Raw genomic sequence first — 144,179 nt, 5'->3', positions numbered from 1 at the left:
TTTGTGTGATTTAGGAGCTGGTGTTAGTGTTATGCCTTTCTCTTCATATAAAAGACTTGACTTGACTAAACTCACACCTTCTGAAATACCTTTGCAAATGGCTGATAAATCAGCTGCCAACCTATCGGTATCTGTGAGGATGTGCCAATTGTTGTTGCTAATGTTATTATTTTGACTGACTTTGTTATACCTGAGATGCCCGAGGACGACAACATGTCGATTATCCTTGGTAGACCCTTCTTGAATACTGTAGGGGCTGTTATTGATTGCATTAAAAGCAAGGTCACTTTTCATATCAATGGTAATGAGCATATGACGCTTTCTGAAGAAACAATTCCAAGTGAATGGTATTAACGTTACTGAAAAATCTCCGACAATCACTATTGGAAGTTTTCAAATACCTCTACCCACTATCAAAAAGAAATATGAAATGCTTATTGTTTGGGACATTCATATCCCCATTGAGATAACTTAGTGATTTATGGAAGTTCTTCGGTTTCATGCTAATCGAAAGTGGTTGTTAATAAGACTTGATCAACCTTATTAATGAATCATTTTTGAACGGTATGAAGTTGATGAATTTAGTAAACACTACCTTCTGTCCCTACTTTTTATTCTTTGTTTTTATTAGTTAAATAAAATAAAATGCCATGTTTTGTCTGTTTTCAGAATTTCCCATGCAATATAAAATGACCCAAAAATAAAAGTTCTCAGAATGCCCTGAAAATTTAATACGATTTTTTTTCTGAATATTTGAGAATTTTTGGTGCAATAAACATCAAAGGGAGGTGCACCAGGTGGGCACAACCCACCTGGGCGCGCCAGGACCCCCAGGTGCACCCTGGTGGGCTGTGGTCCCCACATGGGCCCTCTCACGTATCTCTTTATACCACATCATCACCTACCTCCAGAAAAAAATCTCCTTTGCTCTCTCTCCCGTGTTCTTGCTCTCAAACCCGCGGATTTCGATCTCTTTGCTCGAAGCTCCATTTCCGAAACTATTTCAGGGGATCGTTGCTTGGTATGTGACTCCACTGTTTGTCTAATTAGTTTTTGTTTTAGTGGTTTATATTTTGAATAATTAGCTACTCTTGGTGCTGCTGTAGATGAGCTTGCATGTTGAATTCTTAGTGTTCTAAGTAGTTTGAATGCTTGCTTTGGCCTCTATGAATCCCTATGAGTTGTTGCTATCAGTCTTACAAAGTTTTGTTGATAAATTTTTGTCACCCCAATTTTTTTATTTTTAGAAAATTGTATGCGGACATGAATATCTTCAGGAAGTTTGCTCTAGGAATAACTCCAAGGGTGTTAGTGGGGAGTCTTCTGACAGTGATCTTCACCCACGGAGTTTGGGGAGATGAGTGTGACCAGCACCAAATCCTCACAAACATCTTTGTTCAGAGTTTTTCTTTCCTGCCTAGAAATAATCCCCTTGAAGTGAGCTTTGATTTATATGCTGAAAACCATCAGATACCACTTACTGAATTTTGTGATATATGCATGATCCCTTCTGATGGGAGTTTGGCTGAGCCTAGGCCAGCTAAGTTTGAGGACTTTTATCGCACTTCGACATTGGGAGATGAGAGAGGGGTGTCAGCCACCACGGCTGCTAGCATACACTTTCCCGCCGTACATTATTTTGCTTTATTTGTTGCTAAGTGATTGCTTGCTAGAAAGAAAGTAGGTGCGCTTAGCGCACCAGACTTTGCTATTTTACGCCGGGCACTAGAGGGCGACAACACTCATAGCTTGGGAGCTATTGTAGCTTGTCGCCTCCATCTTAATAAATCTCAGGGTGAAATACATGGTGGGATTTTTGCTACACATTTGGTGGCTCACTTTGAGGTTGAGATACGCCCTCACGATTACCCTCCGACCAAGGTTTATCTAGACCGTGTAGCCATGGAACACCATCATTTTCTTGCACAAGATTATCCTAACATTCCTATTCCTTATAACCTGGTCTTTAGCATTAAAACTCATGATATTATTCCGTTGCCTGCTCCTTATTTGTTTGATTCTGTAGCTAGGGGCGGATATAGTATTATGCCTGAGGACATCATCGCCTACCGGAATGCTCAGGCTGCTGTAGAGGTCATGGAGGAGCCTCCACAGTGGGATTAGTCGATGCCCACTCCTCAGCACCCCTACTACCCTCCAGGCAACTGACCGATTACCAACTTAGGCCAAAAGCCTAAGCTTGGGGGAGTACGTGTTTCTCACCGACATTACATTTATGTCTACATACCATTATATTTGTCGGTGTTCACACTTTTTCATTGTATCGTCCATGCTTATATTTATTTTCTTGCTTTCTTCTTGTGTGTTTGAAAAACTTTAGAAAAACCAAAAAAATAGTTGTAGCTAGTTTACTTTCTATGCATGCTTAGCTGTAGTATTAAAATTAAAATCCAAAAAGATTTCCTTGTTCTTCTTTTGCTTGTTGGGGGCTTTCCCGTGTAAATAGTTTTTTCTTGTTTTTGCTTTTCCCTTTTATTTGCTTGTTCAAGAAAACCAAAAAATCCAAGAATATTTCAGTGTGTTTCTCTGAATTTCTTTTCCTTTTATTCAAGTTGTACCGAGGAGAAGACCACGATGAAAATGTTGACTGGCTCTCACATGAATAACTATTGAACTAATAAAGAGCACATTTTACCTTGTCTTCTCCTGTTGAATAAAATGTTTTGCGGATTCCAGCTTAGTCCATGACACTCTTGCACTATTATTATTTTCATATCGTTCGGTCGTGCAAGTGAAAGGCAATAATGCCGATATTTGATGAACTGGCCGTGGCAGAGAGAAACTGGTATGAACTCGACTTGTTCTTTTTTATGTAAATATGTTTAACCGAGTATCCATGATTCAACCCATTATGATTAAACATGTTTGCAATGACAATTAGAGATTATAGTTTCTCATTCCATGCATAAGTAGCTGGGAGTGAATAATGATCTATCTTGGATATCAACATAGCGTTAAAATGATTGTGATGTAGTATGATGATATGGTATCCTCCTCTGAATGTTCAAGTGGCTTGACTTGGTACATGTTCATGCATGTAGTTGAATCAAACCAACATAGACTCTATGATATTTATGTTCATGGTGTTCATATCCTACTCATGCTAGTGTCCAATGTTACTGATGCATAATGCATGGTTATGATCGTTGTTGCTCTCTAGCTGCCCGCTTCTCAATCTAAATTGCTAGCCTTCGCCTGTACTAAGTTGGAACTCTGCTTGTACATCCAAAACCTTGAACCCAAAGTTATTCCAGACGAGTCCACCATACCTACCTATATGCGGTATTACCCTATCGTCCTAAGTAAATTTGAATGTGCCACCTCTAAAAAACTTCTAAAAAAATATCCGTTTTGTGTGCCTGGATCGTTCATGGAATGATAGGAGGTAGTCGGTATCTTCCATGCTAAGCGGGTTATTCTCAGGTCGAGTGTTTATTCACTCGCCATTGCACGAGAAAAGGGCGGTAATAGGGATGCCCAGTCCCAAACTGCAAAATACAAAAAGAGTTAATCGCTCAAATAATCAAACAAAAACTCCCAATAGTGTCAAAACCTTTATTTTTATCGCTTGGGAACCGCCACTAGCCTGTTTAGCATGGGAGATATTGATAACTGATAGTCGTGAAGTAAATGAGAAGGGTGCATGTTGATACGTCTCCGTCGTATCTATAATTTTTGATTGTTCCATGCCAATATTCTACAACTTTCATATACTTTTGGCAACTTTTTATACTATTTTTGGGACTAACATATTGATCCAGTGCCCAGTGTCAGTTCCTGTTTGTTGCATCTTCTTTGTTTCGCAGAAAATCCATATCAAACGGATTCCAAACGGGATAAAAACTAACGGAGATTTTTTTGGAATATATGTGATTTTTGGGAAGAAGAATCAACGCGAGACGATGCCCGAGGGGGCCACAAGGCAGGGGGCGCGCCCCAGGGGGTCAGGTATGCCCTGGGCCCTCGTGGCCACCATGTAAGGCGGTTGGTGCCATTCTTTCGCCGCAAGAAATCTAATATCCAGATAAAAATTGTGTTAAAATTTCAGCCCAATCGGAGTTACGGATCTCCGGGAATATAAGAAACGGTGAAAGGGCAGAATCTGGAATGGAGAAACAGAGAGACAGATCCAATCTCGGAGGGGCTCTCGCCCCTCTACCGCCATGGAGGCCATGGAATTGAGGGGAAACCCTTCTCCCATCTAGGGGGAAGGTCAAGGAAGAAGAATAAGAAGGGGGGTCTCTCTCCCCCTCTCTCCCGGTGGCGCCGGAACACCGCCGGGGCCATCATCGCGACAACGATCTACACCAACAACTTTACCGCCGTCATCACCAACTCTTCCCCCCTCTATGCAGTGGTGTAACCCCTCTTTTACCCGCTGTAATATCTCCTTAAACATGGTGCTCAACGCTATATATTATTTCCCAATGATGTATGGCTATCCTATGATGTTTGAGTAGACCCGTTTTGTCCTATGGGTTAATTGATGATCGTGATTGGTTTGAGTTGCATGTTTTATTATTGGTGCTGTTCTATGGTGCTCTCCATGTCGCGCAAGCATGAGGGATCCCCGTTGTAGGGTTTGCAATATGTTCATGGTTTGCTTATGGTGGGTGGCGTGAGTGACAGAAGCACAATCCCGAGTAAGTAGGTTGTTTGCGTATGGGAGTAAAGAGGATTTGATGCCTTATAATGCTATGGTTGGGTTTTACCTTAATGATCTTTAGTAGTTGCGGATGCTTTCTAGAGTTCCAATCATAAGTGCATATGATCCAAGAAGAGAAAGTATGTTAGCTTACGCCTCTCCCTCAAATAATATTGCAATAATGATTACCGGTCTAGTTATCGATTGCCTAGGGACAAATAAATTCTCGTGACAAAAAGCTCTCTACTAAAACTAACTTAGTTGTGTCTTTATCTAAATAGCCCCTAGCTTTTATTTACATGCTCTTTATTATCTTGCAAACCTATCCTATCACACCTACAAAGTACTTCTAATTTCATACTTGTTCTAGGTAAAGCGAACGTTAAGCGTGCGTAGAGTTGTATCGGTGGTCAATAGAACTTGAGGGAATATTTGTTCTACCTATAGCTCCTCGTTGGGTTCGACACTCTTACTTATCGAAAGAGGCTACAATTGATCCCCTATACTTGTGGGTTATCAAGACCTTTTTCTGGCGCCGTTGCCGAGGAGTTATAGCGTGCGGTGAGTATTCTCGTGTGTGCTTGTTTGCTTTATCACTATGTAGTTTTTAGTTTGTGATCTTGTTTTCTATCTTTAGTTATGGGTAGAAAACGCAAAATACCAACAAGATTAGTTGTACCTACTGAACCAATGGTTGAAGAACCACTCAAAATCTATCACACTACTGAAGGTTTTTACTTGGATCATCTTCGATCCCTGTGTGCTCAGGCTAAAACCCCAACTAGCTTAGTTGAGGGAAAATCTTTAGATGAACATCTTTGTTATGTGCGACACATCATATATGAAAAAGGGAAACTTTTACTGGAGCAAATTCATCGTTTGCAGTGCTATGCTTGGAATTTATGTGAAATATATGATTGTACTTGTTGTTCTAAGGACCCTAAGAAACACCTTCCTTACCAATGTGGGTTTAGTGATAATGGAATCATATCTTCGTATACTAAGGGTGTTTATAATTACTACGATGTTCAAAACATTGAAGAATTTGTTGCTTTTAGGGGTACTTGTGAAATTGCTTCTTTTATTGAAGAGTGTGATACTACTCTCTACAAATCTGAAAATTTGGCCATACTTAAATATTGCTATGATAATTATGCTTCTAATCCTTATATTAAACCATATATTGAGGACTCCTCCGCTGTCCAAGAAGAGACTAATATTTTGCAGGAGTCTATGGAAGAAGAAATTAATGACATTGTGAGCTCATTGGATGAAAAAGATGAGGAGGAGAGAGAAGAACAAAAGGAGGAAGAGCGGATTTATCACCCGTTCCCACCTTCTAATGAGAGTAACTCTTCAACTCATACATTGTTTAATTTCCCTTTGTGCTTACCGAAGGATGATTGCTATGATGATTGTTATGCTCCCACTGATTCTTTTGAAATATCCCTTTTTGATGATGCTTGCTATGCTTGTGGCCAAGATGCCAATATGAATTATTCTTATGGAGATGAACTTGCTATAGTTCCTTATGTTAAATTTGAAATTGTTGCTATTGCACCCACACATGTTAGTCCTATTATCTTTTTGATTTCTCCCGACTACACTATATCAGAGAAGTTTTCCCTTATTAAGGATTATATTGATGGGTTGCGTTTTACTACTACATATGATGATTTTGATAGATATAATATGCATGTGCTTGCTGCTCCTACTTGCAATTATTATGAGAGAGGAACTACATCTCCGCCTCTCCATGTTTCCAATATGATAAAATTGCAAGAAACGACTTATACTATGCATTGGCCTTTACTATGTGTGCATGAATTATTCTTTTATGACATGCCGATGCATAGGAAGAGAGTTAGACTTCGTTGTTGCATGATATATGTTACTATGTTGTGACGCCCCGAGACCGATGTGCCAGGTGTCTCCTAGTTATTCGCTGTTGTTGCCTTGTCTTTGCTTGCGTGTTGCATCTTGTCATGTTATCATCCACATTGCATCATCATATTTTCAAAACTTGCATCCGTCCCGGTCTCCTCGTCCTCTTCTGTTGTCCGTTCTGAGCCCAGACACACTTGCACGCGCCCGCGGCATGTCCAAAATATTATTTTATAAGTGGCCGGCAAATGTTCTCAGAATGGGATGAAAGTTTGTGTGCGGTGTTGTTTTGTTGCTAGTAGGCCGCCTGCCAAGTTTCATCGCATTCGAAGTCCGTTTGACGCCCAACGGATAACTATAGCGGCAGTATAGCCGGTCTAACGTCGGACATTTTCGGTCTCCGGAAACTGCTGCCGGGCCCTCTCTCTCTTCTCTCCTCTCAGCCCACCTAGTCCATCCACCTATCCCCTCTTCGCGTCCGATGCCGTCCGATGCGATCGCACGGTCCGAAAACCCCTCTCTGCTCAGTTCTCAGACCCCCTCGCGTGTCCGAAAACCTTCCCCGAACCTGAACCGGACTTTCGTCACCGTTGGATCCGAAACATCCCCAAACGCCTACAAAACATGTCCGTTTTGTAAATTGGGGCCCCTAACCTATGTATCCGGGATCGTCCGATTACGATCGGATGGACCGAGTAGCCCCTAACCTAACCTATCTACCTATATAAACAGTCAACCCTAATTTCTAGGGGAGTTGTCCCATCCATCCCTCTAGGCCACCGCCACTAATCCTCTCGGGATCCCCTCATTCCAAATCCCCCTCGATCCAACTCCACCTCACTCGATGCCTTCTTTCCCCTCTGCCCGAGCGCGCCCGTCCTCGCAGCTCCGCCGTGAACAGCCGCGCCATCCTCTTGCCTGCGCCCCACGCCGAGCTCGTCCTCGAGCACGCCGCTGCCTGTAGCTTCCATGGCCGCCGACCACGACCAGCTCCGCCAGACCGGCCTCCCTCCTCCACCGAGTGGCCCGAGGCCCAGCTGCGCCCCCCTTCCGGCCTCACCTCACCACCGACTGGGCCGTGGCCCATGTGAGCAGCCACCCCCAGCCCTCCTGTGCACTGTTGGCCCATCCAGATGCGCCCCGTGTTATTTTTTTCCCTGCGCTGCGATTTTAGCTATTATCCAGAGTTTGCCAGTTTTGCAGAAAAGACCTTCATGATCATGCATTTAATAAATCCACAACCGTCCATCGGAATTAAACAAACTTAATATGAAAGTTGCTTAGAATTTTGTGTAGGATAATAATATCCAACTTTCATCTATGTTTAAAATATTTAAAATGATGTTTGGTTAAATTTACTCCTATGCCATGTTAAAATGCTTTAATTTGTAATTAAATAACCGTAGCTCCGATTTTAATAATCTTTATATGTAAATGGGGTAGAATTTTGCCTAGTTTATCATGGTGACATTGTTTTGCATGCCTAACAACTCTAAAATATGGTTTAGGGCAGAACAGGACCTAACCTAATATATGCACATGAGGAGTTTCCGGATTTGTTGTTTGTTGTTCCCGGCCTCATTTAAACTTGACTAGATAGGTAGTTTTGCTTTGCTTCACCCTCTTGCCATGTTTAACAACATTTAATATTGTTGGGTACATAAACAAGATCGAACTAAAAACTTGTCGTGGTGTTTCGTCAATATGCAACTCGTTGCATATTGAGCTCCACTTAATTTGTAGGATTGCTTGTGCACCTTGCCATGCCATGCTTCATTAAACCGGACATGCATCATACTTGTTGTGCATCATGCCATGATTAGGTGATGGTTGTTTACTATGTTGTTTGCTTCTTTCCGGGTTACTTCTCGCGTTATCTTCGGTTTCGTTCCGGAGTTGTGAGGATCCGTTCATCTACGTCCGTTTGTCTTCTTCATGGACTCATTCTTCTTCCTTGCGGGATTTCAGGCAAGATGACCATACCCTCGAAATCACTTCTATCTTTGCTTGCTAGTTGCTCGCTCTTTTGCTATGCCTATGCTGCGATACCTACCACTTGCTTATCATGCCTCCTACGTTGTTGAACCAAGCCTCTAACCCACCTTGTCCTAGCAAACCGTTGTTTGGCTATGTTACCGCTTTGCTCAGCCCCTCTTATAGCGTTGTTAGTTGCAGGTGAAGATTGAAGTTTGTTCCTTGTTGGAACATGGAGATGTTGTTCCTTGTTGGAACATGTTTACTTGTTGGGATATCACAATATATCTTATTTAATTAATGCATCTATATACTTGGTAAAGGGTGGAAGGCTCGGCCTTATGCCTGGTGTTTTGTTCCACTCTTGCCGCCCTAGTTTCCGTCATATCGGTGTTATGTTCCCGGATTTTGCGTTCCTTACGCGGTTGGGTAATAATGGGAACCCCTTGACAGTTCGCCTTGAATAAAACTCCTCCAGCAAGGCCCAACCTTGGTTTTACCATTTGCACTAACAACCTATAACCTTCCCTTGGGTTTTCGCGAGCCCGAGGGTCATCTTTATTTTAAACCCCCCCGGGCCAGTGCTCCTCTGAGTGTTGGTCCGAAATGGGCAGCCTGCGGGGCTACCTCGGGGCAACTCAAGGGTTGGTTTTTACTCGTAGCTTGACCTATCCAGTGTGCCCTGAGAACGAGATATGTGTAGCTCCTATCGGGATTTGTCGGCGCATCGGGCGGCTTTGCTGGTCTTGTTTTACCATTGTCGAAATGTCTTGTAACCGGGATTCCGAGTCTGATCGGGTCTTCCCGCTAGAAGGAATATCCTTCGTTGACCGTGAGAGCTTGTGATGGGCTAAGTTGGGACACCCCTGCAGGGATTGAACTTTTGAAAGCCGTGCCCGCGTTTATGGGCAGATGGGAATTTGTTAACATCCGGTTGTGGAAAACCTGAAGCTGACCTTAATTAAAGTACATCAACCGCGTGTGTAACCGTGATGGTCTCTTCTCGGCGGAGTCCGGGAAGTGAACACGGTGTTGGAGTTATGCTTGACGTAGGTTGCTCTAGGATCACTTCTTGATCATAGATTTTCGACCGTGCTATTGCCTTCTCTTCTCGCTCTCATTTGCGTATGTTAGCCACCATATATGCTAGTCGCTTGCTGCAGCTCCACCTCATACCTTTACCTTACCCATAAGCTTAAATAGTCTTGATCGCGAGAGTGTGAGATTGCTGAGTCCCCGTGACTCACAGTTACTTCCAAAACCAGCTTGCAGGTGCCGACCAGTCCGTGCAGATGATGCAACCAAGCTCAAGGAGGAGCTCGATGAAGATCTCGTCCTTTATGTTGTTTCGTTCTAGTTGATCAGTAGTGGAGCCCAGTCGGGACGATCGGGGATCTGTGTAGCATTTGGGGTAGTCTTCTTTTATTTTGGTTCCACAGTCGGACCTTGATTGTATCTGATTGATGTAATGCTTTATTCATGTAATTGTGTGAAGTGGCGATTGTAAGCCAACTATGTATCTCTTTCCCTTATGTATTACATGGGTTGTGTGGAGATTACCTCACTTGCGGCATTGCTTTCAATGCGGTTATGCCTCTAAGTCGTGCTTCGACACGTGGGAGATATAGCCGCATCGGGGGCGTTACAAGTTGGTATCAGAGCCGACCCTCGCGGTTACATGGCTGGTTGCGGACAGGTGCGCGGTCATGTTGTTCATGACGTTTGTGACCCGTCGTGGCACATGTACTGGTCTGGATGCACAGACAGTTGTGCCAAGAGGGAACATTCCTGTGGCCCGACGAGGACGTCGGTTCCTCTAAGTGGGGGTGTATGCGATGGCCTGGCTTATTAGGGATGATAAACTACTCATATCAATAAGGAATTCCTTCTCTTCTGGTATCCCATTCGGACAGAACTCCAAAGTTAAGCGTGCTCAGCTTGGAGTAGTGTCAGGATGGGTGACTGACCGGGAAGTTGCTCCCGGGTGCGCATGAGTGAGGAAAAAGTGCGTAGAAAATACTAGTATTGATCTGTGGGGCCAGTCTAGATCCCACCAGGAGTGATGACCACCGGCGGGTGTGTCCGGGGCGTTACAAGTTGGTAATCAAAGCCTTCCCTGACCTAGGAGCCCCCACTGCTTGATCGAATTAGCTGACGAGTTGAGTCTAGAAAAATGTTTTGAGTCATTTAGGAATTATATATCGGAGAGTTAGGAATTCTTTTTACTCCCCAGTCCCTTCATCGCTCTGGTAAGGCATCCTGACGTAGAGTTTTGACTCTTCTCTTCTCAAATTTCACTAAATTTTTTTTAGGATCACGCGGGTATCTTGGAATCGTTCCGATCGATTTGTGACGAGAACATTGTTCTTGGCGCCTCCTGTCATTTAGGGGTTGTGGCAATGTCCCGGGGAGTTGAGCTCCGAGGTGTTGTCGTCACAATTTTATCGTTGCAGTTCTGGAATACCTGAGTTTAGTTCGCCGACATCAAAAATCTCTTTTATGCAGTTGTTGGTGAGATAACCTCGGCGCCACCCAGTACTGGGGCGGGAGTTCGGGAGTATTGCCATAACTTGTATAACAGATGCTTTTCGAAGGTTGAGGTAGATGATTTCCGAAGGTTTCTTGGTTATGTGTTGAAGGATGGATACAGCTGGATGTAGGATTTGCTAGTTTGGGTGAGATATTATGCTTCCCCTGTATCCCCAACACCTGATTGCATAACCGGAAAATTTCAGGAGTTTATAAGTGGGAATTCAAATAGCTCTTAGGAAATCTTTTCGATAGATGTATGATATGAAATTGGGGTTCGACGTCTAGTGGTCCGCCTATTCACGGTTGGTTTTACAGTGGTCTCGTTGTGTCTTAAAGAGTCCTTGGCTATGCCGACTCGGGGACGCTTCATATGTCATGTGCACTGCCTTGTACATGATGGTGCTGTACGATCGAGCCCGTGTAGGCCCCACCACGAAAACTTCGGATGAAATCTCTATCATATGTTTGTTCCGGCTTATTCTGCAAGCCAATCCTTTGTTTTTGTTTGGAGTTGTGGTATTCGAGTTGCTTCAATGTCAAGTGTTGATTCCATACCTTCCCCAAATGGTGTTCTCATACTCCGATGTGAATACTAATCCTTCTTGATAATCGAGTTTGTCATGTCAATCCTTTTTAACCGGCGTGTTCCTCTTCAAGTGGATCCGTTCATTTTTCAACATCCGCAAGATCAACTCAGGTCTTCTCAATGTTGTTTGTTTCATCCGTCCCAAGTTTCCTTTGTTTTTCCTGCCCTACCTCCCTTGTTTTCTCTGAGGACTCAGAATTTTTACTCAACTATCCTTTTATTGATGGGAAGTCTCTCCATTCCTTTTCCGTCAATGTTATTACACGGTGATGCTCATGAAGATTCTAACGGAGCCTCAAGTTTATCATTCTTTGTTCTTTTATCTTCTCCGGTGGATTCAATTCAAGCTTTCGGTGTTTGATCATATTCTTTTCCTTATTTCAAATACCTTCTCTTACTGGTGCACCTCATATTCAGTCATTTCTCGCTATTCAATTGTTCCGGAGTGCTCAAGATATCTCGAAGATTCGTGTTTCCACTCTGCATTCGTTCACGATCCTTCGAGGTTGTTATCTCATTCAAGTCATTTAATTCAACCGGTGCAACCTCTCTTTCAAATCATTCAATGGTGTTTTCTTTTGAGTGGGCCCTAACCCACAGGTCTTTTCCCAGGATCTTACCTGACTCTTCTTATTTTCCCGGAGCTATCCTCAAATTTCTTTTTGAAGTTTGTCGTAAGAATGATTTATCATCAGTCATATGTATTTCTCCAAGATCTTTCAAATTCTTTTCATCGTCGGCTCAATCTCTTCGTTTTTGATTCTTCCAGAGTGTCTAAATAATTCTTGGTGGTGTTTCTCGTCGTCATTCTCAACATTTGAAGACCGAAGAAGATTTTTTCCTCCATATCTTATCCGTTCTCTTAGAGACTCATGGTTTTAGCTTATTGCCATTCTCTCATCATTGTATTTGATTGTGAGAATTCTTTTCACCCTATCCGGAGAAATTCAAGATTCTTTTCAGTTTGATTCTCCGGAGGCCATCTTTTCAAATATTATTCATTCCAGTTTTCAGCTATCGTTCTCCAAATCTATCCGGTGCATCATCCAAATTTCTCTAATCAGCATGGGTTCTCTTCGTTCACTTGTATCTAAATTCTCTCAAACATCTTTGTTAATTTGCTAATTCTTCCCGGTGTTTCTTTATCTTCTCTTCGTTCATTTTCAATTCTTACGGTGGTTCGTTCAAGAGTTCTCGTCATTCGTTATCATATCAATCTATTCGTTCTTTCAAATCCTAACGGTGGTTTCATGAAGACATTCTCAAATTTATGTTATATCTCTCTTAATCTTTTCTACGAGAATAAGTTGTATGCAATCCGTTTGCTCGTCATCAATTTAATTGGTGAAGGAGGAGCATAACATAATTCTTATTCTTGATTCACCGAGATGATTAATTCCCTATTCTGGTGGTTCATCAAATTCTCGGTTCGAGATGCTTTATCTATTCTTTTCTCGGAGTTCCAAGTTTTCTCAATCATTTCATTGCGAAGATCCATCTAAGCATTGCAAGGCTTCACTTTGTGTTGTCAACTTCTTTTTCTTTTATCATCATTTTATTACCGGAGTTCTTCATCAAGGTTCTACATGATGGTTCATCTAAGATTTAATTCCTTTTCGAGGTGTTCATTGAGATTCTTTTTAGAGGAGCTCAATCATTCTTCATCTTGCAATCCGGAGTGCAATTCTTTCTACCATATTATTGGAGGTGGTATTATGTCATTCTTGATAATTTGAGTTCATGTTTTCATGATTCACATGTTGTCAAGAATGAGATATTTTAAATCCATCTTTTTCTTCATTGGAATTATCTTGGGTTATATTTCACCTAAAGCTTTCCTTTAAGGATTGTCGCTCTCATGGTGTTTATCAATGATCCAATTTCTTCATTTATCCTTTCCGGTGCGACAGACTTTCTCGTCAATTTGTTCATATCAATCCAATTTTTTTCCCGTGAGTGGCAGGTTGTCACCTCATATTTTGAGCTGTATTCCATAAGACCATATCAAGCTTATCTTTTCGTTGTTGTGTTTCCAACAACTCCGTTCGACCCTTCTCCTAAGGATACCTTTTCAAGTTCTTTTGTGGAAGAAGTTGGCATTTTCTTCTCCATTCTCCTATTTCAATTATCTATCTTCTATTCTTTTGTTCCGGAGGCATTGTCATGTTGCTCTTTTCAACCCATCATCTCGTTTTTGTCAAAGATCATGTTCTTTTCATGCCTATCCATTTAACCGGAGGGTTGTGCCTTTTGCTCAAGTTCTTTTCACCTTATCAAGCCTTGCATCTCTTTTCAACCGGAGTGCTGTCTGAGACCTTTCTTACCCTTTGCTCCATTCATTCAATAGTTTCGGAGGCAGTGTGTTGTGATTTCATCAAGTATCTTCTCATCTTACCAAGTTATTTTTCAATTCATTTTATTTTCAATTGGAGTTCTGCCCGAAGTTGTTCTTCCTAGTTCATCTTTTCTAATGGAGTGTTTTCAACTTCATTTATCTCTGTTGTATTCTTTTCTCGAGCTGGCTTAACCTTTTCAAAGTTCTTTGGTTTCACTCATTGGTCAAAGAAGCAACTTAGTTTTACCTCTTCTTTTTCTCTTCCGTTTTCCCTCCGGTGCCATTGTAGATCTCGGGACGAGATCCTCTCATAGTGGTGGAGTGTTGTGACGCCCCGAGACCGATGTGCCAGGTGTCTCCAAGTTATTCGCTGTTGTTGCCTTGTCTTTGCTTGCGTGTTGCATCTTGTCATGTTATCATCCGCATTGCATCATCATATTTTCAAAACTTGCATCCATCCCGGTCTCCTCGTCCTCTTATGTTATCCGTTCTGAGCCCAGACACACTTGCACGCGCCCGCGGCATGTCCGAAATATTATTTTATAAGTGGCCAGAAAATGTTCTTGGAATGGGATGAAAGTTGGCGTGCGGTGTTGTTTTGTTGCTAGTAGGCCGCCTACCAAGTTTCATCGCATTCGGAGTCCGTTTGACGCCCCAACGGATAACTATAGCGGCAGTATAGCCGGTCTAACGTCGGACGTTTTCGGTCTCCGGAAACTGCTGCCGGGCCCTCTCTCTCTTCTCTCCTCTCAGCCCACCTAGTCCATCCACCTATCCCCTCTTCGCGTGCGGTGCCGTCCGATGCGATCACACGGTCCGAAAACCCCTCTCTGCTCAGTTCTCAGACCCCCTCGCGCGTCCGAAAACCTTCCCCGAACCTGAACCGGACTTTCGTCACCGTTGGATCCGAAACATCCCCAAACGTCTACAAAACATCTCCGTTTTGTAAATTGGGGCCCCCAACCTATGTATCCAGGATCGTCCGATTATGATCGGATGGACTGAGTAGCCCCTAACCTAACCTATCTACCTATATAAACAGTCAACCCTAATTTCTAGGGGAGTTGTCCCATCCATCCCTCTAGGCCGCCGCCACTAATCCTCTCGGGATCCCCTCATTCCAAATCCCCCTTGATCCAACTCCACCTCACCCGATGCCTTCTTTCCCCTTTGCCCGAGCGCGCCCGTCCTCGCAGCTCCGCCGTGAACAGCTGCACCATCCTCTTGCCTGCGCCCCACGCCGAGCTCGTCCTCGAGCACGCCGCCGCCTGTAGCTTCCGCGGCCGCCGACCACGACCAGCTCCGCCAGACCGGCCTCCCTCCTCCACCGAGTGGGCCGAGGCCCAGCTGCGCCCCCCTTCCGGCCTCGCCTCACCACCGACTAGGCCGTGGCCCATGTGAGCAGCCACCCCAGCCCTCCTGTGCACTGTTGGCCCAGCCAGATGCGGCCCGTGTTATTTTTTCCCTGCGCTACGATTTTAGCTATTATCCAGAGTTTGCCAGTTTTGCAGAAAAGACCTTCATGATCATGCATTTAATAAATCCACAACCGTGGATCGGAATTAAACAAACTTAATATGAAAGTTGCTTAGAATTTTGTGTAGGATAATATTATCCAACTTTCATATATGTTTAAAATATTTAAAATGATGTTTGGTTAAATTTACTCCTATGCCATGTTAAAATGCTTTAATTTGTAATTAAATAACCGTAGCTCCGATTTTAATAATCTTTATATGTAAATGGGGTAGAATTTTGCCTAGTTTACCATGGTGACATTGTTTTGCATGCCTAACAAATCTAAAATATGGTTTAGGGAAGAACAGGACCTAACCTAATATATGCACATGAGGAGTTTCCGGATTTGTTGTTTGTTGTTCCCGGCCTCATTTAAACTTGACTAGATAGGTAGTTTTGCTTTGCTTCACCCTCTTGCCATGTTTAAAAACATTTAATATTGTTGGGTACATAAACGAGATCGAACTAAAAACTTGTCGTGGTGTTTCGTCAATATGCAACTCATTGCATATTGAGCTCCACTTAATTTGTAGGATTGCTTGTGCACCTTGCCATGCCATGCTTCATTAAACCGGACATGCATCATACTTGTTGTGCATCATGCCATGATTAGGTGATGGTTGTTTACTATGTTGTTTGCTTCTTTCCGGGTTACTTCTCGCGTTATCTTCGGTTTCGTTCCGGAGTTGTGAGGATCCGTTCATCTACGTCCGTTTGTCTTCTTCATGGACTCGTTCTTCTTCCTTGCGGGATTTCAGGCAAGATGACCATACCCTCGAAATCACTTCTATCTTTGCTTGCTAGTTGCTCGCTCTTTTCCTATGCCTATGCTGCGATACCTACCACTTGCTTATCATGCCTCCTATGTTGTTGAACCAAGCCTCTAACCCACCTTGTCCTAGCAAACCGCTGTTTGGCTATGTTACCGCTTTGCTCAGCCCCTCTTATAGCATTGTTAGTTGCAGGTGAAGATTGAAGTTTGTTCCTTGTTGGAACATGGAGATGTTGTTCCTTGTTGGAACATGTTTACTTGTTGGGATATCACAATATATCTTATTTAATTAATGCATCTATATACTTGGTAAAGGGTGGAAGGCTCGGCCTTATGCCTGGTGTTTTGTTCCACTCTTGCCGCCCTAGTTTCCGTCATATCACTGTTATGTTCCCAGATTTTGCGTTCCTTATGCGGTTGGGTAATAATGGGAACCCCTTGACAGTTCGCCTTGAATAAAACTCCTCCAGCAAGGCCCAACCTTGGTTTTACCATTGTTAATTAAAATTGGCTTTGATATACCTTGGGATCCGGGTGGATCCATACTTGAGCACTATATGCCTAGCTTAATGGCTTTAAAGAAAACGCTGCCAGGGAGACAACCCGAAAGTTTTAGAGAGTCATTTATTTCTGTGTGTGCTTTTATAAAGTTTTAAAATAAAAATAATGTGCCAAGATTCGCCTTTAGGATGTTTACATTGCTTGTTGGTTTGTGTGGTGCAAGACAGAAACTTTGACTGTAGTGCATGATTTTACATTTTTTACTGGAACGTCAAACGGATCTGAAACTGTTTGCACTGTCTTTCTATACAATTTTTTTATTTTTCCTAATTATTTCAGAATTTTGGGAGTACCAGAAGTATGGTGAATGTTCAGATTACTACAGACTGTCCTGTTTAAGACAGATTCTGTTTTTGATGCATAGTTTGCTTGTTTTGATGAAACTATCAATTTCTATCAGTGGATTAAGCCATGGAAAAGTTATATTACAGTAGCTACAATGCAAAAACAAAATATGAATTGGTTTGCAACAATACTTAGAGTAGTGATTTGCTTTATTATACTAACGGATCTTACCGAGTTTTCTGTTGAGTTTTGTGTGGATGAAGTGTTCGAAGATCGAGGAGGTCTCGATGTGAGTAGAAGGAGGAGATGCAAGAGCTCAAGCTTGGGGATGCCCAAGGCACCCCAAGTAAATATTCAAGGATACTCAAGCGTCTAAGCTTGGGGATGCCCCAGAAGGCATCCCATCTTTCTTCAACAAGTATCGGTATGTTTTCAGATTCGTTTCGTTCATGCGATATGTCCAAATCTTGGAGCATCTTTTGCATTTAGTTTTCATTTTTCTTTTATGCACCATGCTCGTATGAGATAGTCCATGGTTGATTTATAGAATGCTCATTGCACTTCACTTATATCTTTTGTGTATGGCTTTATAGAATGCTTCATGTGCTTCACTTATATCTTTTGAAGTTTGGATTGCCTGTTTCTCTTCACATAGAAAACCGCCATTTATAGAATGCTCTTTTGCTTCACTTATATTTGTTAGAGCATGGGCATATCTTTTGTAGAAAGAATTAAACTCTCTTGCTCTACTTATATCTATTTAGAGAGATGACATGAACTGGTCATTCACATGGTTGGTCATAAAATCCTACATAAAACTTGTAGATCACTGAATATGATATGTTTGATTCCTTGCAATAGTTTTGTGATATAAAGATGGTGATATTAGAGTCATGATAATGGGTAGTTGTGGATTGTAGAAATACTTGTGTTGAAGTTTGTGATTCCCATAGCATGCACGTATGGTGAACCGTTATGTGATGAAGTCGGAGCATGATTTATTTATTGATTGTCTTTCTTATGAGTGGCGGTCGGGGATGAGCGATGGTCTTTTCCTACCAATCTACCCCCTAGGAGCATGCGCGTAGTACTTTGTTTTGATAACTAATAGACTTTTGCAATAAGTATGTGAGTTCTTTATGACTAATGTTGAGTCCATGGATTATACACACTCTCACCCTTCCATCATTGCTAGCCTCTTCGGTACCGTGCATTGCCCTTTCTCACCTCGAGAGTTGGTGCAAACTTCACTGGTGCATCCAAACCCCGTGATACGATACGCTCTATCACACATAAGCCTCCTTATATCTTCCTCAAAACAGCCACCATACCTACCTATCATGGCATTTCCATAGCCATTCCGAGATATATTGCCATGCAACTTCCATCATCATCATATACATGACTTGAGCATTCATTGTCATATTGCTTTGCATGATCGTAAGATAGCTAGCATGCTATTTTCATGGCTTGTCCGTTTTTTGATATCTTTGCTATGCTAGATCATTGCACATCCTGGTACACTGCCGGAGGCATTCATATAGAGTCATATCTTTGTTCTAGTATTGAGTTGTAAGTAAATAAAAGTGTGATGATCATCATTATTAGAACATTGTCCCAGGTGAGGTTATCAAAATAAAAGAGGCCAAAGAATCCCAAATAAAAAAGAGGCCAAAGAAGCCCACCAAAAAAAAATAAAAAACAAAAACAAAAAACAAAAAAAATTGAGAGAAAAAGAGAGAAGGGGTAATGTTACTATCCTTTTACCACACTTGTGCTTCAGAGTAGCACCATGTTCTTCATATAGAGAGTCTCTTGAGTTATCACTTTCATATACTAGTGGGAATTTTCATTATAGAACTTGGCTTGTATATTCCGATGATGGGCTTCCTCAAATGCCCAAGGTCTTCATGAGCAAGCAAGTTGGATGCACACCCACTTAGTTTCAGTATGAGATTTCATACACTTATAGCTATTAGTGCATCTGTTGCATGGCAATCCCTACTCCTCGCATTGACATCAATTGATGGGCATCTCCATAGCCCGTTGATTAGCCGCGTAGATGTGAAACTTTCTCCCTTTTTGTCTTCTCCACACAACCTCCACCATCATATTCTATTCCACCTATAGTGCTATATCCATGGCTCATGCTCATGTATTGCATGAAACTTGAAAAGGTTTGAGAACATCAAAAGTACGAAACAATTGCTTGGCTTGTCATCGGGGTTGTGCATGATTTGAATATTTTGTGTGGTGAAGATGGAGCATAGCCAGATCATATGATTTTGTAGGGATAACTTTCTTTGGCCATGTTATTTTGAAAAGACATGATTGCTTTATTAGTATGCTTGAAGTATTGTTGTATTAATGTCAAATGATAGATTATTGCTTTGAATCACTCGTGTATTAATGTTCATGCCATGATTAGATTACATGATCAAGATTATGCTAGGTAGCATTCCACATCAAAAATTATCTTTTTTGCCATTTACCTACTCGAGGTCGAGTAGGAATTAAGCTTGGGGATGCTGATACGTCTCTGTCGTACCTATAATTTTTGATTGTTCCATGCCAATATTCTACAACTTTCATATACTTTTGGCAATTTTTATACTATTTTTGGGACTAACATATTGATCCAGTGCCCAGTGCTAGTTCCTGTTTGTTGCATGTTTTTTGTTTCGCAGAAAATCCATATCAAACGGAGTCCAAACGGGATAAAAACTGATGGAGATTTTTTTCGGAATATATGTGATTTTTGAGAAGAAGAATCAACACGAGACGATGCCTGAGGGGGCCACGAGGCAGGGGGCGCGCCCCAGGGGGTCAGGCGCGCCCTGTGCCCTCATGGCCACCCCATAAGGCGGTTCCGTTCTTTCACCGCAAGAAATCTAATATCCGGATAAAAATCATGTCCAAATTTCAGCCCAATCGGAGTTACGAATCTCTGGGAATATAAGAAAATGGTGAAAGGGTAGAATCTGGAACGCAGAAACAGAGAGAGACAGAGAGATAGATCCAATCTCGGAGGGGCTCTTGCCCCTCCGCCGCCATGGAGGCCATGGACCAGAGGGGAAACCCTTCTCCCATCTAGGGGGAAGGTTAAGGAAGAAGAAGAAGAAGAAGGGGGGCTCTCTCCCCCTCTCTCCCGGTGGCGCCGGGACACCGCCGGGACCATCATCGCGACAACGATCTACACCAACAACTTCACCGCCGTCATCACCAACTCTTCCCCCCTCTATGCAGCGGTGTAACCCCTCTTTTACCCGCTGTAATCTCTACTTAAACATGGTGCTCAATGCTATATATTATTTCCCAATGATGTATGGCTATCCTATGATGTTTGAGTAGACCCGTTTTGTCCTATGGGTTAATTGATGGCCGTGATTGGTTTGAGTTGCATGTTGTATTATTGGTGCTATCCTATGGTGCTCTTCATGTCACGCAAGCATGAGGGATCCCCGTTGTAGGGTTTGCAATATGTTCATGATTTGCTTATGGTTGGTGGCATGAGTGACAGAAGCACATACCCAAGTAAGTTGGTTGTTTGCGTATGGGAGTAAAGAGGACTTGATGCCTTATAATGCCATGGTTAGGTTTTACCTTAATGATCTTTAGTAGTTGTGGATGCTTGCTAGAGTTCCAATCATAAGTGCATATGATCCAAGAAGAGAAAGTATGTTAGCTTATGCCTCTCCCTCAAATAAAATTGCAATAATGATTACCGGTCTAGTTATCGATTACCTAGGGACAAATAACTTTCTCGTGACAAAAAGATCTCTACTAAAACTAACTTAGTTGTGTCTTTATCTAAACAGCCCCTAGATTTTATTTACATGCTCTTTATTATCTTGCAAACCTATCCTATCACACCTACAAAGTATTCTAGTTTCATACTTGTTCTAGGTAAAGCGAACGTTAAGCGTGCGTAGAGTTGTATCGGTGGTCAATAGAACTTGAGGGAATATTTGTTTCTACCTTTAGCTCCTCGTTGGGTTCGACACTCTTACTTATCGAAAGAGGCTACAATTGACCCCCTATACTTGTGGGTTTGCACATGTCTCAAAATAATCATTTATCTCTGTTTTAAAACTTGAGCTCTGGCACCTCTACAAATCACTGCTTCCCTCTGCGAAGGGACTATCTATTTACTTTTATGTTGTGTCATCACCTTCTTATACAAGCGCTAGAAACTGAGAGAGCACAACTGTCATGATTTATGCATTGTGTGTAGCTAATGTTGGGTGCATCATGACTGGATCTTTTCTACCATGAATTACAATGGTTAGTCGCTGCTTGGACTTTGGAGGTGCTCTGCATTTATGTTTTGTGGTCTTAAAAAGGGCTAGCGAGATACCACTATTGTCATACTATATCATGGTTTTTTTGACAACGTGTTGCCGTTTTTGATGTCTTATTATTGCTCACTAGCTGATTGTGTCATTGATATGAGTTAATATAATCTTTAAGAGTTATTGTCGGTATGGTTAGTTATAATTTTGGCTAAAAACCTGGGCGTTGTTTAAGCTTATTTATGCAAACAAGAGCAAAAGAGTTCATAAAAGTTTTTCTTTTTCACTTTCAGTTTATCAACTGAATTGCTTGAGGAAAAGCAAAGGTTTAAGCTTGGGGGAGTTGATATGTTTCAAACGTATCTACTTTTCCTAATGCTTTTCCTCTTGTTTTGGACTCTAATTTGCACGATTTGAATGAAACTAACCCTGAACTGACGCTGTTTACAGCAAAATCACCATGGTGTTGTTTTTGTGCAGAAATAAAAGTTCTCGGAATGGAACGAAACTTTGCAAGGAATTTTTATATAATATATAAGAATTTCCGGAGCCAAGACCTACTGGAGAGGGCCCCCTGGGTGGGCACAACCCACCATGGCATGCCCCCCTCTCCTGGCGCGCCCAGGTGGGTTGTCCCCACCTGGTGGCCCCGCAGACCCTGAAACCAACGCTATAAAATCCTATTTTCGGAGAAAAAATCAGGGAGAAAGAATTATCGCGATCCACGAGACGAAGCCATAGCCAAGCCCTATTCTTCCTCGGGAGGGCAGATCTGGAGTCCGTTTGGGGCTCCGGAGAGGGGGATCTTCATTCTTCGTTATCACCAACCCTTATCCATCTCCAATTCCATGATGCTCCTTCGTAGGCTCATTGGTCGGTGAGGAGTTGGATGAGATTCATAATGTAAACGAGTTAGTTTTGTTAGGGCTTGATCCCTAGTATCCACTATTGTAACACCCTCGATGCGACTATATCTCCCACGTGTCGAAGCACGACTTAGAGGCATAACTGCATTGAAAGAAATGTCGCAAGTGAGGTAATATTCACACAACCCATGTAATACATAAGGGAAAAAGATACATAATCGGCTTACAATCGCCACTTCACACAATTACATGAATAAAGCATTACATCACCAGATACAATCAAGGTCCGACTACGGAACCCAAAATAAAAGAAGACTACCCCAAATTCTACACAGATCCCCGATCGCCCCAACTGGGCTCCACTACTGATCAACTGAAACGGAACAACATAACGAACACGAACTTCATCGAGCTCCTCCTTGAGCTCGGTCGCGTCACCTGCACGGTATCATCGGCACCTGCAAACTGGTTTTGGAAGTATCTGTGAGTCACGGGGACTCAGCAATCTCACACCCTCGCGATCAAGACTATTTTAGCTTATAGGAAGGGTAAAAGGTAAGTGAGGTGGAGCTGCAGCAAGCACTAGCATATATGGTGGCTAACATACGCAAAAGAGAGCGAGAAGAGAAGGCAAGGCACGGTCGAGAAACTTTGATCAAGAAGTGATCCTAGAACAACCTATGTCAAGCATAACTCCAACACCGTGTTCACTTCCCGGACTCCGCCGAGAAGAGACCATCATGGTTACACACGCGGTTGATGCATTTTAATTAAGGTAAGTTTCAGGTTTTCTACAACCAGACATTAACAAATTCCCATCTGCCCATAACCGCGGGCATGGCTTTCGAAAGTTCATAACCCTGCAGGGGTGCCCCAACTTGGCCCATCACAAGCTCTCACGGTCAACGAAGGATATTCCTTCGCCCAAGACAATCCAATCAGACTCGGCATCCCGGTTACAAGACATCCTCGACAATGGTAAAACAAGTCCAGCAAGACCGCCCGATGCGCCGACATCCTGATAGGAGCTGCACATATCTCGTTCTCAGGGCAACACCGGATGAACACTACGTACAGCTAAAACCAGCCCTCAAGTTTCCCCGAGGTGGCGCCGCAAGTGGCTCTGTTTCGGACCAACACTTAGACAAGCACTGGCCCCGGGGGGGGGGGGGGGTTAAAATAAAGATGACCCTTGGGCTGCCTAACCCAAGGGAAAAAGAGGCTAGGTGGCGAATGGTAAAATCAAGGTTGGGCCTTGCTGGAGGAGTTTTATTCAAAGAGAACTGTCAAGGGGTTCCCATTATAACCCAACCGTGTAAGGAACACAAAATCCGGGAACATAACACCGATATGACGGAAACTAGGGCGGCAAGAGTGGAACAAAACACCAGGCATAAGGCCGAGCCTTCAACCCTTTACCAAGTATATAGATGCATTAATTAAATAAGAGATATTGTGATATCCCAACAAAATATCCATGTTCCAACAAGGAACAAACTCCAATCTTCACCTGCAACTAACAACGCTATAAGAAGGGCTGAGCAAAGCGGTAACATAGCCAAACAACGGTTTGCTAGGACAAGGTGGGTTAGAGGCTTGGCTTAACAATATGGGAGGCATGATAAGCAAGTGATAGGTATCGCAGCATAGGCATAGCAAAAGAGCGAGAAACTAGCAAGCAAAGATAGAAGTGATTTCGAGGGTATGGTCATCTTGCTGAGATCCCGCAAGGAAGAAGAACGAGTCCATGAAGAAGACAAACAGACGTAGTCGAACGAATCCTCACAACGCGATGTTATCGGAACTAACCCGAAGAAGCAACACCGGAAAGAAGCAAACAACATAGTGAACAACCAACACATAACAAGGCATGATGCGCAAACAATTATGATGCATGTCCGGTTTAAATATGCATGACATGGCAAAGGGCACAAACAAAACTACACGTTAAGTGTATCCCAATATGCAACGAGTTGCATATAGACGGAACAACACATCAATTATTTAGTTCGATCTCGTTTATGTGCCCAACAATATTAAATGTTGTTAAGCATGTCAAGAGGTGAAACATAAAGGAATTATCTATCTAAACAATTTAAATGGGGCCGGATATAGCAAACAACAAATCCGGTAAATCCCCATATGCATTAGTAATTTAAAGCAAACAACAATTTTAACATTTTAAATGTTATTATCATGATGCGGATGACATGTGCAAGTTTTATGCAAGTTTTTATGAAAAAGTTGATAAGAGCATTATGAAGCATTTGTCACCGTGGTGGAAAGAAAGGGTGCCACCGCGACGAATCCGAAAGTGATGCCGCGACAACATATCGGTTCCGGTAGCTCATGTAGATACAGGTGCAAAAGGAAAAAATGACATGAGCGTGACATGCAAGATGGTGGGGTGATCCCGGTAACCGGGTTCCCACGAGTCGATGGCATGGAAGCAAGAGACACTACGGACACGGTGCAGACAAAGGGTGCATCTCAAACAACACATGCAATCGTCCACGGCGGTCGTCTCGACGTTATACCTCTGAAGCGTGCATTATCGGAGCGGTTCGAGTCGGTGTATAGGAAGTAGTGGAAGTAGACGTTCTTGTTTCGTAGATGTTCACACTCCATAGGTGTTCGGGGTCAGAACAAGGAACTCGACGTGCACGGTTCTTTGAGGGTCGATGGTACATGTTTTGTAGACGTTCGGGCGGCGGTAGTGGTACACGTTTTACATCGACGGTAGTTGTTCACGGTTCGTAGACGAACTTGACGTATCCGAGGGCTCCGACCATCGGGGTACTTGGTGCAACACCGTGTAGTCGTACATTTGAAGAGGAACTTGACCATCCGAAGGTGTACTTGGTGAACAACGATCGTCGTGGTACTCGTCGGTCCACGAAGTCGTTCTCGTAGGTCTTGGCATTTCATTCGGTACTCGTTCAGGCATCCGTGTGGTCTTGTCGGTGGTGTACTTGGCAAAATTCCATGGAGACGGTCTTGGCAGGCAACGAGCAGCGACACGGTGCACCGACGCAGCAACGCAGGCGGGTGCTCGAGTAGGACTTGGCGCCGGTCATCGTCCTCACGTTCTCGCACGACAAAAATAGGGGCGAAAGGAAAGGCACGGGCAGGAGGACGGTGAAGGATGAAGGGGCCGACATCGGCCTTGGGGCGAAGCAGGGGAGGCCATGGCGTCGGGCAGGGGTTCCCGAGGTGGTGCAGGTGGCCCAAGGCGAGGTGCAGCAGGACAGAGCTCGACGGAGCAAGGTGGTGGAGGTGCTTGACGCGGGCCGACTCGATCCGGCCGGATCCGGCGGCTGGGGGTCGGGGATGAAGCCGGAGACGCGAGGACGAGGCGGGTCGACGGGGCGGCGCTGCTTGACCTAGCAGAGGAGGTCGTGGCAGGTGCAGCAGAGCAGGGGCTCGCCGACAGCAGCCATGGAGGACGGTGGCGCTGAGGCGCAACCGTGTCGGAGTAGGGGCCCAGCTTGGTCGTGGCGCGGGCGGAGGGAGGAGCCTGGATGGCTTGAGCGAGGGAGGGACCGAGAGGGAGATTCGGGAGAAGAAGGGGTTCGCGCCTGCGAGGGAGAGATGGGGTTGGGCACCAGAGTGAGATCGAGAGAAGAAGGAGGTCGAGCAAGGGTCTCCTGGCGGCGGAGGGAGAGCGATGGGATCATGGGAGGGAGTGCTAGGGTTAGGCCTCGCGCTGCTGGCTGGATGGGCCTTGGGCCTAGGAGGCGAATGGCCTAGGCGTTGGATGCCCTTAGGGGTTAGGTCGGCTGGGTCTAAAGGGCCTGGCTGCGAATGGTCTAAAGGCCGGCTGGGCAGGCTCCTCTCTTAACCTCCCTCAATTTCCTTTAACAGAAAGTAAAGAGAGGAGAAAAATGGAAAAGGAGGGGTTAGAGAAAACATTTGGGCATGCGGTTAAATCTCCCGGACTCATAAAAATGAGTTCGTTCCGAGAAAATGCATTTGGCACCGCTTGGAAGGATTGCATTCAAACACTTTTGAATGTGATTCAAATAAGATTGAATTAACAAAACATTTTTGGAGAGGCCAAAAATGTTTGGAATTTTTGTGGAGATCGGGAAAGCGATGAAAGAAAAAAATATGGGCAAAGTTTGAGGTCAAGATGTGAGATAACAAAGGCCTGGGGAATTACTCGCAAGTGTGTTTTGGTGATTCCAAATTAATGGAATATTTATAATAGCTCCCTAAATATTAGGAGGATATGTTATAAAGAGAAGTCACTCTTCCCTCAGTTTAAATGGATCGATGATCCACACAATTTATTTAGTTGAGATGCAAAAGATTTATGACATGATGGCATGATGACATGATGCAATGCAAAAATAAAAGGAGCAAGCAAAAATGAAACACACGGAGAAACCCGGAACCTATGGAAGTCTTCTCGAGCATCGGTCTTGGGGCGTCACAACTATGTTCTTAGATTGATGTTGCTATGACTTTGCCATGCTTAATGCTTGTCACTTTGGGCCCGGGTGCCATGATTTCAGATCTGAACCGTTTGTGTTGTCACCATTATATTCATGTTCTAGATCCGATCTTGCAAGTTATAGTCACCTACTACATGTTATGACCCGGTAACCCCGGAGTGACAATAACCGATACTTCTTCCGGTGATTACCATAGTTTGAGGAGTTCATGTATTCACTATGTGTTAATGCTTTGTTCCAGTTCTCTATTAAAAGGATGCCTTAATATCTCTTAGTTTCCAATAGGACCCCGCAGCCATGGGAGGGTAGGACAAAAGATGTCATGCACGTTCTTTTAATAAAGCACATATGACTATTTACGGAATACATGCCTACATTATATCGATGAACTGGAGCTAGTGCCGTATCGCCCTAGGTTATAACTGTCTCATGATGAATATCATCCAACAAGTCACCGATTCAATGCCTGTGAATTCTTCCATATTGTTTGTGCTAAGTTACTACTGCTATCATCACTGTTACACTTGCTACAAAATTACTGCTATCACTGTTACCGTTGCTGCTGTCACTATTATCAAAACTATCATACTACTTTGCTACTGATCACTTTACTGCAGATAATTAATCTCCAGGTGTGGTTGAATTGACAACTCAGCTGCTAATACCTTCAAATATTCTTTGGCTCCCCTTGTGTCGAATCTATAAATTTGGGTTGAATACTCTACCCTCGAAAACTATTGTGATCCCCTATACTTGTGGGTTATCAAACATCAGTGCTGATGACCTACCAAAGTGCACTGCCAAAAGATTACCCATGGAACCAGGAACTTTTGTGCAACAACTTAATCAGCCATCCATAACACCTTTGACACAATTCTGGCAACTACTTTCCGGTAGAGCTACTAGTAGTAGCTGGGAAGAATGATGCCGGTAACAAGTCAACTCTTGCCGATGAGCAGTAGGTTCCGATAGGACCAGAGGTCCTCGCCATCGAGACAAGCGCTCTCACAGAAGAGGAACTGCCTTTAGTCCTTGTTGTTGAGCCTCAGGCTCCGCCATGGGTGCAAAAGATTGTCCAGTACCTTCAAACAGGTGAACTTCCCGATGACCAAGAAGAAGCTGAAAGAGTAGCCTGACAGTCAAGTATGTATCAGTTTGTTGACAACATTCTATACAGAAAGAGACCAAATGGGGTGAAATTGAAGTTTATTTGTTAGGAAGATGGACAAAAGCTGTTGGCAGAAATACATGGAGGGATGTGTGGTTCCATGCCAAGCATTGGTAACTACATGTGAAGCGTGTCAGTTCCATGCCAAGAGAATACACCAGTTAGCTCAAGCTCTTAAAACCATTCCTCTCTCTTGGCCCTTCACAGTTTGGGGGCTGGACATCCTCGACTCTTCCCCCCATGCAACCGGGGGCTTTGAATTCTTATATATCACAATCGACAAGTTTACAAAGTGGTCTGAGGAGGAGCCGGTAAGGAAGGTGACAACACAGTCAGCTATCAAGTTCTTGAAGAGATTGATTGCTTGTTTTGGCGTACCCAACAGGATCATCACCGACAACAACACCCAATTCATGAGTCGCGCCTTCACAGCATCCTGCCAAGAGCTTGGCAGCAAGATCTGTTACGCCTCTGTTGCTCATCTGAGGAGCGACGGGCAAGCAGAGAGGGAAAATGCTGAAGTGATGCGAGGTCTTAAGAACATGACTTTTGAAAGCTGCACAAGTGTGGAATACGCTGGGTGGAAGAGTTGCCTACAGTTCTTTGGTCACTCGGGAGGATACCAAATCGAGCTACTGGCCAGACACCCTTCTCCCTAGTTTATGGTGCAGAAGCAGTGCTCCCCACAGAACTCACATATGGATCTCCTTGAGTCCAAGCCTTTGATGAAGCAAATTAGGCAGATATGAGGCATGATGATACCACTCTCCTTGAGGAGGACAATTTTTGGGCTGTTGTACATGTTGCACAATAGCAGCAAGCTTTGGGACACTATCATAGCTGCAAATTCATGCCAGGAAGCTTGAGGAAGGTGACCTTGTTCTTTGTTGGATCCAATCCATGAAGGGATCAAACAAGTTGACAACAAAGTGGGAAGGCCCTTATCAGGTGATAGAGGCAAAGGTGTCCCATCTTTCAATGAGATGGTGATTATCGTTTTCGAAGGAGTAGACTTTTACAATCTGACTATGAATGTGTGAGGACGTCGCGCCTTAGCAATCGCTAAACCAACGCTGAGAGGTTATTGACCACGCCGGAGCATGATCAACCTGACCACGAGGGTCTATTTCCTGCAAGAAAAAAAGAACACATTGTACGCGAAGTTGCGGCTATGGCGAACTTTAATCTAAACAAAACCCAAAGTCCAAACAATGCCCTAAGGGCTGTATATATGGAGGAAGAGGGGGGTAATTTCATGACCCCTTGGAGGAGGGGTCCGAAAGCAACCCTAACTCTATTTTCCCACACATACAGACTCTAAAAAACAGCCTATACCGAAGTATTTTGAAATTACATGGGCCTGGCCCAATAATAAGGTGACGCAACACCTATAATAGCCTCTGGACAAAATTTATGAAGTGGCATCTTGTATATTTCTTCCAAGAGTTCATGCACTCATTATGGCGGCTTCAATGTTCTGAAACCATCACTTGAAACTCCGTTCTTGTTCCCCTTGCGCATGCCATAATCTCGATGCTTGATCTTGCTCCAATGTTCATCCTTCTTGTCCAATCTAGGCACTTCATTTGCAAGCAAAACAAATGTATCCAATTTAGGCAGCATCGTATTCTCATGAACATTAGAAACATTACCAAGAAACGAAAGTACCTGGTAATTTAATTGGTGTGCGCGAGCTCTAGTAATTGGTCCAATATGTATAACAGTAGGGGCTGTGGGTGTAACAATGGTATTGATGTCCTCATCATCCTCTCCTTCTTGAAATGAAGTCGTCCTCGACGGAAGCTCATCTTCCTCACCCAAATAAGGCTTCAAATCTGCAATGTTAAAAGTGGGACTAACCCCAAAATCTATAGGTGATACGTCTCCGTCGTATCTACTTTTCCAAACACTTTTGCCCTTGTTTTGGACTCTAACTTGTATGATTTGAATGGAACTAACCCGGACTGACGCTGTTTTCAGCAGAATTGCCATGATGTTGTTTTATGTGCAGAAAACAAAATTTCTCGGAATGACCTGAAACTCCACGGAATATCTTACAATAAATAATAAAAAATCCTCGCCAAAGATGAAGACCAGGGGGCCCACACCCTTCTCACGAGGGTGGGGGCGCCCCCCCTAGGGCGCGCCCCCTACCTCGTGGGCCCCCTGGAGATCCCCCGACTCCAACTCCAACTCTATATAACTGCTTTCGGGGAGAAAAAAATAAGAGAGAAGAAATCATCGCGTTTTACGATACGGAGCCACCGCCAAGCCCTAAACCTCTCGGGAGGGCTGATCTGGGGTCCGTTCGGGGCTCCGGAGAGGGGGATTCATCGTCGTCATCATCAACCATCCTCCATCACCAATTTCATGATGCTCACCGCCGTACGTGAGTAATTCCATCGTAGGCTTGCTGGACGGTGATGGGTTGGATGAGATTCACCATGTAATCGAGTTAGTTTTGTTAGGGTTTGATCCCTAGTATCCACTATGTTCTGAGATTGATGTTGCTATGACTTTGCTATGCTTAATGCTTGTCACTAGGGCCCGAGTGCCATGATTTCAGATCTGAACCTATTATGTTTTCATCAATATATGAGAGTTCTAGATCCTATCTTGCAAGTCTATAGTCACCTATTATGTGTTATGATCCGTTAACCCCGAAGTGACAATAATCGGGATACTTACCGGTGATGACCGTAGTTTGAGGAGTTCATGTATTCACTATGTGCTAATGCTTTGTTCCGGTTCTCTATTAAAAGGAGGCCTTAATATCCCTTAGTTTCCACTAGGACCCCGCTGCCATGGGAGGGTAGGACAAAAGATGTCATGCAAGTTCTTTTTCATAAGCATGTATGACTATATTCGGAATTCATGCCTACATTACATTGACGAATTGGAGCTAGTTCTGTGTCACCCTATGTTATGACTGTTACATGATGAACCGCATCCGGCATAATTATCCATCATTGATCCAATGCCTACGAGCTTTCCAGATACTGGTTTACGCTTATTTAGTTTCCCGTTGCTATTGTTACAATCACTACAAAACACCAAAAACATTACTTTGCTTTCATTACTCTTTTGTTACCATTACCATCACTATCATATTACTTTGCTACTAAACACTTTGCTGCAGATACTAAGTTCCCAGGAGTGGTTGAATTGACAACTCAGCTGCTAATACATGAGAATATTCTTTGGCTCCCCTTGTGTCGAATCAATAAATTTGGGTTGAATACTCTACCCTCGAAAGCTGTTGCGATCCCCTATACTTGTGGGTTATCAAGACTAATTTCTGGCGCTGTTGCCGGGGAGCATAGCTCTATTCTTTGAGTCACTTGGGATTTATATCTGCTGGACACTATGAAAAACTTGAGAGATCCAAAAACCTAGACCTATCCCTCAACTACGAGGGGAGATATGGAACTGCCATCTAGCTCTGCACTTGATTCACCTTCTGTTATGAGTAAGCTTGCGACGCCTACACCTGCTTCTGCTATTCATTCTGATATGTCGCATGTTATTGATGATGCTACTTCTGCTATGCATGATACTTATGATGGAACTACCTCTATGCTTGATACTACTATGCCACTTAGTGATTTTCTAGAGGAACGACTTGCTAGGGCTAGAGAGATTGAAAATATTGAATCTGATTATGAAGATGAAAGTGATGATGAAGAATCATTTGTTATTCCTGAGGGTTATTTATTTGATCAAGATGATTCTTTAGCTATTTTAGCATACAAAGATAGATATGAACTCAAAAGGTTATTAGCTAAATGGAATAAGCAATATCCAAATGCTAGGATGAGACCTGACCCTGCTTTTGCTACTTCACCTATATGTGTTGCTGATAAGGATTATGAATTCTCTGTTGATCTTGATATAATTACTTTGGTTGAATCTGATCCTTTTCATGGCTTTGAATCTGAAACTGTTGTAGCACATCTTACTAAATTAAATGATATAGCCACCCTGTTCACTAATGATGAGAGATCTCGCTACTTTTATATCCTTAAAATATTTCCGTTATCATTAAAGGGTGATGCTAAGATATGGTCTAATTCTCTTGATCCTGGTTGTGTGTGTAGTCCCCAGGATATGATTTATTACTTCTCTGCTAAATATTTCCTTGCTCATAAGAAACAAGCTGCTTTAAAGGAAATATACAACTTTGTGCAAATTAAAGAAGAGAGTCTCCCACAAGCTTGGGGGAGGCTTCTCAAGTTACTTAATGCTTTGCCTGATCATCCTCTTAAGAAAAATGAAATACTTGATATCTTTTATAATGGACTAACTGATGCTTCTAGAGATTACCTGGATAGTTATGCTGGTTCTCTTTTCAGGGAAAGAACACCGGATGAAGCTGAAATCTTATTGAATAATATGTTGACAAATGAAATAATTGGGCACCTCCTGAGCCAGCTCCTTAGGCAGCTCCTGCTCCAATTAATGATCCTATTCCTAAACCAACTTAGAAGAAGAGAGGTGTTCTATTTCGCAGTCCTGAAGATATGCAAGAGGCAAAGAAATCTATGAAAGAAAAAGGTATTAAAGCTGAAGATGTTAAGAATTTACCTCCTATTGAAGAAATACATGGTCTCAATTTACCGCCCGATGAAGAAATATATGATCTTAATCCTTTATTTATTGAAGAACCTCCAGACCTCGATAACCCGACACAGGTAGTAAAGGTAAATTCTCTCTATAGATATGATAACGCTGAAATCCCTCCTACTAAAATTGCTAGTCAATGCTTGGATGAGTTTGATAATTTTATGTTTAAGCAAGAAGACTTCAATGCTTATTTTGGTAGACAATTAAAACAAGATGCTGATATGATTAAATACTTGGGTGATTATATGGCTAATATTAGAGGTGAACTTAAACTTGTTAGCAAACATGCTTCTATGGTTACCACTCAAGTATAACAAGTACTTAAATCTCAAAAAGAATTGCTCAATGAGATGAATAGTAAGAAAAACGATTATGCTGTTAAAGTGGCTACTAGAACTGGTAGAATGACTCAGGAACCTTTGTATCCTGAAGGCCACCCTAGGAGAATTGAGCAAGATCCTCAGAGAAATAAAATTGATGCACCTAGTTCTTCAAAAAAGAAGAAAAAGAAAAATGATAGAACTGTGCAAACTTCTAGTGAACCTATTGCTGAACCACCTGATAATCCAAATGATATTTCTATTTCTGATGCTGAAACTCAATCTGGTAATGAGCATGAACGTAATGAAAATGTTAATGATGATGTTCATAATAATGCTCAACCTAGTAATGATAATGATGTAGAAACTGAACCTTCGGTTGATCTTGATAATCCACAATCAAAGAATCAACGTTATGATAAGAAAGACTTTGTTGCTAGGAAACATGGTAAAGAAAGAGAACCTTGGGTTCAGAAACCCATGCCTTTTCCTCCCAAACCATCCAAGAAAAAGGATGATGAGGATTTTGAGCGCTTTGCTGAAATGATTAGACCTATATTTTTGCGTATGCGAATGACTGATATGCTTAAAATGAATCCTTATGCTAAGTACATGAAATATATTGTTACATATAAAAGAAAGATACCGGAAGCTGAAATTTCCACCATGCTTGCTAATTATACTTTTAAGGGTGGAATACAAAAGAAACTTGGGGATCCAGGAGTACCTACTATACCATGCTCCATTAAAAGAAACTATGTTAAAACTCCTTTATGTGATCTTGGAGCTGGTGTTAGTGTTATGCCTCTCTCTTTATATTGTAGACTTGATTTGAATAAGTTGACACCTACTGAAATATCTTTGCAAATGGATGATAAATCAACTGCTATACCCGTCCGTATTTGTGAGGATGTTCCTGTTGTGGTTGCAAACGTTACTATTTTAACAGACTTTGTTATTCTTGATATTCCCGAGGACTATAGTATGTCTATTATTCTTGGAAGACCTTTTCTTAATACTGCAGGGGCTGTTATTGATTGCAACAAAGGCAATGTCACTTTTCATGTTAATGGTAATGAGCATACGGTACACTTTCCGAGGAAACAACCTCAAGTTCATAGTATCAATTCTATCGGAAAAATTCCATCGATTATATTTGGAGGTTTTGAATTTCCTCTTCCTACTGTCAAGAAGAAATATGATATACTTATTATTGGGGATGTGCATATCCCCGTTGAGGTAACCTAGTGTTATTCGAAATTTCTCTGGTTTCATGTTAATCGGAATGGGTTTGTTAACAAGACTTGATCAACCTTGTTAGTGGATTCCTTTTGATGAGCATGAGATGGATGAAACTAGAAGCGCAACCTTCTATACCCCTTTCTATACTTTCTGTTATTTAGTTGAAATAAAACAAAATAAATAATTCTCTGTCTGTTATCTGATTATCCGTGCAATATAAAAATACCTCAAAAATAAAAGTTCTCCGAATGCCCTGAAAATTAAATATGATTTTTTATAGAATATTCGAGGATTTATGGAACAAAGAACACACCAGGGCGGCCAACCACCTTGCCACGAGGGTGGAGGGCGCGCCCACCCCCCTAGGGCGCGCCCCCTGCCTCGTGGGCCCACGGTGGCCCTCCTCCACTTATTCTTTCAGCCACACACTTCATCTTCATCCCCCAAACACGAAAAACCAGCTCAAACCCGAGTCCAAGCTCGTTTTGCTGCCATTTTCGATCTCCTTGCTCAAAGCACCTCTCACAAAACTGCTTGGGGAGATTGTTCCTTGGTATGTGACTCCTCCATTGGTCCAATTAGTTTTTGTTCTAGTCCTTTATTCATTGCAAATTTGTGTTGCTTAGGTGACCCTGTTCTTGAGCTTGCAAGTCAAATTTATATGGTCAAAAGTAGTTTTGATGCATGATATAGGCCCTAGGCACTTGTAGGAGTAGTTGCTATCAATATTATTGAGTTTGGTTTACTTTTATTTTGAAGTTGCTAAAAATTTCAGAATTTTTCAGAAAATGATGAGGAGATTATTGAGGAGCTCATCGAGCCAAAGCTCGAAGGAAAAGGCACCGAAGCCTAAGTATAATTTGCCGCGCACCGCGGAGGTTCGGGCGTGTGAATGGCCTTCTGAGGATTTCTTGAGAGCAGCCAGGATTTATGAAGATTTTCATGAGTTGGCTCATAATGCAGGCCTCACCGCTTTCCTCCACGACCAATGCGATCAGTATCTCTTACTCACAAATATGTTTGTGCAAAACTTTCATTTTCATTCTAGGAACTCACCACCTACGGTGGAGTTTCATTTATATGATGAGCATAAGGAGATGTCACTTTATGATTTCTGTCGGATTTGTTTAGTCCCTTTTGGGGGCAAGATAGAAGAACCACATCATGATGATGTGGAGGGATTTATTAATACTATCACTGTAGGTGAAACTAGGAAGGTTTTCGATGCACGAATCACTAGCATACATTTTCCTATCTTACGCTACTTTGCATTATTTGCTAGTCGTTGCTTAATTGGTCGCGGAAACTGTGGACACCTTAGTATCCCTGATATTATTATTTTGCTCCAAGGTTTATACAGTGATAACACTTTTAGTATGGGCGGCATTATTTCTAGACGGTTAAGTATGAACCGTACTAAGGGTCCCATCTTTGGAGGCATCTATGCTACACGCCTAGCTGCACATTTTAACATACCTATTAGGCATGCTGAGAAGGAAGAAAAAGTGCTGCCTCGTGTTTATTTAGACTATAAAAGTATGGTGGCACATGATTTTATTGTTAAGAATAGGGCAGGAGAGCTTAAATACCAATTGTTCTTTAATAAACATCATCCTGAGACTATTACCTTGCCTGCTCCTGCTTTGTTTGATTTGACTGTAGGCAAGTACCTTGTTCCGTTGACGGCTATCCACGCCTACCGGAACCCTGCACCAGCCGAGGAGCCAGAACCAGAACCACAATTTGATCCTTCATGACAGTCTAACTATCAGTGGGATCCGGAGATGATTGCCAGCCAGTGGCAATCGGTGCCTTATTCTTCCTCATCATAGTACGACCCCAACAACTATTATTATGGATATCAGCCAGGCCAGCCGTGGCCATAGACCAACTTAGGCCAAAAGCCTAAGCTTGGGGGAGTACGTATTTCTCACCGACATTACATTTATGTTCACACACACTCATTGCTAGATGTCGGTGCTCATACTTTTTCATTGTATCATCCATGCTAGTTTATTTTCTTTTATGCTTTCTTCTTGTGTGATTAATAAACCTTAAGAAAAACCAAAACAATTAGTTGTAGCTTTTAATTAATTTACTTTCCATGCTTGTAGTAGTAATTAAAAAGAAAACCCAAAAATATTTCCCGTTCTTCTTTTGCTTGTTGGGAGCTTTCCCGTGTAAATAGTTTTATTTCTTTTCTTTTCTTTGGGGGTCAGTAGGAGAAGACCATGATTAAATTTTTGAAGTGGCTCTTACATGCATTATTGTTTATCTGACAAAAGAGCCCATATTGCCTTGTCTTCTCCTGTTTATTGAATGCTCACAGATTCCAGCTTAGTCCAATGCACGTGCATTCTTATTATTATTCACATCGTTCGGTCGTGCAAGTGAAAGGCAATTATGATGATATATGATGGACTGACTGAGATGAGAAAAGCTGGTATGAACTCGACCTCTTTTGTTTTTGTAAATATGATGAGTTCGTCGTTCTTGATTCAGCTTGTTATGAATAAACATGTTTGCAATGACAATTAGAGATCATAGTTGCTTGTGCCATGCTTGATTAGCTATGAGTTATAATGATTTACCTTGCGTGCCAACATGCTATTAAAATGGTTATGATGTGGTATGATAGGGTGGTATCCTCCTCTGAATGATTTAAGTGACTTGACTTGGCGCATGTTCACGCATGTAGTTGAAACAAAATCAACATAGCCTTCACGATATTTATGTTCATGGTGGATTATGTCCTACTCATGCTTGCATTCGGTGTTGATTAATTTTAATGCATGTTCATGACTGTTGTCACTCTCTAGCTGGTCGCTTCCCAGTCTTTTGCTAGCCTCCACCTGTACTAAGCAGGAATACTGCTTGTGCATCCAACCCCTTAAGCCCCAAAGTGACTTGACTTGGCGCATGTTCACGCATGTAGTTGAAACAAATCAACATAGCCTTCACGATATTTAGGTTCATGGTGGATTATATCCTACTCATGCTTGCATCCAATGTTCATTAATTTTAATGCATGTACATGGCTGTTGTCACTCTCTAGTTGGTCTCTTCCCAGTCTTTTGCTAGCCTTCACCTGTACTAAGCGGGAATACTGCTTGTGCATCCAAACTCCTTAAACCCCAAAGTTATTCCACATGAGTCCACTATACCTTCCTATATGCGGTATCTACCTGCCGTTCCAAGTAAATTTGTATGTGCCAAACTCTAAACCTTCAAATAATCATCCTGTTTTGTATGCTCGAATAGCTCATGTATCAACTAGGGCTGTCTGTATCTTCCATGTTAGGCGGGTTATTCTCAAGAGGAGTGGACTCCGCTCCTCACTCATGAGATAAAAGGGCTGGTCACCGGGATGCCCAGTCCCATGCTTTATGCAAACTAAATCAAAATAATTGCAAACAAAACTCCCCCTGGGACCTGATGTATGTTGGAGGCACTCGTTGTTTCGAGCAAGCCATGGATTGATGTTTGTTGGTGGAGGGGGAGTATAAACTTTACCATTCTGTTTGGGAACCGCCTATAATGTGTGTAGCATGGAAGATATCGCCATCTCTTGGTTGTTATGTTGACAATGAAAGTATACCGCTCAAAATGTTATTCACCTCTATTTTAAAACCGAGCTCTGGCACCTCTACAAATTCCTGCTTCCCTCTGTGAAGGGCCTATCTATTTACTTTTATGTTGAGTCATCACCCTCTTATTAAAAAGCACTAGCTGGAGAGCGCAGCTGTCATTTGCATTCATTGCTGTTAGTTTACATTGGGTGTGACTATGATTGGATCTCTTTTACCATGAATTACAATGTCTAGTCAGTCCTTGATCTTTAAAGGTGCTCTGCATTTATGTTTTGCGGTCTCAGAAAGGGCTAGCGAGATACCATCTTGTTATATCATATTATGATTGTTTTGAGAAAGTGTTTTCATCCAAGATTTATTATTATGGCTCGCTAGTTGATTATGCTATTGATATGAGTAAACATGAGACCCGAGAATTATTGCAAATGTGGTTAGTTATAATCTTTGCTGAAAACTTGAATGCTAGCTTGACATATTTACAACAACAAGGGCAAACAGAGTTTGTAAAAGTTTTTCTTTATTTCTTTCAGTTTGTCAACTGAATTGCTTGAGGACAAGCAAGGGTTTAAGCTTGGGGGAGTTGATACGTCTCCGTCGTATCTACTTTTACAAACACTTTTGCCCTTGTTTTGGACTCTAAATTGTATGATTTGAATGGAACTAACCCGGACTGACGCTGTTTTCAGCAGAATTGCCATGATGTTGTTTTATGTGCAGAAAACAAAAGTTCTCGGAATGACCTGAAACTGCACGGAATATCTTACAATAAATAATAAAAAATCCTCGCCAAAGATGAAGACCAGGGGCCCACACCCTTCTCACGAGGGTGGGGGGCGCCCCCCTAGGGCGCGCCCCCTACCTTGTGGCCCCTCAAGACCCCCCGACTCCAACTCCAACTCTATATAACTGCTTTCGGGGAGAAAAAATAATAGAGAAGAAATCATCGCGTTTTACGATACGAAGCCACCGCCAAGCCCTAAAACCTCTCGGGAGGGCTGATTTGGGGTCCGTTCGGGGCTCCAGAGAGGGGGATTCGTCGTCGTCGTCATCATCAACCATCCTCCATCACCAATTTCATGATGCTCACCGCCGTGCGTGAGTAATTCCATCGTAGGCTTGTTGGACGGTGATGGGTTGGATGAGATTCACCATGTAATCGAGTTAGTTTTGTTAGGGTTTGATCCCTAGTATCCACTATGTTCTGAGATTGATGTTGCTATGACTTTGCTATCCTTAATGCTTGTCACTAGGGCCTGAGTGCCATGATTTCAGATCTGAACCTATTATGTTTTCATCAATATATGAGAGTTCTAGATCCTATCTTGCAAGTCTATAGTCACCTATTATGTGTTATGATCCGTTAACCCCGAAGTGACAATAATCGGGATACTTACCGGTGATGACCATAGTTTGAGGAGTTCATGTATTCACTATGTGCTAATGCTTTGTTCCGGTTCTCTATTAAAAGGAGGCCTTAATATCCCTTAGTTTCCATTAGGACCCCGCTGCCACAGGAGGGTAGGACAAAAGATGTCATGCAAGTTCTTTTCCATAAGCACGTATGACTATATTCGGAATTCATGCCTACATTACATTGACGAATTAGAGCTAGTTCTGTGTCACCCTATGTTATGACTGTTACATGATGAACCACATCCGGCATAATTATCCATCATTGATCTGATGCCTACAAGCTTTCCATATACTGGTTTACGCTTATTTACTTTCCTGTTGCTATTGTTACAATCACTACAAAACACCAAAAACATTACTTTGCTTTCATTACTCTTTTGTTACCATTACCATCACTATCATATTACTTTGCTACTAAACACTTTGCTGCAGATACTAAGTTTCCATGTGTGGTTGAATTGACAACTCAGCTGCTAATACTTGAGAATATTCTTTGGCTCCCCTTGTGTCGAATCAATAAATTTGGGTTGAATACTCTACCCTTGAAAGCTGTTGCGATCCCCTATACTTGTGGGTTATCAATAGGCAGCTCAAGTTTATATGCATTATCATTTATTTTCTCTAACACCTTAAAAGGACCATCAACACGTGGCATTAACTTTGATTTGCGCAAATCAGGAAACCTATCCTTACGCAAATGTAACCAAACCAGATCTCCAGGTGCAAATACAACATGCTTTCTACCTTTATCTCTAGCAAGTTTATATTTAGCATTCATACGCTCAATATTTTCCTTAGTTAACTCATGCATTTTTAAGATCAATTCAACATGTTGTTTAGCATCAAAATTAACCTTCTTTGAAGATGAAAGAGGCAACAAATCAATAGGTGCACGAGGTAAGAAACCATACACAATTTCAAAAGGAAACACCTTAGTAGTAGAATGCAGCGAACGATTATAAGGAAATTCAATATGAGGCAAGCATTCTTGCCACATTTTCTTTTTATTCTTCAAAACATCCCTAAGCATAGTAGACAACGTTCTATTGACTACTTCAGTTTGTCCATCAGTTTGGGGGTGACATGTAGTACTGAAAAGCAGTTTAGTCCGCAACTTAGCCCATAAACATCTCCAAAAGTGGCTATGAAATTTAGTATCACGATATTAAAAAATAGTATTTGGCACACCATGCAAGCGAATAATTTCACGAAAGAACAAATCAGTAACATTAGCATCATCATTGCTTTTATGATATGGTATGAAGTGTGCCATTTTCGAAAATCTATCCATGACAACAAATATGCTATCCCTCCCCTTCTTTGTTCGAGGTAATATTAAACAAAATCCATAGATATATCCTCCCAAACACTAGGTACAGGAAAAGGCATATATAAACCATGAGGATTAAGTCGTGACTTAGCTTTTTGGCATGTAGTGTAGTGAGCAACAAAACGCTCTACATCTCGTCTCCTCTTTGGCCAAAATAAATGTGTAGCAAGTACGTCCTCCGTCTTCTTCACGGCAAAGTGTCCCATTAATCCTCCTCCATGCGCCTTCTGCAACAACAAGAGACGAACGGAGCTAGCTGGAATGCATAGCTTGTTAGCACGAAACACAAATCCATCATTAACGATGAACTTGTTTCATGTTCTCCCTTCTTTACGATTATGCAAAACATCTTTAAATTCAGCATCATGCACTTGATGGTCTCCAAACCAAATATTTTAAAGTCAAGTTGTGAAAGCATAGTATAGTGACGAGACAGGCATCAGTAATAACATTTTCTTTACCCTTCTTATGTTTTATGACATAAGGAAAAGTCTCAATGAATTCAACCCATTTAGCATGTTTACGTTTTAGTTTTGCTTGACTTTTAATATGTTTCAAAGATTCATGATCAGAATGTATACCAAATTCTTTGGGCCATAAATAATGTTGCCATGTTTCTAAAGTCTGAACAAGAGCATATAATTCCTTATCATAAGTAGAATAGTCGAGACTAGGCCTACTCATTTTTTCTGAAAAGTATGCAATAGGTTTACCATCTTGTAATAACGCACCTCCTAATCCAATTCACTAGCATCACATTCAAGCTCAAAAGTCTTATTAAAATCAGGAAGTTGGAGTAAAGGAGCATGTGTCAACTTATCTTTCAGTACCGTGAAGGCTTCTTCCTGTGCGGTACCCCAAACAAAAGACACATCCTTCTTTGTAAGATCATTGAGAGGTGCAACAATGGTGCGGAAATCTCTCACAAAATGCCTATAGAAACCAGAGAGTCCAAGAAAACTCCTCACTTGTGTGACCATTTTGGGATGCGAACTGCTCTCAATAGCTTAAATCTTGGCTTTATCAACTTCAATTCCCTGTGAAGTAACTACATAGCGAAGAAAAGATACTGGTCGGTGCAAAAGGTGCACGTCCCAAGGTTACCAAACAAACGTGCATCACGGAGAGCAATAAAAATAACATGTAAATGTTCTGAGTGTTCCTCCAAAGGTGTGCTATAAATCAGTATATCATCAAAATAAACTACCACAAATCATCCAGTGAAAGCACGTAAAACTTCATTCATTAATCTCATGAAAGTACTAGGTGCACTAGTTAACCCAAAAGGCATGACTAACCAATCATATAACCAAAACTTAGTTCTAAATGCTATTTTTCATTCATCTCCCAATTTCATACGAATTTGATGGTATCCACTACGCAAATCAACTTTGGAGAATATTGCAGAGCCACTCAATTCATCAAGCATATCATCTAGCCTAGGAATGGGATGACGGTAACGAATAGTATTATTATTACCGCCTGTAGAATCAACACACATACGCGATGTACCATCCTTTTTTGGCACTAGTATAATAGGAACAACACAAGGACTAAGAGATTCACGTATATAACCTTTGTCGAGCAGCTCCTGTACTTGACGCATAATCTCCTTCGTCTCCTTTGGATTGGTACAGTATGGCACATGGTTTGGCAGCGAAGCACCGGGAATTAAGTCAATCTGATGCTCAATCCCTCGAATAGGTGGTAATCTCGGTGGCACGTTTTGTGGAAAGATGTTAGCGGACTCCTGCAAAATGTTAGTGACAGCAGGAGGCAAAGAGGAAGGTACGTCCTCGAATGAAAATAATGCCTCTTTGCACACAAAAGCATAGCAAACAGAGTTGATGAAATCTAGACCATTAATATCAGATTTGGTGGTAGTAAACACCCACTTTTCAATTTAATTTCAGAAGCAACACTGGATGGTTTGTTATTAGGCTTCATTTGTTGATCAAATTCTTTTGCCACAATCTGATTTTCACTCTTAGTTTGCTCCTTTTTTGCTCTACTAGATCTATTAATATCATCTTTCAAAATAGAATCACGAGACATAGGAAGCAAAGTAATATGTTTGTCCTTATGAACAAGAGTATACTGATTGTTTCTACCATGATGTACATAATTTTTAACAAAATGCCGTGGTCTACCAAGTAATAAGGAACACTTGCATGGGTACCACATCACAATCAACATAATCAGCATATGTAGCTATACTAAAATGCACATGAAGAATCCGTGTTACCTTAACCTTGCCGCTGTTGTTGAACCATTGGATGTAATAAGGATGTGGATGTGGTCTCGTGATGAGAGACGACTTCTCCACCATCTGCCAAGTTTTTGCAACTCCCTCCATCTATGATGACGTGAACAAAATGTCCCTTCGCAACTCCCTTTGTATGGCACAAATTGTGCCTCTGATTTTGCTCAGCTTGTGTGACTTGCAGACTCAAAACACGTTGAGCAACTAAAACTTTGATACCTGTCAGCGTCTTCAGTAGCCATGTATTGCGTCTCTTGTTTAGAATAATCCCCACCTTGCTCTTCACTCGAAATAAGAGCCAACCTCTCCTCATCATAGTCACTAGCGGACTCATACCCACCATCCTTAGTAGCGATCATGACATGCTGAGATGGGAAGTTTCTCGCATAGTGACCATGACCAGTGCAACGATGACATATAACATCATGTGTTGGCCCTGTGGATGCCATGGGTGAAGAAGAGATCTGCACAGGATCGAAAGGTGTTCTCCTGGTTGATGGTGGTGGGGCCTATTTACCTTTATCATGGTTAGAGGTGACAGATGAAGTAGGCGGTGGGGTATACGGACGAGTGGAAGTTGATGATGTATGGAGTGTCCATGATGAAGGTCGACCTGCAGAAAAATTAGTTTGCGGCAATGCCTGTCGATCCCGCACTTCACGTTCAGCTTTGCAAGCAAGATGGAATAAACGGGTGATATTGTTATATTCCTTATACTCTAAGATGGTCTGAATCTCTCTATTTAACGCACCCATGAAACTTGCAAGCATAGCTTCATTATCCTCAACAATACCACATCTAATCATGCCGGTTTGTAATTCCTGATAATATTCTTCTACATAATTTTTCCTTGTTTTAAATGCTGCAATTTTTGGAGTAATTCACGTTGATAATATGTTGGAACCCAACGATTACGCATAGAAATTTTCATAGCAGCCCAAGTATTAGGGATATTATCATGATATAATCTACAATGTTCAGATCACCAAAAAGAAGCAAAACTAGTGAATTCACAAACAGCAACAGCAACACGTCTATCCTCAGGATATTGCAAGCATGTGAAACGTTGTTTAGTTTCTAACTCCCAAGTAAGATAGACACCAGGAATGTATCTACCCTCAAACGGTGGAGTATTCCAAATTTCAGTTTAGGAATATGGTCATAATCTCGTACCCGAGGTGGTGGTGCAGCCCTACCATTACGATTATAGGCATGAGGATGACCTGGTGGTGGTGGTGGTGGTTGCACGTAGTTCTGATTTTGATTGACCTCATCCTTGTAATAGTCCTCCTCCTATGCAGTAGCAGCAGGAGCTATAGAAGCATGAATAGCAGTAGCAGCGGCACTAGAAGTCAAGAGGAACATGGTCCGCTCGTCCTACTGGATCACGACGTGGATGTGGTTGTTGATGTTGTTGCAACGATGCAGCAAAGGCAGCTAGTGGTTGTGGTAGACGTGCGAGTACTTCATTGAACTTTCCATCCAACTTGGTGTCAATTGTCTTCTCAATGTCATCAATCCTCTCCAGTGCCTTTCCAAAGCTGGCCATCACGTCTTGCACATGTTTACCCAACATTTGTTGATATTTATCATGTAGTTCCTTCTTTGTCATGTTCTCCTAGTCCAGATTTTGCGCTTGTGATCCTGTCATGGTTAGGAGAAAGAGAAACACACAAGAATATGTCCTACATACTACTAGGAAGTGGTGGTGGTGAGTCACAAATCCGTCAAGCGAATCTCAAATTCTTACAAGTTCTTACCAAGCAGTAGGTGGTGATCGACAACCGTTGTAGTCAAAACCCTCAAAGCATGGATAGAGCGATTTCCAGGTGGTGTCAAACGCACGATGTAGATGTATGTGGAGCTGGGAAGGTTATGATATGGAAGCAAAAATGTCAGCAATAATCAATTCAGAGATGCAAAGTTGAATAAACACTCAACAACAGTACTATGCTGGTCCTAGGCTAGACCGTGCTAGAGACGCGAGCCTAGAACAAATGAGGGGCACACTCTGAAATTTTTTGGCGCTCTGTTTTTTTGCACAAAATCACTATAATGGCGAGTGTCTCAAAATTCTTCCAAGTCAAAATAACAGGATAGGCACGAAATTTTCCGACTATTTTTTTGACTGCCCGGACCAAAATTTGGAAACTGTTCAAAAAAACTTTCTATAATGGCAACTATCTCAAAACGCTCAGAAACACCTAAAAATAGGTTAGTCAATTTTTTTTTCACAAGTGCGATTTTGGAAAAATTTGGGCCTAAACGGAGGGTGGTTTCCAGACTCTTTTTTTTGGAAACCAACCTCTTCTACGGATGGCAAAATATTGATGGAATCCTAAACCTACTCAAACAAGGAAAAACGAATCTAGAAATAGATGGATCTCGAAAGCAAACCCAATATGAGATGGACTCGGATGGGGGGGGTGGTATATGGATTCGAAGCAGTGGTGGTATATGGACTCGGATCGATGGTGGTATATGGACTCAGAGGAGTAGCAGATAAGCGGCGGTGGTATATGGCAAGGGCTATGATGATGGTGCGGCGGCGTGAAAACTTGTGAGCAGAATTCGAAACTCTAAAGAACTAGACGCTAAGACCAACAACTTGACACGACGATGCAACCGCAAATTCAACACATCAAAATACTGAAGATTATGGAAAGGCTCAGATTGGTTGGAGTATGATGAACTAACCCTATTTTTTGTGGCATTTTCATGGAGTGTAGGTATGAAGAACATATGCACTCTAAACTACGAAAAATTGGACAATCGCACTGAGCAACCTGAAAATATGATACCACTTGATAGAGGCAAAGGTGTCCTGTCTTTGTATGAGATGGTGATTATCATTTCTGGAGTAGACTTTGACGATCCGACTACGAATGTGCGAGGACATCGCGCCTTAGCAATCGCTAAACCAACTCCGAGAGGTTATTGACCACGTCGGAGCACAGTCAACCTGACCATGAGGGTCTATTTCCTGCAAGCAAACGAAGAACCAATGTTGAGGATATCGCTTATCATTAGCGTCTCGGTCAGCTGGGTATTAGAGATTAATCAGAAATCGGCCGATTAATCGATTTTATTGGTCGACTATTAATTGGCCATTTTTTGCAAATCCCAGGTTTCCAACACTAGAATATGTTACATTCAACACCAAAACAATATTGGACAGAAGTGTTACCTTGATTCCTAGCCTTTGAATCCTCATATAATGACAAACAAAATAGGACAATGATACATATTGCGTAACAAGGTCCACAAAACGCAAACAAACATAGTTTTTGCAAACATGGTGCTATGAATAGGCCCGATTTACCCCGATAAATCGCTTGTCATAGCGATAAATCGGTCGAAACGATAAATTGTGAAGATAAGTCATAATTTTATTGGTCACCGCATGAGTAGCGATAAACCGGACGATAAATCAATGAATCGAAAGATTTTTTGAACAGTGCACAATTTTGAGGATATCACTTATCGTTAGCGTCTCGGTCAGCTGGGTATTAGAGATTAATGAGAAATCGGCCGATTAATCAATTTTATTAGTCGACTGTTAATCGTCCATTTTTTGCAAATCTCAGGTTCCCAACACAAAAATATGTTATATTCAACACCAAAACAATATTGGACCGAAGTGTTACCTTGATTCCTAGCCTTTGAATCCTCGTATAATGACAAAAAATAGAACACAATACATATTGCGTAACAAGGTCCACAAAACACAAACAAACATAGTTTTTGCAAACATGGTGCTATGAATAGGCCCGATTTACCCCGATAAATCGCTTGTCATAGCGATAAATCGGTCCAAACAATAAACGGTGAAGATAAGTCATAATTTTATTGGTCACCCCCAGAGCAGCGATAAACCGGACGATAAATCACTGAATCAGAAGATTTTTTTGAATAGTGGACTTTCATGAAATGTTGTGTTGCTTGTATGAGATGATTAATGAGACATCAATAGTTCTAGCCTAATCATTTTTCTTAAAGGTAGAACAATTCCTTCGCATGCAAGTTTCCCAGGGGGAGGAATGGTGTATAAACCAATGATGTTTCAAGATATTATCAAATACAAGAATAACAACAAAGAAAGCTAAGTTGCAAAAGTTTGAAACAAATTTCATTTTTGTTATTGCTATCTTTCCTTGAATGATTTCTGTCTTTGTATGAAAAAACATGCACGCAAAGGAACCTTGTCCGGGTTGGTTGTGCTCTTGTTTGTTTCGAGTCCGCTCAACAATATAAGTAGTTGACCAAGACCGAGAAGTGTAACATTACTAGGAAGTGGCACTTCTGGCAAGCTGCTAAGGACCTATTCCTGAAGCACTATCGGCTAGAGTGTGCGCACCGTGAAGTTTCTTTCGACAAGCGTAGGGTATAAGAAATACAAAGTCAAAATTACACAAGGAAGATGCATACATTCATTCAAGCAAATAGTTATATCATACAAATAACAGAACATGCCTAATCAAAGATAAACATGTCTTTTACATGTGCCATAACTATGGCCTGAGCAAGGGCACAAGTCTAATTCCCGAGGTTGCCGTGAACACGGATGCATTTTTCACCGATCTCGTTGGCAAGAGGTATCACATACGCCCTGGCAGCTGAAGTGTCGGTACCCTCAGGAGTTTTCTTGAAGATCATGGAGATGTCGACGCCGGGGTTGTAGTGCACTACCTTGGCGAAGATCCTCAACATCACATTGCGCACAAGTATTCACACTTCATCGACATACTTCTTCACGTGACCCTTGTGATGAGCATCCAATGCCGCAAGGAGGCCCTCGAAGAAGAGAGTCTGCGTCATGCTTGGAGTTCGATTGGAGTTCTGGGCAAAGCCCCAACTTTCCATTTCCATAATGGCCAGCTGCCTGGTGATGCGTTCAACGATGTCTACAAGCTGATTGGTCCAGAGAGACATGGTGCCCTTCAGCTGGTCAAACTTCTCTTTGGCATCCTTCAATAGAACCTTGGTCTCCTCCGGTTCCTTTATCAGGAGCTAGTTTTTGGCGTTGGCGGCAATGAGAGAGTCTTCCAAGCCAAAGAGCTTGGTCTGCAGGTCTAGCTTGGCTTCAGAGGTGGTCTAAATTTGCTATTCTTGGACGACAGTGAGGCTTGGAGCTCTGCCAATGTGTGGATCTTCTTCCGAGCTGAGTCCTTAAGAGCAGCAATTTCTTCATCTTTGATGACAAGGTCTTCTTAAAGTGCTTTTTTCTTGGATTCAAGGACCACCTTGGTGGCTTCAGCAGTGTTGACAACATCAAGGGCCTCTTTGAGCTTTTAGGCATGCTCCAATGCTTGGGCTTGGAGTGCTTCCTTGTGCGTCTGCTCTAGCTCCTCGGTGCGCCTGGTCAGGAGGGTCTGGATTTCATTGTCTTTGGCTAGAAGAATGGAGACCAACTTCTCCTCTCTGGCAGCAAGATCTTCTTCATGAGAATCGAGACCAATCTTGTGCTCGATGAACGCACTGTCAACTGCTGCAGCGTTCATGGCGGCCTCCTCCTGTGCCTTGTCAGCAACAACTTTTTCCAGGATGAAGGTTTCTCTTTTGGCAGCAAGTTTGGATTCACGGATCTGGATGTCTTGGATTGGTGCCATGTACCGTATCTTTGTGTCATCGGACCTCTGCAAGAGCTCTTGCTCAGCTCCTTCAACAAGCTGTTTGCAAAGTTGAAGTTTGTCCCAATGCCGGCTGAAGCGTTTGTGCACCGCCTTGAAGCCATCACTCATATCTTGCAGAAAGAAGTAATTAGCAACTTCATCATCAAGGTCGTGCTCCTCATCGGTGGTTTGGGACGGAGGAATAGCAACTTCTTCCACCACTTCCACCTCTTCAGTTGCACTTGTGCCAGCGCCAGATGAGCTAGGAATATTATCCCTCCATGGAGCAGTGGCAGATATCCAAGACCTCCTTGTTGGAAGGGCTGCAGGAAATAGCTGGGTGGCCGTCAGCTGCTGGCACAACACCGCTGGCTGCTTCCATCTCCACGTCCACTTCTGGTGAAGTAGGAAAGTTGCTGGCAACACCAGCATCCTCTTCGTTGGCCATTGTTGTTGTTCTTGTTTCTTCATTTGTGGCACCTCTAGCGGCTTCTTCCAGAGAAGTGTTGGCGGCTTCGCTTGCTGTGATTCTAGTGGCCTCTTCCCCGACACTCTTTGTGGTTGTCTCCACATCATCAGTGTTCTCCATCTCTTCGGGAGGAGTCAATTCTGCAAAGAGGAAGGAGGAAAGAAGAAAGCTATTCAAATGTAATCCAAGATGGCAGTAATAGAGAAACGCTCAAGGGAAAGTTGATTACCTGTGTGGGTTTGTTGAGGAGGAATAACTTCTCCTCCGGCAAGATTTTTTGTCATCGCATGACTTCCAGCAACATCGGTTTCTGGTGTGTCCTCAGTGTGGACATGCTCATCTATAGTGATCCTTTCTGGCGAGCCACTCTCCAGAATCATGAGCGTTGAAGGTGTCACCAAGGGATCCGCTTCTTGGCACTCCACTTCATGACGACCTTCCTCTGTTTCCTTGTGTGCCTCAATAATGGGGGAATTGGTGGTGGTGCTCACTGGCTAGACTTGGCCGATCTCCTCCCGCAGGGGGCTGATAACTACAACGTCCAATGATGCTAAGCTTTGGCTAGTGGTTTTTGCTGGGTTGCCCTCCTCGGCGGTTCTCACCCTCTTATGGGACCTCTACCTTAGTGGTGCATCATCCTTGCAAGATCAAAACAAAACAAAGAAACCGTTATGTCAATAATGGAGAATAATCAATGAGAGTAATGAGTAGAAGAAGAGGCAAGTATTTACTCCTTTTCCTCCTATAAAGCATGGAAAGATCCCAGTGTGGCTGGTCCTCAATGTCCGAAGGCGGAGCTGAAGGTGATCTGGCGTGCTTTCATACGTACATTTTTCATCATGTTTTCCTACTATTATTTATTGTGTTTTGGATTGTTAGTTCATTTTATGATGCAATTCTTATGCCTTTTCTCTCTTATTTTGCAAGCTTCACATGAAGAGGGAGATTGCCGGCAGCTGGAATTCTGGACCGGAAAGGGATACAACAGAGATAGCTATTCTAAACAACTCCAAATGACCTAAAAATTTATGGAGAATTGTTTTGGAATATATAAAAAACATTGGCGGAAGAAACACCAGGAGGGGATCCACCAGGAAGCGACAAGGCTTGGGGGCGACCTCCGAGCTTGTGGGCCCCCTGATAGGCCTTTGGTGCCCATCTTCTGCTATATGAAGCCATTTTCCCTAGAAAAATATAAGAGAAAACTTTCGGGATGAAGCGCCACCATCTCGAGGCGAAACCTGGGCAGGAAGACTTTTGCTTTATGGGAGAGGGATTTCGCCGGTGAAATTTCCCTTTGGGAGGGGGAATCGAAGCCATCGACATCACCAACACCATGGGAGGACCAATCTTCATCAATATCTTCACCAACACCATCTCCTCTCAAACCCTTGTTCATCTCTTGCATTCAATCTTTGTCCCAAAACCTCAAGTTGGTACCCGTGGGTTGCTAGTAATGTTGATTACATCGTGCAGTTGATACTAGTTGGTTTATTTGGTAGAAGATTAAATGTTCATATCCTCAAGGATAACCAATACACCTCTGTCTTGAACATGAATATGATTTGTGAGTTGGTACTTTTGTTCTTGAGCACATGGGAGAAGCCTTGTCATATGTAATCATGTGATGTTGGTATTCGTTCGATATTTTGATGATATGTATGTTGTTGATTCCTTTAGTGGTTTCATGTGAACGTCGACTACATGACACCTCACCATATTTGTGCCTAATGGAAGGTATTGTGGAGTAATAAGTAGATGCTGGGTTGCTAGAATGAAAGAAGCTTAAACCGTAGTTTATGCGTTATTCCATAAGGGGCTGATTTGGATCCATATGTTTCATGCTATGGTTAGATTTATCTTAATTCTTATTTCATAGTTGCAGATGCTTCTGAGAGGGGGTAATCATAAGTGGGTTGCTTGTTCAAGTAAGAGCAGCACCCAAGCACCGGTCCACCCACATATCAAATTATCAAAGTAGCGAACGCGAATCAACTAAACATGATGAACGTGACTAGATGACAATTCTAATGTGTCCTTGAGAGCACTTTGCTTTATATAAGAGAACTTTTTGGCTTGTCCTTTGCTATAAAAAAGATTGGGCCAACTTGCTGCACCTTTGCTACTATTTTTATGTGTTACTTGTTACCAATTATCTTGCTACAAAACTATCTATCACTGTTACTTACAACACTTGCAGAGAATACCTTGCTAAAAACCACTTATATTTTCCTTCTGCTCCTCGTTGGGTTCGACACTCTTACTTATCGAAAGGACTATGATTGATCCCTATAGTTGTGGTTCATCATGCTTCGTCACCGAAGAAGCTGGGGGATGAGAAGTTCTCACTTCCTCTACGGCGGGTGGAGTCTACCGTCGGGAAGATTGTCTCCAAGGAACCTGTTCTTGAGAAGCCCGTCCCCGGGAAGATGGTTGCCAGGAAGGTTGCTACTGAGAAACTTGGTGTCGGCATCCATGCTGGCAGTGTTATGTCTTGTCGGTCCAGAGCTTGCTGGCCTCCTCTGCGCAAGCCTCCTTGAAGTACTGGATCATGTGCCTCCTCTTCGTGGAGCTACGACTTGAGGAGTAGGGGGTTCCTCTTCCTCCTCTTCTTCGGACTCGAAGGCCTCGTCATCCTCCTCCTCGTATTCCTTGGAGCAATCATTTGTAGCCTCGAGAAGCTCCAAGCCTCTAGCTTCCTCGCCCCTTTTGTCTACAAGCTCGAGCTCATGCTTCTTGGTGTCATGGATAAGATCGGTCTCCTTCCTTCTGGGTGTCTCCGCCAAATTATTGAACCATTCTTCAACTGTGGCCTGGTCAGGTTGCTTCCAAGTGCTCTCCATGCCTTGGGCAGTGCATGTGGGCATCATTGCCAAGATTGAATCTTTGTCAGTGTTGTTGCACAGTGGAATCACGTTCTCTGGTAACTTCTCCGGAGCTCCTTTGTTGAAGAGTCACTTGAAAAGCAAAGCATGCTCAAGCACCGTCAAGTTGTTGAATAGGCCAGGATGGAGCCGCATTGTATGAGAAATGTTCTGGTATGGCCAGGATCTCGGGTACCTCATCTGCAGTGGCACAATCCAGTGCCACAAGAAGTCAGCACACATCATCTATATTCAGACCCTGGACTCGCAAGCTTAGAATCTATTCCACAACCAGTTGCAGCTTGTCATCATTGGGCCCCAAGTCAGCCCAATGTGGTTCCCTCTTGATTTTCTCGGTTTCTAGGGTGGCAGTAGTCCGGGAAGTCCTCCTGCTTGATCTAGCACCAGTATGCTCTCCATTCAACCCACTTGATATGCAGCTTGCCAGGAAGGTACTGCTCCTTCATCCCCGTTCGGGAGATCCAAGTCACGCTGCCGGAAAGGGCACCACCCTTAATCCACGGCATATAGAAGTGATGGAACAATGCTACATTTGGTTCTACACCCACGAAATTCTCACACAGGTGGGCGAAAACAGATATATAGGTGACAACAATTGGAGAAAAATCCAAAAGCCAAACCCATATGTCCGCATCACCTCATCAAAGAAAGCTGAGAAGGGAGGAACTAATCCACAGTAAAAGTAATATGCGAAGAACATGTACTTACCATCCATAGGGTCCGAGATCCCTGGCAGAAACTCGACGCCTTCATGATCCTTAGTCTTTCTTCCCCACATGTACGAGTATTGCTTGGTGAGGTCCACGAAATTCAGCTTGGTGCGGAAGGTGACATTTCCCTCCGCATCTTCGCCATGGTGTCTTTCCACTTCTTCACCTCATTGTTGTAGGAAATATGCCCTAGATGCAATAATAAATTGGTTATTATCATATTTCCCAGTTCATGATAAATGTTTATTACTCATGCTAGAATTGTATTGATCAGAAACTTAAATACATTTGTGAATACATAAACTACATTGTGTCCCTAGTATGCCTCTACTAGACTAGCTCGTTGATCAAAGATGGTTAAGGTTTCCTAACCATAGACATGAGTTGTCATTTGATAATGGGCACATCATTAGGAGAATGATGTGATGGATAGACCCAACCATAAGCTTAGCATTAGATCATTTAATTATTTTCTACAACTTTCATCATGTCAAGTATATGTTCCTTAGACCATGAGATCTTGCAACTCCCTGACACCATAGGAATACTTAGTGTGTATCCAAATGTCACTTCATAACTAGGTGATCATAAAGGTGCTCTAGAGATATCTCTGAAGGTGTTTGTTGGGTTGGCACGGATCGAGACTGGGATTTGTCGCTCCATGTGACGGAGAGATGTCTCTGGGCCCTCTCGGTAATACAACATCACAAGAAGCTTGCAAGCATGTGACTAATGAGTTTAGTCACATGATCTTGTATTACGGAACTGTAGGATCAAAAGTATGTCTAGAGGGGGGGGGGTGATTAGACTACTTGACCAAATAAAAATCTTTCATTTTCCGAATTTTAGTTGTGGGCATATTTTAGAAATTATGACAAGTTAAACAATCAACCTACACATGCAATTCTAAGCGTAAAGCAGCGGAAAGTAAAACATTTCATATGAAGGTAAAGGGAAGGGTTTGGAGAAGGAAAACACAATGGAGACACAAAGATTTTTGGCATGGTTCCAATAGGTGGTGCTATCGTATGTCCATGTTGATGGAGACTTCAACCCACGAAGGGTAACGACTGCGTGAATCCATAGAGTGCTCCACGAAGAAGCAACCTTGTCTATCCCACCATGGCCATCGCCCACAAAGGACTTGTCTCACTCGGGTAGATCTTCACGAAGTAGGCGATCTGCTTGCCCTTACAAACTTCTTGGTTCAGCTCCACATCATATCGGAGGCTCCCAAGCGACACCTAACCAATCTAGAAGACACCACTCTCCAAAAGGTAATAAACAGTGTGTTGATGATGAACTCTTTGCTCTTGTGCTTCAAATGATAGTCTTCCGGACACTCAACTCTCTCTCACATATTTGGCTATGGTGGAAGAAGGATTTGAGTGGAAAGCAACTTGGGGAAGGCTAGAAATCAAGGTTCAAATGGTAGGAATGGAAGCACTTGATCTCAACACATGAGTAGGTGGCTCTCTCTCAGAAAATGAATGGTGGAAGTGTAGGCACATTCTGATGGCTCTCCTCAATGAGGAAGAAGGGGTGGAGGGGTATATATAGCCTCCACAAAAAATCCAACCGTTACACACTTTTGACCCATCTCGATGGCGCCAATCAGAAAACTCGGTGGCATCGATCTGTGCAAAAATATGAACATTAGGAATCTCGGTGGGACTTACGGGACCAACTTGGTGGGACCAATGTGCTAGGGCTTAGGGCAAACCTCATCTCGGTGGCACCGATTGCATCATCTCGGTGGGACCGAAGTTATGCAATAAGGCAACAGAGAATAGGTTAACCCATTCCGGTGGGTCCGATTGCAACATCTCGGTGAGACCGGAGTTATTGCAACAAGTCACAGAGAGCTGGCAAGGCCATCTCGGCGGGACCGAGATCCGTATCAGTGGAACCAAATTTTAGGGTTTTGGAAGTGGCTAAGTCTAGATGAACTCAGTAGCTCCGGATGGGAAATTTCGGTGGGGCCGAGTTGGGAATTAGGGTTAGGACATATTTGGATAGAGAAAGTGGCTGAGGTTTTTGGAGCAATATCAGTAAGCACTTGAGCAAGCAGATCACCAAGCAACACCTCATCCCCTTTTAATAGTATTGGCTTTCCTATGGACTTAATGTGATCTTGGATCACTTAAACGAAAATGTATAGTCTTGACCTTTTGCCAATCTTGTCCTTAGCATTTTCAAGGGTCCATATCTCTAGTGCATGCCTTGCCAATCATTAAACATCCTGAAATATTTATCTTGAATGGACATTAGTTCAATGAGATATATGTTGTTATGAATTACCAAAACCACCAAGGATTAGTTGCACTTTCAATCTCCCCCTTTTTGGTAATTGATGACGACATATCGATCAAAGCTTCGACAAATGATTAAATGAATGAAATACATCGTCACTTTGAGAAGTATGTGATAAGCAAGAGCTCCCCCTAAATTTGTGCATTATTAAAAATTTGTGTTTGAATGCAAATGCACAATCGATTAGGATCATGGGTCACTCTTCCATGTCACATACAACTTGGTGGATCGCACAAAATGATATGAGTGAAAAAATAAGCACACATGACCAAAAACATAAGTGAATGATCATACACAAATAATGAAAGGGATAGGCATTAAGCATCACATGAAGCATAGTATGATCAATCACACAAAACACACATAGTACCTCACACACATAACAAACAAAGTAGCATGAATCAAATGGAAAACAGTGGAAAGAACTAAAGGAAATCAACGAGTAAAAGCGAGACACACACTCTCTCTCTCGAAGCCTAATGATCTATACAATCCCCCCCTTTGGCAACAAGTACCAAAAAGTTCTAAAGGTATAGAGTTATGCGTCTCTCTAGGCACAGTCCTCGGTAGCTCTGAAGGTGACTTCTGGCTGGTGACCCTGGTGTGCGTAGATGGCATGGAGAAGTGCGTCCGCAAAAGCTTCATGTGACGTTGGCTGGGCTGGTGGAGTAGAGGTTGGAGGTGGCACTATAGCAGCAGCAACAGGTGCAGAGTGAGTCATCCTCATGTCTACAACTGGCACATCTGAAGATCTGGGTGCCCTTGGTACTGCCTGAAACCTATCAGTCGTTGGTCTATCATCTCCATGGTCAGCATCATCTCTGAGCTTCTCCACTATAAACTGTACCTCAGCGATCTTGACATCATGATTGTACATCTTATCCTCAACTATCCGCTCTAAGCTTTATTGGTTCTTGGCTAGGTTGGCCAGACTTTGCTCGATTCTCAGTGTTGCTTCAAGCATATATGCCATTTGATCATTCTTTGTCTTGAGGTTGGCTATGGGAGCATTTGGTGCAGCTGCCTCTCATGCTGCTTTTGCTGCTGAGCTGCCTGGATCTCTTCTTGAGCTTGAGAATATGAGTGATGTGAAGGGTCCATCACTACAATGTTGTACTTAAACTCAGGTTGTAGTGGAAGATGCTCATGATCAATTAGATAAGTGCTCGTTCCAATCTTGGAATTTATGAGCAACTGAATGTGAGGAGAAAATCCACAAGATCTCTTTTGGTCAGCCGCGGTTCTCTTGATTGTCTCAACTATCAAAATCATGACCTTGAATTTTTGGGGAGTGTCAAACAGATGTAGCAAGTTGATGGAGTGGCCACAAATCATCTTATCATCTCCAGACTTGGACAAAAGAGTGTGCATCAAGATAGTGTTAGTGGTGGCCAAACCATCAAGTAAATGCTTTACTGAACCAAGCTTATGACTTTCAACATCTTTGGCAGTGATTGGCTTGTACATGTTAGCCATGGAGTTGTGGTCCATCTTGGGCTTTCCAACACATCAATATCATTCTCTTCTTAGGGGCACCATGAATTTCAGCCCACTCAGAGATGGTTGACTGGTATTTGGATCCCTCAGTCATCCATGCAATCCTGGCATCTGGATAGAAATGAGTTGTGGAATAGAATTGCATGATCATCTCATCATTCCATTTGGTGAGCTTCTTCCCAATGAATGCATCAACTCCTGCAAGTCTAAATCTCACATAAACATGGGGGAAGTGATCCTCATTGGCATCAATATATTTCCAATCCACCCATTTCATGTCACTAACTATGGGCTTCTTGTCAAGCAGAACAGTATCATAAAAATCATGTTGCTCTCGAGTGTGAAAGTGATAGTCACAAGAAATCCTTCTCCTAACAGAGTACGGATCATATATCCTCCACTGATGCAGACCTTTGTCCTTTCTGAGTATCATGTTCTAGGCTACTAGATGTGAGTTATCATGGTCTGGAATCTTGGGTTTTATCTTCTTGAGCACTAGTGGCTCATCATCAATTTCTACCTCAGGCACTGGGGCCTTGTTCTTCTCACTTGTAGAGATGTTCCTAGTAGATCTCTTAGGAGCTGGTGCTTTGGGCTTGGACTTGGGCTTTGAGGGAGTTGCAAACTTCATAGAATCTGACATTAGCTTTTGAGTATTTGCTGGAGGTGCATGTTCCTCCTCCGCCTCATCATGATCATCTTCAACCATGGAGGGTTTGCCAATGACACAAGCAATAGTCTTCCTTGGCCTCTCCTTCTTCTTGCTGGCATCAACCTCTGCATCACTTGGCTCCTGAAGTGTGAATGTCATAGTTTCTTTGGGAGCTAAGGCTTTGTCAGTCTTGGAGATTGGGACCTTCCTCACTGCCAATGTCTCCTTAGCACTGCCAGAGGACTTGGTGCTGGCTGCTATGCCATACTCCTTGGTAAGCACCATCTTCTTCTTTGAGGTCACTTCCTCAGGCTAGAAGTCCTTATCCTCTGTTTCCGAGCCCTTGTTCTTCATATTCCTTTTGGCGGCCTTAGGCATTGCTAGGAGTGCTCCTGCTTCCTTCATCATAGCTCTCAGCTGGACTTCATCCTTCACTAAGATCCACATTCTGCTCTGACATGTTCTGACTATCACTGTGTAGCGACCAGACCTCAAATGGTCCAATCTCTGTGCTCAGGGGTCATCCCTGGATCAGTAATGCTGACACCACATAGTACTTGAAGGATTTATAACAGAGTAGCAATCACACACTTATTACATCGAGTGTCTCAAAAGAGAACTTATTACAATAAATATGGCTTAAGGCCATCTAATAACGATAACAGCGGAAGGCTTGGAAGATAAGTGAGTCCATCAACTCCAACGGCATCACTGAGTATAGAACCACGACCTAAAGGCACCTTAATCGTCGTTTGAAAAATCTGCAACATTAACGTTGCAGCCCGAAATGGGCCAGCACATGGAATATGCTGGCAAAGTAACACATGGAGAGTAATGGAATGAAATAGGCTATTCTATATGCATATTTGGCTGGTGGAAAGCTCTATGGTTACAGTTTTGCGTAAAGCCAATTTTCCCTACTGCAAAGGAATAAATTTTATTTAACTATCATGGTAGTTGTTAAACATTGATAATGGTTGACAGCATTCTCAATCCCAATTAAGCATCATCATTAAACATAACCCAACAAAATTAATTTTAGAGTAACATGATGAGATTCACATGATAATCCAAGTACTAGATACTCAAGATGTCCATAGCCAGGGACACGGCTAACCATGATTAGTTTATACACTCTGCAGAGGTTTGCGCACTTTTCCCCACAAGACTCGATCTCCTCCGTTGGGATTCTCGCACTACATGGTGTTTGAGAAACAGATGACCGAGACATAGTCTTTCAGAAGCGCTAGCACCTTACGATCGGGTAGACCGTTACACCTACTTTCCCCTACATCTGCTATTCTACCACTGTAAGAGTTCACACAACTTAATCAACTATGCTAGAGCCCATAGTAGCTTGTGGCTGCACATGGAAGTTTCTAGCATGAATAATCTAATGATCCCTTTGAGCCTGGGTGGCGGTCCAAAAGAAAAACAGGCAATCGCTGGAATACCTAGGTGCCTCAATCCACCCAGATGTGTATTAAAGTTGCCACCTTAGATAAACCATTAATTTAACAATCTCACATCTGTTATGGATACACTCACCCAATCCACGTCTACTAGCATAGCATGGTACAATAAGCAAACGTAGAAGTAACTCCCAGGGTTTGATAATAACAGGTAATAGGTACTACCTCATCTACTTCCCTAGCCCACAATTTAATTAGATCCTAATCATGCAATGTGTGGGGATTGATCTAATGCAATAAAACTGGGTAGTAGGAGGTATGATCAAAGTGTTACTTGCCTTGCTGATGATCCGCAAAACCTAGCGATTCGAAGTAGCAAGTGGCGCACTCCGGGTACTCTATCGCAAACAAACAAGCATACAATAAGTACTCAACTAATGCACAGGTAAAACTCAAATAAAAGATCTAACCAGAAAGTTCAACTTAAGAACTCCAGTTGGCAAAAGAAATCAAATCGAACGAAGCAACGAAAGACAAACGGCAAAAGAAACAGGCTTCATTTACTATTCTGGATCTAGGGCAATTTTTATAGTGGCAAAAACTTGTTTGAGTTGGTTAAACGGAAAGAGGGTTTCAAGACGAAACTCCAGGTGCTTGAATCGTGTGATTCCAATAAACGAGCGAAAAGCTAGACTAAAACGAAAATCGGATCAGGAATCGTGATCAGAAAAAACCTGCGGATTTAATCCGAGAAAAATAAAAATGATGAACGTTCGTTAAAACGAACGAACGGACGAACGCTCGCTAATTAAATAAACCGGAAAAACTGATCTATTTAAACAAACCGAAACTAAAAAAACCGAACAAAATCGACGAAAAACCAATCGGTTTTAAAAGAAACGGTGGTGAGATCTACCTCCGCGGCGGCAGATCCGGCGGCGGCGGCGTGGGCGGCGGTGGCGCGCTAGGGTTAGGGTTCGGGGGCGGCAGGCGGCTTGGGCTGGCCTCGGGCCTCAGGGAGCTATATAAAGGGCCCGGCCAGGCGGAGTCCTGGCCGGTTACGGCCCAAGGTCGGTTCGGACTCCTTTTTTTTAAATAATTACGCTCAGAAAAAAAACAAAAGGAATACTAAACAGACTCCAAAAATCATGAAATAAATTTTCCCTGACTTCTAAAATCAAGCCGCACAGGATGAATATTTATTTGGGGGCCTAAATGCAATTTTGAAAAACACGCATTTTTCCCTAATTCAAATAAAATAGAAAATAAATCCAAATAAAATCTTATTTGATTTTTTTATTAAATTCTCAATATTTCTTTATTTGGGAAAGTCATTTTATTCCCTCTCTCATATTTTTGTAATAGAAATAATTGAAGATAAAATAAATAAAATCAAATTATCCTATTTTCAAAATTTGAGAAAGCTCAAATATGAAAATAACGAAATCCCCAACTCTCTTCAAGAGTCATTGAGTTGCGTAGAATTTTCTAGGATCAACCAAAATGCAAATAAAATATGATATGCAATGATGATCTATTGTATAACATTCCAAATTGAAAATTTGGTATGTTACACACTGCCACTTAACATCTTTACAAACAGACCCTATGAATAGGTGGGTATGGGCAGAGTAGATGAGTTATCAATAAAAGCAGATGATTTTTAAAATTTTTGAGTTCAAATCTTAGCTCTAGGATTTCATATAATGCATTTGGGAGGTACCGAGTTGGTCATTTCGGTGATACGGAAGCACTCTACAGAACCAGAACACACCATTTCGGTCGGGCCAAGATGTGGTTCAGTGTTTCCGAGTTGCTAGGGTTTCACTGAAATTTTACTTTCAGTCTCACCGACTAGCACTTCTCAGTGGCACGGAGATGTACTAGTGCAATGGCTAGAGCCAAATCGGTGGAACCAACAATTCCTAATCGATCGGTCCGAGATGCTTTTGGCGGACCCCTAAACCTAAAATCTTTGCTGAAAACTAATCTACAAGTTCAATCTGGTGGATAGAAGAATTTCATTCATAGCAAGATACATGGCAAAACCCTTGTGCATTGAATCAGAAAGAGTGAAGCACGTGGGGATTGAATCCCACCCTAACTTGGCGGAGATTCTCTACGGTGGCAACGACAGGGCAGATTACCGTTGACGGCGATGGAGTCCTGCAGCAAGGGCGCGCTGGAGATGAGGGCGACGATCCGGATACCAGGGAGACGACTGCAACGGGGTGCGGGGTCGTGACGTTTGAAGAAATTTTCAACGTATGATCGCTCTGTATATATATACCCGTATGCTGTCGGTGGCACCGAGACGTGCAACTGCATGAAGTTAAAACAAATCAGTGACACCGAGTTGGTCTAATCGGTAGCACTGAGGTGAAAACCTAGATCAATCAAAATGATTTCGGTCTGGCCGAGTTTCAGTGAGTTGGCCCAACCGAAATGCATAGAGAAGGTTTTGGAGGTCAACCCTTGTCGGATCGGTGGCTCCGAGTGCTCCTCATCTAGAGGGTCCAAAAAAGACTTGTTCAATTTTTGTGATATAGCATGAAAAAAATTTGAGAGAAGAAAGCATAGATAGCTAGAGAAGATTCTTAGGCATTCTTGTACATCCACTTGGCCAACAAAAACCAAGACACTCAAACCAACAAATGGATGTCCTCGAATGGAGAAAATATGCAATCCAACATGCTCACACATTAAAATAGCAAATGAAATATGTGTCAAACATGCACAACCAATTCTAGCATCTATCAAGCAATTGGCGACGACTAGGTCATCCTTATATGAGTATATTGACTTAGGAGTCAAATGGGAATATTTGATCATAGGTCATACTCATCGTTTAAGCACAAGTGGGTTTGCCACTTTTACATAAAGCATTAATGTGTTCACACAATTAGGGTTGCTTTAGCTCAAATTTTAGAGAAAATCTCCCCTAGATGTGATATCCCCCCAAAGAGGGATGAACTAACCTTAGGTTTTGTCGACGATGACTTCATGTAGATAGTGAAGATGTGGATGCTCAATGTTGATGTAGATCATCAAGGGTTCGGAGAAATCCTTTTGAGTTCTGCACTTTCAATACCTACATGGGTTAGTCCCACAAGGAACATAGAAGGATATCCATGTACATAGAGTGAATTTCACATATGATGATGTCCATGAAAGCATTAGGTTACCTTGTCCCTTGTCTTACCAACAAGAGGGTTTGTGACTCCATGAACTTGGTGCAAGATATGAAAGTTGATTGCACAAGTCTTTGCCAAAATGAATATGAGTGAAGTATGTTGGCGGAGTCACCCTCAAGAACACTCTAGTTCTTGTTCTTTGGGACTCACATCAGCTTGATGGGAATCCTCGGAGTTGTAGTTAAACTTGATGAAGTTGAGCTTGATGTAGCCTTGGGAACCCACTTGACCATGGCTCTAGGAGCTTCTTCAAATGAGTCAATCTCCTCTTGAAGCTTGTCCTTTCCTTTTAGCTTGTGGTCTTGTGGTGGAAGATCATCTTGAGCTTGTGTTCCCTCAAAAGAACTGGGGTCATACTTCTCTTGTTGAGGAACAAACTTTGTCTTGGGGTATCGATCTTTTTCCCATTCAACTCCATTCGCATTGAACTTTTGTTCAAGACCAACACCTTGATACTTCTAGTGTCTTCCTTGCTTGCATACAATTTCCTCAAATTTCTTACTCCCGGCAAGACTTTTGTAAACACCTTTCTCTATAATTCCCTTCAATAAGCTATTTTCTTGCTCAAGTGTAACTTGGCTAAGAGAATCATTAGTGGTATGAAGAGAATTACTAGAAGCAACAACATTGGATTTAGCATGGTTATTGTTACTACTAGAAGAAGAATCTTTCTTGCTCTTGTTACTAGGTTTAACTTGTGGCATGTAAGTAGACAAGAGGAGAGGTTTGGTAATGTAAGAAGAACTCTTCTTTCGAAGATCATCATTGCTAGCTTTTAGAAACTCATGCTCTTGCTCTAAATTTAGCTTCTCGAAGTGTAGCTTCTCATGAGTCCTCAGGAGCTCTCTATGATCCTCGTGAGTTGTTTCACGATCTAACTTAAGAGTTTTTAGTTCTTTAGTTAGATGCACAATCTCCTTCTTATCAATGTCATTCATTTCATCTTGATTAGCATGATTACTAGCAAGTTCATTATAGTTTTCATCACTAGTTTTGTTAACAAGTAAATCATCATCACCTAGAAAATCATCTTCATCACTATTGAAATCAAGATACTCGGGGTATCATACCTTGGGGCCTTTATCCATGAAGCATCTTCCAATTCTGTAATTTGGTAAATCAAATATTGTCGGATCACGGGTTCCGGCAAAACCCTTAAGGTTCGAACGCTGGGGTGTGCGAGAATATCTCCCCCTATCAATCCGCGTCCTACTTAGCCTAGATCTCACGAACTCACTAGACGAACTCGCAACACAAAGGACACAAGATTTATACTGGTTCGGGCCACCGATGTGGTGTAATACCCTACTCCAGTTTGGTGGTGGTGGATTGCCTCTTGGGCTGAGGATGAACAATACAAGGGGAAGAACAGCCTCCTCAAGTTGAGGTGTTCTTGTGCTTGGTGCACTTATGTGGCTGAGAATGAACTTGATCCTTCGTCCCCCCTCCTATGGTGGTGGCTAGTCCTATTTATAGAGGCCTTGGTCCTGTCCCCAAATATTGAGCGGGAAGGGAGCCAACAACGGCCAATTTTAAAGGGTACAACTAGTACAAGCTATCCTGACAAAAGGTGGTCTTCGCCTGGCAAAGGTTCTGGTGGTGACACCGTCCTAGGCTCCATGGTGACCTCCGTCTTGCCGTCCTTCTGGTCTTGGTCTCGTTGCACCAATATGGAAACCTTTGCTTGATGCCTCGGTACTCCACGCCCGTGCTTGCCCCCTTAGCACCAAAGAGGAAACAAGGACGCTACGCGCGCTGGCGCCCGCCTGGCGCCCGCCTGGTCTCGATCGTCATGGCTCACGTCGCGAGAACCTCGCGAGGTTTGCCCGACCTTGAACTCTCCACCCCTCATGAGCCAGCCTGGCGAGGCCGCTCTTGAGGAGGTCTTGTGTCATCCGCCCCGCGAGGCTTGGCCACTTGTGAGGGTCTTGATTCCTTGTGGACAAAGATGGGCCGTACAGGCCTGCCACCAAAGCCACGCTGTGGGCCGTAGGCAGGCACGTCTTGGGACCCCCTAAGGGAGTCCTGGATTAGGGGGTGTCCGGATAGCCGGACTATAACCTTTGGCTGGACTCTCGGACTATGAAGATACAAGATTGAAGACTTCGTCCCGTGTCCGAATGTGACTTTCCTTGGCGTGGAAGGCAAGCTTGGCAATACGGATATGTAGATCTCCTCCCATTGTAACCGACTCTGTGTAACCCTAGCCCTCTCAGGTGTCTATATAAACCGGAGGGTTTTAGTCCATAGGACGAAGAACAATCATACCACCCATATCATCAATATTAATCAAGCAGGAGTAGGGTTTTACCTCCATCGAGAGGGCCTGAACCTGGGTAAAAACATTGTGTCCCTTGTCTCCTGTTACCATCCGCCTAGACGCACAGTTCGGGACCCCCTACCCGAGATCCGCCGGTTTTGACACCGACATTGGTGCTTTCATTGAGAGTTCCTCTGTGTCGTCACGTTTAGGCCCGATGGCTCCTCCGATCATCAAAAATGATGCGGTCCAGGGTGAGACCTTTCTCCCCGGACAGATCTTCATATTCGGCGGCTTTGCACTGCGGGCTAATTCGCTTGGCCATCTGGAGCAGGTTGAAAGCTACGCCCCTGGCCATCAGGTCAGATTTGGAAGTTTGAACTACACGACCGACATCCGCGGAGACTTGATCTTCGACGGATTCGAGCCACAGCTGAGCGCGCCGCACTATCACGATGGGAATGACCTAGCTCTACCGCCGAACAGTGCCCTGGAGGTCGCGCCCGCATCAGCTCCGACCCTTAGCTCGGAGCCAACTGCGCCGATCGAGGACGGGTGGCTAGACACCGCCTCGGGGGCTGCAGTCTCAACGGTGATCGAGCCGAACACTCGCCTTATTCTCTGCGAAGCCCGTGACTCCAAGGTGCCGGACTCTTTTCCGGACTCCGAATCCTCCGCGCCCCTGCCAATCGAATCCGATTGGGCGCCGATCATGGAATTCATCGCCAGGATATCTTTTAGCACTCGCCCTTCGGTGACATTCTGAATTCACTAAGGTCTCTCTCTTTGTCAGGAGAGCCCTGGCCGGACTATGGCCAACAGGATTGGGATGCGGACAACGAAGAAATTCGACGCCCACCCACCACCCACTTCGTAGCCACTGTCGATGATTTAACCGACATGCTCGACTTTGACTCCGAAGACATCGACGGTATGGACGACGATGTAGGAGACGAACATGAACCAGCGCCTATAGGGCACTGGAAAGCCATGTCGCCATATGACATATATATGGTGGATACACCCAAAGAAGGCAATGGCGATGGAACAATGGGGGATGACCCCTCCAAGAAGCAACCCAAGCGTCGGCGTCAGCGGCGCAGCTCTAAGTCCTGCCAAAGCAAAAACGGTGATACCGGCATGGGAGATAATAACACCCCGGACAGTGCCGATGATAACTCCCTCCAGCAAAATTCAGCGTAGGAGGATGGGGAAGCCAGCCCCCTTGAGAGAGCGGCAGACAGAGAGGAAGAGGATGATAACTACATGCCTCCCTCCGAAGACAAGGCAAGCCTCGGTGACGACGAATTTGTTGTGCCTGAGGATCCCGTCGAACAAGAGCACTTTAAGCGCAGGCTTATGCCTACGGCGAGTAGCCTTAAGAAAAAACAGCAACAGCTTAGAGCTGACCAAGACTTGCTAGCCAACAGATGGACAGAAGTCCTTGCGGCCGAGGAAAACGAACTCAAACGCCCCTCCAAGAGCTACCCAAAGCGCAGGTTGCTACCCCATTTAGAGGAGGAAGCACTTAAACCTGCATCACCAGCGCATGATGCGGCTGACCGGCCACCTCGCGGCCGCGACAGAGAGGCCTCCCAGCCCTCCACTCAAGCCGCACCCCAGCGCCGCTCAAGAAATACCAAGGCACGGGGAAATGCGCTAGACCTGCGAGATACCTTGGAGGGCAGGGCAAGGCAAACAAGATCGATCTACGGATCGCGCGGGCGCCCCACGACACAAGATGATAACCATCATGCCGGATACATTAAATCCGGCCGGGCCGAACACAGCAGACAAAACTCATTTGAGCTACGTCGTGATATAGCCCAGTACAGAGACGCCGCACACCCACTATGCTTCACAGATGAAGTAATGGATCCTCAAATCCCAGAGGGTTTCAAACCCGTAAACATTGAATCATACGATGGCACAACAGATCCTGCAGTATGGATCGAGGACTATCTCCTTCATATCCACATGGCCCGTGGCGATGATCTACACGCCATCAAATACCTCCCACTCAAGCTTAAAGGACCAGCTCGGCATTGGCTTAACAGCCTGCCAGCAGAATCAATTGTTTGTTGGGAGGACCTGGAAGCCGCATTCCTCGACAATTTCCAGGGCACCTATGTGCGACCACCAGACGCCGATGACCTGAGCCACATAATTCAGCAGCCAGAAGAATCTTCCAGACAATTCTGGACACGGTTCCTAACCAAGAAAAATCAAATCGTCGACTGTCCGGACGCAGAGGCCCTAGCAGCCTTCAAGCATAACATCCGTGACGAGTGGCTTGCCCGGCACCTTGGACAGGAAAAGCCGAAATCTATGGCAGCCCTCACGACACTCATGACCCGCTTTTGCGCAGGAGAAGACAGCTGGCTGGCTCGTAGCAATAACATGACCAAGAGCCCTGGTAATTTGGATACCAAGGACAGCAATGGCAGGTCGCGTCGCAACAAGCACAAGCACCGCATTAACAGCGACAACGCTGAAGATACGGCAGTTAATGCCGGATTCAGAGGCTCTAAGCCCGGTCAGCGGAAAAAGCCATTTAAGAGGAACACCCCGGGCCCGTCCAGTTTGTACCGTATACTCGATCGCTCGTGCCAGATACATGGCACCCCCGAAAAACCAGCCAATCACACCAACAAGGATTGTTGGGTGTTCAAGCAGGCCGGCAAGTTAAATGCCGAAAACAGAGACAAGGGGCTGCACAACGACGAGGACGAAGAGCCCCGGCCGCCGAACAATAGTGGACAGAAGGGCTTCCCCCCACAAGTGCGGACGGTGAACATGATATACGCAACCCACATCCCCAAAAGGGAGCGGAAGCATGCACTCAGGGACGTATACGCGTTGGAGCCAGTCGCCCCAAAGTTCAACCCATGGTCCTCCTGCCCGATCACTTTTGATCGAAGGGACCACCCCACTAGCATCCGCCATGGCGGATTTGCCGCATTGGTTCTTGACCCAATCATTGATGGATTTCACCTCACTAGAGTCCTTATGGACGGCGGCAGCAGCCTGAACCTGCTTTATCAGGATACAGTGCAGAAAATGGGCATAGATCCCTCAAGGATTAAACCCACAAAAACGACCTTTAAAGGCGTCATACCAGGTGTAGAGGCCAACTGTACAGGCTCAGTTACACTTGAAGTGGTCTTCGGATCCCCGGATAATTTCTGAAGCGAGGATTTAATCTTCGACATAGTCCCCTTCCACAGTGGCTATCACGCACTGCTCGGACGTACCGCATTTGCAAGGTTCAATGCGGTGCCGCACTACGCATATCTCAAGCTCAAGATGCCAGGCCCTCGAGGAGTCATTACGGTCAATGGAAATACCGAACGCTCTCTCCGAACGGAGGAGCACACGACGGCCCTCGCAGCGGAAGTACAAAGCAGCCTCTCAAGGCAATTCTCCAGTCCGGCATTTAAACGTCCGGACACCGTCAAGCGCGCCCGGAGTAACCTACAACAAGACCGCCTGGCACGTTCCGAGCAAGCGTAGCAATACGGCCCCAACCCCCGCCCTCGCGAAACTGCGAAATCAGTACTACGTGTACATAACTACGCTCTGAAAATACCATGGGCACAGGGGGAGGGGCACGACCACAGCACGCCGAAAAATGCGGCTCAACCGCACTAGGGGCTCCCCATTTTGTCATTATTTCCTACTTTCAGGACTCCACTCTTCGGAATGCCTGTCCGGCAGTACAACCGCCGAACACACGATGCAACAACCAAGGAGGCAGAAAGCTACGTCGTATTCCCAGGTGGTCTCTATAACGAGCAAAATACCTGTCTTACATATCGTCTCGCAGCTCGCCCCTGGAGGGGGACATGTCAAATAGTCCCATCTCTCGCTTATCGCACTATTTGTATCATTCTGCTTTCACAGCAGCCTTTTAAAATAAACAATGCTTAGCTTCAGCTTATTATTGCATTCTCTATTAATTTCTTTTTCAATACATATGTTCAGTTATGACATTTAGCACCCTTACACTTTGGTACGGTCCATACGCCAGGGGCTTAAGCACCCCATAATAAGGCGTGAGAAGTCCGAACACTTTCACAAAGTGCGGCCCTCCGAACTTATAACATTATATGCATCAGCTCCGAATCATGTCTTTGGTCAATAGTTGGGTTTTCCCGGCTCCCATGTTTTGGTACCTTACGTTCCGCTATAACAGCTAAGGTAGCGCTGGGAGAACTACTGCGATTGTGCCCGGGTTGAGCTGGGCTAAGCACCTCAGTAGAGAAAGCTAAAACTGACCGTCATGATAGGGCGAGAGCTAGTCACTGTTCGGGAGGTTTCGAGTCCCTAAAGACTTATGCCGCTTAGAGCGAGGAGTCGGCTTTGTTCAGCCTAGGCGTGTATAGCGCCCCGAACTCGGTCTTCTGAACACTAGGGGCTTTGCCGAAATTTAAAATTATAGAATTCTTTGGCTAAGTGAGAGTGATAATGCATTATAGTCCTATTGCCTTGTTCGTTGTGCTGAGCACCTCCCTCGAAGGACCCAAGAATGGGAAAATGAGTGCTCAGGTTTATCCCGAACACCCCAGCACTCGTGGCATGGGGGCAGAAGCCGACGACTCGCCATCTCTCAGACTTGATAAATGGCCGCATAGAAGGTAATATTTTAAATTAAAACAAGCGTTGCATAGCGCATATGAACAAGTTTTCAGCGCACATGATAAAACGAACAAGTTCACTCAAAAATTACATCTTTGGAACATTCGTCCGCCACAAGGCGGGCGCCCTTCAAGACGCCCTCATAATACATCTCGAGGTGGCGATGCTCCTTGCCCTGCGGTGGCCCGTCCTTCACAAGCCTCTCTGCATCCATCTTGCCCCAGTGCACTTTAGCGCGGGCAAGCGCCCTACGGGCAGCTTCGATGCAGACGGAGCGCTTGACGACTTCAAGCCACGGGCAGGCATCCACCAGCCGCCTCACCAGCCCGAAGTAGCTCCCAGGTAGGGCCTCTACAGGCCACAGCTGAACTATAAGGCCTTCATGGCCTGTTCGGCCACCTTGTGGAGCTCGACCAGTTGCTTCAGCTGGCCGCTCAAGGGCACTGGGTGTCCGGCCTCAGCATACTGAGACCAGAACACCTTCTCCATTGAGATGCCCTCCTCAGCCCGGTAGAAAGCGGCAGCATGTGACACGCTACGGGGCAAATCTGCGAATGCTCCTGGAGAGCTCCGGACTCGGGTAAGTAACAAGTAATTCACTTTCATGTGCTTGCTTTGCATAAAAAATGCCTTACCTGCCGCTATCTTCTTCATTGCCTCAACTTCCTGGAGGGCTTTCTGGGCTTCGGCCTTGGTAGACTTGGCGCTTTCAAGGGCCGTCGCGAGCTCGGACTCTCGCGTCTTTGAGTCACGCTCCAGACTCTCGTGTTTTTTCACGAGAGCCTGGAGCTCTTGCTGCACCTCGCCAACCCGCGCCTCATGTTTCTCCCGCTCGGTGCGCTCCGTGGCCGCCTTCTTTTCAGCCTCGGAAAGCGCTTGCTTAAGGGTCGCCACCTCAGTTGTGGCCCCTAGGACACCAATAGCGATCCTGTCATTTTTTGCAACTGCATCTTTTTAAATATACTCCACAAGGTATTACTTATCTTCTTTTTCCTCGAGCTCCTTCTTGGCAAGGCCGAGCTCTTGCTTGGACCGCTCGAGGCTCTGCTTCAGCGCATCCACCTCCGCAGTCAGTGTGGCAGAGGCCAGCAGCGAAGCCTGCGTACGCATATTGACTTAATTATGTTAGACTCCTGCGAACGTTATTAGATCCTCTATTCAGCTTTTCTTTCCGAACGCCAAACATAGCATCAGGGGCTACTGTCTATGCGGTAGTATTTTCACATATTTTTCACATACCTCAAAGCCTATTAGCAGGCTAGCACAGTCTTCAGTCGTTAAGCACCTCCAGCAAATTATCCGGTGCCTCCAGTTGGACGGAGGTCACCGGCGTCGTAGGCCTGCCCTTCTTACTAGGGGGCCGCCTGCCGGACTCCGGAACCATTGAAGGTTCCGGTGCGGTGTCCGGCCCGGGGCCGGACTTGGAGCCCTTGGGGGTTTTGCCCCCTTTGCGCCTGGAGTCCGGGAGGTCGCCTTCCGGCGCCTCCAGGACCACCTCCTCCTGGCTTGGAACCTTTTGGGACAACACCTCGGCGTCGTCCGTAGGGCGAGGGGAGGTAGCGGTCGGAAGTGAAAAACTATTCACATCCGACGAATCCAGGGAGCAGCTCGACGACACGTCGAGCCAGGCTTTGGGCGGACTGCATAATTATATTCGGCGTCAGAAGAAGCTATGCAATAAAGGAACGCCATGAGTCACTCTGGTATCCGAATACTTACGATTTTGCCAGGGACTTGGCCCTGAGCAGCCACTCCTCTTCGCCATCGTCGGCGTTGGTGGAGCAGTCCGTAGGGAGGGTCCGCCCTTTCTTGGACCCTCCGGCCTCCCTAGTTGGGGCGGCCTTCCTTTTCTTTTCTCCCCCCACTCGGGAAGAAACCTCTCTTTCCTCCTCCTCGTCTTTGTGGGAGGAGTGCGCCTCGGAGTCATCGGACGATGAGTCCAACTCCACCGGGCGCCGGGAACTCTTCCGGGTTCCCGTGGCCTTCTTCTTGGCCTTCTTCTCCGGCACCACGTAAGGTGCCGGAACCAGCAGTGCCGCCAAGCGGGAGTCCGCTGGGTCTTCGAGCAAAGGAGCTGGACAGTTGATCTGTTCGGCCGTCCTCTGCCAGTCCTGTCAAAGGCATGGGGGCTTAGATCCCGCATAGAGTCAAACTATGAAATACAAATATCCTGTAAGAGGTAAAAACAGCTTACCGTGTTGGCTTGACGCAGCGCGCTGACTCCGTGATCCTCGGTAGCTGATGCGGGAGCCTCGGCGCCCTTGAATAGCACCTTCCAGGCATCTTCGTACATTGTGTCAAAAAGCCTGCTCAGAGTTCGGTGCTGGGCCGGATTGAACTCCCACAAGCTGAAAGCCCGTTGTTGGCACGGGAGGATCCGGCGGACGAGCATGACCTGGACTACGTTGACAAGTTTGAGCTTCTTGCTCACCAGGTTTTGGATGCATGTTTGGAGTCTGGTCAGCTCTCCTTTTTTACCCCACGGCAGGCCCTTCTCTTTCCAGGAGGTGAGCCGCATAGGGATTCTGGATCGGAACTCGGGGGCTGCGACCCATGCAGGGTCACGCGGCTCGGTGATGTAGAACCACCCCGATTGCCACCCCTTTATGGTCTCCACGGAGGAGCCCTAGAGCCATAGGATGTTGGGCATCTTGCCCACCATGGTGCCTCCGCACTCCGCCTGGCGGGCGCCCACTACCTTCGGCTTGACATTGAAGGTCTTCAGCCATAAGCCGAAGTGGGGCTGGATGCAGAGGAAGGCCTCACACACGACGATGAACGCCGAGATGTTGAGGATGAAGTTCGGGGCCAGATCGTGGAAGTCCAGGCCGTAGTAGAACATGAGCCCCCGGATAAATGGGTGGAGAGGGAAGCCTAGTCCGCAGAGGAAATGGGTGAGGAATACCACCCTCTCATGGGGCCTGGGGGTGGGGATGAGCTGCCCCTCGTCTGGGAGCCGGTGTGTGATGTCGTCAGACAAGTATCCGTCTTTCCTCAGCTTCTTGATGTGTCCACCCATGACGGAGGAGACCATCCACTTGCCTCCCGCTCCGGACAAGGCTGGAGAAGGTTGAGGTGGGGAATGCGGACTTAGGCGCTGGAGCTCGAGTGCGCGAAAATGGATGAGCAAAGGAGGAAGAAGGCGTGGATGAAAAGGTGGATCCTTATCCCCTTATATGGGCGGACGAAACTGCGTGTCCCCACCAGCTTGGTAAAACTCGCTTATCTCCCAAGCGCCATAATCAATGGCGTGGTTGGGTTACCCACGCCCGTATTGATGAGAATCCCGGAATAAGGGGACACGATCTCTGCTTCGACAAGACGTGCCAAGGAAACCGCCTCGCTAAATGCGCTGAGGTGGGGCAGTAAAAATGATTCGAATAAAGGCTTGGCCATGGTGTGATGTCACGCTACGGAATACGTCAGCAGAATAGATTTGTGTAAATACTATTCTCTCTATGGCAGTATGTGGAACTTATTTTGTAGAGCCGGACACTATCCTTGTGTTCAAAATCTTCTATGAAATATGCGGAGGAGGAACCCGCCTTGCAATGCCGAAGACAATCTGCGTGCCGGACTCGTCGTCATTGAAGCCTGGTTCAGGGGCTACTGAGGGAGTCCTGGATTAGGGGGTGTCCGGATAGCCAGACTATAACCTTTGGTCGGACTCTCGCACTATGAAGATACAAGATTGAAGACTTCGTCCCGTGTCCGAATGTGACTTTCCTTGGCGTGGAAGGCAAGCTTGGCAATACGGATATGTAGATCTCCTCCCATTGTAACCGACTCTGTGTAACCCTAGCCCTCTCCGGTGTCTATATAAACCGGAGGGTTTTAGTCCATAGGACGAACAACAATCATACCATAGGCTAGCTTCTAGGGTTTAGCCTCTTTGATCTCATGGTAGATGTACTCTTGTACTACCCATATCATCAATATTAATCAAGCAGGAGTAGGGTTTTACCTCCATCGAGAGGGCCCGAACCTGGGTAAAAACATTGTGTCCCTTGTCTCCTGTTACCATCCGCTTAGACGCACAGTTCGGGACCCCCTACCCGAGATCCGCCGGTTTTGACACCGACAGCCCCGTTCCTAGAACACCGACAGTAGCCCCCGGGCCCAAGGTGCGCTCGGGCTTGGCTTCGAGGCAAAACCAAGGGTCAAGCATGGAGCGCCGCAGGCCCCAATAGCCTGCGGCCTTGGTCGACGCATGGCGGTTGATTTGACGTGGGCGTCTCTGCTTCCCCATGCTGCCTTGATACCCGCTTGGATAAACGGCCTCCGCGGTCTACACGGTTATTCCTCCATCGCGTGCGCCATTCTCCTCCAATTCCTTTGCTTCCCCCAATCTTTGCTCCTCTTTCCAATCTGACCTTGGCTCTGCTCGCCGCATCACCATGGCGCCGACGCAAGCGGATAAGGGGAAGAAGCCTCTGTCTTCGGCTAGTGCGCCCCCGGACACCGAGCCCGCAATAGGCCGATCGCGGGTGCTCAATGATGAGGCCATGGGCAAGGTGCATCCCATGCTCGCATCCAACTTCAACGAGTGGGGAGAGACGGTGGCTTGGCCTGCTTCCCGTGCTCGCATTGACCGAACGACCACTGAGGTCCCCTTCTTCATCGACGCCCTCTGGGCCGGCTTGGTCCCTCCTTTCTCCGCCTTCCTCAACCCAGTGCTTTCCCAGTATCAGATCCACATGCTGCACCTTGATCCCCAATCTGTGACCCTGCTTGCCATTTTTGCCTTCGTTTGTGAGGCCATGGTCGGCATTGCTCCTTCCGTGGCTCTTTTCTGCCACTTCTTCTCGCCGCACCTAATTGATCCTAGGCAGAGCCCCAGGTGCCTGAGCTTTCAGGCCGTGGTGGTGACGGCCAGCGACGGGATTGACTTCGAGCTTCCACCATCCGCGAGCGGGTTTCGGATGCGGTGGGTGTTTGTTGACGCCAGAGTGCTCAGCCCCGTGCTCTCTTCTCCGTATGAGCCCACCATTCCTAACTCCGGTTGGTGCCACCGGAGGCTCGCCGATCCACACCTTGTCCCTGTCTAGTTGAGTTTGAGATGGCTCAAAGACCTTGGCGTGATTGCGCCTATGGTGGTGAGGGAGTTCGTCTAGTGCCGAATTGCTCCGCTTCAGCACCACTCCCGGCTGATGTGGGCCTTGCTCAGCAGCCAAGACCACATGAGACTTCAGGAGTCTAAGCTCCCCCATGAGGCGCGGCAAACGGTGTTTGAGGTCCTGACGGGCGTCCCGTTGCTGGATGACTTGCCGAGGAAGAGTTGTGTTTTGTACCACCGCTTGAACATGATGTCCTTCGCGGAGCAGATGCCCTCCTTCGACGAGTGGGGGTTGCGCCTAGCTGGCCTCGTGGGGCCTCACGAGAACCCCATCATCGTGGTTCCTTTCCTCGATGCTGGCGCAGATCTCGCCCTAAGTGTTGGTGCAGGGGGGCATACACCGCTGGGGGCCGATAGTGAAGGTGCCGAGATGCCAATGCCGCCCAGGGCTCCCGAAGAGTCGACCTCGGTGTCTCATGACTCTTTCCCTGGGGCAGCAGTTGAAGGGGCGATGCAGCCCGCGTCCCCCGTGGCCGGGGCTCCTGAGGCCTCGGCAACTCACTGCGAAGTAGAGCCGGCCAGCTCTCCTTAGCCTGGCGCTTCTGAGGCTGCCCCACCGAGCACTTCTCCAGCCGCGCCTCGTGTCGGCCTCCACATCTAGCGCTTCGTCCGGCTATGCGTGGACTTTGTAGAACTCCGCAAGAGGAAGGGTTCCCCAAGCTGCGGCAGCGGCACCTTCGGGCCGTTGAAACGGAGGAAGTATATCACTGTTGACGAGTAAGTACCTTATCTTGGTGATCTTCTTTGTGCTGCTTTCCTTCCTGACAATTGTCCCCTCAGGACCCCTTCTGCTAAGGCCGTAAAATCTCCTGAGAAGCAGCTTCCTCTTGTCCCATTGCACCCTCCAAGCCCGGGTGCTACAGGCTCATGCGCTGCCCATGACATGGGGTCAACCGCTGGAGTTGGGCCATCATCAAGGCGCCTTGAGCTTGCGCCTTCGCCGTCCTTCCTTCGCGGCCTTGCTCGGAGCGCAGCAAGCGTGCCAAGGGCTCCTCCCCTGGTCACGGTCGGCAGATGGCTGGCTTCGATCCTGGGGTCCTCTTCAAGCAGCGGGCCCTGTTTAGTTCAGGCCCCTCGCGAGGGCCGGCTGGCGCCTGGGGCCGCGCCAGCCCCCAGCCCCCTGCTGAGAGGGGGCGCACCTTGTCGGGCGTCGCCCACAACCCTCGTAGCAGAGGGCAAGATGGGCCGTGCGCTCGAGTTCGAGCGCGGGCGGAGCGTTGTTCATCATGAGCTCTTCCAGGAGGCGATGGGCGCGATGAACCGACTCGGTGAAGAACTTGTGGGTGTCGACGTGCGCCTTGAGGCCGAGGGCCTTCAGTTGGCAGAGGAGTGGCACAAGCTGAAAGTGGCCATCAACCTCGGGCGCCACCAGCGCGAGCAGGATAACATGAAGGCCAAGGCTTCCCTTGCAGCCTCCCGTGAGGCCTGCTCCCGAGCTCTGGAGGAGGGTCGTGAAGCTGACCGTTGTCGCGAGGCTGCGGAGAAACGCACGTGGGAGATCCAAGCCTGGAGAGCTGTCTTGGATCAGCAGGTGGAGGCGCGCAGGGCTGCCCTTGCGTCGTTGAGGGGGTCACCCGCCGAGGAGGAAGAGATCCGGAAGCGTAAGGAGGTGCTCGCGCTGGAAGCCATGGAGCGCAGCCTTGAACTTGAACGGCTGGAGACGAGGGAGTGCCAGGTTGCTCAGGCGGAGGACGACGTCGGCGCGTGCGAGGTCAGGGCCCAGGAGGAGGTCGACCACCGAGTGGCCAAGGCTCGCACGGATCTCGAGAGCAGGCACAACCTGAAGCTCGTGGAAGCCGGGGGCCCTGGTCGGACTTCTGCCCTCAAGTCCACGTTGGTCGAGGTGGAGCGGTGTGAGGAGGCCATCGCATCAGCCCTGGCCTCGGCGCAGGCTGAGCTGGCTTCCGCCTGCGCCGAGCTGCTTTCTCTTCAGCAGCAGGTCGCTGACGCCGAGTCCATCGCGCGACAGAATAGGGACGAAGTGCTCGAGCAGCGGACGTTGGAGCGTGTGCATGTCCCCATGCTCGAGGACCTCAGGAACAGGGCCAACAGCGCCCTGGGCCATATCTGCAATGAGAATGCTCCTCATCCCCATGCAAACGACTATGCCAGCCACCTCCGGTACTTTGAGGATGTGGTGACGCGCCTGCAGAACCGTTTCGAGAGGGCTCGCCAACTTGTTGAGGAGAGGAGTCACAGTCTGCTCAAGCGCGCATTCTCCCGAGTCTTCAGCCACCTCCGGAACATCGACCCCGACTTTGATTTTGATGCCGCCATTGCTCTCGTACCGGAAGCCATCCGGGGTGACCTGGAGCGATGGGTTGAAGACAATGTGGATGCATTGGTCAGGGCCTTCGCTTCCGACGACGACGGGGTAGTGGTTGTGGAAGACGAAGGCGACGTGGTTGACGACGGCGATGCCGGCGCCGGTAAAGGAGGGGGCGAAGCCAACGATGGCGGCAGCGATGCCAGCGGTGCATCTGAAGGTGACGTGGGGGACGCGGCGAGCGACATATCTGGCTGATCCCTCGTTCCCCTGCCGTTTACCCTGTAAAAACTTGGGCGTGGCCCCGGAAGATTCTAAGAGCATTTTGAGAGGGGGAGCCCCTCATGTAAACAATAGTATCTTTTATCCTTCTGTGTCAAATTGAATACTCATCTTCACGAGCTTACGCATGCCGGGTCAAGGTTGTTGTTGCGGTTTACCTTAGCTTGGATGATCCCAAAACCGGCCCAAGAGTTTGCGAGTTTTTGAGAAGCTCCTGTGGAGTTCGTTGACACGTCCGAGGGGGGCGTGTGATAAGCAAGCGCCAACCACGGCTTGGCGCGTGCATGATGACCCACAAGTATAGGGGATCTATCGTAGTCCTTTCGATAAGTAAGAGTGTCGAACCCAACGAGGAGCAGAAGGAAATGATAAACGGTTTTCAGCAAGGTATTCTCTGCAAGTACTGAAATAAGTGGTAACAAATAGTTTTGTGATGAGATAATTTGTAATGAGCAACAAGTAACAAAAGTAAATAAAGTACAGCAATGTGGCCCAATCCTTTTTGTAGCAAAGGACAAGCCTGGACAAACTCTTATATAAGGAAAAGCGCTCCCGAGGACACATGGGAATATCGTCAAGCTAGTTTTCATCACATTCATATGATTCGCATTCTGTACTTTGATAATTTGACATGTGGGTGGACCGGTGCTTGGGTGCTGTTCTTACTTGAACAAGCATCCTACTTATGATTAACCTCTATTGCAAGCATCTGCAACTACAACAAAAGTATTAAGGTAAACCTAACCATAGCATGAAACATAAGGATCCAAATCAGCCCCTTACGAAGCAACGCATAAACTAGGGTTTAAGCTTCTGTCACTCTAGCAACCCATCATCTACTTATTACTTCCCAATGCCTTCCTCTAGGCCCAAATAATGGTGAAGTGTTATGTAGTCGACGTTCACATAACACCACTAGAGGCTAGACAACATACATCTCATCAAAATATTAAACGAATACCAAATTCACATGACTACTAATAGCAAGACTTCTCCCTTGTCCTCAGTTACGAACGTAACTACTCACAAAGCATATTCATGTTCAAAATCAGAGGGGTAATAATATGCATAAAGGATCTGAACATATGATCTTCCACCAATTAAACCAACTAGCATGAACTACAAAGAGTAATTAACACTACTAGCAACCTACTAGCACCAATCCCGGACTTGGAGACAAGAATTGGATACAAGAGATGAACTAGGGTTTTGAGATGAGATGGTGCTGATGAAGATGTTGATGGAGATTGCTCTCTCCCGATGAGAGGAGCGTTGGCGATGACGATGGCGATGATTTCCCCCTCCGGGAGGGAAGTTTCCCCGGCAGAACAGCTCTGCCGGAGCTCTAGATTGGATCCGCCAAGGTTCCGCCTCGTGGCGACGGAGTTTCGTCCCGAAAGGTTGCTTCTTATTTTTTTCTCGATGAAAGACTTCATATAGGAGAAGATGGTCATCAGAGAGCCACCAGGGGGCCCACGAGGTAGGGGGCGCGCCCTAGGGGAGGGCACCCTCGTGAGCAGGGTGTGGGCCCCCTGGTCTTCATCTTTGGCGAGGATTTTTCATTATTTATTATAAGGTATTCCGTGGAGTTTCAGGACTTTGGGAGTTGTGCAGAATAGGTCTCTAATATTTTCTCCTTTTCCAGCCCAGAATTCCATCTGCCGGCATTCTCCCTCCTTATGTAAACCTTCTAAAATAAGAGAGAATAGCCATAAGTATTGTGACGTAATGTGAAATAACAGCCCATAAAGCAATAAATATCGATATAAAAGCATGATGCAAAATGGACGTATCAACTCCCCCAAGCTTAGACCTCGCTTGTCCTCAAGGGAAAGCCGATAACAATAAATATGTCCCCATGTTTAGGGGTGGAGGCGTCGATAAAAATAAAATACGGACATGAGGGCATCATGATTATTCTCATAACAGCAACATACATAGATATTGTCATATGATTACTTATGCTCAAGTGATGATCTATTCACAATGTAAAAGTATGAATCAGAAACCTTATTGAGAACCAACAAACTATAACCTCAGTCACTGAAGCAATTGCAATTTATCATAACATTAGAAAGAGTCTATGTCAGAGCTAAAAAGCAAGTCCACATACTCAACTATCATCTAGTCCTTCATAATTGCTAACACTCACGCAATACTTGTGGTTACAGAGTTTTAATCAAACACAGAGAAAGATAGGGGCTTATAGTTTCGCCCCACAACCTTTTACCTCGAGGGTAATGTCAACAATAGTAACTCATGCCCCCCTACATCCAATTAGATATATCTATCAGGATCTTTCCAACACATTGTGCTTGCCAAAGGATAAAATGTAAAAAGGAAAGGTGAAGATCACCATGACTCTTGCATAAGGTAGAATATAATAATAAAATATAGGCCCTTCGCAGAGGGAAGCAGAGGTTGCCATGCGCTTTTATGGTTGGATGTACAAAATCTTAATGCGAAAGAACGTCACTTTATATTGCCCCTTGTGATATGAACCTTTATTATACAGTCCGTCACTTTTATTACTTTCACATCACAAGATCGTATAAAGCTTATTTCTCCCACACCAATGAATCATACATATTTAGAGAGCAATTTTTATTGCTTTACACCGATGACAACTTACTTGAAGGATCTTATTCAATCCATAGGTAGATATGGTGGACTCTCATGGCAAAACTGGTTTAAGGGTATTTGGAAGCACAAGTAGTATCTCTACTTGGTGCTGAGAATTTGGCTAGCATGAGGGGGAAAGGCAAGCTCAACATGTTGGATGATCCATGACAACATACTTTATCTCAGATATAAGAAAAAACATAACCCATTACATTGTCTTCCTTGTCCAACATCAACTCTTTAGCATGTCGTATTTTGATGAGTGCTCTCAATCATAAAAGATGTCAATGATAATATATTTATATGTGAAGCCTCTCTTTCCTTATTACTTCCTATTAATTGCAACGATGACCAAAGCTATGTCTGCCAACTCCCAACAACTTTTAATCATCACACTCTTTCTATGTGAAGTCATTACTATCAATAAGATCAATATGAACTTTTGTTTATTTTTATTCTTTTTCTCTTTTCTTTTATTCACCCAAGATCATAGCAATAAAATCAAGCCCTTGACTCAACACTAATCTTTATTATATAGCTTACGGACTCGATTACATAGAGAGATCATAAAGCAAAACTTAAAACTAGATCATGCCATAAACTTTTATTCTACTAGATCAAAATACTACTAATAGGATCGAACTAAGGAAAACGGTAAAGATAAAAGTGATGGTGATACGATACCGGGGCACTCCCCCAAGCTTGGCAGTTGACAAGTGGAGTGCCCATACCCAGATACTCAATTCTTCTTTGTTGGAGGATACGGTGGAGGTGTTGTTGATGATGCAGGCTTGTCATCCATCTTCCAAGGCATAGGTTCACCATCATAGAAGGATGATCAAGTCTCCGGAATCCTTGAATCTACAGCCAAACTCATTCTTTTGAATCTATATTCATACTCACAATTTTGGTTTTGCAGGTCATAGATTTGGGCTTGGAGGTGCTCGATCTTCTCATGTAGCTTGAAGATGGCCTCCTCAGTGTTCTTGGCATCCGGCTTGTAGTTGTTAGTGAACTCCGCGAGCATCATGTGGCTAGAGTTGATTCCACGCTCCACCATCCCCTGGCACTTGAAAACTTGTTGCTCCATTGCTTCAAGCATCGTCTCCACGCTTCCGATTCCCTTTGGTCCCTCAGCATCGCGGATGTGCAGCAACCCATCACGCATCTCAATGGTTTGAGGGTGTCGCAGCACCTCCGCGAGGTAAGGGTTGATGACCTTCTCGAAGAACTTGTCCTTGGAAGCACTTGGGGACGTCATGATAATCTAGACCTGTCAGAAAAACAGCTCGAAACAAAAAGAGGAGATTTTTGCGTGATACGGGAGTCAAAACTCCTGGGAGATTATATAGTGAATTTTTACCGACCAAAATACGTATCGTGCAAGAAAACGGAGTCCGGAAGGCACACGAGGTGCTCACGAGGTAGGGGGCGCCCAGGGGGGTAGGGCGCGCCCTCCACCCTTGTGGGGCCCTCGTGTCCTTCCCAGACTGCTACTTAATTTTCTATTTTTCTAAATATTCCAAAACGGAGAAATATTGCTTTAAAAATTGTTTTGGAGTCGGTTTACTTACCGTACCACATACCTATTCCTTTTCGGAGTCTGAAACATTCTAGAAAGTGTCCCTTATGTATTCCTCCGGGGTTACGGTTTCAATAACATTGGTTTCAACATTTATGGGATTACCTGAGATATAATGTTTGATTCTTTGACCATTTACCACCTTCGGGTTTGTGCCTTCGAAGTTGTTGATTTTTATGGCACCAGAAAGATAGACCTCCTCGATAACATAGGGTCCTTCCCATTTAGAGAGAAGTTTCCCTGCAAAAAAATCTTAAACGAGAATTGTATAGCAATACATAATCACCTAAATTAAACTCACGCTTTTGTATCCTTTTGTCATGCCATCTTTTAACCTTTTCTTTAAACAACTTGGCATTTTCATAAGCTTGGGTTCTCCATTCATCAAGTGAGCTAATATCAAATAACCTCTTTTCACTGGCAAGTTTGAAATCATAGTTGAGCTCTTTAATAGCCCAATATGCCTTATGTTCTAGTTCTAGAGGTAAGTGACATGCTTTTCCATATACCATTTTATACTAAGACATACCCATAGGATTTTTATATGCAGTTCTATAGGCCCATAATGCATCATCAAGTTTCTTGGACCAATTCTTTCTAGACCTATTGACAGTCTTTTATAAAATTAATTTGATTTCTCTGTTACTCAATTCTACTTGACCACTAGACTGAGGATGATAAGGAGGTGCAATTCTATGATTAACATCATATTTAGCAAGCATTTTACGGAAAGCACCATGAATAAAATGTGAACCACCATCAGTCATTAAATATCTAGGGACTCCAAACCTCGGAAAAATAACTTCTTTAAGCATTTTAATAGAAGTGTTATGATCAGCACTACTAGATGGAATAGCTTCTACCCACTTAGTAACGTAATCAACAGCAACTAAAATATGTGTATATCCATTAGAGGCAGGAAAAGGTCCCATATAATCAAAGCCCCAAACATCAAACGGTTCAATAACAAGTGAATAATTCATAGGCATTTCTTGACGTCTACTAATATTACCAATTCTTTGACATTCATCGCAAGATAGGACAAACTTACGGGCATCCTTGAAGAGAGTAGGCCAATAAAAACCGGATTGCAATACCTTATGTGCAGTTCTATCTCCCGCGTGGTGTCCCCCATAAGTTTCAGAGTGGCACTTGCGTAGGATTTGTTCCTGTTCATGCTCAAGTACACAACGTCTAATAACACCATCTACTCCTTCTTTATAAAGATGTGGGTGATCCCAAAAGTAGTGTCTCAAATCATAGAAGAACTTTTTCTTTTGTTGGTATGTGAAGCTAGGTGGTATAAATATAGCAACTATGTAATTAGCATAATCAGCATACCAAGGGGTACTACGAGAAGTACTTATGACATTTAATTGTTCATCAGGAAAGCTATCATCAATAGGTAGTGGGTCATCAAGAACAATCTCTAACCTAGATAAGTTGTCTGCAACGGGGTTCTCAGCTCCTTTTCTATCAACAATACGCAAATAAAATTCTTGTAGCAAGAGAACCCATCTAATAAGTCTAGGTTTAGCATCTTTCTTCTCCATAAGATATTTAATAGCAGCATGATCAGTGTGAATAGTTACTTTAGAATCAACAATATAAGGTCTGAACTTATCACAAGCAAATACAACTGCTAAAAGTTCTTTTTCAGTAGTAGCATAATTTCTTTGAGCATTGTCTAGAGTCTTACTAGCATAATGGATAACATTTAATTTGTTATCAACTCTTTGCCCTAGGACAACACCTACAGCATAATCGCTAGCATCACACATAATTTCAAAGGGTAAATTCCAATCAGGTGGCTGAACAATAGGTGCAGAGACTAATGCTTTCTTAAGTATTTCAAATGCTTCTACACAATCATCATCAAAGACAAATGGTATATCTTTTTGTAATAAATTAGTAAGAGGCCGAGAAATTTTTGAGAAGTCCTTAATAAACCTCCTATAAAATCCTGCATGACCAAGGAAACTTCTTATACCTTTGATGTCCTTGGGACATGGCATCTTTTCAATAGCATCAACCTTGGCTTTATCAACTTCAATACCTCTTTCAGAAACTTTATGCCCCAAGACAATACCTTCATTAACCATAAAGTGGCACTTTTCCCAATTCAAGACAAGATTAGTTTCTTCACATCTCTGCAAAACTCGATCAAGATTGCTCAAGCAATCATCAAAAGAGGATCCATAGATGGAAAAGTCGTCCATGAAAACCTCACAAATCTTTTCACAAAAGTCAGAGAATATAGCCATCATGCATCTTTGAAAGGTAGCAGGTGCATTACATAAACCAAAAGGCATACGTCTATAAGCAAAAGTACCAAAAGGGCATGTAAAAGTAGTCTTTGATTGATCTTTAGCCGACACAGGTATTTGAGAGAAACCAGAATAACCATCTAGAAAGTAGTAATGTGTATGTTTGCATAATATTTCTAACATTTGATCGATAAAAGGTAAGGGGTAATGATCTTTCTTAGTAGCCTTATTTAATTTGCGGAAATCAATTACCATCCTATAACCTGTAATAATTCTTTGTGGAATCAATTCATCTTTATCATTAGGAACAACATCAATACCTCCCTTCTTAGGGACACAATGAACAGGACTTACCCACTGACTATCAGCAACGGGATAAATTATACCTGCCTCCAGAAGCTTTAGTATTTCTTTTCTTACCACTTCTTTCATTTTAGGATTCAGATGTCGTTGAGGATCGCGAACTGGTTTGGCATCTGCTTCCAAATTTATTTTATGTTGACATAGAGTGGGACTAATGCCCTTAAGATCATCAAGAGTATATCCAATAGCACCACGATGCTTCTTCAGAGTTTTCAATAATCTTTCTTCTTCATGCTCTGAAAGGTTAGCACTAATAATAACAGGATATATCTTCTTTTCATCAAGATAAGCATATTTAAGATTATCAGGCAACGGTTTAAGCTCAAACACGGGATCACCCTTAGGTGGAGGGGGATCCCCTAGGATTTCAACAGGAAAATTGTGTTTCAGCATAGGTTCCTGTTTAAAGAATACTTCATCTATTTCCCTTCTTTCATTCATAAACATATCATTCTCATGGTCTAGCAAATATTGTTCTAAAGGATCACTAGGAGGTACGACAATAGAAGCAAGACCAATAATTTCATCTTTACTAGGCAATTCTTCTTCACGGTGTTGTTTACTAAATTTAGAGAAATTAAATTCATGAGTCATATCATCTAAGCCGATAGTAACAACATCCCTTGTGCAATCTATGGTAGCATTAACATTATTTAAGAAGGGTCTACCAAATATAATGGGACAAAAGCTATCTTGTGGGGAACCAAGAACAAGAAAATCAGCAGGATATTTAGTTTTCCCACACAAGACTTCAACATCTCTAACAATTCCCATTGGTGAAATATTATCTCTATTAGCAAGTTTAATAGTAACATCAATTTCTTCTAACTCAACAGGTGCAATGTCATGCATAATTTCTTTGTATAAGTCAATAGGTATTGCACTAGCACTAGCACCCATATCACATAAGCCATGATAACAATGATGTCCTATTTTAATAGAAATAACAGGCATGCCTTCCACAGGTCTAGGTTTATCTGTATCACTGGGTTTAGCAATTCTAGCAGTTTCATTACAGAAGTAAATAACATGCCCATCTATATTATCAGACAAGAGATCTTTAACAATAGCAATATTAGGTTCAATTTTAACTTGCTCGGGAGGTGTATATGTTTTAATATTGCTTTTACGTACCACAGTTGAAGCTTTAGCACGATCCTTTATCCTAACAGGGAAAGGTGGTTTCTCAACATAACAAGTAGGAACAATAGGATCATTATAAGTGACAGTCTTTTCTTCAACTTTAATAGGTGCAACTACTTTTACTTATATGGGAGGATGATATTTAAACCACTTCTCCTTAGGGAGATCAACATAAGTAGCAAAAGATTCACAGAAAGAAGCTACTATCTCAGAATCAAGTCCATATTTAGTGCTAAACTTACGGAAAATATCGGTATCCATAAAAGATTTAACACAATCAAACTTAGGTGTCATACCTGACTCCTTACCGTTGTCGAGATCCCAATCTTCAGAGTTGCGTCTAATTCTATCCAATAAATCCCATATAAATCCAATAGTCTTCATCATAAAAGAGCCAGCACAAGAAGTATCGAGCATGGTGCGATTATTTTCAGAAAGCCGAGCATAAATTTTTTGAAGAATTGTTTCTCTTGGGAGCTCATGATTGGGGCATGAATATAACATTGATTTAAGCCTCCCGCAAGCTTGAGTGATGCTTTCTCCTTTGCGAGGCCAAAAATTATATATATATATATAATTGCGGTCACGATGAACAAGATGCATAGGGTAATACTTTTGATGAAATTCCAATTTCAATCTTCTATAGTTCCATGATCCCATATCATCACATAGCCTATACCATGTCAATGCGTCTCCCTTCAAAGATAAAGGGAAGACCTTCTTCTTAGCAACATCATCGGGTATACCTGCAAGCTTAAATAATCCACAAACTTCATCCACATATATTAGGTGTTCATCGGGATGCTTTGTTCCATCTCCTGTAAAAGGATTAGCTAGCAGTTTTTCTATCATACCCGAAGGATACTCATAAGGAATTTCATTTTCATATTCATTTTCAATAGGTCAGTAGGTTGAGGAGCAACTCTTTGCTCTACTTGTCGGGGTGAAGATACCCCGAACAAGCCCCTCAGAGGATTACTTTCCATTGTAACAAGTGACAGTAAATTTCAGCACACTATATAAATTTTTCCTTACCAAATTCCACCTACCAAAGGGCGCTTCACTCCCCGGCAACGGTGCCAGAAAAGAGTCTTGATGACCCAAAAGTATGGGGATCTATCGTAGTCCTTTTGATAAGTAAGAGTGTCGAACCCAACGAGGAGCAGAAGGAAATGATAAACGGTTTTCAGCAAGGTATTCTCTGCATGTACTAAAATAAGTGGTAACAGATAGTTTTGTGATGAGATAATTTGTAACGAGCAACAAGTAACAAAAGTAAACAAAGTGCAGCAAGGTGGCCCAATCCTTTTTGTAGCAAAGGACAAGCCTGGACAAACTCTTATATAAGGAAAAGCGCTCCCGAGGGCACATGGGAATATTGTCAAGCTAGTTTTCATCACATTCATATCATTCGCGTTCGGTACTTTGATAATTTGACATGTGGGTGCTTGGGTGCTGTTCTTACTTGAACAAGCATCCCACTTATGATTAACCTCTATTGCAATCATCTGCAACTACAACAAAAGTATTAAGGTAAACCTAACCATAGCATGAAACATATGGATCCAAATCAGCCCCTTACGAAGCAACGCATAAACTAGGGTTTAAGCTTCTGTCACTCTAGCAACCCATCATCTACTTATTACTTACCAATCCCTTCCTCTAGGCCTAAATAATGGTGAAGTGTTATGTAGTCGACGTTCACATAACACCACTAGAGGCTAGACAACATACATCTCATCAAAATATTAAACGAATACCAAATTCACATGACTACTAATAGCAAGACTTCTCCCTTGTCCTCAGGGACGAACGTAACTACTCACAAAGCATATTCATGTTCAAAATCAGAGGGGTAATAATATGCATAAAGGATCTGAACATATGATCTTCCACCAATTAAACCAACTAGCATCAACTACAAAGAGTAATTAACACTACTAGCAACCTACTAGCACCAATCCCGGACTTGGAGACAAGAATTGGATACAAGAGATGAACTAGGGTTTTGAGATGAGATGGTGCTGATGAAGATGTTGATGGAGATTGCCCTCTCCCGATGAGAGGAGTGTTGGTGATGATTTCCCCCTTCGGGAGGGAAGTTTCCCCGGCAGAACAGCTTCTACCGGAGCTCTAGATTGGATACGCCAAGGTTCCGCCTCGTGGCGGCGGAGTTTCGTCTCGAAAGGTTGCTTCTTATTTTTTTCTCGACGAAAGACTTCATATAGGAGAAGATGGTCATCGGAGAGCCACCAGGGGGCCCACGAGGTAGGGGGCGCGCCCAAGGGGGGGGCACCCTCGTGAGCAGGGTGTGGGCCCCCTGGTCTTCATCTTCGGTGAGGATTTTTCATTATTTATTATAAGGTATTTCGTGGAGTTTCAAGACTTTTGGAGTTGTGCAGAATAGGTCTCTAATATTTGCTCCTTTTCCAGCCCAGAATTCCATCTGCCGGCATTCTCCCTCCTTATGTAAACCTTGTAAAATAAGAGAGAAAAGCCATAAGTATTGTGACATAATGTGAAATAACAGCCCATAATGCAATAAATATCGATATAGAAGCATGATGCAAAATGGATGTATCAGTGCGTGGCTCGTGTGCTTCATGCCCAGCCCGGCTTGCGAGGGGCCCGTGAGGGGGGAGCGACTGGCACGAACTCCGAAATAAGCCAAGAACTAGACTGTGAGAAATAGCTTGAACGAGAAAAGGCATCCCCTCGCGCGCATCAAATAAAATTCAACTTCAACTTAAATCTGAATCCAGAAGGCACGGTTATAGAAAAGAGATTGAAAGCAAATGCCCATGTCTGGCGCCTAGTCTAGCCTTCAACGTCTTCTCACCAGCGCGGAGCTAAGTGCTGCCACTGGGCGTGGGAGGGATCCCCCGAGGCCCGAGGGCGGCTCTCCTGAGGCTCCGGAGCATGTACATCCCCACTCATTATTACGTGAGAGTGTCACGGGTGGCGATCTTCACAGGCGTGAGCCTTACTTCATATCGCCTGACGAGGGCCCCGCCTTGCGCCACCCCTACCACCGCTGGGATGACCGGAAACCAGGATGGCCCAACGAGGGTAGAGGGGACGCCAGCGGTGCCCTCGGCAACCACGGGTCCTTTGCCAAGGGAAAGGTCACCGTCGCCACCCCGGCAGAGGGCCTACCTCCGGGCGTTGCCTTGCTCCGTGTGACACGGGGAGGGGCCTTGCTCCTGGCCCCTTCCACGCAGCCCCCAGCGGGTCTCTCCTGTCAGGGCGGGAATTGCCTTGCCTGAACCATTGTTTGGTGCCATGACCTGGTTCACCTATGACTCATGGTTAGCGTAAGCTTGCCCATGAGGGATTAATGGTACCCTGTATCCGTCATCGACGGCACGGCCAGCGGGGCTCTCTGGTGGTTCCTGGAAGGCTTCTGCTCCCGACGCCTCCTTCTCCCATCCTGGCCCGAGGAACGAGTCAGGGTCGTCCTCCAGCGTGTACTCATGATCCATCATGCGGGGCACGTAGGCCTCTGAGGCCGCTGTCCCGAAGACCTCGCCGAAGTGCCCCACGCTCCATGTCACTCGGCATGTCACGCCGTCCTGAGGGTGGCGGGGTGGTGCTCTGATGAGGCCGTGTGCGAGGACGCTCGTGCCCACGCCCATCCGAGGTGGCTCGGATGCGAGGGGACGCCCTCCACGGTGGACCGCGCTGATGTCGACGAAGCCCCCGGGCGCACTTGGGGGTATGCGGGCGCGGTGAGGCCCGCCATGGGATCTTGCCTCTTCCTGGGGCGTGAGTTGGTTGCAGAAAGGCGGTGCTCCCATGGCCGCCGCGTCCAGGAGGTTGGAGACGCGTTCCAGCAGTGCATCTCGGCCGCTCTCCATCAGCCAGCATCGCAGCAGCTCCCGTGCCACTGTGAGGGCGGTTCACATGTTCTCCTACTCCCTCCTGGTGTGCGGGGCCGTCGCTGCGGCGTGGCTGGTGGCCCTTGCAGCGGCTCGCGTCTGTCGGGGGGTAAGAACAGAGGGTGAGTGGCCGCACCGCCCACGCCCCGCGGTGTTTGGGGCGCGCGCCGCCGGAGAGGCGGGGTTGAGGACTTCCTGGGCGGGCGGCGCCGCCCGGGCGGGCCAGGCTGCCCATCGGTCGTCGTCAGCCCTCGGGTTGCCAGACATCGGAACCATGGAGCATCGGCGGATCGTCTGGTGGGGAAGAAGCTCTGGCGCACCCCTACCCAGCGCGCCAAATGTCAGATCACGGGTTCCGGCAAAACCCTTAAGGTTCGAACACTGGGGTGCGCATGAAGATCTCCCCCTATCGATCTGCGTCCTACTTAGCCTAGATCTCACGAACTCACTCGACGAACTCCCAACACAAAGGACACAAGATTTATACTGGTTCGGGCCACCGATGTGGTGTAATACCCTACTCCAGTGTGGTGGTGGTGGATTGCCTCTTGGGCTGAGGATGAATAGTACAAGGGGAAGAACAGCCTCCTCAGGTTGAGGTGTTCTTGTGCTTGGTGCACTTGTGTGGCTGAGGATGAACTTGATCCTTCGTCCCCCCTCCTATGGTGGTGGCTAGTCCTATTTATAGAGGCCCTGGTCCTCTCCCAAAATATTGAGTGGGAAGGGAGCCAACAACGGCCAATTTGAAAGGGGACAGCTATTACAAGCTATCCTGACAAAAGGTGGTCTTCGCCTGCCAAAGGTTCTGGTGGTGACACCGTCCTAGGCTCCATGGTGACCTCCGTCTTGCCGTCCTTCTGGTCTTGGTCTCGTTGCACCAATATGGAAACCTTTGCTTGATGCCTCGGTACTCCACGCCTGCGCTTGCCCCCCTTAGCACCAAAGAGGAAACATGGACGCTACGCGCGCTGGCGCCCGCCTGGTCTCGATCGTCATGGCTCATGTCATGAGAACCTCGCGAGGTTTGCCCGACCTTGAACTCTCCGCCCCTCACGAGCCAGCCTGGCGAGGCCGCTCCTGATGAGGTATTGTGTCGTCCACCTCGCGAGGCTTGGCCCCTCGCAAGGGTCTCGATTCCTTGTTGATGAAGATGGGCCATACAAGCCTACCAAGAAAGCCACACCGTGGGCCACAGGCGGGCAAGTGTGGGGACCCCCGTTCCTAGAACGCTGACAAATATGTCATGGGAGTTGGATGACACTATGCAAGACCTGGAACAACTTCATCTTAAGTATATTCGGAGTCAGAGTGATAGCTTCTCTTGGAGTAGTTGTCGGAGTTTGAGCCAAAAACCCATTCACCAACATGAGCTTGATGTCTTCGTCTTGTGTAGCTCTTTGATGACTTGCCTTTCCTTTCCGAATCCTTGCTTCTTCGAGAGGGTCTTCGTTCATAACGATCATCTCTACTCATTCTCTCTCTCGGAGGTGATTCATCTCTTCTACTCCTCCTTTTTGGTGAGTCTTCTCTCTTCATGTAGGGATCCATACACTCGTTGGAATAGTGTCCAGGTCTTCCACAACTGTAGCAATTACGATCATGACTAGAAGATCTTCTGTCATTGTAGGACCTTGACTTGGAGCTTCTCTCTTTGATTCTACTCTTGTAGAACTTATTGAAGTTTTTCACCATTAAGCTCAATTCTTCATTGGAGACTTGCTTGTCATTTGATGTTGTAGGAGCATCACTTGAAGCTTTGTATGCACCACTTGACTTGTTGTGGAGCTCTTCCTTATCCTTGAGTGATATCTTACCAATGGCTTCCGTGGGCTTGAGATCTTTGTAATTGGGCATCATTTGGATCAATGTGCATACACTATCATATTTTCCATCCAAAGCTCTAAGGATCTTCTTGATGATGAATTTGTCGGTCATCTCTTCACTTCCTAAGCCGGCAATGTCATTTGTGATGAGAGCAAGCCTAGAGTACATTTCAGCGACTCCTTCACCATCCTTCATCTTGAACTTGTCAAGTTGACTTTGAAGCACATCCAACTTGGATTCTTTGACGGACTCAGTACCTTCGTGCATATAAACCAAAGTATCCCAAATTTCCTTTGCATTCTCAAGGAGGCTAATTTTGTTGAATTCCCCAGGGCACAATCCATTGAAGAGAATATCACAAGATTGAGAATTGTATTGCAACATCTTCAATTCCTCCGCGGTCGCTTCATGATTTGGTTCTCTACCATCCTCAACGAATTCATCTTGCAAGCCAATACGAACAACAACCCAAATGGCAGGGTTATGACCAAGAATATGCATTTTCATCTTATGGTTCCAACTAGCAAAATTTGTACCATCAAAATAAGGAACTCTACGATGATAGTTACCCTCATTAGATGCCATACTCTCCTAGGTTGTGAAACCAAGGCTATGATCACCAAAGCAATGGAAATCAAGGCTTACAGAGTCCAAAGCTCTGATACCACTTGTAGGATCGAAAGTATGTCTAGAGGGGGGAGGGTGATTAGACTACTTGACCAAATAAAAATCTTTCCTTTTCCCAATTTTAGTTGTGGGCAGATTTTAACAATCATGACAAGTCAAGCAATCAACCTACACATGCAATTCTAAGAGTATATTAGCAGAAAGTAAAACATTTCATATGAAGGTAAAGGGAAGGGTTTGGAGAAGCCAAACGCAATGGAGAGACAAAGATTTTTGGCGTGGTTCCGATAGGTGGTGCTATCGTAAGTCTACGTTTATGGAGACTTCAACCCATGGAGGGATCCACCCACGAAGGGTCCACGAAGAAGCAACCTTGTCTATCCCACCATGGCCATCGCCCATGAAGGACTTGCCTCACTTGGGTAGATCTTCACAAAGTAGGCGATCTCCTTGCCCTTACAAACTTCTTGGTTCAACTCCACATCATGTCGAGGGCTCCCAAGCGACACCTAACCAATATAGGAGACACCACTCTCCAAAAGTTAATAGACGGTGTGTTGATGATGAACTCCTTGCTCTTGTTCTTCAAATGATAGTCTCCCCCACACTCAAATCTCTCTCACAGATTTGGCTATGGTGGAAGAAGGATTTGAGTGGAAAGCAACTTGGGAAAGGCTAGAAATCAACACTACAAAAAAACACATCCGTGACATTTTGGGTCGAACGAAATTTTTTCTGTCATGCTTATGATACTTATTTGATGATAATTGTGACAAAACTCGGTAACATCATAGATGTGGTGGGCTCCTACTTCTATAAAAAAATCATGACAAAAAATGGGCCTTTTGTCCTGGGTGGGCCGGAGACGCACCCGCATGACATTCTTTGGGTTGTCCATGATGAAAAAATCATGGTAGAAGCGAGGGCGAGGAAATATCAGAGAGTTCTCAGTTACGTTGGGTGGTCAGGGCCGCGAGATGCACGACGGGATTGCGTGTTTCTCTCATACACATACGAGCATGGGTGCTAGGCGTTGGTCTCTAACTGAACCTGACAGAGGCATTCACTTACGGAATTCGAGCGATTGCACTGGCTATGCGTTACTGAACCCAAGTGATCGACCGATACCTGTCTGTTAACTGAACCCGATCGAGGGATTCCTTCACTACTGCTGCCAACTGAAGCCAATCGAACCTGCTGCCTCTTGATGAATAGTGATGTTGTTGGGGGTTGGATGAATGGTTCCCAGTGGGGGCTGGATGAATAGGACCCCGTGGTAGTAGTAGGCCATTGCTGCTAGATGAAGAGGACCCCAATCTTGGAGGCTAGTGGAGGGTGGATGAACAGGACCCCGTGGAGGCTCCATGAACAGTAGTCGGTGGAGGGTTGATGAACAGGACCCGATGGAGGGCTGGTTGAACAGTAGCCGGTGGAGGCTGGATGAACAGGACCCCATGGATGAACAGTAGATGGTGGAGGCTGGAGGAAGTCAAGGGTGGATGAACAGTAGCATGTGGAGGCTGGAAGAAGTCGACGGTGGATGAACAATAGTAGGTGGATGCTGGAGTGAGGTAGTAGATGGTGGATGAACAGTAGCTCGTGGGGTCCCGTTTTGTAGTACGCCACACCCCTCACGATGAACAGGACCCCCTTTCGACCATAGGCGCTCCAACACAAGTCTGTTTCCTCCGTTTTGTGGTATGCCACACCCCTCCCGAGAAACAGGACCTCATTTTGACCGTATGCACTCGAACACAAGTTCGTTTCCTCTGTTTTGCGGTACACTAGACTTTTCCCGATGAACAGGACCCCGTTTCGACCGTACGTTGTCAAACAGAAGGCCATTTTCCTCCGTTCTACGGTACCACAGACCCCATTTTGGCTATTTCGTCCAAGACAGTTGGTTCTCGATGAACAGGACGCGTTCCAACCCAGTGGTTTTGCTCCTGATTTATTGGACGCTGTTTCCTCCATTCTGACCCAGCCGGTTAGCCGCCGATGAACAGGACAATGTCGCTGCCGTCCGTTGCCTCTCCATGTACACGAGCCCTGGTGGTACAAATGCGCGAGTAGGCGTTTGAGACCCCGCCCGTATGTACGTATGTGGCCATATTTTTTGGCATCTTGCTGTGCATACGTGTAGACGATTTTGACTGGACTGCCTGAACTGCTACGTCGGGGGCTCTACTACTACACGTGCCGCTGCTTGCTCGGCCACGGTTCATCGTTGCAGAGAGACCGATCAACTAGTATGTATGCACACGTTCACGACCAGAATGGCAACACTACATACGCTTCGACCAGGTGGGTCCCGACTGTCAGGGAGGATAAGGAGGCACTTCCTTGTGTGCGAAGTTATTGATGGTGGGTCCTAGTGGTCAGGGGGGAGAATCATTTTTTGCCTGTAATATGGACGCACCTCCTTGCGTGTGAAGATGTAGCTGGTAGGTCCCAGCTGTCGGGGGGAAACATGTTTTTCGCAAAATACAGAGTCCCTTCCAGTGGGTCCCCGCTGTCAGGTGGAGGAATAATTATTTTACGCGTAATAAGGAGGCACTTCCTTGATGCGACCGTGGACCCAGCTGTCAGCCTCTCCACGTACAGTCCTCTTCCGATGGAAGTCATTCCTTGACCACGTTGACCACACCGCGCAGAGAGCACCAAGGCGGTGGACGATGGCGAGGCCTGCAAGGGGACGACGTGGAACCGGGGAAGACACGGTAGTGTATGCCCATGCGCAAAGGAGTATGAGGGTTGACTGGTTTGGCTGCGGTGTGAGGCTACCGTCGCCACAGAATAACACGGGTTGTGGGTGAGTAGAGGGATGGCCTGGCCAGCGTGGGAGTAGGGTGGGGCGGGGAGGCCTGCGTGGTAGCACATCCGGCTACTGGAGGCAGGAGCAGGCGGTATCGCCGCGCGCTGGTTTGGGCGGCTGATGCAAGAAGAGCAGAGATTGAAGAAGCAGCATGACCGTTCGATTAAAAATCAACGGTCACTGTTGCTAGAATCGTTTGTTGACTAAGTTGACAAAGCCCTGCGTACGCGTCAACTTAGTAGGCCCATAGGTCAGCCTCCGAACTGGTGCGCCCCAGGTGTCAGTGGGAGGAATAATTCTTTTTTGCATAATAAGGAGGCCGTTGCTTGCATGCGGCCATGGACCATGGGGGTCCCTAGTGTCAGCATCTACACGTACATCCCTATTCCAATGGCTGTCGTTTGTTGAATGTTGAGCATGGCGCGCCTAGAGCACCAACGCGGTGGACGACGGTGAGGCCTAGGAATGGAACGACCCAGAGCCGGCGAAGACACAATAGTGGATGCCCACGCTAAGTGGACTATGACGGTTGACTGGTTTGGATGCGGCATGAGGCTTCCATCACCGGAGAATAACAAGAGGTGTGGGTGGGTAGAGGGATGGCCAGGCCAGTGGAGGGAGTAGGGTGGGTCGGTGAAGCCGGCCACAGGAGGAGGGAGTAGGCAGTCCCGTCGGTGCTGGTTTAGGCGGCTGGAGTAGGAAGATCAGAGATTGAAGAAGCACATTGACCGTTGGATGGACATCCAACAATCACTACTGCTAGAATCGTGTGTTGACTGACAAAACCTTGCGTAAACAAGTCAGCCTCGAAATCTGCGGTGTGTACAACCCATTTGCTATTATTTTTATAATTTACTACCCATTTGTTAATTCATATGGAATTTATTGCAGCCCATTTTCCAGTTTTAGAATTGCTGCCCATTTTCTGGTCAGTGTCAGGGTTAAAAATTCAAACTAAAAATATGCGAAATTTTAAAAATTCACATATTTTTGCGGGGGAACAAAATATTCTTAATCCAAAAATTAGTAGCCATACTAAAACAAATTTGAAGATAAAGTAGTACTATGTCATGTTAAAATCCATTGAAATATAAAATATGAGTGAAGAACAAAAAGAAAAAACGAAACTAATTGCCCATTTGCTATATTTTTTGGAATTTACAACCCCTTTCATATTACTTTTAAGATATACTGCCCATACTCTTTGGCCAGGCCGGAATGCATCCCTCCTTGTTTTGAAAGATTTGCAGCCCAGTAAGTCGGAGAAAACAAATAGGCCTAGCTTGGGTATTCTTCAAGAAGAAATAGCGGGCTACCTATTTTCCCAAAGAAAAAATTGCTGGGCTGGTCATGTTGTTAGACGGGCACAGATACCGCACAACCTAGTTTATAGCTCGCTCCTTTGAACAAATCCTAAAAAAAAGTTGTGCAATTCTGTCGTTAATTGACTATACATTGACAATGATGTGGGTCCCAGATATCAGCAGGGTGGATTAGAGTAAAAAAATGAGGGGTGCATCTGAGTAGTATAAGAGGTGCTTGCTTTGTTGGGGAATGTAGCATGCAATTTCAAAAAAATTCCTGTGATCACTCAAGATCTATCTAGGAGATGAATAGCAACGGGAGGGGAAGAGTGTGTCCACGTACCCTCGTAGACCGAAAGCGGAAGCATTAGGTTAACGCGATTGATGTAGTCGAACGCCTTCATGATCCAACCGATCTTAGTATCGAACGTATGGCACCTCCATGTTCAGCACACGTTCAGCTCGATGACGTCCCTCGAACTCTTGATCTAGCAAAGGGCCGAGGGAGAGTTCCGTCAGCACGACGGCGTGGCGACGGTGGTGGTGATGTGATCCGCACAGAGCTTCGCCTGAGCACTATGACGCTATGACCGGAGGAGTAAACTATGGAGGGGGCACCGCACACAGCTAAGAGAACAATTGATGTGTCTTTGGGGTGCCCCCACCCCCGTATATAAAGGAGAGGGGGAGGAGGTGGCCGGCCAGGAGGAGGTGCGCCAAGGGGGGGGTCCTACTAGGACTCCACTCCTAGTAGGATTCGGCCCCCTTCCTTCCTATGGAGAGGGGGAAAGGGGAAAGAGGGGAGAGGGAGAAGGAAAGGGGGGGGGCGCACCCCCACCCCTTGTCCAATTCTGATTGGGTAGGGGGAAGGCGCGCGCCACCTCTTGTGGCCTTCCTCCCTCTCTCCACTATGGCCCATGAGGCCCATTAACTTTCCCGAGGGTTCCGGTAACCTCCCGGTTCTCCGAAAAATCCCCGAACCTCTTCGGAACCATTCCGGTGTCCGCATATAACCTTCCAATATATCAATCTTTACATCTCGACCATTTCGAGACTCCTCGTCATGTCCGTGATCTCATCCGGGACTCCGAACAAACTCCGGTCACCAAAATAGACAACTCATAATACAAATCATCATCAAACGTTAAGCGTGCGGACCCTACGGGTCCGAGAACTATGTAGACATGACCGAGACACACATCCGATCAATAACCAATAGAGGAACCTGGATGCTCATATTAGTTCCTACATATTCTATGAAGATCTTTATCAGTCAAACCGCATAACAACATATGTCATTCCCTTTGTCACCGGTATGTTACTTGCCGAGATTCGATCATCGGTATCATCATACCTAGTTCAATGTCATTACCGGCAAGTCTCTTTACTCGTTCAATAATACATCATCCTGCTACTAACTCATTAGTCACATTGCTTGCGAGGCTTATAGTGATGTGCATTACCGAGAGGGCCCAAAGATACCTCTTCGATACTCGGAGTGACAAATCGTAATCTTGATCTATGCCAACCCAACAAACATCTTTAGAGACACCTGTATAGCATCTTTATAATCACCCATTTACGTTGTGACGTTTGATAGAACACAAGGTGTTCCTCCGGTATTCGGGAGTTGCATAATCTTATAGTCAGAGGAATATGTATAAGTCATCAAGGAAGCAATAGCAATAAAACTTAACGATCATTATGCTAAGCTAACGGATGGGTCTTGTCCATTACATCATTCTCTAATGATGTGATCCCGTTCATCAAATGACAACACATGTCTATGGTTAGGAAACATAACCATCTTTGATTAACGAGCTAGTCTAGTAGAGGCTTACTAGGGACACTGTGTTTTGTCTATGTATCCACACTTATACCAAGTTTCCGCTTAATACAATTCTCGCATGAATAATAAACATTTACCATGATATAAGGAAATATAAAATAATAACTTTATTATTGCCTCTAGGGAATATTTCCTTTAGTCTCCTGCTTGCACTAGAGTCAATAATCTAGTTCACATCACCATGTGATTTAACACCAATAGTTCACATCGCCATGTGACCAACACCCAAAGGGTTCACTAGAGTCAATAATCTTGTTCACATTGCTATGTGATTAACACCCAAAGAGTACTAAGGTGTGATCATGTTTTGCTTGTGTGAGAGGTTTAGTCAATGGGTCTGTCACATTCAGATCCGTATGTATTTTGCAAATTTCGATGTCTACAATGCTTTGCATGGAGCTACTCTAGCTAATTCCTCCCTCTTTCAATATGTATCCAGATTGAGACTCAGATTCACCTGGATCGTTGTAAAAGCTTGCATTAACGTAACTCTCTACGACGGACTCTTTATCACCTTCGTAATCGAGAAATATTTCCTTAGTCCTCTAAGGATAATTTTGACCGCTGTCCAGTGATATACTCCTGGATCACTATTGTACCCCCTTGCCAAACTCATGGCAAGGTACACAATAGGTTTGGTACGTAGCGTGGCATATCATATAGAACCTATGGGTGAGGCATAGGGAATGACTTTCATTCTCTCTATTTTCTGCCATGGTCGGGCTTTGAGTCTTACTCAACTTCACACCTTGTAATACAGGCAAGAGCCCTTTCTTTGACTGATCCATTTTGAACTTCTTCAAAATCTTGTCAAGGTATGTGCTTTGTGAAAATCTTATAAAGCGTCTCGATCTATCCCTATAGATCTTGATGCCCAATATATAAGTAGCTTCACCGAGGTCTTTCATTGAAAAATTCTTACTCAAGTATCCTTCTATACTATCGAGAAATTCTATATCATTTCCAATCAACAATATGTCATCCACATATAATATCAGAAATGCTACAGATCTCCCACTCACTTTCTTGTAAATACAGGCTTCACCATAAGTCTGTATAAAACCTTATGCTTTGATCATCTTATCAAAGCGTATATTCCAACTCCAAGATGCTTGCACCAGTGCAAAGATGGATCGCTGGAGTTTGCATACTGTGTTAGCACCTTTAGAATTGACAAAACCTTCTGGCTGCATCATATACAACTCTCCTTTAAGAAATCCATTAAGGAATGCAGTTTTGACATCCATTTGCCAGATTTCATAAAATGTGGCCATTGCTAACTTGATTCGGACAGACTTAAGCATAGCTACGAGTGAGAAAATCTCATCGTAGTCAACACCTTGAACTTGTCAAAAACTACTTGCGACAAATCAAGCTTTGTAGATAGTAACACTACCATCAGTGTCCGTCTTCCTCTTGAAGATCCATTTATTCTCAATGGCTTGCCGATCATCGGGCAAGTCCACCAAAGTCCACATTTTGTTCTCATACATGGATCCTATCTCAGATTTCATGGCCTCAAGCCATTTATTGGAATCTAGGCTCATCATCGCTTCCTCATAGTTCGTAGGTTCATCATGTTCTAGTAACTTGACTTCCAGAACAGGATTACCATACCACTATGGTGCGGAACATGCTCTGGTTAACCTATGAGGTTCGGTAGTAACTTGATCTGAAGTTTCATGATCATTATCATTAGCTTACTCTCTAGTTGGTGTAGGCATCACTAGAACTGATTTCTGTGATGAGTAACTTTCTAATTTGAGAGAAGGTACCATTATCTCATCAAGTTCTACTTTCCTCCCACTCACTTCTTTCGAGAGAAACTCCTTCTCTAGAAAGGATCCATTATTAGCAATAAAAATCTTGCCTTTGGATCTGTGATAGAAGGTGTACCCAACAGTTTCTTTTGGCTATCCTATGAAGACATACTTCTCCGATTTGGGTTCGAGATTATCAAGCTAAAACTTTTTCACATAAGCATCACAACCCCAAACTTTAAGAAACAACAGCTTAGGTTTCTTGCCAAACCATAGTTCATGCGGTGTCGTCTCAACGGATTTAGATAGTGCCCTATTTAATGTGATTCAACTGTCTCTAATGCATAACCCCAAAACGATAGTTGTAAATGGTAAGAGACATTATAGATCGCACCATATAAAGTACGGTTACGACGTTCGGACACACCATTATGCTGTCGTGTTTCAGGTGGCGTGAGTAGTGAAACTATTCCACATTGTTTTAAATGAAGGCCAAACTCATAACTCAAATATTTGCCTCCGCGATCAGATCGTAGAAACTTTATTTTCTTGTTACGATGATTCTACAATTCACTCTGAAATTCTTTGAACTTTTCAAATGTTTCAGACTTTGTGTTTCATTAAGTAGGTATACCCATATCTGCTCACATCATCTATGAAGGTCAGAAAATACCGATACCGCCCGAGCCTCAACACTCATCGGACCGCATACATCGGTATGTATTATTTCCAATAAGTTAGTACCTCACTCCATTGTTCCGGAGAACGGAGTTTTAGTCATCTTGCCCATAAGGCATGGTTCGCAAGCATCAAATGATTGATAATCAAGTGATTCCAAAAGTCCATCCGCATGGAGTTTCTTCATGCGCTTTACACCAATATGACCTAAACGGCAGTGCCACAAATATCTTGCACTATCATTATCAACTTTGCATCTTTTGGCATCAATATTATGAATATGTGTATCACCACGATCAAGATTCAATAAACCATTTATATTGAGTGTATGACCATAGAAGGTTTTATTCATGTAAATAGAACAACAATTATTCTTTGACTTAAATGAATAACCGTATTGCAATAAACACGATCCAATCATATTCATGCTCAACGCAGACACCAAATAACATTTATTTTAGGTTCAACACTAATCCCGTAGGTAAAGGGAGTGTGCGATGGTAATCCTATCAACCTAGGAATCACTTCCAACACACATCTTCACCTCGCCCTTAACTAGTCTCTGTTTATTTTGCAATTCCCGTTTCGAGTTACTACTCTTATCAACTGAACTAGTATCAAATACCGAGGGGTTGCTATAAACACTAGTAAAGTACACATCAATAACATGTATATCAAATACACCTTTGTTCACTTTTGCCGTCCTTCTTATCCACCAAGTATCTAGGGTAGTTCCACTTCCAGTGACCATGTCCTTTGCAGTAGAAGCACTCAGTTTCAGGCTTGGGTCTAGCTTTGGGCTTCTTCATGGGAGTGGCAACTTTCTTGCCTTTCTTTTCGAAGTTTCCCTTTCTTTCCCTTGCCCTTTTCTTGAAACTAGTGGTCTTGTTAACCATCGACACTTGATGCTATATCTTGATTTCTACCTTCGCTGATTTCAGCATCGCGAAGAGCTTGGGAATCATTTTCGTCATCCCTTACATATTATAGTTCATCACGAAGTTCTAGTAACTTGGTGATAGTGACTAGAGAACTCTGTCAATCACTATCTTATCTGGAAGATTAACTCCCACTTGATTCAAGTAATTGCAGCACCCAGACATTCTGAGCACATGCTCACTAGCTGAGCTATTCTCCTCCATCTTGTAGGCAAAGTATTTATCAGAGGTCTCATACCTCTCGACACGGGCATGAGTCTGAAATACCAATTTTAATTCTTGAACATCTCATATGCTCCGGTTCTAAGACATAAAGCATGGTGCACTAAACTATCAAGAAGTCATCATACCGAGCTTGCAAAACGTTCATAACGTCTGCATCCGCTCCTGTAATAGGTTCGTCACCTAGTGGTGCATCAATGACATAATTCTTCTGTGCATCAATGAGGATAATACTCAGATCATGGACCCAGTCCGCATCATTGCTACTATCATCTTTCAACTTATTTTTCTCTAGGAACATATCAAAAATAAAACAGGGAAGCTATACGCGAGCTATTGATCTACAACATAGATATGAAAATACTATGAAGACTAAGTTCATGATAAATTAAAGTTCAATTAATCATATTACTAAAGAACTCCCACTTAGATAGAAACCCCTCTAGTCATCTAAATGATCACGTGATCCATATCAACTAAACCATGTCCGATCATCACGTGAAATGGAGTAGTTTTCAATGGTGAATATCACTATGTTGATCATATCTACTGTATGATTCACGTTCGACCTTTCGGTGTTAGTGTTCCGAGGCCATATCTGCATATGCTAGGCTCGTCAAGTTTAACTCGAGTATTCTGCATGTGGAAAACTGGCTTGCACCCGTTGTATGTGAACGTAGAGCTTATCACACCCGATCATCACGTGGTGTCTCGGCACGATGAACTGTAGCAACGGTGCATACTCAGGGAGAACACTTATACCTTGAAATTTAGTGAGGGGTCATCTTATAATGCTACTGCCGTACTAAGAAAAATAAGATGCATAAAGGATAAACATCACATGCAATCAAAATATGTGACATGATATGGCCATCATCATCTTGTGCCTTTGATCTCCATCTCCAAAGCACCGTCATGATCTCTGATCTCTACTACACAACCTTCTTCTTGTAGACGTTGTTGGGCCTCCAAGTGTAGAGGTTTGTAGGACAGTAGAAAATTTCCCTCAAGTGGATGATCTAAGGTTTATCAATTCGTGGGAGGCGTAGGATGAAGATGGTCTCTCTCAAACAACCATGCAACCAAATAAAAAAGAGTCTCTTGTGTCCCCAACACACCCAATACAATGGTAAATTGTATATGGTGCACTAGTTCGGTGAAGAGATGGTGATACAAGTGAAATATGGATGGTAGATAAAGGTTTTTGTAATCTGAAAATATAAAAACAGAAAGGTAACTAATGATAAAAGTGAGCACAAATGGTATTGCAATGCTAGGAAACAAGGCCTAGGGTTCATACTTTCACTAGTGCAAGTTCTCTCAACAATAATAACATAATTGGATCATATAACTATCCCTCAACATGCAACAAAGGGTCACTCCAAAGTCACTAATAGCGGAGAACAAACGAAGAGATTATGGTAGGGTACAAAACCACCTCAAAGTTATCCTTTCTGATTGATCTATTCAAGAGTCCATAGTAAAATAACATGAAGCTATTGCAACCTCTTGAGCACTGCATTGGATTTCCTTAAAGAGGAAAGGATGATGCAGCAAAGTAGCGTAAGTATTTCCCTCAGTTTTTGAGAACCAAGGTATCAATTCAGTAGGAGGCTACGTGCGAGTCCCTCGTACCTGCACAAAGCAAATAACTCCTCGCAACCAACGCGATAAGGGGTTGTCAATCCCTTCACAGTCACTTACGAGAGTGAGATCTGATAGATATGATAAGATAATATTTTTGGTATTTTTGTGGTAAAGATGCAAAGTAAAATAAAAGCATAGTAAAAAGCAAAGGAAATAACTAAGTATTGGAAGATTAATATGATAAAGATAGACCCGGGGGCCATAGGTTTCACTAGTGGCTTCTCTCAAGAGCATAAGTATTTCATGGTGGGTGAACGAATTACTGTTGAGCAATTGACAGAATTGAGCATAGTTAGGAGAATATCTAGGTATGATCATGTATATAGGCATCACGTCCGAGACAATTAGACCGACTCCTGCCTGCATCTACTACTATTACTCCACTCATCGACCGCTATCCAGCTTGCATCTAGAGTATTAAGTTCATGAAAACAGAGTAACGCCTTAAGCAAGATGACATGATGTAGAGGGATAAATTCATGCAATATGATAAAAACCCCACCTTGTTATCCTCGATGGCAACAATACAATACGTGCCTTACTGCCCCTACTATCACTGGGAAAGGACACCACAAGATTGAACCCAAAGCTAAGCACTTCTCCCATTGCAAGAAAGATCAATCTAGTAGGCCAAACCAAACTGATAATTCGAAGAGACTTGCAAAGATAACCGATCATACATAAAATAATTCAGAGAAGATTCAAATATTGTTCATAGATCATAAACCCACAATTCATCGGTCTCAACAAACACACCGCAAAAAGAAGATTACATCGAATAGATCTCCACAAGAGAGGGGTAGAACATTGTATTGAGATCCAAAAAGAGAGAAGAAGCCATCTAGCTAATAACTATGGACCCGAAGGTCTGAGGTAAACTACGCACACTTCATCGGAGAGGCTATGGTGCTGATGTAGAAGCCCTCCGTGATGGATGCCCCCTCCGGCGGAGCTCCGGAACAGGCCCCAAGATGGGATCTCGTGGATACAGAAAGTTACGGCGGTGGAATTAGGGTGTTGGCTCCGTATCTGATTGTTTGGGGGTACGTAGGTATATATAGGAGGATGGAGTACGTCGGTGGAGCAGTAGGGGGCCCATGACGGTGGAGGGCGCGCCTGGGGGGGTAGGTGCGCCCCCTACCTCGTGGCCTCCTCCTTTATTTCTTGACGTAGGGTCCAAGTCTCCTGGATCATGTTCGGTGAGAAAATCACGTTCCCAAAGGTTTCATTCCGTTTGGACACCGTTTGATATTCCTTTTGTTCGAAACCCTAAAATAGGCAAAAAAAACAACAATTCTCGGCTGGGCCTCCGGTTAATAGGTTAGTCCCAAAAATAATATGAAAGTGGATAATAAAGCCCCATAATGTCCAAAACAGTAGATAATATAGCATGGAGCAATCAAAAATTATAGATACGTTGGAGATGTATCAAGCATCCCCATGCTTAATTCCTGCTCGTGCTCGAGTAGGTAAATGATAAAAACAGAATTTTTGATGCGGAGTGATATTTGGCATAATTTTAATGTAATTCTTCTTAATTGTGGTATGAATATTCAGATCCGAAAGATTCAAGATAAAAGTTCATATTGACATAAAAATAATAATACTTCAAGCATACTAACTAAGCAATTATGTCTTCTCAAAATAACATGACCAAAGAAAGTTCATCCCTTCAAAATCATATAGTTTAGTCATGCTCCATTTTTGTTACACAAGAATGCTCTCATCATGCACAACCCCGATGACAAGCCAAGCAATTGTTTCATACTTTAGTAATCTCAAACCTATAAACTTTCACGCAATATATGAGCACGAGCCATGGACATAGCACTATGGGTGGAATAGAATATGATGATGGGGGTTATGTGGAGAAGACAAAAAAGGAGAAAGTCGCACATCAACGAGGATAATCAATGGGCTATGGAGATGCCCATCGATTGATGTTAATGCAAGGAGTAGGGATTGCCATGCAACGGATGCACTAGAGCTATAAATGTATGAAAGCTCAACAAAAGAAACTAAGTGGGTGTGCATCCAACTTGCTTGCTCACGAAGACCTAGGGCACTTGAGGAGGCCCATTGTTGGAATATACAAGCCAAGTCCTATAATGAAAAATTCCCACTAGTATATGAAAGTGACAAAACAAAAGACTCTCTATCATGAAGATTATGGTGCTACTTTGAAGCACAAGTGTGGCAAAAGATAGTAACATTGTCCCTTCTCTCATTTTTTGGGCCTTCTCTCTCTCTCTCTTTTTATGGCCTTTCTTTTTTTATTTCCCCACTTGGGAAAATGCTCTAGAAAATGATGATCATCACACTTCAATTTATTTACAACTCAATGATTACAACTCGATGCTAGAACAAAAGATGACTCTATATGAATGCCTCCGGCGGTGAACTGGGATATGTAATGAACCAAGGGTGACATGTATGAAAGAATTATGAATGTTGGCTTTGCCACAAATACTATGTCAACTACATGATCATGCTAAGCAATATGACAATGATGAATGTGTCATGATAAACGGGATGGTGGAAAGTTGCATGGCAATATATCTCGGAATGGCTATGGAAATGCCATAGTAGGTAGGTATGGTGGCTGTTTTGAGGATGATATAAGGAGGTTTATGTGTGAAAGAGCGTATCATATCACGGGGTTTGGATGCACCGGCGAAGTTTGCACCAACTCTCAATGTGAGAAAGGGCAATGCATGGTACCGAAGAGGCTAGCAATGACGGAAGGGTGAGAGTGCGTATAATCCATGGACTCAACATTAGTCATAAAGAACTCACATACTTATTGCAAAAATCTACAAGTCATCAAAAGCCAAGTACTACGCGCATGCTCCTAGGGGGATAGATTGGTAGGAAAAGACCATCGCTCATCCCCGACCGCCACTCATAAGGAGGACAATCAAAGAACACCTCATGTTACAAATTTGTTACATAACATTTACCATATGTGCATGCTACAGGACTTGCAAACTTCAACACAAGCATTTCTCGAATTCACAACTACTCAACTAGCACAACTTTGATATTATTACCTCCATATCTCAAAACAATCATCAAGCATCAAACTTCTCTTAGTATTCAAAACACTCATAAGATTTTTTTACTAATCTTGAATACCTAGCATATTAGGATTATTTAAGAAAGTTACCATGCTATTTAAGACTCTCAAAATAATCTAAGTGAAGCATGATAGATCAATAGTTTCTATAAAACAAATCCACCACCGTTCTCTAAAAGATATAAGTGAAGTACTAGAGCAAAACTATATAACTCAAAAGATATAAGTGAAGCACATAGAGTATTCTAACAAATTCCAAATCATGTATGGCTCTCTCAAAAGGTGTGTACAGCAAGGATGATTGTGGTAAACTAAAAATCAAAGACTCAAATCATACAAGACACTCCAAGAAAAACACATATCATGTGGTGAATAAAAATATAGCTCCAAGTAAAGTTACTGATAGAAGTAGACGAAAGAGGGGATGCCTTCCAGGGCATCCCCAAGCTTTGGCTTTTAGGTGTCCTTATATTATCTTGGGGGTGCCATGGGCATCGCCAAGCTTAGGCTCTTGCCACTCCTTGTTCCATAATCCATCAAATCTTTACCCAAAACTTGAAAACTTCACAACACAAAACTTAAAGTAGAAAATCTCGTGAGCTCCGTTAGCGAAAGAAAACAAAAGACCACTTCAATGTACTGTAATGAACTCATTATTTGTTTATATTGGTGTTAAACCTACTGTATTCCAACTTCTCTATGGTTTATAAACTATTTTACTAGCCATAGATTCATCAAAATAAGCAAACAACACACAAAAAACAGAATCTGTCAAAAACAGAATAGTCTGTAGTAATCTGTAGCTAGAGCAAGATCTGGAACCCCAAAAATTCTAAAATAAATTTCTGGACGTGAGTAATTTACATATTAATCATCTTCAAAAAGAATTAACTAAATATCACTTTCCAAATAAAAATGGCAGCAGTTCTCGTGAGCGCTTTAGTTTCTGTTTTTTTACAGCAAGATATCAAGACTTTCCCCAAGTCTTCCCAACGGTTCTACTTGGCACAAACACTAATTAAACCCAAAATACACAACCAAAACAGACGCTAGGTAAATTATTTATTATTAAACAGGAGCAAAAATCAAGGAATAAAAATAAAATTGGGTTGCCTCCCAACAAGCGCTATCGTTTAACGCCCCTAGCTAGGCATAAAAAGCAAGGATAGATCTAGGTATTGCCATCTTTGGTAGGCAATCCATAAGTGGCTCTCATAATAGATTCATAAGGTAATTTAATTTTTTTCCTAGGAAAGTGTTCCATGCCTTTCCTTAACGGAAATTGGAATCTAATATTTCCTTCCTTCATATCAATAATTGCACCAATCGTTCTAAGGAAAGGTCTACCAAGAATAATAGGACATGAAGGATTGCAATCTATGTCAAGAACAATAAAATCTACGGGCACATAATTCCTATTTGCGACAATAAGAACATCATTGATTCTTCCCATTGGTTTCTTAATAGTGGAATCCGCAAGGTGCAAGTTTAAAGAGCAATCATCAAAATCACGGAAACCTAACAAATCACACAAAGTCTTTGGAATCATGGAAACACTAGCACCCAAATCACATAAAGCATAGAACTCATGATCTTTAATATTAATTTTAATAGTTGGTTCCCACTCATCATAAAGTTTTCTAGGGATGGAAACTTCCAACTCAAGTTTTTCTTCATAAGATTGCATCAAGGCATCAACGATATGTTTAGTAAATGCTTTATTTTGATTATAAGCATGAGGAGAATTTAGCACGGATTGCAACAAGGAAATACAATCAAGCAAAGAGAAATTTTCATAATTAAATTCCTTGAAATCAAAAATAGTGGGTTTAGCAACATCTAGGGTTTTAATTTCTTCAGTCCCACTTTCATCAAATTTAGCATCAAGATCTAAAAACTCCGAATTTTTGGAACGCCTTCTAGGTAAAGGTGGATCATATTCAGTCCCATCATTATCAAGATTCATATTGCAAAACAAAGATTTAATTGGGGACACATCAGTAACTTTTAGATCTTCATCTTTATTTTCATAGGAACTAGAAGAACACGCTCTTATAAAGGCATCTTTCTTAGCACGCATCCTAGCGGTTCTTTCTTTGCACTCATCAATGGAAATTCTCATGATTTTGAGAGACTCATTGCTATCATGATTAGGAGGAATAGATCTAAGTTTCAAAGAATCAACATCAAGAGAAATTCTATCAACGTTCCTAGCCAACTCATCAATCTTAAGCAACTTTTCTTCAATCAAAGCATTGAAATTCTTTTGCGAAGTAATAAATTCTTTAATATTAGATTCAAAATCAGAGGGCATCTTATTATAATTTCCATAAGAATTGTTGTAGGAATTACCAATAATTATTAGAGGGATTACTAGGATAAGGCCTAGGATTAAAATTTCCTCTATACGCGTTGTTACCAAAATTGTTCCTACCAACAAAATTCACATCCATAGATTCATTATTATTCTCAATCAAAGTAGACAAGGGAATATCATTAGGATCAGAAGAAACACTTTTACTAGCAAATAATTTCATAAGTTCATCCATCTTTCCACTCAAAACATTAATTTCTTCTATCGCATGCACCTTTTTATTAGTAGATCTTTCAGTGTGCCATTGAGAATAATTAACCATAATATTATCTAGGACTTTAGTAGCTTCTCCTAAAGTGATTTCCATAAAAGTGCCTCCCGCGGCCGAATCTAAAAGATTTCTAGAAGCAAAATTTAATCCGGCATAAATTTTTTGTATAATCATCCACAAATTCAAACATGAGTAGGGCAATTACGTATCATCAATTTCATCCTCATCCAAGCTTGTGCAACATGTTCATGATCAAGTTGCTTAAAATTCATAATATCGTTTCTAAGGGAGATGATTTTAGCGGGAGGAAAATACTTAGAGATAAAAGCATCTTTGCACTTGTTCCAAGGATCAATACTATTTTTAGGCAAAGACGAAAACCAAGATTTAGCACGATCTCTAAGCGAAAAACAAAATAGTTTCAACTTAACAATATCGTTGTCCACATATTTATTCTTTTGCATATCACAAAAATCAATGAAGCTATTTAGATGGGTAGCGGCATCTTCACTAGGAAGGCCGAAAAATGGATCTTTCATGACAAGATTCAGCAAAGCGACATTAATTTCACAAGATTCAACATCGGTAAGAGGAGTAATCGGAGTGCTAATAAAATCATTGTTCTTGGTATTGGTAAAGTCACACAATTTAGTGTTATCTTGAGCCACCGTGACAAGCAAGCAATCCAACACACAAGCAAACAAAAAGCAAGCGGGAAAAAAGAGTCAAATAGAGAAAGAGAGGGAGGATAGAGAGAGAGGGTGAATAAAACGGAAAGGGTGAAGTGGGGGAGTGGAAAACGAGAGGCAAATGTCAAATAATGTAATGCAGGAGATAAGGGTTGTGATGGGTACTTGGTATATTGACTTTTGCGTAGACTCCCCGGCAACGGCGCCAGAAATCTTCTTGCTACCTCTTGAGCACTGCGTTGGATTTCCTTGAAGAGGAAAGGATGATGCAGCAAAGTAGCGTAAGTATTTCCTTCAGTTTTTGAGAACCAAGGTATCAATCCAGTAGGAGGCTACGTGCGAGTCCCTCGTACCTGCACAAAGCAAATAACTCCTCGCAACCAACGCGATAAGGGGTTGTCAATCCCTTCATGACCACTTACGAGAGTGAGATCTCATAGATATGATAAGATAATATTTTTGGTATTTTTGTGGTAAAGATGCAAAGTAAAATAAAAGCAAATAAAAAAGCAAAGGAAATAACTAAGTATTGGAAGATTAATATGATAAAGATAGATTTGGGGGCCATAGGTTTCACTAGTGGCTTCTCTCAAGAGCATAAGTATTTCACGGTGGGTGAACGAATTAATGTTGAGCAATTGACAGAATTGAGCATAGTTATGAGAATATCTAGGTATGATCATGTATATAGGCATCACGTCCGAGACAAGTAGACCGACTCCTGCCTGCATCTACTACTATTACTCCACTCATCGACCGCTATCCACCATCCATCTAGAGTATTAAGTTAATGAAAACAGAGTAACGCCTTAAGCAAGATGACATGATGTAGAGGGATAAATTCATGCAATTTGATAAAACCCCATCTTGTTATCCTCGATGGCAACAATACAATACGTGCCTTGCTGCCCCTACTGTCACTAGGAAAGGACACCGCAAGATTGAACCCAAAGCTAAGCACTTCTCCCATTGCAAGAAACATCAATCTAGTAGGCCAAACCAAACTGATAATTCGAAGAGACTTGCAAAGATAACCAATCATACATAAAAGAATTCAGAGAAGGTTCAAATATTGTTCATAGATAATCTTGATCATAAACCCACAATTCATCGGTCTCAACAAACACACCGCAAAAAGAAGATTACATCGAATAGATCTCCACAAGAGAGGGGCAGAACATTGTATTGAGATCCAAAAAAAGAGAAGAAGCCATCTAGATAATAACTATGGACCCGAAGGTCTGAGGTAAACTACTCACACTTCATCGGAGAGGCTATGGTGTTGATGTAGAAGCCCTCCGTGATGGAAGCCCCCTCCGGTGGAGCTCCGGAACAGGCCCCAAGATGGGATCTCGTGGATACAAAAAGTTACGGTGGTGGAATTAGGGTTTTGGCTCCGTATCTGATCGTTTGGGGGTACGTAGGTATATATAGGAGGAAGGAGTACGTCGGTGGAGCAACAGGGGGCCCACGAGGGTGGAGTGCGTGCTTGGGGGCGGCGGGGGGGGGGGGGTAGGCGCGCCCCCTACCTCGTGTCCTCCTCCTTTATTTCTTGACATAGGGTCCAAGTCTCCTGGATCATGTTCGGTGAGAAAATCACGTTCCCGAAGGTTTCATTCCGTTTGGACTCCGTTTGATATTCCTTTTCTTCGAAACCCTAAAATAGACAAAAAACAACAATTCTGGGCTAGGCCTCCGGTTAATAGGTTAGTCCCAAAAATAATATAAAAGTGGATAATAAAGCCCAATAATGTTCAAAACAGTAGATAATATAGCATGGAGCAAACAAAATTATAGATACGTTGGAGACGTATCAGCTATTCTTTCCGTTCGATCTATCATCGAGTTCGTACTAGAATAACACCTTAAGACACAAATCAACCAAAACCCTAATGTCACCTAGATACTCCAATGTCACCTCAAGCATCCGTGGGTATGATTATACGATATGCATCACAATATCAGATTCATCTATTCAACCAACACAAAGAACTTCAAAGAGTGCCCCAAAGTTTCTACCCGAGAGTCAAGACGAAAACATGTGCCAACCCCTATGCATAAGTTCATGAGGTCACGAAACTCACAAGTTGATCACCAAAACATACATCAAGTGGATCACATGATATCCCATTGTCACCAAGATAAGCATGTGCAAGACATACATCAAGTGTTCTCAAATCCTTAAAGACCCAATCTGAGAAGACAACTTCAAAGGGAAAACCCAATTCATCATAAGAGAGCAGAGGGGGAGAAACATCATAACATCCAACTATAATAGCAAAGCTCACAATACATCAAGTTTGTATCACCTCAAGAACACGAGAGAGAGATCAAACACATAACTACTAGTACATACCCTCAGCCCCGAGGGAGAACTACTCCCTCCTCGTCATGGAGAGCACCGTGATGATGAAGATGGCACCGGAGAGGGATTCCCCCTCCGGCAGGGTGCCGAAACGGGTCTAGATTGGTTTTCGGTGGCTACGGAAGCTTCTGGCGGTGGAACTCCCGATCTATTCTGCTCCCCGAAGTTTTTAGGGTATATGGGTATATATAGGAGGAAGAAGTACGTCGGTGGATCTCCGGGCTGTCCACGAGGCAGGGGGGCGCGCCCAGGGGGTGGGTGCGCCCCCACCCTCGTGGGCAGCCCAAGACTCTTCTGGTCCATCTCCGATACTCCTTGGGCTTCTTCTGGTCCAAAAATAAGTTCCGTGAAGTTTCAGGTCAATTGGACTCCGTTTGATTTTCCTTTTCTGCAATACTTAAAAACAAGGGAAAAACAAAAACTGGCACTGGGATCTAGGTTAATAGGTTTGTCCCAAAAATCATATAAAATAGCATATAAATGCATGTAAAACATCCAAGGTTGATAATATAATAGCATGGAACAATCAAAAAGTTTTATAAAGATAGTGGACTCATCACTAAATAAAGTCATGACCTCTCCAAATCCACTTTCATAATTATCATAATAAGATTCAACATCCTACAAAATAGTGGGATCATTACTTCCTAAAGTTGACACTCTTCCAAACCCACTTTCATCAATATAATCATCATAAGTAGGAGGCATGCTATCATCATAACAAATTTGCATATCAAAACTTGGGAGACTAAAAATATCATCTTCATTAAACGTAGCATCCCCAAGCTTGGGACAAACATTAATTGCAGCAAATATATTCTCAAAAACATCATCTTCATCAAACATAGCACCCCAAGCTTGGGCCTTTTAATATCATAAGCATAATCACTCTCATCATTAATAGTATGGACATCACCAATAGTATAGCAATTATCATCATCACAAGGAGTAATAGGAGCAACGTCATTTGGGAGAGATACCTTTTTACCTTTGCTTCTCCATCTTTTCTTTTTCTTCTTCACATCATGTGTGGGTTTAATCCTCTTTTCAGAGCTCCTTATTAATGAGATTGATTGAATAGGAGGCTCCTCCTCGTTACCTGATTCATCATACGAAATAATAGGAGGATATTGGGAAGTCTCTTCCCTTTCATTAGTGAAAGTGTGTTATATCGACTAGAGGGGGGTGAATAGGCGATTTTTATGAAAGTCTTCAAAACATGGAAGTTATGAAGACAAACAATAGAAATAAACCTATTACCATGCAGCGGAAGGTAGACTACACTAGGCAAGCCATAGTCAAGTATTCAATAGAGTGAAAGCACAATGAGTAATAGCAGCAATGTAGAAAGGATCAGGTAGGAAGATATTATGATGCCAAACAGAACACGCGGTCACTCAGTGAAGATAAAAGGTAGTGCAATCATACAATGACTTCACAAGGAGTAACAGTATGTAAAGAGAAGGGAAGGATGAAACCAGTGACTCGTTGAAGACAATGATCTGTTGGACCAGTTCCAGTTGCTGTGACAACTGTACGTCTGGTTAGGGTGGCTAGGTATTTAAACCTGAGGACACACAGTCCCGGACACCCAGTCCTGAACACGCAGCTCAGGACACCTAGTCCTCACTGTATTCCCCTTGAGCTAAGGTCACACAGACCTCGCCAAATCACTCTGGTAAGTCTTCAAGGTAGAATCCCAAACCTTCACAGACTTTGTTCACCGGCGATCCACAATGTCTCTTGGATGCTCAGAACGCGACGCCTAACCGGCTGGAGGATTCACAGTCCTCAAGTGTAATAAGTCTTTAGATCACACAGACAAGAACACTAAGTGATGCCTAATTCTCTTTGGCTCTGGGCGGTTAGGGCTTTATCCTCGCAAGGAATTCTCTCTCAAAGGCTTCGAGGTGGGTTTCTCTCAAACGACAAAAGCCGTACGCTAACTCTGAGCAGCCAACCGTTTTTGGTTGTAGGGGGTGGGCTATTTATAGCCACTAGGCAACCCGACCTGATTTGTCCGAAATGACCCTGGGTCACTAAGGAACTGACACGTGTTCCAACGGTCAGATTTCAAAATCACACGACAACTTTACTTGGGCTACAAGCAAAGCTGACTTGTCCGACTCTGGACAAGATTCGCTCTCATAGTCTTCACTCGAAGACATAGGTTTTGGTTAAGCATCACTCCAGTCATTCTGACTGGTTCTCTTGGACCCCACTTAATAGTACGGTGGTTCCTATGACTCAACAAAGAAGAAGAAAAAGAACTATGAAAGATCTAAGTCTTCAAGCTCCATAGGCTTCATGCGATGTCTTCTCTTGTCACAGTCTTCAATGTGAATATCTTCATATACCATCTTTGACTTCAGTGTCTTCATACATTTTTAGGGGTCATCTCTGGTAGTAAAACCGAATCAATGAGGGACTTCTACCTGTGTTATCCTACAATTCTCACAAACACATTAGTCCCTCAACTAGGTTTGTCATCAATACTCCAAAACCAACTAGGCGTGGCACTAGATGCACTTACAATCTCCCCCTTTTTGGTGATTGATGACAAACTAGTTGAAGTTTTCAACGGGGAATATAATATGTGAAATTTTAAAGGATAAGGAATTGTCTTCATAAGTTGCAAGGGCTCCCCCTGAAGATGTGCATATAAGTAGTTTGATTTTGGAATGCAAATGCACATGGCAGGTTGTGCTTGTGGAGATCCTCTTCAACTTATGATGACAATCCACCATGCATGTGAAGGTATGTGAAGATAATGACATGCATAATGGAAAATGGACGTCTGCAAAATGATCTAAGTGCGGAATTTATCGTCGCACATGCGGAATTTATCATCGCATCACAAAATGGCAAATAGGTAGCAGACGACCATCGAGTTTAAGTATTACAACTCAAAGAACCAAATGTATCAAAACGAGAGTTGTAAACACGAAGCAAAATATGAAGCACCTGCCCATATGGACCCGCTTGAAGACTATTAAACTCGTATGCTTCTCCCCCTTTTGTCAGTAAGGACCAAAAAGGTTTGAAGACATAAAGCCTCTACTCATTCCCATGAAGAGTAGGTGAAGCAGCAGGGTCGTTGGTGGTGTTTGGCGGTGCAGAAGAGCTTGGAGCAGTGTTGAAGCGTGCTGAAGGAGGCGACGGTGAAGTAGCATCGTCGTCATCCTCGATCACTCTGCCATTTACAGTTGCAGCAGAGGAAGAGAACTCAGAGTCTTCAAGAGATGGAGTTCGTCGCAGCACTGCCCTTCGAGGAGGTGTGGAGTCAAACTTGAAGCGCTCAGAGAAGCCACCCTCTTGAAGATCATCTTCAGAACACATCAGCGTCAGCCCTTTCCATGTGCGTCGAGAGGTTTCATGAGTAACAAAGGCATTCTTGGTGGCAAGATTGCGAATGCGATTAACATCCACCAAGAGGCTTTGCATTTGACGCTTCAGCCAGTCATGATGCCTATCCTGTTTCTGATGAAGAGCCACAAGAAGCTCTCGGTCATTGAGAACACGAGTGCGCTTCTTGGGTCGTGGGGCAGTTGTACTGTCAAAGGCTTCAGTGAGAGCAGGATGCGGTGCACGTGTAGTGCCAGCCAAAGGATACACACGAGTGACTTCTTCAACTCCTTCAATGTTCTGAGAAAAACTTTGATGCTCTGCATTCTGAAGACTTAGAGGTTCCTTGGCAGGCTCAGGATAGATGGCTTCAATAGACATATCCACATCAGGCAGAAAAATCCGATGATTGCGAGCAGATGGCTGATATGAGATAGCAGAGTGAAGTTTGATCAGCCGCATTACCCATGGGGTGTAGAACTTCAAGCCAAACAGATCAGAGCCTGATGCAGCAATTTGGCGAATGAAGAAGTCCTGTGCATTGAAGCATTTGCCATGAAGAATATAGAAGACCAAAGTCTTCATTGCACCTTCCAGCTTGGCATGTGGAGAGTGCCCTTTGATGGGCCAGAGAGTTCGCCTTATGATGTGATAAATAGTCCTTGGCAGATACTCTAGGTCTTCAACGAAGAACTCTTTGGGATATGCAGCATCTTGGGACAACGGCTTCATCATGCTGAGCGTCTGACTCATGTTAGGTTCAGGCTTCTGAAAGATGCTCTCTACAGCTTCACTGTGAAGTTGACAGCCAGATTCGTAGAGATCGCCGGGAGTGGGGAGACTAGTGAGCTCAATGATGTCAAAGGCTTTGGCTTCGTGATGAACGTTTCCTGTCATCCACTCCAGGATCCAAGTCTTCGGATCTCTGTTATACCCGCGGATGTGAAGTGTGGCATAGAATTGGAGCAGCAACTCTTCATTCCAATGCTCTTGGTCAGTGACGAACGGCAGCAATCCAACCTCTTTGAAGCAATCCAGAGCTTCTTCCAGACAGGGCAGACCAGCTATTGCTTCAATGTCAAGACGCTTGTGTGGGAAGATGTGACCTTGATTGTAAAGAATGCAGGAGTAATAGCTTCGTTGCGGATAGCTCCAGAACCGATCAGATGATATTTTTCCCTTGAGTAGGGGTTCTTGGAGCTATTGAAGAATGTGTTGTCTGCTCTGAAGCCATTGATATTGAAGGATCCAGGTGCTGATGCAGGACCTGGGAACCTGGGCAATCTTGGGATTGGCTTCTATACCTGAGGCCTATGCTCAACATGATAGTCGAACTGAGGACTGGCAGCAGGCGCGGGAACAGAAGCAGTGGGATCAGTGGCTTCGCTGACTTCTGGTGCTTTTTTTGGGGAGGGCTCCACATTAGCTTCAGCCATGACAGCGTCAGTGGCTTCATTGGTGTTGGTGGTGGCAGCCTCAAGATTTTCAACCTCCACTTGACGAGCTGGAGGGTCGGTCACAACCACATTCTCCTCGAGAACCGCTTCTTGGTGGGACAGGGGAGTAGCAGCTTGTGGGACTTCTTCTTCATCGGCTGATGCAGCCGGAATGTCTTCAGCAGCTTCAGCTTCAGACGCAGAGACTGGAGGCCTTGGTCCTTTCCGAAGCCTGCGCAACGTAGGCGACGCTTGTGTAGTTGGAGTTGGCTGGGCCTCAAAGTCTTCTTCCTCTTGTGGGCGATCAGCCCATGAAGCATCCTGAGCAATTGGCGTCAGAGGACGACCAATGCTGATGAGTTCGCTGTGATCGGGCTGAGGAAGGACTGCACCATCTTCTACATGGTCATGGTGACCAATGTCGTCAGCAGCGATGGGATCAGCTGCTGGAAAGTCTTCAGCTTCATGAGCCTCTGTGAAAGCAGGCTCATGGATTGTCAGTTGGCGTTCAGCGTCAGGACGAACCATGGAAATGGGTTCAATAATCAAAGGCTCTATGGGAGCAACCCGTTCTTTCTTGGTCTTTCTCTTCTTCTTGGAGGGGGCAGTAGGAGAGGCTTCAGGATGTTTCCTCTTCCTGGCTTCAGCCTCAGCAGTCCTTGTCTTCTTCAGCTCTGAAGCGGTTGACCGGGCTTTTGGCTTAGAGCTAGTCATTCTAGTTGGGAAGACAATGGGATCTGCTTCCTGCCTTGGTGCGAGAGGTTCGGCCACAATGGGCTTCTTCTTCTGCTTAGCAGCCATCTTGGGATCAATGCCCAGACGCCCAAGGGCCTTGCGCTTCTCAGCTTCGTTGTAGCCTTGCACACACTTGTCAGCCAGGCTCTTCATACGCTCCCAAGAACCCTGAGCTTCTGCGCGTTTCTTGAGAAAGGCTTCTTTGAGCTCGTGCAGCATAATCTTGAAGTTTTTCACCTCTTGCACGCTGAGCTTGGCCATATGCTTCTTGAACTGAGCCTTTTCATAGTCAATCTTTTGCTTCAGTTCGACGATGCGCTGAGCGAGGGCTAGCTCTGAAGCAATGGCGCCATGGAAGGCGACACTAAGGCCAATGGGTAGTTGCAGATCTTCGAAGCTGATGTTTGGCGTGTCAAATCACTCATCAATGAAGTTGTGGATGATTGTTACATCAAAGAGAGGCAGATCATTGAAGATTTCTGCTTCTTCTTTGCTCTTGATGAGTTGCTCAAGAGCGTCATCTGCAAGATCTTCATCACTTGACAGATCAATGGCATCATTGCGCAGAATGGCAGCAGGTGTTAGCTCTTGGCTGGTGTGTGGCAGAGGCATCTTGACCTTCTGAGGCTTGGAGATGCGTGACAAATCTTTAGACTGCACACTGTCTTCAGGAGGTGCAGTTGCCAGTGGCTTCGCCCGTGAGATTTTTGGTGCAGAGGCCGGCTTTGAAGCTTTTGGCTGCTTCAGCTTCTTTGGCTTCGGCGCTGCAGGCGCTTCATCTGATTCAGCGTCATCTGCAGGCTCATTCATGGCTGTCCCTTGAACCACAATGTGAGTGACGAGGCCTTCAAGATTGTAGAAGGGCCCAAGAAGATTGGGTTCAGCTTCGCGAGTTCCATCGGCACGGGGAGCAGAGGGACCAGGGTTAAAATCTAAACCCAAAGTCTTCTTGTTCTGCTTCGCTGAGTTCTGGGCAAACTGGAAGTTGCGCTTAAACAGATTGTCGTCACAACACCATAGCAGAGACGATGGGTCAGCATCCGCAGGCTGTGGTCCATGGACCATGCAGGGATAGAAGCCTTGTTCAATGGCTTCATCTCTGGTCCTGGGTTGGAGATTTTTGTAGAGGATGTCTCCCCATGGTCGCTTGATGGCATTCTTTTCAGCATATTCCTTGGTCACAAATCTGTACTTGAACCACTGTTCTGCCCAATAGCGTCGAATCCATTGGATTCGCGTCTTGCGCTGATTGTAATCCTCTTCAGGATCTGTCTTGTACAGCTCTGAGAGGTCATCGGGCAGATCTCTTGATGTTTCTCCATGACGCTTAATGCCACCCTTCCTTGCTGATTTTTCTGAAGCCATGAACCTTAATCTGAAAGGCTTCAATACGTTCAGAGGCTTCAAAGGTTTCGCTTGCTGGACAAACAGGAACTGGCTTCGGGAGAATTTATGTGATGCTGTAAGAATTCTGCAAATGAATGCAGACTATGAGAACCAAGGGATTCTCCCAAGGACATGTACCTGTGACAGAATTAAGGTGCGAGGGAAGGGGAAGAGGTCATATGCATTCTCAGAAGATTTTGAAGATAAATCAGTTTAGAAGATATTGACCTCATCGTGCGAAGACATTCACTCATAGATAAGGAGTTGGTTCCAGATTTGTACGAATCCATGGATTAGTACAAGTGAGGAATCTAACTACTTTGTGAAGCATAAGTGAGTATACTAGGCATGTTATGAGATGCAGTATGAAAGGGATCCAACTTGTGTGAATAGAGACTGCTTGTGGTAGAAAGTGATAAAGCTATAGGATCAAAGGGGCCATAAAAAGGAAGTTTTATTTACCACACGAAGAACTGCTAGACGGAGTGGAAGAGGAGGCCGAGCAGTTTGATCTTCCGTGCCCTAACTTGGCGACGGAGGACACCTACGGCGACGACGGAGAAGGCAATGTCCGCGGTCGGCGTGAAGACGGCGTCGGAGAGGTTGCGGCAGCGAAGCACTTCGTCGCCAGCGTCGTCGAGGGCTAGCGGTGGCGCTAGGGTTCGTGCGAGAGTGGAAGAAGAGATAATGACTGTGGTGAGGCATGTATTTATAGGTACAGGGGCGGCACTACGTTATTACACAGGTGCCCCTGGCGATTCACATCTGAGGGGCACGTGGCCGTCATGCAGCATATCGGGGGTTATTCCACGTCCCACGCATGCCTGGATTGTCGGGTGGTCGTTCCCACTTCTCCGTGTTTCAGGTGAAGGAATGAGCATTGAAAACGGACTTAATGTTTGTCTCTGTATCTTCTGCTGACAAGGACGCAGAGAAGACATTCGACATTTTCAATAGAATGCATATGATTTGGAGAGATAGAGTTCGAGATAGAAAGCATAGAGAGGTTAGGGTCCGATCACATTCACTTAGTTCAAAAGATTCAACAAGAAGACATAGCTATAAGTGAATGCTGTAGAGGACAGAACACTAGTATATATATAATCAACATAGTGAAGATAATCATGAAGACATGTTGAGATTGAAGCCAAACCAAATGGGAAGACATAGCAAATGTAACACCATGAGTGAAACACTTCAAACAGAAAATTTGGTGGTGGCGTTACCCACCGTATAGGAAGTATTAGACCCAGACACGACGCACAATTATCGTGGCGCTCCGAAGTCAAATTCCACATTAATGTATTCACACTTAGAATGTATGTCTTCATTGATTGAAGATATACTTTACTTCATGTGTTGCACATCTAAGTCATCAATATGCATAAGTGTTAGGATGTGTGCCTGATAACAGGACATTTGAGGATTCCAGGATATTTAGCTCACACCGTAACTTGCAAAATCTCTTCTCATCCAAGGGCTTGGTGAAGATATCTGCCAATTGCTCTTCAGTGTTGACGTGTATGATATCAATATCTTCCTTCACAACATGATCTCTGAGAAAGTGATGACGAATCTCAATGTGCTTTGTCTTCGAGTGCTGAACTGGGTTGTTGGCAATCTTGATGGTGCTTTCATTGTCGCAGTAGAGTGGCACTTGCTTCAGATGAATGCCATAGTCCTTGAGTGTTTGCTTCATCCACAGAAGCTGAACGCAGCAAGATCCAGCAGCAATGTATTCAGATTCAGCAGTGGAGAGAGATACACAGTTCTGCTTCTTTGAAGACCAACATACAAGTGATCGTCCCAGAAAGTGACATGTGCCTGATGTAGATTTGCGATCTACTTTGTCACCAGCATAATCAGCATCCGAGAATCCAACCAGATCAAACTCTGAGCCCTTTGGATACCATAATCCTAGAGTTGGGGTGTGAGCCAAATATCGAAGAATTCGCTTCACAGCTAAGTGATGTGACTCCTTTGGTGCCACTTGGAATCGAGCACACATGCAAACACTAAGCATAATTTCTGGCCTAGATGCACATAGATAAAGCAAAGAACCAATCATGGAGCGGTATACCTTTTGGTCGAACCCTTTACCATTTTCGTTAGGACCTAGATGATGCTTGGCTGGCATTGGCGTCGTGAAGCCTTTGCAGTCTTGCATACCGAACTTCTTCAGACAATCTTTGAGATACTTCTCTTGAGATATGAAGATGTTGTTGCGTTGCTGTCGTATTTGGAGACTGAGGAAGAACTTCAGCTCTCCCATCATGGACACCTGATATTGCTCTTGCATCACATATCCAAACTCTTCACTGTACTTCTGGTTGGTGCAACCGAAGATAATGTGATCCACATATATTTGGCACACAAACAGTTCACCATCATATGTCTTCGTGAAGAGAGTGGGGTCTAGGGAACCAGGTATGAAGCCTTTGCTCTTCAGGAAGTATTTGAGTGTGTCATACCAGGCCCGAGGGGCTTGTTTGAGGCCATACAGTGCCTTGTTGAGCTTGTATACCATGTCAGGATGTTTTGGATCTTCAAAGCCAGGCGGTTGTGCAACATACACTTCTTCTTCAATCTTGCCATTGAGAAAGGCGCTCTTCACATCCATTTCATATAGAAGTATGTTGTGATGATTGGCATAGGCCAGCAGTATGCGTATGGCTTCAAGTCTAGCCACAGGAGCAAATGTTTCATCGAAGTCAATGCCTTCCACTTGAGTATATCCTTGAGCAATGAGACGAGCTTTGTTTCTGACAACTTGAACATGCTCATCTTGCTTGTTGCGGTATATCCATTTGGTGCCTATTATGTTGTGCTTCCGAGGATCAGGACGCTTAACCAGTTCCCATACATTATTCAGCTCAAACTGTTGAAGCTCTTCTTGCATAGCTTGAATCCATTCAGGTTCCATGAAGGCTTCTTCAACTTTCTTGGGTTCTGTTATTGAGACGAATGCGAAGTGCCCACAGAAATTTGCCAGCTGAGTTGCCCTTGATCGAGTGAGCGGACCGGGTGCATTGATGCTGTCAATTATTCTCTCAATCTGCACTTCATTGGCAACACGAGGATGTACAGGGCGAAGGTTTTGCTCTTGCTGATCATTGTCATTGTTAGTCGGATTGTCTTCAGACTGAGCATTGTCTTCAGGTTGATCAGGTGTGGAGATGATAAGTTCCTCTTCAGGTTGAGCTTTAGAGGGTATGATTTCTCCGGTTCCCATAAGCTTGATTGATTTGCTGGATGGAACTTCATCTAGCATATTTGGGAGGTGCTCTCTTTGTGAACCGTTAGTCTCATCAAACTGCACATCCACTGTTTCAACCACTTTATAATGAAAGAGATTGAAGACTCTGTAGGAGTGCGAATCCTTTCCATATCCAAGCATAAAACCCTCATGTGCTTTTGGTGCAAATTTTGAAGTGTGATGTGGATCCTTGATCCAGCACCTGGCACCAAATACTCTGAAGTAACTGACATTTGGCTTCTTGCCAGTAAGGAGCTCATAAGATGTCTTGTTTAGAAGCTTGTGAAGATAAACACGATTGATTGTATGGCATACAGTATCAATGGCTTCAGGCCAGAATTTTCTTGGAGTCTTGTATTCATCAAGCATCATTCAGGCCATCTCAATGAGTGTTCTGTTCTTGCGTTCGACGACGCCATTCTGCTGTGGCGTGTATGGGGCTGAGAATTCATGTGTGATGCCCAAGGTATCAAGATATGTATCAAGGCCAGTATTCTTGAATTCAGTGCCATTGTCACTTTTGATGTGCTTTATCTTGGCGCCATAGTTGTTCATTGCTCGATTGGCGAAGCGTCTGAAGACATCCTGCACTTCAGTCTTGTAGAGGATTATGTGCACCCAAGTATATCTAGAATAATCATCAACAATAACAAAGCCATAGAGGCAAGCAGTAGTAGTAAGAGTTGAGTAATGAGTGGGACCGAAAAGATCCATGTGGAGCAGTTCGAAGGGTCGAGTGGTTGTCATGATTGTCTTCGAGGGATGTTTGGCCCTTGTCATCTTCCCTGCTTCACAGGCACTGCATAAGTGATCTTTCTTGAACTTGATGCCCTCGATGCCTATGACATGCTTCTTCTTTGCAAGGGTGTGGAGGTTCCTCATGCCAGCATGCCCTAGCCTCCGATGCCAGAGCCAGCATTCTGAAGCCTTTGCTAGAAGACATACGGCAAGCTGTGGTCCTGCTGAGAAATCTACCACGTACAAATCATCTTTCCGATACCCGTCAAACACTAGAGACTTGTCAGATTCCATTAGAACAAGGCAACGATATTTTCCAAATATTACGATCATGTTCAAATCGCAAAGCATTGAGACAGACATTAAGTTGAAGCCAAGGGATTCAACAAGCATGACTTTATCCATGTTTTGATCCTTTGAGATTGCAACTCTACCTAGACCCAATACCTTACTTTTACCAGTGTCAGCAAATGTGATGTAACTCTTGTCGGATGGACGTAAGGTTGAGTCCATAAGAAGGCTTCTTTTGCCAGTCATGTGGTTGGTACACCCACTATCAATAATCCATTCTGAAGACGCTGGTGTCGTACCCTACAGTGCAGTTAGGGGGATAGGCTTCACGAAGAGAATTGTGAAGCAAAAACATTTGACGAACCAGTGGGTTATGAAAGCTTAGATCCAGATTAGGACTGATAGGGAGAGTAGCAAGCGATTCAGGAACGAAGTACATAGTAAGACCATTCGGGCATTTGATCTTGCGCCCTACAAGATGTTTAAGGTCCCCAGCAATAGCGTCAGACGATTTTGGTTTTCTGCTGGAGACCTTTCCCTGCAAAAGAGAGTTAAGCTTTCTTAGCCACCCACATCTTCAAGGGTGGCTTAGAAGCAATAAGTCTAAGTGCAGCATCTGAGAACTTTGGCTTTGGAGCCCTAGCAAAAAGTCTTGCAGGCGGACAATAGTACTCATAAGAATAAGCAGAATAGTTCTTGGTCTTATGAACATGGCGGTTTGATGAACCGCGCTCATATTCATAGGCCTGAGTATGGTTTCCCTGCAAAACATTTGCGTTAGTGCGACTCAGGTGAGTCCTCTGTCTGTATGAAGCCTTTGGACCGTATGAAGCCTGTGGTCTGAGGTTTGTCTTCTTCACATGTGGTGTCATGATGACATTCACAGGAAGATTCTCCAAACACTTTTTCGGAACCCAGATCTTCTTCATAGGCGGTCCATTCCTGCAGTTAGTACCAATGTACCTGGCAAACACTTCACCATTCTGATTCTTAAACAGTTTATAGTTTGCATCAAAGGATTCATCAATGACAATGGGATTTGCACAACAGAAGCCAGATAGATTGGATAGATCTGCTGAAGATTCCTTTGCAGCAACCCATGTGGTTTTGGGGTACTGCTCAGGTTTCCAGTAAGAGCCATCAACATTCATTTTCCTTACGAACCCAACACCCTCTTTCCTCGGGTTTCGGTTCAAGATCTGCTTTTGAGGACATCACATAGTGTTTGATGCCCTTTAAGACTTTTGTACATCCTTGTTTCAAGCAATGTCTTCAACCTAGCATTCTCATCAGCAATAGCAGTGGAATCCTCAGCAGAGGGGTTAGTTCCCACATCAACCGTTGAAGATATTGCAACAGTAGCAGCAGTAGAACATTCAGCAACAGTAGTAGCATTATCACGCTCAATGCATTTAAGACATGGTGGTTCAAATCCTTCCTAAGCGGAACTGATCTATTTGGCATGAAGTGACTCATTTTCCTTTTGAAGATCTTCATGAGCCGCTCTCAATTTCTCAAGATCTTGCTTCCTTTGAAGATAATCATAGGAAAGCTTTTCATGAGTTGTTGAGAGCGTTTCATGACGACTTTCAAGTTCCTCATACTTAACGTGAAGATTTTTTATGTCTTCAATTAAGGACTCAGATTGAGTCATTTCAGCGCCTAATAGGTCATCGCTTTTGTCTAACAGCTTTTGAATATGTTCCATGGCTTTCTGTTGTTCAGTTGCAATTTTAGCAAGTGTTTTGTAGCTGGGTTGTGAACCACAATCAGAGTCATCGTCACTAGATGTTTGATAGTGAGTAGTGCGTGTGTTTACCTTGGCACCGCGTGCCATGAAGCAGTAGGTAGGAGCGGAGTAGTCCTTGTCATTTGCATCAGTGTCGGTGATGAAGTCATTGTCTTCAGTGTTGAAGATGGACTTGGCAACGTGTGCTGTAGCCAGACTTGCGATGCCAGAATCGGACTCCTCCTCAGACTCCACCTCCGCCACTTCAGAAGCGGACTCCTCCTCTGAATCCATTTCCTTGCCAACAAACGCACGTGCCTTGCCAGATGAGCTCTTCTTGTGTGATGAAGACTTTGAAGAAGACTTGGAAGAAGACTTTGAGTATTTCTTCTTCTTCTTGTCGTCAGAGTCATATTCCTTGCTCTTCTTCTTATTTTTGTTCTCATTGTCCCACTGTGGACACTCAGAGATGAAGTGGCCAGGTTTCTTGCACTTGTGACATGTTTTCTTCTTGTAGTCATGAGCAGAAGCTTCATCATTCCTTGAGCTTGATCGGGAAGACTTTCTGAAGCCTTTCTTCTTGGTGAATTTTTGGAACTTATTCACAAGCATAGCAAGTTCCCTTCCAATGTCTTCAGGATCATCAGAACTGCTGTCAGATTCTTCTTCAGATGAGGAGACAGCTTTTGCCTTCAAGGCACGAGTTCGCCCATAGTTTGGACCGTAGATATATCTTTTCTCAGAAAGCTGAAACTCATGTGTGTTGAGCCTCTCAAGTATGTCAGACAGATCGAGTGTCTTGAAATCAGGACGTTCTTGAATCATCAGGGCTAGGGTGTCAAACGAACTGTCAAGTGATCTCAGTAGTGTCTTGACGACTTCATGCTTGGTGATCTCAATAGCGCCAAGGGCTTGAAGCTCATTCGTGATGTCAGTGAGTCGATCAAATGTGAGCTGGACATTCTCATTGTCATTTCTCTTGAAGCGGTTGAAGAGGTTGCGAAGGACACTGATTCTCTAATCTCTCTGGGTTGAGACGCCTTCGTTGACCTTGGAGAGGCAGTCCCAGACTAGCTTAGATGTTTCCAAAGCACTCACGCGGCCATACTGTCCTTTGGTCAGATGACCACAGATGATATTCTTGGCAGTAGAGTCCAGTTGAACGAACTTCTTGACGTCAGCAGCAGTGACACCTTCTCCAGCCTTGGGAACACCGTTCTTGACGACATACCATAGGTCGACGTCAATGGCTTCAAGATGCATGTGCATCTTATTCTTCCAGTAGGGATATTCAGTTCCATCGAAGACGGGGCACGCAGCGGAGACTTTGATTATCCCTGCAGTCGACATAGCTAAAACTCCAGGTGGTTAAACCAAATCACACAGAACAAGGGAGTACCTTGCTTTGATACCAATTGGAAGTGTGTTATATAGACTAGAGGGGGGGGTGAATAGGCAATTTTTATGAAAGTCTTCAAAACGTGGAAGTTATGAAGACAAACAATAGAAATAAACCTATTACCATGCAGCGGAAGGTAGACTACACTAGGCAAGCCATAGTCAAGTATTCAATAGAGTGAAAGCACAATGACTAATAGCAGCAATGTAGAAAGGATCAGGTAGGAAGATATTATGATGCCAAACAGAACACACAGTCACTCAGTGAAGATAAAAGATAGTGCAATCATACAATGACTTCACAAGGAGTAACAGTATGTAAAGAGAAGGGAAGGATGAAACCAGTGACTCGTGGAAGACAATGATGTGTTGGACCAGTTCTAGTTGCTATGACAATTGTACGTCTGGTTAGGGTGGCTAGGTATTTAAACCTGAGGACACACAGTCCCGGACACCCAGTCCTGAACACGCAGCTCAGGACACCTAGTCCTCACTGTATTCCCCTTGAGCTAAGGTCACACAGACCTCGCCAAATCACTCTGGTAAGTCTTCAAGGTAGAATCCCAAACCTTCACAGACTTTGTTCACCGGCGATCCACAATGTCTCTTGGATGCTCAGAACGCGACGCCTAACCGGCTGGAGGATTCACAGTCCTCAAGTGTAATAAGTCTTTAGATCACACAGACAAGAACACTAAGTGATGCCTAATTCTCTTTGGCTCTGGGCGGTTAGGGCTTTATCCTCGCAAGGAATTCTCTCTCAAAGGCTTCGAGGTGGGTTGCTCTCAAACGACAAAAGCCGTACACTAACTCTGAGCAGCCAACTGTTTTTGGTTGTAGGGGGTGGGCTATTTATAGCCACTAGGCAACCCGACCTGATTTGTCCGAAATGACCCTGGGTCACTAAGGAACTGACACGTGTTCCAACGGTCAGATTTCAAACTCACACGGCAACTTTACTTGGGCTACAAGCAAAGCTGACTTGTCCGACTCTGGACAAGATTCGCTCTCATAGTCTTCACTCGAAGACATAGGTTTTGGTTAAGCATCACTTCAGTCATTCTGACTGGTTCTCTTGGACCCCACTTAACAGTACGGTGGTTCCTATGACTCAACAAAGAAGAAGAAAAAGAACTACGAAAGATCTAAGTCTTCGAGCTCCATAGGCTTCATGCGATGTCTTCTCTTGTCATAGTCTTCAATGTGAATATCTTCATATACCACCTTTGACTTCAATGTCTTCATACATTTTTAGGGGTCATCTCTGGTAGGAAAACCGAATCAATGAGGGACTTCTACCTGTGTTATCCTGCAATTCTCACAAACACATTAGTCACTCAACTAGGTTTGTCGTCAATACTCCAAAACAAACTAGGGGTGGCACTAGATGCACTTACAATTAGTATTCTCTTCATCCTCTATTTGTTTTCTATTCTTTATGTGATTGGCAATATAAGGATTTTCAATGCAATTCACCACACAATACATATAAATTTCCTCTAGATCAAAATTAAGAACTCTATGAAGGGCAAATTCTGGAATAACCTTAGATATACGTTTCATTTCCTCATAACCCTAGAGCAAACTAAGTTCATTATGATGTGCAAGGTAAATCAAGTCATCACAATTTTTGGACACGATACGATCATGAAACAATTTGCATTGGGTACTAAAATGACCACGTTCATTGCAAAGTTCACAAGTAGGGCCAAGAAAGTTTAAATTTTCAGCACAAACATCTAGCCTTTCTTGCAACCATTTAGTTTCCAAATACTTATGCCTCTTGCAAAATACATCTTCCCTACTTGGTATGTAATTGCAAACTCTATGCACTCCACAAAAATCGACATGCTTTTAAGAGATATTTTCATCATGACTAGTGCAATCATAATTTGTACTATGGATATTCAAAGAGTTCATACTAATAACATTGCAATCATGCTCATCATTCAAAGATTTAGTGCCAAACATTTTATAGACTTCTTCTTCTAGAATTTGAGCACAATTTCCTTTCCATCATTCTCACGAAAGATATTAAAAAGATGAAGCGTGTGAGGCAAACTCAATTCCATTTTTTTGTAGTTTTCTTTTATAAAATAAACTAGTGATAAAATAAGAAACAAAAAGATTCGATTGCAAGATCTAAAGATATACCTTCAAGCGCTAAGCTCCCCGGCAACGGCGCCAGAAAAGAGCTTGATGTCTACTACACAACCTTCTTCTTGTAGACGTTGTTGGGCCTCCAAGTGTAGAGGTTTGTAGGACATTAGCAAATTTCCCTCAAGTGGATGACCTAAGGTTTATCAATCCGTGGGAGGCGTAGGATGAAGATGGTCTCTCTCAAACAACCCTGCAACCAAATAACAAAGAGTCTCTTGTGTCCCCAACACACCCAATACAATGGTAAATTGTATAGGTGCACTAGTTCGGCGAAGAGATGGTGATACAAGTGCAATATGGATGGTAGATAAAGGTTTTTGTAATCTGAAAATATAAAAACATCAAGGTAACTAATGATAAAAGTGAGCACAAATGGTATTGCAATGCTAGGAAACAAGGCCTGGGGTTCATACTTTCACTAGTGCAAGTTCCCTCAACAATAATAACATAATTGGATCATATAACTATCCCTCAACATGCAACCAAGAGTCACTCCAAAGTCACTAATAGCGGAGAACAAACGAAGAGCTTATTGTAGGGTACGAAACCACCTCAAAGTTATCCTTTTTGATCGAACTATTCAAGAGTCCGTAGTAAAATAACATGAAGCTATTCTTTCCGTTCGATCTATCATAGAGTTCGTACTAGAATAACACCTTAAGACACAAATCATCCAAAACCCTAATGTCACCTAGATACTCCAATGTCACCTCAAGTATCCGTGGGCATGATTATACGATATGCATCACACAATCTCCGATTCATCTATTCAACCAACACAAAGAACTTCAAAGAGTGTCCCAAAGTTTCTACCGGAGAGTCAAGACAAAAACGTGTGCCAACTCCTATGCATAAGTTCACGAGGTCACGGAACTCGCAAGTTGATCACCAAAACATACATCAAGTGGATCACGTGATATCCCGTTGTCACCACAGATAAGCACGTGCAAGACATACATCAAGTGTTCTCAAGTCCTTAAAGACTAAATTAGATAAGAAAAATTGAAAGGGAAAACTCAATTCATCACAAGAGAGTAGAGGGGGAGAAACATCATAACATCCAACTATAATAGCAAAGCTCGCGATACATCAAGATCGTATCACCTCAAGAACACGAGAGAGAGAGATCAAACACATAGCTACTGGTACATACCCTCAGCCCCGAGGGAGAACTACTCCCTCCTCGTCATGGAGAGCGTCGGGATGATGAATATGGCCACCGGAGAGGGGTTCCCCCTCTGGCAGGGTGCCGGAACGGGTCTAGATTGGTTTTCGGTGGCTACGAAGGCTTCTGGCGGCGGAACTCCCGATCTATTCTGCTCCCCGAAGTTTTTAGGGTATATGGGTATATATAGGAGGAAGAAGTACGTCGGTGGATCTCCGGGCTGTCCACGAGGCAGGGGGCGCGGCCAGGGGGGTGGGCTCGCCCCCACCCTCGTGGGCAGCCCGGGACTCTTCTGGTCCATCTCTAATACTCCGTCGGCTTCTTCTGGTCCAGAAATAAGTTCCGTGAAGTTTCAGGTCCATTGGACTCCGTTTGATTTTCCTTTTCTACAATACTTAAAAACAAGGAAAAAAACAAAAACTTACACTGGGCTCTAGGTTAGTCCCAAAAATCATATAAAATAGCATATAAATGCATATAAAACATCCAAGGTTGATAATATAATAGCATGGAACAATCAAAAATTATAGATACGTTGGAGACGTATTAATCTCCATCGTCACCGGCTTGACACCTTGATCTTCATCGTAGCCTCATTGTCGTCTCGCCTACTATTGCTTCTACGACTATCGCTACCGCTTAGTGATAAAGTAAAGGAATTACATGACGATTGCATTTCATACAATGAAGCGACAACCATAAGGCTCCTGCCAGTTGTCGATAACTTTTACAAAACATGATCATCTCATACAACAATTTATATCTCACCACGTCTTGACCATATCACATCAAAACATGCCCTGCAAAAACAAGTTAGACGTCCTCTACTTTGTTGTTGCAAGTTTTACATGGCTGCTCTGGGCTTCTAGCAAGAACCGTTCTTACCTTTGCATCAAAACCACAACGATTTTTTATCAAGTGTGCTGTTTTGACCTTCAACAAGGATCAGCCGTAGTCAAATTCGATTCAACTAAAGTTGGAAAAACAGACACCTGCCAGCCAGCTGTGTGTGAAGCACGTCGGTAGAACCAGTCTCATGAACGTGGTCATGAATGTTGGTCTGGGATGCTTCATCCAACAATACCACAGAATCAAAATAAGACGTTGGTGGTAAGCAGTATGACTATAATCGCCCACAACTCATTGTGTTCTACTCATGCATACCATCTACGCATAAACCTGACTCTGATACCACTGTTGGGGAATGTAGTATGCAATTTAATTTTTTTTCCTACGATCACTCAATATCTATCTAGGAGATGCATAGCAACGAGAGGGGAAGAGTGTGTCCACGTACCCTCATAGACCGAAAGCAGAAGCGTTAGGTTAACGCAGTTGATGTAGTCGAACGTCTTCATGATCCAACCGATATTAGTACTGAACGTATGGCACCTCCATGTTCAGCACACGTTCATCTCGATGACGTCCCTAGAACTCTTGATCCAGCAGAGGGTCGAGGGAGAGTTCCGTCAGCACGATGGCGTGGTGACGGTGATGGTGATGTGATCCACGCAGAGCTTCACCTAAGCACTATGACGCTATGACCGGAGGAGTAAACTATGGAGGGGGCACCGCGCACAGCTAAGAGAACAATTGATGTGTCTTTGGGGTGCCCCCACCCCCGTATATAAAGGAGAGGGGGAGGAGGTGGCCGGCCAGGAGGAGGTGCGCCAAGGGGGGGGGGTCCTACTAGGACTCCACTCCTAGTAGGATTCGGCCCCCTTCCTTCCTACGGAGAGGGGGAAAGGAGAAAGAGGGGAGAGGGAGAAGGAAAGGGGGGGGGGCGCACCCCCACCCCTTGTCCAATTCTGATTGGGTAGGGGGGAGGCGCGCGCCACCTCTTGTGGCCTTCCTCCCTCTCTCCACTATGGCCCATGAGGCCCATTAACTTTCCCGAGGGTTCCGGTAACCTCCCGGTACTCCGAAAAATCCCCGAACCTCTTCGGAACCATTCCGGTGTCTGCATATAACCTTCCAATATATCAATCTTTACATCTCGACCATTTCGAGACTCCTCTTCATGTCTGTCATCTCATCCGGGACTCCAAACAAACTTCGGTCACCAAAACAAACAACTCATAATACAAATCGTCATCGGACGTTAAGCGTTGATACGTCCCCAACGTATCTATAATTTTTGATTGTTCCATGCTATTATATAATCTGTTTTGGATGTTAATGGGCTTTATTTTACACTTTTATATTATTTTTGGGACTAACCTATTAACCCAAGGCACAGTGCAAATTGCTGTTTTTTTGCCTATTTCAGTATTTCACAGAAAAGGAATATCAAACGGAGTCCAAACGGAATGAAACCTTCGGGAGAGTTATTTTTGGAACAAACGTGATCCAGGGGACTTGGAGTGGACGTCAAGAAACAATCGAAGAGGCCACGAGGCAGGGGGGCACGCCCTCCACCCTCGTGGGCCCCTCGTTGCTCCACCGACCTACTTCTTCCTCCTATATATATTCATATACCCCGAAAACATCCAGGAGCACCACGAAAAACTAATTCCACTGCCGCAACCTTCTATACCCAAGAGATCCCATCTTGGGGCCTTTTCTGGAGCTCCCCCGGAGGGGGCATTGATTACGGAGGGCCTCTACATTAACTCCATGGCCCCTCCGATGATGTGTGAGTAGTTTACCTCAGACCTTCGGGTCCATAGTAATTAGCTAGATGGGTTCTTCTCTCTCTTTGGATCTCAATACAAAGTTCTCCTCGATTCTCCTGGAGACCTACTCGATGTAATCTTCTTTTGCGGTGTGTTTGTCGAGATTCGATGAATTGTGGGTTTATGATCAAGATTATCTATGAACAATTTGAATCTTCTCTGAATTCTTTTATGTATGATTGGTTATCTTTGCAATTCTCTTCGAATTATCAGTTTGGTTTGGCCTACTAGATTGATCTTTCTTGCAATGGGAGAGGTGCTTAGCTTTGGGTTCAATCTTGCGGTGCTCGAACCCAGTGATAGTAGGGGAAACGACACGTATTGTATTGTTGCCATCGAGGATAAAAAGATGGGGTTTATATCATATTGCATGAGTTTCTCCCTCTACATCATGCCATCTTGCTTAAAGCGTTACTCTGTTCTTATGAACTTAATACTCTAGATGCATGATGGATAGCAGTTGATGTGTGGAGTAATAGTAGTAGATGCAGGTAGGAGTCGGTCTACTTGTCACGGACGTGATGCCTATATACATGATCATACCTAGATATTCTCATAATTATTCGCTTTTCTATCAATTGCTCAACAGTAATTTGTTCACCCACCGTAATACTTATGCTATCGTGAGAGAAACCTATGGCCCCCGGGTCTATTTTCCATCATACAAGTTTCCAATCTATTTTATTTTGCAATCTTTACTTTCAATCTATATCATAAAAATACCAAAAATATTTATCTTATTATCATTATCTCTATCAGATCTCAGTCTTGCAAGTGGTCGTGAAGTGATTGACAACCCCTTTATCGCGTTCTTTGCGAGGTTCTTATTTGTTTGTGTAGATACGAGGTGACTCGCACGTGGTCTCCTACTGGATTGATACCTTGGTTCTCAAAAACCAAGGGAAATACTTACGCTGCTTTGCTGCATCACCCTTTCCTCTTCAAGGGAAAACCAACGCATGCTCAAGAGGTAGCAAGAAGGATTTCTAGCGCCGTTGCTGGGTAGATCTATGCCAAGTCAAGACATACCAAGTACACATCACAACTCTTGTCCTTCGCATTACATTATTTGCCATTTGCCTCTCGTTTTCCTCTCCCCCACTTCACCCTTGCCGTTTTATTCGCCCTCTTTTCCTTTGGCCCTCTCTTTCCCGTTCGCCTCTTTTTCCTTCCTGCCTTTTGTGTGCTCGTTCCTTTTGCAATTTTTTGCCATCATGTCTGAAACTGGGGAGGTTATCATTGATAAGGATAATAATATGGAAAACTTTGATGCTATTGATGATCCTCTTGAAAATCCTATTATTTTGCACACTAAAAAGTTTCGTATTGGTAGCGCTAATATTATTGGGAAGGGAGTTATTCAAGATTTCTTTACTTGTGCCGGTGCTTTGCCCACCATGAGTGGATTTATCCTTCACAAAACTAGTAGTCTCGTAGATGCTATATCTTTGCTCATAGTAGAACTTGAAAGACAATTCTTACATATGCATCCTTCCATACAAAGGATTTTCCTAGAATTTTCTAATATTGAGAATTCTTCTGTTAAGCGAGTAACAACCATCTTTTTAGCTCATGAGTTCAGATTTATAATAAAAGAAGCCAATGAAATGTTTGCGCATTATAGGGTGGATGCTGGCCGTCCTCCCATAGAAGCAATCCTTTTCTATCAAGAAGACATTATGCGTTTATGATCTTTAGATCATGTTGCTTTTAATGAAAACCTTAGAAAAAAGGTTCCTACCGATGCTCTTGTTAATAGGATCTTTGAACTTAATGATAATATTTCCATCCAGAACAATGGGCTAGGTTTTTCCCTTGAACAAAGGCTAAGCTTGGGGATGAATTGATTGTGCAATATGAGGGGCCAAAGGAGGAACCAACACCTCTCGAGCTTGATCTTGGGGACTTTTGTCCCATTAAATTTAGCCCTTTTGATTACTTTTGCTTGCCACAAATAAAGCTTGCTGCTGAACGTAGGGAGTATGAGATGAGCTTTCGCGATTTACCTTATCATTATCATGGCAATGCCTAGATCTATCCTCGCTTTTATGCCTAGCTAGGGGCGTTAAACGATAGCGCTTGTTGGGAGGCAACCCAATTTTATTTTTATTCCTGTTTAGTAATAAATAATTTTTCTAGCCTCTGTTTTGGTTGTGTTTTTTGTGTTTAATTAGTGTTTGTGCCAAGTAGAACCGTTGGGAAGACTTGGGGAAAGTCTTTTTGATCTTGCTGTAAAAAACAGAAACTTTAGCGCTCACGAGAATTGCTGCCATTTTTTATTGGAGAGTGATATTTAGTTAATTATTTTTTAAGATGATTAATAGATATATTACTCACGTCCAGAAAATTATTTTAGAATTTTTGGGGTTCGAGAAGTATTCGAAACCTACAGATTACTACAGACTGTTCTGTTTTTGACAGATTCTGTTTTTGGTGTGTTGTTTGCTTATTTTGATGAATCTATGGCTAGTAATAGAGTTTGTGAACCATAGAAAAGTTGGAACACAGTAGGTTAAACACCAATATAAATAAAGAATGGGTTCATTACATTACCTTGAAGTGGTGGTTTGTTTTATTTTACTAACGGAGCTCACGAAGATTTTCTTTAGGTATTGTGTTGTGAAGTTTTCAAGTTTTGGGTAAAGATTTGATGGATTATGGAACAAGGAGTGGCAAGAGCCTAAGCTTGGGGATTTCCAAGGCACCCCAAGGTAAAATCCAAGGACAACCAAAAGCCTAAGCTTGGGGATGCCCCGGAAGGCATCCCCTCTTTCGTCTTCGTCCATCGGTAACTTTACTTGGAGCCATATTTTTATTCGCCACATGATATGTGTTTTGCTTGGAGCGTCTTGTATGATTTGACTCTTTGATTTTTAGTTTAACACAATCATCCTTGCTGTACACACCTTTTGGGAGAGACACACATGAATTGGAATTTATTAGAATACTCTATGTGCTTCACTTATGTCTTTTGAGTTGGATAATTTTTGCTCTAGTGCTTCACTTATATCTTTTAGAGCACGACGGTGGTTCTATTTCATAGAAATAATTGATCTCTCATGATTCACTTATATTATTTTGAGAGTCCTTTAGAACAACATGGTAATTTGCTTTTAGGAATAATAAAAACTTTCATTTAAGTGCATTGAATACTATGAGAAGTTTGATACTTGATAATTGTTTTGAGATATGGAGATGGTGATATTAGAGTCATGCTAGTTGAGTAGTTGTGAATTTGAGAAATACTTGTATTGAAGTTTGTGATTCCTGTAGCATGCACGTATGGTGAACCGTTATGTGATGAAGTCGGAGCATGATTTATTTATTGACTACTTTCCTTATGAGTGGCGGTCGGGGACGAGCGATGGTCTTTTCCTACCAATCTATCCCCCTAGGAGCATGCGCGTAGTACTTTGTTTCGATAACTAATAGATTTTTGCAATAAGTATGTGAGTTCTTTATGACTAATGTTGAGTCCATGGATCATACGCACTCTCACCCTTCCACATTTGCTAGCCTCTCTATTACTGCGCACTTTTCGCCGATATCATACACCCACCATATACCTTCCTCAAAACATCCACCATACCTACCTATTATGGCATTCCCATAGCCATTCCGAGATATATTGCCATGCAACTTTCCACCGTTCTGTTTGTTATGACACGCCTCATCATTGTCATATTGCCATGCATGATCATGTAGTTGACATCGTATTTGTGGCAAAGCCACCTTTCATAATTTTTCATACATGTCACTCTTGATTCATTGCATATCCTGGTACACTGCCGGAGGCATCCACATAGAGTCATATTTTGTTCTAAGTATTGAGTTCTAATTCTTGAGTTGTAAGTAAAAAGAAGTGTGATGATCATCATTATTAGAGCATTGTCCCAGTGAGGAAAGGATGATGGAGACTATGATTCCCCCACAAGTCGGGATGAGACTCCGGACGGAAAATAAAATAAAAAAAAAGAGAAAAGAGGCCAAAAGAAAAAAATAAAGAAGGCCCAAATAAAAAAATGATGAGAGAAAAAGAGAGAAGGGACAATGTTACTATCCTTTTTCCACACTTGTGCTTCAAAGTAGCACCATGATCTTCATGATAGAGAGTCTCTTATGTTGTCACTTCCATAAACTAGTGGGAATTTTACATTATAGAACTTGGCTTGTATATTCCAATGATGGGCTTCCTCAAATTTCCCTAGGTCTTCGTGAGCAAGCAAGTTGGATGCACACCCACTTAGTTTCTTTTGTTGAGCTTTCATACACTTATAGCTCTAGTGCATTCGTTGGATGGCAATCCCTACTCACTCACATCGATATCTATTGATGGGCATCTCCATAGCCCGTTGATACGCCTAGTTGATGTGAGACTATCTTCTCCTTTTTGTCTTCTCCACAACCACCATTTTATTCCACCTATAGTGCTATGTCCATGGCTCACGCTCATGTATTGCGTGAAAGTTGAAAAAGTTTGAGAACATCAAAGGTATGGAACAATTGCTTGGCTTGTCATCGGGGTTGTGCATGATTTAATATTTTGTGTGATGAAGATAGAGCATAGCCAGACTATATGATTTTGTAGGGATAACTTTCTTTGGCCATGTTATTTTGAGAAGACATGATTGCTTAGTTAGTATGCTTGAAGTATTATTATTTTTATATCAATATTAAAATTTTATCTTGAATCTTTCGGATCTAAACATTCATGCCACAATAAATAAAAATTGCATTGAGAAATATGTTCGGAAGCATTCCACATCAAAAATTCTGTTTTTATCATTTACCTACTCGAGGACGAGCAGGAATTAAGCTTGGGGATGCTTGATACGTCTCCAACGTATCTATAGTTTTTGATTGTTCTATGCTATTATATAATCTGTTTTGGATGTTAATGGGCTTTATTTTACACTTCTATATTATTTTTGGGACTAACCTATGAACCCAAGGCCCAGTGCAAATTGATGTTTTTTTGCCTATTTCAGTGTTTTGCAGAAAAGGAATATCAAATGGAGTCCAAACGGAATGAAACCTTTGGGTGAGTTATTTTTGGAACAAAAATGATCCAAGGGACTTGGAGTGGACGTCAAGAAACAATCGAGGAGGCCACGAGGCAGGGGGCGCGCCCTCCACCCTCGTAGGCCCCTCGTTGCTCCACCTACCTACTTCTTCCTCCTATATATATTCATATACCCCGAAAACATCCAGGAGCACCACGAAAACCTAATTCCACCGCCGCAACCTTCTGTACCCCAAGAGATCCTATCTTGGGGCCTTTTCTGGAGCTCTGCCGGAGGGGGCATTGATCACAGAGGGCCTCTACATCAACTCCATGGCCCCTCCGATGATGTGTGAGTAGTTTACCTCAGACCTTCGCATCCATAGTTATTAGCTAGATGGGTTCTTCTCTCTCTTTGCATCTCAATACAAAGTTCTCCTCGATTCTCTTGGAGATCTATTCAATGTAATCTTCTTTTGCGGTGTGTTTGTCAAGATCCGATGAATTGTGGGTTTATGATCAAGATTATCTATGAACAATTTGAATCTTATCTAAATTCTTTTATGTATGATTGGTTATCTTTGCAAGTCTCTTCGAATTATCAGTTTGGTTTGGCCTACTAGATTGATCTTTCTTGCAATGGGAGAAGTGCTTATCTTTGGGTTCAATCTTGCGGTGCTCGATCCCAGTGATAGTAGGGGAAACGACACGTATTGTATTGTTGCCATCGAGGATAAAAAAATGGGGTTTATATCATATTGCATGAGTTTATCCCTCTACATCATGTCATCTTTCTTAAAGTGTTACTCCGTTCTTATGAACTTAATACTCTAGATGCATGCTGGATAGCGGTCGATGTGTGGAGTAATAGTAGTAGATGCAGGCAGGAGTCGGTACATGATCATACCTAGATATTCTCATAATTATTCGCTTTTCTATCAATTGCTCGACAGTAATTTGTTCACCCACCATAATACTTATGCTATCTTGAGAGAAGCCACTAGTGAAACATATGGCCCCCGGGTCTATTTTCCATCATACAAGTTTCCAATCTATTTTATTTTACAATCTTTACTTTCAATCTATATCATAAAAATACCAAACATATTTATCTTATTATCATTATCTCTATCAGATCTCACTCTTGCAAGTGGCCGTCAAGGGATTGACAACCCCTTTATCGCGTTGGTTGCGAGGTTCTTATTTGTTTGTGTAGGTACGAGGTGACTCGCGCGTGGTCTCCTACTGGATTGATACCTTGGTTCTCAAAAACTGAGGGAAATACTTACGCTGCTTTTCTGCATCACCCTTTCCTCTTCAAGGGAAAACCAACGCATGCTCAAGAGGTAGCAAGCGTGCTGTGGCACCCCGACTCAGAGAAACCGAAACGCCCCGTATTCCAGCCTAGAGATCAAGGAGAAGTCTTCTGGAATACGGCACTGCTTAGCATAGAACAAGTCAGCTCTTTATTACAGTCTATATGGGTACAAGGGGATTACATCGGCACGGCGACACTACGCGTGCCACGGTTGCTCCATGCAAGAAGCAGAACAACACGAAGCAGCGGAATAACTCTAGCAGCGAAACAATGATGACAGTGGTGAACTCACTCCGTAGGGACTCTGGCTGGAACGGTTATCCTAGCTCGCAAAATAGGGATCCACGGCAACAAGCGATCAAATCCGGCATGACCTGCAAACTGGCATGCCACGCTAGGTCAGTACATTGAATGTACTTGCAAGCTCAATCAACCAAGATCAATCAAGACAAACAACAGCATGGCATTTACAGGTTAACAAGGATTAACATGATACTATCAGATCAATCATAGCCTGAACAAGATGAACATGATACAACTAGAATAATACGAACATGGCATGATCATATGAACATGATAATACTAGAATGCAACATGATGACACTATCATGCACCAACTTACTCTGCACGGGTTACCTCGTAACCATCACGGACATCACACGATCATCTCAGGATCCAATCAAGCTTGGTATTAACAATACTGTAGTAATCATACATGACCACAAGGAGCTTGATCTTTACCCTTGACTCTCGCATAATACCACAAATATCCATCAACTCGGTATCCTTGATAACACGGTGATCATATCACGATCACAACAAATCTCTTTCTCATTATCGAACCAGGGTTGTTATTAAGCACATTATTATTATTATTATTATTATTATTATTATTACTGTTAACCCACAGTGTGACCAACTACGAAATGGGACCTTATCCACGGGCGCAGCTATCGATAGATTTAATACACACTTTGCAGAGGTAGCGCACTTTACCCACACCACGAAACCCATGGCCTCGCACTCCCATTCGGGTGGACCAACGACGTTCCGACAAAACTGATCTACTGCCATGACACTCTCCTAGCCACTCCAACAAACTACCCTCTAGGCTAAGTCATGGGTGGCCCCGTGCCTACCAAAGGCATCAATGGCCACCGTCGTGGTAAAACAATAAACGATCCCAAACGGGGACAATGGTATACCAATCACAACAATGGGCACACAAGGCTTATGCCATCCTACCTGATCAGGATAGCGCCCGCGCATAACCTTCCCTTGTTGGAGGAACCGGCGAGAGGCATCACAATAGGCCCAGCTAGGACCTTCCCATAAAGGCAAATTTGGCTGCACTTGTCAGCTCGATATGGTGGCACCATGACTCAGCCAATAGTTGTTCAAGTTCATTTAAGTCCGGTTAAAATTGAATGCAAATGATGCTGAGTCATACAATATAACATGATGCAATACAATGCATGAGCATGATATCAACATAAGCATAGAGGTGCAACATAATCATCGAGCATATCAACAACAATAAATCATATATCCGGATGAGCATGGCATATTAACGAGCATGAATATCACAAGCATAACACTACTCATAGCATAACATGATCACTAGCATCAACGATAAATACCAAGCAAGAACATAGCAATAATACTACCAAGTAAGCATGTAAACAACTAGATGCAAAGGAAACATGCATAGCAACGGTACTAGGTAACTGACATTAGTCATGCACCGTAGAACATGACCAACACCAACATGTACTATTACCCGGCATGTCATACAAAAATAATACTAGCGAGAAATACATGATAACCAGGTGCATAATAGCATAGCATGAAAGTGAACACAAATCCATAAGCATTACCGAAACAACGATAACCATATCAAAACAAACATGCATTTATTAAATATTCAAGTTGAAAACCACGGTTACTACATGGCTATCATGCAAGTGGGTGTCGTGGCTTGCCTGGGGATGAAGAAACCACCGGAAGATGTGCGGAAAGATCGCGGAAGGAATCGCTAGGAAAGTTTCTCTCCCGAAGGGGGCTGATTAGGGCAAGGTCAAAATGGTAATTTCTAGTATGTCAAACCATAGTGAAAATGATACCAACAGACAGATCTCGACTAGACGAAGAAGTAGACTTTGGAATCACCTCAATCGGAGTTACAATTGCGGAGTTATGAGGTGTGGAAGATCAGGGACTTTTCTGTAAAAGAATATTCATAGACGGGTCCCTGAGTGGATAAGACAGAAACGCATAATAGGAAATACGCTTTCCAAAACTGAAAACGTATTTGTGGCAGCAGAGGAAAGAAACGCACTTTTGGAAGAAGAAAACGTACTCACCAGATTACGTCGTCACTTAACCACATGGCCCCATGGCCTTAACCACTTATAGAGGGGGCCCACATGGCATGGGAGGGGCCAGGGTGCTCGCGTCGTCTTCCTCCTTGCGCCTTTGTTCCCTCGTGGAACAGAGCGGAGGCAGGGGAGAGGCGCGACCAAGGGGCCGGCCGGCTTCGGCGATCCTCGGCCGAGCCAGGGGCACCGGCGGGTGCAGGGCAACGTGGCGGCCCCGTTCAGAGACAACAGGGGCATCGGGGCAGCCTGGGGAGGTGGCAAATGGCGGCACCCGGAGGAGACAGAAGGAGGGTGGGAGGTGGTGGTTGCCAGCGATGTTGGCAGCTCCAACGAGGGCTGAGGGGGGTGGGGAGGTTCGCTGGGATGTGGGGAAGACTGTGAGGTGGTCGGTAGGACGCGAGGGATCTTGGGGAGGCTGGAAGAGGAGACGGCCGAGAGGCGGAGACGATGGCTGTGCGTGGGGCACGCGGCCAGGGTGGACTCCGGCGATGAACAAGGGGTTGGGGCGACTCGTGGAGACTCGGGGGACTCGGTGGGTAGGTCAAGGAGGCAGGAGGAGGGCTGTGGTGGCCGAACCCAAGCCGAGGCCGAGGCGTCCATGGAGGATGACGGCGAACAACGGTGAGATGAGGAGACTCCGGTGGGCTAGAGAGGCGGGGGATGGATGAGTGAGGTGCGCAGGACCTCGGGGGAGGTATATATAGCCGAGGAGAGGGCTCTAGAGCTTCACGGGCAAGCTTCAACAGGTCTCTAATGGTGGACAATGGCTAGGCATGGCACGGGAAAAGCTCTAGCGATGCATTTATGGCAAACCACGACGAGGCATGGACGTAGGGCATCACGAGGGAGCTCCAGGACATGAATGGAGGTCGAGACGATGAGGGAGACGATGGGAACCGTGGCCGGAACAAGCCAGAGCACGAGTTTGCCATGACGCAAGTGTGATCACCACGTGCACTGGAGCAAATAGCTCACTTTGGCAGGACTACCCATGTCTAGTAGATAGACCTTAGTGCCCTTAGTCTAACTGAAGGAATAATTTGGTCTGGGGGCAAAGAAGAGATTTGCATATGACCCCAAAGCAGACTAGCAGCCAAGTGTTTGTGCTATGCAGTGGGGACACAAGCTTGTGAACGAAGGAGGAGATTTGTTTGGTGATGATCACACACTAAGGTGATGTTGATCACCAAAAATCAGCTTAAGACGAGGAGTTTAGATAAGGGTTGCTGTAGAAAGTGCCATACTGGCCGGATTAGGGGATTTTGAAGTTGCACTCACATACATGATTGTCATGAGCTGCAATTTGGAGGAGGTGGGTTATATGATCATATGAAGCTTCTATAAAAGTTTCATGCCATTTGGAAATACCAAAATAGCATTTGCTTCACAATGCTTCATTCTGGCCAGAAACTTAAAAAATGTTGCATAGGGCAAACGATTTGATTAATTGAGCCAAAACTTGGTGAAGAGAGTTAATATAGAGAAGAGAATGTCCTGGTAAATTTTCAGCCTAATTGAAGCAATATAAAATATAGTTGCTTCACAAACTGAAAATCTGACAAAAAACTAAGATTTGGGTCTGGGCTCACATAGATGACTTACATGAGCTCATATTTGGTGGAGAGCCATTATTTGTGCATATGAAGGGCCTTGCAAAATTTTAACTCATTTGGATATGCCTAGCTTGTACCTCCTTCACAATCACTTCCCTCGGACAGGAACTTTGAAAAGTTGCTCAGTAATATTTACTAGGAAAATTGAGTTGAATTTTGGCATGGGGCAATGATATGGAGAGGAAAAGATGTCCAAAAAGTTTGCGGTCAATTGGGCAAAGGTAAATGGCACTTCTTCACAAACCGCCATTCAGGACATATTAGGAAAGGAATTAATTGAGCATGATGGGAAACATGCACAATGAAATATTTTGCCATATTTGAGGAATATATGACCCAAACAATTTATGAGAATTATTTGGAAATTTTGGGAGTGATAGAAATACAGGTTGCTTCACAACCGAGGGCAAAAAGGATTATTCCTTTAATAGAAAAAGGAATATTCCTAATAAAAAGAATATTGGGATTGGTCCAAGATGGAAATGGCAAGGTCTAGGAAGAGTTTTGAGGGTGACAAGCCACTCTGGAAAGAAAGAAGAGGTCACCTTCTTTAGTTTCCAGACCACATAGCCACGGAAAAAGAAACTCAAGCAAAAACCTCAGAAAATCAAAAGAAAAAGAAAGGGCCAAAAAATCAGGCTGTGACACGTGCGGACACTACAGGTTCAAGAACTTTGTAGACATGATTGAAACATGGCTCCGGTTAATAACGAATAGTGGAACCTGGATGCTCATATTGGTTCCTACAAATTCTACGAAGATCTTTATCGGTCAAACCGCATAAGAACATACGTCATTCCCTTTGTCATCGGTATGTTACTTGCCCGAGATTCAATCGTGGGTATCATCATACCTAGTTCAATGTCATTACCGGCAAGTCTCTTTACTCGTTCCATAATACATCATCCCACAACTAACTCATTAGTCACATTGCTTGCAAGGCTTATAGTGATGTGCATTACCGAGAGGGCCCAGAGATACCTCTCTGATACTCGGAGTGACAAATCTTAATCTCAATCTATGGCAACCCAACAAACACCTTCAGAGACACCTGTAGAGCATCTTTGTAATCACCCATTTATGTTGTGACGTTTGATAGCACAGAAGGTGTTCCACCGGTATTCACGAGTTGCATAATCTCATAGTCAGAGGAATATGTATAAGTCATGAAGAAAGTAATAGCAATAAAACTTAACGATCATTATGCTAAGCTAACGGATGGGTCTTGTCCATCACATCATTCTCAAATGATGTGATCTTGTTCATCAAATGACAACACATGTCTGGTCAGGAAACATAACCATCTTTGATTAACGAGCTAGTCTAGTAGAGGCTTACTAGGGACACGATGTTTTGTCTATGTATCCACACATGTATCAAGTTTACGGTTAATACAATTCTGGCATGAATAATAAACATTTACCATGATATAAGGAAATATAAAATAACAACTTTATTATTGCCTCTAGGGCATATTTCCTATAGTCTCCCACTTGCACTAGAGTCAATAATCAAGTTTTATTTATTTATATATTTAAAGAACTGGTGCATGAGCATTTAGCTTTATTTATTTATTTACTTATTTATGTTTAGGGGACCATGAGCATGTACGTGGGCCGTATTCATGTGAGAGCCTCCCTTCCAGTTAATTATGTGCTCCTCTATTGGGCCTTCATCAGTGGGCTGCATGTTATCGACAAGTGGAAAATGAGTTCCGTACCAAAAATAGTATGCGCTACGTACAGGGCACTAAAGGATCGGACCGTGCAACAACTTCCAAAACATTGTGTTTGTTGTCCTAACAACACATTTATTGAACCAATAGACAAAATATACTACTAATTGTACATTGAAAATATCAGCAGCAACAACCAGGGCTGGGGGTGCAACAGAAGCAGTAAGCAGGCCAGAAGAGTAAAGACGCAACTCTTTCTTCCAAACCAAACATTAGCCATCATTACAAAAGGGCTACCAAAAAAGAACAAGTGTATGCATCAAACTAAATAAAGATCCTACTACACCAAGTGTACGCATCTAACTAACTAACTCAGTTAGATGTTACTATTTATTAAACTGTGGACATTGTCTGACGGCTTGAACTAGATGGGTGCCTGAAGGGGGAAACTCCAGCCAGCAGGTCGAAGTTTGATACTTGCGACCCTCTCTCCTACTTTGGGCTACAGAGCGTGGCGGCACATATCAGAGTATGGTGCATGGAGATACGCATGGTACGCTATGTACACATAGTTTTGCCTGATGAACGAAACCGCGCTACCATCATGATCCTTGCCATCGGTTATCTCCTAGTTAATCGGATAATTTAGTCCGAGAAACAAAGAGCGTGTACCAAGGCTACTTACCAGCCTCCAGTCAAAAATTCTCGAAGGCCCAAAGAAGCTAGGATCTTGCTCAAATACCTTGCTGTGGCTGTGATTGTATTCCGCAAAACAACACGTCCCGTACGTGCGGACGATCATCAATCATTCACTCTCGTATGATCGAGCCAGGAAGCACCTGCAACTGCCATGCCACTTTTCTTTGAAAGGTTCTGGGATTAGGAAGGGTAGGGACATCAGGCGGCCTACAACATCATATCAAGTTGGAGTCAAATAAAAAAGGGCTCGTACTGTAGTCAATCTTAAGAAAAGCATGTTATGAACATGAATATTTTTCAGTAAATGTTGACAGTAATATAAGCAAGCCATAATGATATCATAGGAAAGTAACATACTACTGTAACAACCGTTTGTAGCGATTACTAGAGTAGGCAGCAATACATCCAGCCATAGAAGGAGTACACAGCATAAATGAAGCCCTTGTGTTCAATGGCATCAAAGAACCATGGAGGATGTATGATCCTGCGATGGACATGCAGATTTATCCACTTACCGCAGTGACCTCTCAGATAGGCGAGACCTCGGTTGAAGAACGCAATTAGCCCAAAGTTTTTATATTTCCCAGATCTTGTGGGCACTTGGCAGATTACAACCTTGAGCAAATCAAACTTGGTATCATGTTGGCTACGGCAAGATTCCGAGTATTCTGGGCCGCGGTGCCAAAGCAGTGCAGTGTTAATTGGAGGAAGGGGGATCAATCACCGGGTGTAGACCTCCACGAGCATCCAGCTGCTACGACCGTCAATGAGCACCATCCAAGACGTGTTCATGCCGACCCCGTACATACCGTTAATGTTGTTGAGGGTGAGGGGGATCGGATCGCAGTCGAGGGGGTTGATGCTCGCCACCCTACGATCGTTGCGTGACACGCCGTTTCTGAAGATCAGGCGGCATCGGCAAGGAGGGAGCTAGCTTAAAAAGCTCCGGCTTGAGGGCTTTGA

The sequence above is a fragment of the Triticum urartu genome, chromosome 5A (genome assembly GCF_056163025.1).
Source record: "Triticum urartu cultivar PI428250 chromosome 5A, HENAU_Tu73, whole genome shotgun sequence".
Classification (NCBI taxonomy): domain Eukaryota; kingdom Viridiplantae; phylum Streptophyta; class Magnoliopsida; order Poales; family Poaceae; genus Triticum; species Triticum urartu.
Note: the sequence above shows the minus strand (reverse complement) of the source record.